Source organism: Pogoniulus pusillus, chromosome 1 (genome assembly GCF_015220805.1).
Source record: "Pogoniulus pusillus isolate bPogPus1 chromosome 1, bPogPus1.pri, whole genome shotgun sequence".
Classification (NCBI taxonomy): domain Eukaryota; kingdom Metazoa; phylum Chordata; class Aves; order Piciformes; family Lybiidae; genus Pogoniulus; species Pogoniulus pusillus.
The window spans coordinates 630549-770712 of record NC_087264.1 but is presented as its reverse complement, the minus strand read 5'-3'; the positions used below and the strand labels follow the sequence as shown (position 1 = coordinate 770712).

Below are 140164 nucleotides of genomic sequence, written 5' to 3'. Positions count from 1 at the left end.
CTCAGGATTTATTCTCCAGGCCCCTCCACAGCTTCGTTGCCCTCCTCTGGACTTGCTCCAGCACCTCCACATCCCTCCTGTATTGCAGTGCCTCAAACTGCACACAACACTCGAGCTGTGGTTCATGTGGAGGTGCCTGAAGTGTGTCAAGCTGCAGCTTGGTACCCAGCAGCAGAAGGAAAGTGAGCCACAGAGGCCACTTAGTGCAGTTCTGTGAGTTATGGGGTGGCCCATACTGCCCTTCCCCTATGGGTGAGAAGGATCCAGATCAAATGCTAGGAGACAAGTTCAGCACAGGAAAAACCCAGGAGGACCTCTCCTGCTAAGAATGGCTTCCATGCTCTTGCTCCTCCATGCATTGCCCTTTCCCCACAGCTGTTACCCTGCCAACATTCCACTTTCTCAGCAGAACCTGCCACACTTAACACCCAGGCCAGCTCCCTGGAACTCACACTCAAACCCCAACATTGTCTTTCAGACCTCATTTTCTCTTCATTCTACCTTCTGAGTCCTGAAGGTGATCTCAGGTTTCACACCTCCTCCAGAGGCATTTTTGAACACTGAAACTGCCACACAAAGAGGATCTGGGAGGTAGAAAATAGCAGAGAGCTTCCCATGAAGCCCATGGGGCTGGCAGCTCTGCCGTGGCAGGCTGTGCTCACAGCAAGCAAGCTCCCATCTGCAGAGCTGAAACAGGCTGAAAAAATCCAAACGCTCCTCAAGTGCCTGGGCCAGGGCAGGAATATGAACTCTATGATCCTGCCTGCATCATTATACATGGTGAGCCCTGGTGGCTGCAAGGATGGCCACGAGCCAGCACTGTGCTCTTGTGGCCGGGAAGGCCAATGCCATTCTGGGGTGTATCAGGAGGGCTGTGGAGAGAGCTTCTCCTGCTCCTCTACTCTGCCCTGCTGAGGCCACATCTGCAGTACTGTGTCCAGTTCTGGGCCCCCAGTTCAAAAAGGACAGCAGCTGCTTGAGAGAGTCCAGCACAGAGCCACAGAGATGATTATGGAAGGTGAACACCTTCCTTATGAGGAGAGTCTGAGGGGGCTGGGGCTGTGCTGCCTGGAGAGGAGGAGACCAAGGGCTGACCTCATTCATGTTCATAAGTATATGCAGGGTGAGTGCCAGCAGGCTGGAGCCAGGCTCTGCTGGGGGGTGCCAGCAGTGCCAAGGGGCACTGGCTGGAGGCTGAGCCATAGGAGGTTCCCTGTGAACCTGAGGAGGAATTTTTCCCCTGTGAGGGTGACAGAGCCTGGCACAGGCTGCCCAGGGGGGCTGTGGAGTCTCCCTCTCTGCAGATATTTAAGAGGTGTTTGGATGTGTTCCTGTGTGATCTGCTCTGGGTGACCCTGCTCTGGCAGGGGGCTGCACCAGATGAGCTCTGGAGGTCCCTTCCAGCCCCTGGCAGTCTGTGACTCTATATCTTATGGAGCAAATTAATTCAGATGAATGATGGAGAAGACTTTCAGTGGAGCCTGCTGCAGCAGGACAGGGGGTGACAGTGTTAAAGACAGTTTAAAAGAGAGAAGATTCAGACTAGATTTAAAGAAACACTTTTTCATGTTGAGTGTGGTGAAACACTGGCCCAGGTTGTCCAGAGAGGTGGTAGAAGCTCCATCCCTGGTAACATCCAATGTCAGGTCAGATGGGGCTCAGAATCATCTGAATAAGTTGCAAATGTCCCTGCTGGCTGCAGAGAGGTTGGACTGCAGGGTGTTTAAAGGTCCCTTCCAAGTCAAACTCTTGCATGATTCTATAAATGGATTTAGGTGCTGGCTCAATGCTCAAGCACATGGACGTGTCCATACTCAGCCTTACTGCAGGGATAGGATGGTGGGAAGTGGGGTTCACAGTCCCTAAAGGACAGCAGGCAGGGAAAGTTGCAGGCAGCATTAATTAACTGAGCTGATTTCCCCAGGAAGATCAGTGAGGGTGGTGAGACATTGCCCCAGGTTGCCCAGAGAGGTGATAGCTGCCCCATCCCTAGGACCATTCCAGGACAGGTTGTCTGGGGCTGTGAGCTACCTACTCGAGTTGCAGCAGTGTGGCCAGCAGGGCCAGAGAGCTGATTCTCCCCCTCTGCTGTGCTCTGCTCTGCTGAGACCCCACCTGGAGTCCTGCATCCAGCTCTGGAGCCCCTGGGACAAGAGGGATGTGGAGATGCTGGAGTGTGTCCAGAGCAGGGCCAGGAGGATGCTCAGAGGCTGCAGCAGCTCTGCTGTGAGCACAGACTGAAAGAGTTGGGGCTGTGCAGGCTGGAGCAGAGGAGGCTCCCAGGTGACCTTCTTGTGGCCTTCCAGGATCTGAAGGGGGCTCCAAAAAAGCTGGGGAGGGACTTTTGAGGGTGTCAGGGAGTGGCAGGACTGAGGGAATGGAGCAAAGCTGGAGGTGGGGAGAGTGAGGCTGGAGGTGAGGAGGAAGTTGTTGAGCAGGAGAGTGGTGAGAGGCTGGACTGGGTTGCCCAGGGAGGTGGTTGAGGCCCCATGGCTGGAGGTGTTTGAGGCCAGGCTGGCTGAGGCTGTGTGCAGCCTGCTCTAGGGTAGGGTGTCCCTGGGCATGGCAGGGAGGTTGGAACTGGCTGATCCCTGTGGTCCCTTCCAACCCTGACTGCTTCTGTGATTCTGTGTCCCTGTTGACTGCAGGGGGCTTGGACTGGACTTTTCAAAGCCCCTTTGAACCCAAACCCTTCTGCTGTGGTTCTGTGATGTCTCAGCCAGGACCAGCCACGGCAGGGGCCCAGGGGTGCAGGCGGCTGCAGGGGTAACACAAGCAAGAGGCGTCACACATTCTCCTGTGCATCCCTCACCTGCAGCTGGGCTCCAGGAGGCGGTGGCCAGCCTGCTGCTGAGGGAGGGTGTGTGCCCCAGGGGAGCGCCCCCGCAGCCCAGCTGCTGCTGGGTGAATCGGTCGCTGGCGCAGCTCGCTGCCGCCCTGCCGACGCGAGGAGCAGGAGCCCGGGAGCAGGCACCCCGGGCCCGCAGGGCTGGCTCCTCGGGCCCTGACAGCGCTGTTGATGCAGCTTCCCAGCGGAAACAGTGTGGGTTTTATTAAGCCACCCATCCATGTTTCCCCATGTCGTCATTTGGGACTTCAAACGATGGTTTGCGCTGGCTCGCAGGTCGCTGTCCTCGCAGCCGCAGCGCCCGCAGCGTCCAAGGACAGAGCGTTCCGGGACGGGAGTCCTGCGGCGCTGGCTGGGTGGCCCTGCTGCGGTCTGCTCCTCCCGTGTCCGCTCTGGGGGACACACAGGGCTGCCAGCTGGTCAGAGACAGTGACACGAGCTGCACGGCCACCGGGGGCCGTCCTTCGTGGAGCTGCTCTCCCACGCCGATGACTTACAGAGCCCACGCAGCCCGCACGAGCAAGGGCAAGTGCTTGGACCCGCTTCGAAGTGGCACAGCAACGCTGATGCCAGGAAGACACCTGCTCATCACACGCTGCTCCCTGGCCCCACAAGTCACATCTATACCACCAGGCTGCTTCCCAGCTCTTTTCCCCTCTTCTCCACCTCTCTCCTGGAGTGGGTGCAGAGGAGACCGCAGCGATGACCAGAGGGCTGGAGCAGCTTCCCTGTGGGGACAGGCTGCGGGACCTGGGGGCGCTGAGCCTGGGGAAGGGAGTGGCACACACAGAATCTCACAGCACGTCTGGGGCTGGCAGGGGCCTCCAAAGCTCATCCAGTCCAGCTCCTGCCAGAGCAGCATCTCCTGTACCAGGTCACACAGGAACACAGCCAGGAGGGTTTGGAATATCTGCAGAGAGGGAGACTCCACAGCCCCCCTGGGCAGCCTGTGCCAGGCTCTGTCACCCTCACAGGGAAAAATTCCTCCTCATGTTTACATGAAACTTCCTCTGCCTCAGCTCCCACCCAGTGCCCCTTGTGCTGGCATTGGTCGGGGAGCCCTTTAAGTGGCCTTCCAATACCTGAAGGGAACCTGCAAAAAAGCTGGGGAAGGACTTCTAACAAGGGTTTGCAGTGACAGGGTGAGAGGGAATGGGCTGAGGCTGGAAAAGGGGAGATTTACAGAATCACAGAATCAGCCAGGCTGGAAGAGAGCTCCAAGCTCAGCCAGTCCAACCTAGCACCCAGCCCTGCCCAACCAACCAGACCATGGCACTAAGTGCCCCAGCCAGGCTTGGATTCAACACCTCCAGCCACAGAGACTCCACCACCTCCCTGGGCAGCCCATTCCAATGCCAATCACTCTCTCTGACAACAACTTCCTAACAACATCCAGCCTAGACCTCCCCTGGCACAGCTTGAGGCTGTGTACCCTTCTTCTGTTGCTGCTTGCCTGGCAGCAGAGCCCAACCCCACCTGGCTACAGCCTCCCTTCAGGTAGCTGCAGACAGCAATGAGCTCTGCCCTGAGCCTCCTCTTCCCCATTCAGGCTGGGTATGAGGAAGCAGTTTTGCCTCCTTGCTGCCCATTTTGCATATGTGCCAGCTTTCACTTCAGGAGTGAACCAAAGAACCCACTCAGCAGAGGAAGCCTGCTTAGGGAGTCAAGGAGTGTCCTTTCTGAGACCAACAAGCTCCAGAGAGCCATTCCTGGTCAAGGCAAGATGTGGCCCTGCCTGGGGTGAGTGAGCAGCAGTGCCGGAGTCGGGAGGGGCACAGACTCCCTGCACTCCTCTCTGTGTGCTTTGGGACACCTGGAAAATGCTGCTAATTCCATTTGTCTTCACAACAGTCACCTGCTGTTGGCCACCTGGGCACACTCTGGGCACACTGGACACACTGGGCATACCCTGGGCACACAAGTCACACCAGGCACAAGTGGGCACACATGGGCACACTCTCAGAGCACTGGGCACACTCTGGGCATACTGGGTACATATGGGCACACTGGGCACACCCAGCACACTCTGAGAACAATGGGCACACTGGGCACACCTGGGCACACTAGGCACACTGAGCACAAGTGGGCACATGTGGGCACACAGGGCACACCTGAGCACACCTGGGAATACTGGGAACACCTGGGCACATGGGGCACACTGGGTACACTGTGCACATGGGGCACATCTAGTCACACTAGGCATACTGGGGACACCCAGGCACACCTGGACATACTGGGCACACTCTGGGTACACTGGGCACATGGGGCACACCTGGACACACTGGGCACACCTGGGAACACTGGGAACACCTGGGCACACTCTGGACACACTGGGCATACTGGGGACACCCAGGCACACCTGGGCACACTGGGCACACTATGGGTACACTGGGCACATGGGGCACACCTGGGCACACTGGGCATAATGGGGACACGCAGGCACACCTGGGCACACTGGGCATACTCTGGGTACACTGGGCACATGGGGCACACCTGGGAATACTGGGAACACCTGGACACACGTGGGCACACGTGGGCACACTGGCTCATAGTTGGCCATTGGCTAACACTTGCAGGAAGCCTGCAGGCTCTTGCTGCTGAAGGTGGTGTGCACGGAGGAGGGCTTTGGTTCCGCAGCTCTTTCTGCGCCTCCTCCAGGCTCTCCTGGTCACTCCTCCTGCCGGGGGTGATATTTCATCCCGAGTGGAGCTCTCAGGGAAGATTCTGCTCTCTAGGGGACCACAGACACACTGCAGTGAGCACTGTGGAGGGGTTCAAACCTCCTCTCTCAGACATGTAAGGTCACAATGACCACCATAAAATAGGCAGTTGAAGGTTCTGGAGTCCAGACCATGACTTTGCCCCTGTTTGTGTTGGCACCTGCACGCAACAGACATTTCTGTGCCCAAATCTGTGATGCTGATAACCTGGGGGTGATGATGTGTAGAGGAACTCCGGGGCAGCCTGTGCAGAACAGCTCAGCTCATTGTGGATTTTTGCTTCAAAACTCTTAACAAGCCGAAGGCAAAAGGCAGAACCAAACCACACCAAAGGGCCTTTTGTTATCCACAGGCAAGCTCAAGATCCTGCAGCATCCCCAGGCTCTCCTTGAACAGCGCTTGGAAGTGCCAATCCCTGGGCTATGGCCCTCTTCCTGCTCTTCTTTCTGCTTGCTGGCCTATTAGTCTCCCCAGACCCTCAGTTCATCAAGACATCCTCTGGTCAGCCAGGACCTGACATCCATAACTCTATCCCACCCCCTGGCCCAAACCCCAGGAGCCCACAGGAATGGCCAGACCAGCTCTGCAGACTCTGGCTTGCTACAGCTGGAACGTGGTTGCCATGGTGCACACCAGGCCACCTTGCAGAGAGCAGTCAACCATCACACAGCTGCTGTCACAGAGCCACAAAATCACAGGCTGGGAGGGGTTGGAAGGGACCTCAAAAGATCACAGAACCATGGAATGGTTTAGGTTGGAAGAGAGCTCAAAGCTCAGCCACTTCCAACCCCTGCCATAGGCAGGGACACCTCCCACTAGAACAGGTTGCTCAAGGACTCATCCAACCTGGCCTTGAACACCTCCAGGGAGGTTGTGGAGCACAGAAGCAGCCAATGTGATCAAACCTGTGCCAGTGTCTCACCACCCTCACTGCAAACAACTTCTTCCTAATACCCACTTTCAGTCTCCCCTCTGCCACTTCAAAGCCATTCCTCTTCCTCTTCCTCCTGGCATTACCAGACCTTGTCAGTAGTCCCTCCCCAGCCCTCCTGCAGCCTCCTTCAGATCCTGCAAGGCCACTCCAAGGTCTCCTGGAAGCCTTCTCTTCTCCAGGCTTCACAGCCCAAACTCTCTCAGCCTGTGCTCAGAGCAGAGCTGCTGCAGCCCTCTCAGCATCTTGGTGGCCTCCTCTGCACTGGCTCCAACACTTCCATGTGCTGCTTGTGCTGGGGGCTGCAGAACTGCCCCCAGGACTGCAGGTGGGGTGTGAGGAGAGCAGAGCCAAGGGGTAGAATCCCCTCCCTTGCCCTGCTGGCTAATCTTTGCAGGTTCATCCAGAGTGAGTTCCATGGGACACACCTGATGGAGTTTCAGTGTCTCTCTCTGCTCTCCATGCTGTCCCCTTGGTGAGGAACCTGTGCCTTCTTTTGGCTGGGAAGAAAGACAATGCAGATGTTGCAACAGTAACAACAAAACCAAACAGTCCTGGCTCCCCTTCCTCCTCAGGGTGAAGACTGCTGTGTCTAGCTTGAAGTACCATTTCAAAGGCCACCAGATCTCTTGTCACTGTATTGGGAAATGGAGAGCAGAAGGGGCACTGGGTGCAAGCTGAGGCAGAGGAAGTTTCATTTTAGGCAGCTGGGGCTGTGCTGCTGGGAGAGGAGGAGACTGAGAGGTGACCTCAGCAGTGGTTATCACTGTGTGCAGTGAGTGGCAGGAGGCTGGAGCCAGGCTCTGCTGGGTGGTGCCCAGGGACAGCACAAGGGGCACTGGGTGGGAGCTGAGGCAGGGGAAGTTTCATGTAAGCATGAGGAGGAATTTTTCCCTGTGAGGGTGACAGAGCCTGGCACAGGCTGCCCAGGGGGGCTGTGGAGTCTCCCTCTCTGCAGATATTTCAAACCCCCCTGGCTGTGTTCCTGTGTGACCTGGTACAGGAGATGCTGCTGGGGTGGAGGGGTGGGGGGGGTGGACTGGATGAGCTTTGGAGGTCCCTGCCAGCCCCTGGCATTCTGTGAGTCTAGGAAATGGTAGCACAAAAGCCCAAGTCTCAGATGCTCACCAGAACCTTCTGGAACAGGAAGAACCAAGGGTTGTACCTGAACAGATCACGGAGACACTGAAGGAGATGTGCAGGTCAGCTACCTGCACAGGCTGGTAGGACATGATGCCTCCTCTGCGGGGTCCTGCCAAAGCCCTAAAGACACAAAATACAGCTGGAGGGAGGAATATATTGGGAAGGGAATCATATGGCTGGCTGGGCTCTGGAAGGGGATGGGGCGGGACAGGAAGGACATTCCTTTCTCACTACAAACGCCTCAAGCCACTTGGGAAACATCCGAGCAGGCTGCCCGCCCTGCACCCTGCGGCCAGCAGCGCTGCTCCTGCTCACCAGCAGATGCTGCAGCTCATCCAGGACCACCATCATAGACGGAGAAGGATGAGGTGCCCGGAAAGAGGCAGCCTGAGCCCCAGATGCTCTGGCTGGAAAAGGCTGCGTGTGCTGGCTGCAGGTGGCTGCAGGAGCAGGCTCACCTTGACTGCAGCCACCAGCGATGGCTCAGAGCTTCCTGGCTGCATGGATGGAAAAGGAGGGAGAGGGAGGCAGATGGCTGCAGGAATGTGTTTTGCAGCTTCACAAACACTGTGAGGAGAGGCTGAGGGAGCTGGGGGTGTGCAGCCTGCAGAAGAGGAGGCTCAGGGCAGAGCTCATTGCTGTCTGCAGCTGCCTGCAGGGAGGCTGTAGCCAGGTGGGGTTGGGCTCTGCTGCCAGGTAAGCAGCAACAGAACAAGGGGACACAGCCTCAAGTTGTGCCAGGGCAGGTCCAGGCTGGATGTTGTTAGGAAGTTGTTGTCAGAGAGAGTGATTGGCATTGGAATGGGCTGCCCAGGGAGGTGGTGGAGTGGCTGTGGCTGGAGGTGTTGAAGCCAAGCCTGGCTGGGGCACTTAGTGCCATGGTCTGGTTGGTTGGCATGGGCTGGGTGCTAGGTTGGGCTGGATGAGCTTGGAGGTCTCTTCCACCCTGGTTGATTCTATGGTTCTATGTGGTGCTTGCACCCAGATGCCTTCCCTCTTTCCTGGGAATCATACAATCATTATGGTTGGAAATGACCTCTAAGATCAAGTCCAGCTGTCAAGCCCACACCATCATACCCAAAGTGTCCTATCTAAAGCATCTTTGCTGTGTGCTTTCACCCCAAACAGAGCTTTACAGACCATTCCCTATCTTGCTGTGGGGTAAAAGGCTTGAGGCCAGTCTCAGGACAGGTGTCCTTCCCACTACCTTGTTCCTCAACCCCTGCCTCTTCACTCCCCCCCTGTTTAACAGGGCTGTCTATTCTTGCCCACATTTCTGAGCTGCTGTCAGAAGCAGGGTTTGTAGACACATGCAGGTGAAGAATGAACCCTCTTCTCTGCACGTCTGTGCTGACAGAGTCCCCACCTGGGCTGCCAGAAGGACCCCCAGTGATCACACAACAATCAGGACTGCTGCACTGGCCCCAGGCTGCCTTGGCTCCCACACAAAGCAGCAGAGCCCCTTAAAGTGACCTCTACAGAGACCCAAAAGGGAGGACCCAGCCCTGCTCCCCAGCGTCTGCATGCGGTGCCACCGCAGCTGGTGCCTGGGTAGACCTCATCCTGCAGTGGGCTGGCTTTCGGTTTCCTATTCACAAAGGCCTGGCTGCTCCTGATAACCATCAGCTGCACTGATGTGCTTCTGCTCCTTTGAACTCCTTTGGCTCCACACACGCTTGCTGCCGCTCCGAGATGTGTGTTTGTCCCAGATTGCTGAGCACACCCAGGAGGAGTCTCCTCCCTGGCACAAAACCACATGGAGAGGGTGCCTGCTCGTTCCCAAATAGGCACTGGTTCCCCAGTAAGTGCCAAGAGTGCTTCTCTCCTGCAGCTCTGTTACTGGGGGAACTCTTCTTGCAGAGGAGCAGATAATGCTGCTCGTCCTCTCCTGCCAGCTGCCCCCTACCAGGGGCTGAGCAGGCTGCAGAAGAGGAGGCTCCCAGGTGACCTCCCTGTGACCTTCCAGGATCTGGAAGGGACTACAAAGAAAGCTGGGGAGGGACTTTCTAGGCTCTTAGGGAGTGACAGGACTGGGGGGAATGGAGCAAAGCTGGAGGAGGGGAGAGTGAGGCTGGCCGTGAGGAGGAAGTTGTTGAGCATGAGAGTGGTGAGAGGCTGGAATGGTTTGCCCAAGGGGAGCACAAGGAGACCCCCAGGATAGCAAAGAGCCTGACTGCAGCAAGGATCTGACCTGGGTTCCTCGGATCAACACAACCTGGAGTTGCACAGGTCCAGCTGATCCTTTCCCATGGCTGGGAAAACCCAGCACAGAAGCTGCAACACTAGCCAGCAGGGATGGAGGCAGAGCACATCTCACCCTTGGCAGGCAACAGGTAGGGAGCAAAAACTGCCCTCTTTGTTCTCTCCCCCTGAGCAGGAAGGAAGGCTCCTGGAGCTGGTAGAGAGGTGTGAATGCTCAGCTCGAGTTTGCTGCGGGTGCTGGAGGAGCTTGCTCCGCACGTTGGGCTGCTGAACAAGCTGTGCTCTGGGGGAGAAAAGGCTGTTTGTAAAAGCTCCTCCTGACATGCAGCTCCTCAAACGGAGCAAAGCATGCGCTGGAAACAGGCGCATGAATGATGGAGTCTGCTTTGAGTCTCCTCTCCTCAACGACCAAGGAAATCCCTACGCACAAACATTTAAACTGGACCATCTGGAGCACAGTAACTTTATCTTGAAGATCCACATCAAACAGGCCTGCAGCTCGGCCTGAGAAGATATACAAATATTCCCCCAAGGAGACTTAGAACTTGGGCACTGGGAGCGTTGTGATTTAAAGGGGAGATAATTCAGCATCTCTTTATCCACGCCTGACAAGGACGTTTGGGAGGGCGTTCGCGTGGGATGGTCGCCCTTCATCAAGCCCCAAACGGAACGGATTTGTCCCAATTACTTGGCACAGGCCCTGGAATGCCCACCTCAGAATTTATAACCCCAGAAACTCGAGGCAGCGTTGGCAGCTGAGAACTGTGCCCGGCAGCTGCAGGCTGGTTGCGCTCCTTCCTGTGCGGCAGAGCCATATATAGCCCAGCACACCGGCACCGGCGGCGCTGCGGAACCGCTGCGGTCGGTCTCCCGTGGAAGATGACAATTAGCACAGCTTTCTTTGGTGTATCCCCTCCTTTGTCCTGGGTTGGGCTGTGGGTTGGGTTTCTTCCCTTGCACTAGGAGTAAATTTAGGAAGCTGAGCTCCTTTCCCTCCCCTCCCCCCCCCCCCAAAATCTCACTTCCAGTTTCCATCCTATTAAAGACATGACTTAGCTTTAATGTGTGTAACATAAACGGCATCGTAAAGAGGAAGAATTAAAACAGCATGGGCAGGTTTGGTAGTTGGAAGCAGGGGAAATGGTGCAGCACAGTTCCTTCTTTGGTGGTGGCTGTTTATCCAGTGGGTGACCCTTGGCCTTCCCTCTCCTACCGAACGCCTCCCTTGGCCTTGCAGTGATTGGGAATTCCACCTTCTTTTGCTCGGGCTTTTTTTGCAGAGTTATTATGCTACATCCACAAATAATCCTTCTTGTCAAGTCCATCTCGGACGCTGGGAGATAAAGTTGGAGCTGAGTCACTGCAGACATCTGGAGAAGGTTCATTACTTGTAATTGCGAGCCCCTCTGTTAATGCACCCCATGAGAAAGGAGCTGACAGGCTGCATATTTCTGCAAACTGTTCCCAGAAAGAACCAATTTCCTGACTTCCATGTGGTGTCAATAATATAGGCATGAGATGGAGCAGTGCTTATGAAATATTAAAGCTGCTTACAGGGCCCAGCTATAAGCAAATTCAGACCACCTGGGAGATGGGAGGGTTGGGGAGGGTACGTGGAGTTTGGCACTCACCAGGTAGATGAGACCAATAGGCTCTACTCTCTCTGGTTGGGTTTATTACCACAACATTTCCTGATGGAAGCAGAGGTTGGGAGCGGGGAGAAAGGCAAGAGGGTGGAGGAGGTAAAGCACATTTCTTCAGATTTAGGGCTCAAACCTTTCCCATCACTGACATCATTAAATTTACTATCAGAAGCAGCCAGAGATGAAAGAAAGAAAGGAAAGAAGGAAAGGAGGAAGGGAGGGAGGGAGGGAGGGAGGGAGGGAGGGAGGGAGGGAGGGAGGGAGGGAGGGAGGGAGGGAGGGAGGGAGGGAGGGAGGGAGGAAGGAAGGAAGGAAGGAAGGAAGGAAGGAAGGAAGGAAGGAAGGAAGGAAGGAAGGAAGGAAGGAAGGAAGGAAGGAAGGAAGGAAGGAAGGAAGGAAGGAAGGAAGGAAGGAAGGAAGGAAGGAAGGAAGGAAGGAAGGAAGGAAGGAAGGGAGGAAGGGAGGGAGGGAGGGAGGGAGGGAAAGAGAGAGAAAAAGAACAAGACCAAGGAGAAGAGAAGAGGAAAGCCACACAGACTCGAGCAGGGTGATATTTCATGGCTTTTGAGTTAGATCATTTTGGCTCGTGCCAAAGCAAACAAAGCATTAAGTGTTTTGATGTTTTAATATAATGATTTAATTCTCTCATTGATATCAGAACCCAGAAACACAACAAACACCAAAACCCCTTTCAAAGCCCTTGCGCCGGAGCAAAGGCTCTTAAATCACTTCAGCGCTGCCACCTCCCTGCTGGCAGCGCGGACTGCGCCGGGCACTCTGCGGAGGGGCTCTTGCCGCCGGAGGAGCGCAGGTCGGCGCTGCGGATCTGCCTTTGGTGAGCTCACCCGCGGACGCTGCAAAACATCTGGGCTCTTTCTGCTGGCGAACTCGGAGCAGATCTGTTGGCTTGAGCTCCAGCAGCAACCTTTTCGCTTGTGCACTGCTCCCCGGGAGGCAGCTCAGCACCCCCAGGCAGGGAGCAAACCGAGACATGGAGCCATAGGCACGAGGAGAAAGGAATTTTAAGGGACTTTAAGCAAGAGTTTGTTGTGATAGGCTACGAGGGAATGGTTTGAAGCTTGAGGAACGCAGGTTTGAAATGGCTGTTAAGAAGAAGTTCTTTACAGTGAGGGCAGTGAGACACTGGAAGATGTTGCCCAGAGAGGCTATGGAGGTGTTCAGGCTAGACTGGATGAGGCCTTGAGCAGCCTGGTCTAGTGGAAGCTGCCTGCCCATGGCAGGGGAACTGGAACCAGCAGATCTTTAAAGCCCCTTCCAAGCCAAACCATTCTATGTTTGTCCATCTGTGCTGTGGTCACCAGACACAGGGCTGGAAAGAAAAGGCAGTTTTCCTCCAGGAAAGATGCAGAGAGGAAGCAGAGGGCAGACAGGCTCTCAGAAGAGCAACAGAAAGATGCCAACAAGCCCCACGGGGACACTTTCCTCTATGCTGCATAGAAAATAGAGGTAAAACATTGCATGGGACTTACTAGCAACACTTATCAGGAGGAGGAGCTGAGATGATGGGGACAGGCTCCAGAGGTGGTAGAAGATGGGTACTGGACATGGCAGTGTAACCAAGGTCTGGCTATAGCAAGCTGGGACATGCAGAATCAGAGAGCAGACTGTGCAGTCCCATGTGCACGCTGCCTCTGTCATAAAGGAGAAAGGGGTTAAGCAGGCAGCCCTGTTTCACAGAGGATGTGAAGCCTCCTGCCTGATCTGCTGCTGGCGTACCCAAAGAAGCTCAGGGCAGGGCAGGATCTCTTCCCTGAAGAGCACTGTGGTACCTCACTGACATCACACAGCCTCGGTGCAGCTCAGTGTCCCCTTCATGCGCTAACAGAGTTGTGTTTTGGCAGAGGGTCAGTGGCACCTCTGGCTGCTCCACTTGTCTGTCCATCTCATCTCCAGCTCTGGGGCCCTAAATCCCTCTGTTCTGGCCTCATCCTCCCTGGTTCTGAGCACAGCAGAAACGCAGATGCCAACAGGGCCATGCAGCACTGAATCTCACAAGTCACTTAGTTCAGCAAGAAGATCTCAGTAGCAAGCTGTTATCTCCAGCAGAAAGGAGACACCAGGACTAGCTCCCCAACCTCAGGCCACCTCTCTCGCCCCTGCTGTTATCAGTTATCAGTGTCTGCAGCTCTCCAGGTGCTCAGTGAGCAGAGATACTCCACACTGCCTGCAGATCATCTTACCACCACGGACAACCAGAGTCAGGTGGGTGCTGCTGCCCACGGAGGTTGGAGGTGGAGGGTGAGCCACCTCCCTCGACCACGTTTATTCATCCCAACAGAGGCCTGTCCACCATCTTCCCAGTGCAGGAAGCAGAATCCTAGACAGATGTCAACCCAACTCCACCATGACCACTAAACTGCATCCCACAGTGCTACACCTACATGATCTTTTGAACACCCCCAGGGATGGTGACTGCACTACCTACCAGGCAGCCTGCTGCAGTTCCTGACCAGACCTTCAGTAAAGGAATTTCTCCTAATACCCAAATTAAACCTCCCCTGAACTCGTTACATCACCCCCAGTCTTCCCCTCTACTCTTCTTGATAGCTTGTGGTGACCCTTTCAACCTCAGGACACTCAACAAGGCCAAGTGTAAGGCCCTGCACCTGGGTGGGTGCAATCCCAAGCACAGCTCCAGGATGGGTGGGGAATGGCTGAGAGCAGCCCTGAGGAACAGGCCCTGGGAGTCTGGGGTGATGCAAAGCTCCACAAAAGCCTGCACGATGCACAGGAGAATGTGTGACGCCTCTTGCTTGTGTTACCCCTGCAGCCACCTGCACCCCTGGGCCCCTGCTGTGGCTGGTCCTGGCTGAGACATCACAGAACCACAGCAGAAGGGTTTGGGTTCAAAGGGGCTTTGAAAAGTCAGTCCAAGCCCCCTGCAGTCAGCAGGGACACAGAATCACAGAATCAGTCAGGGTTGGAAGGGACCACAGGGATCAGCCAGTTCCAACCCCCCTGCCATGCCCAGGGACACCCTACCCTACAGCAGGCTGCACACAGCCTCAGCCAGCCTGGCCTCAAACACCTCCAGCCATGGGGCCTCAACCACCTCCCTGGGCAACCCAGTCCAGCCTCTCACCACTCTCCTGCTCAACAACTTCCTCCTCACCTCCAGCCTCACTCTCCCCACCTCCAGCTTTGCTCCATTCCCAACACTCTGTAACCCCACAGACAGCAAGCCTGAACGCTTCCCAGACCTTCACAGTAGACCTTGGAGCTGTCTGCCTTGATTAATCAGTTGTTGCACAAGACTTGCATTTCTCCCTTACAGTCCTGGTGTTTGGCTTATAAGCTGTGTTCTAACTGGGAATCCATCTTCTTCATTTGGCCACGCAGGACAGGTTCACACATCATTGCACCATTACTTAGGGTAGGTCCAGCCTGCAGCTTCTTTCAGGTTTCAAGCGCGGCTGTGGTGTTCTGCAGCTCTTTGCTGCTGCCGCTTGTGTCATGTGGGGTGGGGGTGGGAGGGGAAGAAGAAATCCAGTCACAGACTTCAGGGCTTTTTGTTGTGGCTTGAAGAAGAAGAACACAGGTTGTTTCATCACATGCTTGTGAGACATGTGTTATCCAGCTCATTAATTCACACCAGTTCTTGTTTTCTCTGCCTTTTCCATGCTGATCTGGTACATTTGTGAAGTCTGGGGTTGTACTGCAAGTGATTAATGCTGCAGCGAAGTCTAATAAACTGAGATTCCAACCCCCCCAAAAAAGTGTGAAAAATGTAATCTCTAATGTTCTGAAAGCTCACATATGACCAAACCCATAAATCACCCCAGAAGCAGTCATTATGGTGAGTTACTAACTAGATGATACAGCTGCATTTGTCATAATTTCCCATTACGCAGAGAATAAACCTATCAGCCTGATTTATGGCAGAGGGCTTCACAACATGGGAACTGGGACCTGTGCTGCTCTCTGGCAATCGAAGAGAAACGTGTCTGCTCAAGTGCAGCAGGGAAAAGGCAGGAGGGGAGAGCTTCCCTTTTGCTCACTGTCATTTGAAGGCACTGACTCGAGGGCCAAAAAGCAGGCGGAGAGGAGTCAGGTTGACATCTGTGGGATCATAGAGCCAAAGAATGGTTTGGACTGGAAAGGACCTTTTACAGGTAATCTGTGTGGGCTGAGGGATGAAAGGGTGGAGAGTGGTCCTGAGGAGGACTTGAGGGTGCTGATGGATGAAAAGCTCAACCTGAGCCAGCACTATGTGCTCACAGCCCAGAAGCCAATCATGTCCATCACCAGCAGCCTGGGCAGCAGATAGAGGGGGGGATTTTGCCCCTTTGCTCTGCCTTTCTGAGACCCCAGCTACAGCACTGGGTCCAGTTCTGGAGTCCTCAGCACAGCAGAGATATGGACCTGTTGGAGTGGGGCCAGAGGAGGCCACAGCAATGAAGGGAGGGCTGGAAGTCCTCTGCTGTGAGGCCAGGCTGAGAGAGTTGGGGTTCAGCCTGGAGAAGAGAAGGCTCCAGAGAGACCTTCTGGTGGCCTTTCAGTGCTTACAGAGGCCAACAAGAAAGATGAGGACAAGCATTTTAGCAAATCCTGTTGTAACAGCACAAGGGGCGATGCTCAGTGCAAAGGGTCTGGGCAAGACGACCTTTCACAGTCCCTTCCAAGTCCGTGCAATGCAGTCTGTGAGTCTTTAAAAGAGGGGAGAATTAGACTAGGTAGAAGGAAGACATTTTTGGCAGTGAGGGTGGTGAGACACTGGCCCGTGCTGCCCAGAGCAGTGGCAGGTGTCCCATCCCTGGAGATGTCCCAGGTCAGGTTGCTTGGGGCTCTAGTTGCAGGTGTCCCTGCAGACTGCAGGGAGGCTGGGCTGGATGACCTTTCAAGGTGCCTTCCATGCCATGGCACCGTGTGCCTCTGCTAGGAAGGGCAGGCTGCACTGCTCCGCAGGGCCAGCTCGCTTTGCAGAGCACCGCAGAGCGAGTTCCACCCTCCCGCAGCGCTCTCTGCACCGCCACACTGCTCCGGAGGTCTGCAGCAGTGCGGGAGAACCCCAAGCCCTGCCAGAGAGACAGGCAGTGAGCTGCAGGCACTGCTTTACTCACAAGCACAGCTGATGGAGGCAACGTCAGTGCGGACGCTTGGCAAGCCCGGCTCGGCGCAAGCAGAGCCTGCCTGTCTGCGGCGGTGCAGGCTGTAATTAGCCAGCACTCATCTGCTATATGCAGCGAGGGTAAATATTGACAAACCTCCCAGGACCTCCATCTCTGCGGCAGCTGCTGAAAGCACCAGGTGCTTTGGCAGCCTGGTGCATGTGTCTCTCACCACAAGCTGCCACCCACTCTTAGGACAGCTCACAGCAAGGAAGAGCCTGCCCATGTCCTCCTCTCCTAATTAAGGTATCAGAGGGGCTGGTGACACAGACAGGCTCAAGTGTGAGCTGCTCCTCACCTGGCTTTGTGGCCAGGCCTCCTGCAGGACTCCTCAGCCTTCTGTGTCTCTGCTCCTCACCTGCAAAGTAGAATCACAGAACCAAAGAATGCTAGGGGTAGGAAAAGCACTCTCTAGAGATCATCTAGTCCCATCCCCCTGCCAAAGCAGTGTCACCTAGGGCAGGCCACACAGGAACACATCCAGATGGGTTTTGAAAGTCTCCAGAGAAGGAGACTCCACAACCTCTCTGGGCAGCCTGTTCAGGGCTCCAGCACCCTTACAGCAGAGAAGTTCCTCCTCATGCTGAGATGGGTGCAGGAAAAGCTGCTCTCTCTGACCTACTCTAATGAGCCCTCAGTCACCAGGTTCAGCTGCTCAGATTCTCTCTCTGGAGCCCCTCAGACCAACAGGGAATTGTCTGGGGTTTTTTCCAGGCAGAGCAGCTACAGCATCTAACCCAAAGGCTCTCCAAAATCCTTCTCCCAAAGGCCAGGAAGCCAAAGAGGACAAGAAACTCGAACGAGCACTTTTGCCTTTCTGCTTGTGAAGAATGAAAAGCAGTTTGTGGGTTGTGAGGAGAAGGAGCTGGTGGGTGAGAGTAAGGCAGCAGCTCTGCAGCCACAGGCCACACGCCTGCGCTCCCCCGAGGGTCTCCTACCAGGGTCTCCACAGGTGACCTGAACATCCCAAAGGGGGCCCCAAAGATGGAAGAAAAGAGGCTGTGCTTGCTCCTCCAGGGATCTCTACTGGTTGCCACCGTGCAATGGGCAAACATGACAAGAAAGCTGTGCCCACGAAAGCAGGGTGCCGGGGGGGCTGCACCCAGCAAACCCCACGGGCCCCAGCTGCCAGGTGCTGCTGAAGCACAGCAGCCACTTGTGAGTTCCTCTGTGCACAGCTGGGGCCTCTGCGCTGCCTTCCAAGGGCAGGGGAGGCATGAAAGGGTTGGAAAAGCTGGGCAAAGGGTGCCAGAGGAGAGATCACGCTGCCACCCCTCTGAAAGCTAGGCGAAGGACTTTGAAGAAGCATCTCCAGAGCCAGTACAGGCAGTTTGTGCTTGCTCTAGTGACAGCGAGTGTAACCCGAGCAGAGCCCCTTATCTCCCTGCCACCTGGGAGCCTGCTCGCAAGACCTTATCCCTGATCTACCAGGTGGGAGCAAAAGCAAGGGATCCCACCTGTTTCTCAGGAGACTCCTCCACTCTGAGCTCCCCTGGCCCACCTAAGCCCGCCTGGAAAACCCAGCTCCGTCTCAGATTCCCACACCAGCAAAGCACCTGCGCAGCTGAAACGTACCTGAAAAGCAACCTAAACTGAGCCAAAGAGAGGCACCTTTCCTGCGGCAGGCCGGGGGAGCTGGCTTTGGCCAGCCAGCAGAGCCCTCTTCAGTCCAGGGTTGGGTAGTGAAGAGATGCTTCAACCAACCTGGCCTCGCAGCCACTCGAAAGTCACAGACTCACACATCCGCAGAGCGGGTTGGCTTGGAGGCACCTTCAAGATCATCTACCTACAACCCCCCCCACCAAAGGCAGGGACAGCTTCCACTAGAGCAGGTTGCTCAAGGCCTCATCCAACACCTCCAGGGAGCAGGCATCCACAACCTTCCTGGGCAATCTGAATCTGGGTCCAGCTGGATCCAGCTGGGGTCTGTCTGGTGTTTGGGGGTCGCAGGAAGCAATGCCTTCAGGACACGACCAGGTGTGTCCAGCCATGAAAGTGGTCACCACAGTCAGAACCACAGAATCATAGAACCAGTCAGGGCTGGATAGGGACCACAAAGATCATCAGGTTCCAACCCCCCTGCCATGCCCAGGGACACCCTACCCTAGAGCAGCCTGCACACAGCCTCAGCCTGGCCTCAAACACCTCCAGCCATGGGGCCTCAACCACCTCCCTGGGCAACCCAGACCAGCCTCTCACCACTCTCATGCTGAAGAACTTCTTCCTAACATCCAGTCTGAATCTACCCATGTCCAGCTTGGTTCCATTCCCCCCAGTCCTGTCACTCCCTGACAGCCTAAAAAGTCTCCCCAGCTTTTTTGTAGCCCCCTGCAGATCCTGGCAGGCCACAAGAAGGTCACCTGGGAGCCTCCTCTGCTCCAGCCTGCACAGCCCCAACTCTTTCAGGCTGTGCTCAGAGCAGAGCTGCTGCAGCCTCTGAGCATCCTCCTGGCCCTGCTCTGGACACACTCCAGCATCTCCACAGCCCTCTTGGATGTGCTGCAAGAAGACATGGACCTGTCAAAACCAGAGGGTGGGAAATGCATCACATAATCAGAGACTGAAATTCCAGGAGAAAGTTGTGGGGTTTTTTTCATGGAGAAATTTTGGAGTGGAGGAGGAAAAGAAAACAAAAAAAAATAAGCTAGAGGGAGAAAGGAAAGAAGGTCTCAGTCCAGAGCCAGCACATGAAAGGAAGAGAAGTGGCTGAAGAGAACATGCCATGGTGTGACACGGTGGATGCTTCTTGCAAGCAGGTGCACCACAGCTTTGGAAATGTGAAAGGTGAAGAGGTTTCACTGCACGAGAGGTGGCAGGCAGGAGCCATGCTGGTGGCTTTGGCAGCCTGTCAGATGTCAGTGTCACTTTATTTTGTTTTATATATATATATATATAAATTTTTAAGACTTCCATCAGCAGGAGGAAAAGCTGTGCCAAGGAAAAGGAATCAAATCTGGATGCAGCAAGGCTCACATTCAGACAGAGGCTCCCTGCCAGATGCTATGAGGGCCAGATCGGAAACAGCCACATTGAGCTCATTACCAAAAGTGCAGCATCAAAAGCCTGCAGGAAAGGGAAAAAGTAGTTAAAAAAATCAGGGGGGGATCTGTATAATACTTAGCTAAATTCTCAACTGTTGAAATAGATTGGAAGAAAAATTCATCATAATCCCCTCTTCCTGTGCAGAAATTCCTCCCTGTTCTCCAAGATGTCCATGAGGTGGCAGGAGTGCTTTAGCCTGCAGAGGAGGAGGCTCAGGGGAGAGCTCATTGCTGTCTGCAGCTACACAAAGGGAGGCTGTAGCCAGCTGGGGTTGGGCTCTGCTGCCAGGCAAGCAGCGACAGAAGAAGGGGACACAGCCTCAAGTTGTGCCAGGGCAGGTCTAGGCTGGATGTTAGGAGGAAGTTGCTGGCAGAGAGAGTGATTGGCATTGGAATGGGCTGCCCAGGGAGGTGGTGGAGTCTCTGTGGCTGGAGGTGTTGAAGCCAAGCCTGGCTGGGGCACTTAGTGCCATGGTCTGGTTGGTTGGCCAGGGCTGGGTGCTAGGTTGGGCTGGATCAACTTGGAGATCTCTTCCAACCTGGTTGAGTCTATGACTCTATGAGTGCACTGTCCTCAGATGATGAAAAGAGCCTGACACAGGCTCACTTTCATACAATCAGAGAATCATTTTGGTTGGAGAACACCTTTAAGATCTTTGATCCAACCATTTTCTAACTCAGACATGTCTGGCACTAAACCATGTCCCTCAGCACCACATCTCTGGGTGTTTTAGACACCTGCAGGGATGGAGAGTCAGCCACTTCCCTGGAGACTCTGTTCCAGTGAATAAGTTTCTTCTAATGTCCATCATAAACCTCCTCTGGTGTAACCTGAGGTCATTTGCTCTTGTTCTATCACTTCTTACTTGGGAGAAGAGACCATCCCCCACCTGGCTTCAACCTCCTTTCAGGGAGTTGTAGAGGCCCAGAATGTCTTCCCTCAGCCTCCTTTTCTCCAGGATGAACAATCTCAGTTCTCCATTTCCCCAGCAATCTCACTGCAGCTATGGGGTGGAGTGCTGGAAGGATTTCAAAGCTATGCAGTTGTGGTCCTGGGGGACACACTTTAGTGACCTGGCAGTGCAGGGTTAATATTTTGACCTGGTGATCTGAAAGACTCTTCCAACCAAACTGATTCCATGACTCCATGACCAAATTGTGTGCATGAGTCACCATGCACAGAACCATAGAATGGTTTAGGTTGGAAGGGAGCTCAAAGCTCAGCCAGTTCCAACCTCCTGCCATAGGCAGGGACACCTCCTGGATGAGGCCTTGAGCAACTAGAACAGGGTGCTCAAGGCCTCATCCAACCTGCCCTTGAACACCTCCCTGAGCAACCTGTGCCAGTGTCTCACCACCCTCACTGGAAAGAGCTTCTCCTTAACATCTAGTTGAAACCTCCCCTCTGCCAGTTTAAACCCATGTCTGCCTTGTACTGAGCAGCAGGGGATGGGGGCTTAGGAGACACTGAGAAGAACCCAAAAGCCTCAGAAGGTCTGCCCAGTGGATCAAAGCCCTTCTCCAGTGTCCCACCTCACGTCAGGCAGGGACATGATTGCAGCCTGCAAACACTGCTCCCTACAGCGACCAAGGGATGGTGCTCATTGCCTCTTCTTGCTGCCTCCTTTAGTCTTCACATAGCACAAACCTCCATTGTCTCCTGTTCACTGCATCCTTTGCTTCTGTCTTCCTTAACTACCCCCTGGCTTGCAGCTCACCATCCTTCAAGTGACCTACAAGATGATCTTTCAATTCCCTCTTTCTTTGCCTGGCACATCAACTGGTAACCTAGTCCCAGGTTGCAGAACCAGTTCCTTACCATAGAATCACAGGACCATAGAGTCATAGCACTGCTTAGGTTGGAAAAGAGATGATTGTGTCCACAGTCCGTTTAAGATCACCACACCATTGAACCCTAGCAAGACACAGAGAGCTAAGGCATCAGATGGCAGAGGTGAAGCATCTCATGTAGCTGGTGTTTGCCTGCAGTCCCAGGGAGCTGACTTGCTGCTTAAAGACAGTCTGCAGGAAGAAGTGGGGCAGGAACAGCACAAATCCACCAGCATGAGAGCTCTACAGCCTGGCTTCTGAGAGCCCAGAGAGCCCCAGGGACAGCAAAGGGATGTCATGGGGATAGAACAGCTTTGAAGAGGGGGAAATGGGGCAGGAATTGTCCCTTTCTCATCAGCACTGCCTCGTTCACAACGTTAGTGCCCCATTTACAAACCCATGAGCCCACAAGACTCTGTAAGCAAGAGACATCTAATCCTGGACCCTTAACTCGACTGAAATCAACTGCTGCTCTCACTGGTGTTTAAATAAAGTATTCAGCCCCCTCCTCCAAATCCATAAATCCCATACCAGTGCCCTCTGATGTCAGGGAGAAGGTGCCTGGCAACATTGCTGCTCTTTGGATCAGGCCTCACAAGAGCAGCTGCAAGATATTAAGCAGCAGGCTCAGAAATTCATCTTTGCATTAACTGGGTCTAAACCTTTGTAAACAACTCACGATAGGTCAGGAGGAAAAAATAAACTGTCAGCTAAAAAAAGAAGCTAAGAGCTCATATCTGGATGTGTTCTCTCCTGCTAAACAAGCTTAAGCTGTTAAGGAAGAGGGGATCCTGCAGACCAAATTCACCCAGAGCAGAGGTAATTTCCATGCCACCAGCCAAGTCACTCACAGGGTGCAGAGACCATCGAGCATTCCTCACCCATTTTTTCCTGGGTTCCTGGGTGCTGAATGCACCACACCTCTGCACAGCCTGTTCCAGTGCTCCAGTTAAAGAAGCTCCTCCTCATGTTTAGGTGGAACTCATTTATATTTATCACTATGTGCAGGGTGAGTGGCAGGAGGCTGGAGCCAGGCTCTGCTGGGGGATGCCCAGGGACAGCACAAGGGGCACTGGCTGGAGGCTGAGCCATAGGAGGTTCCCTGTGAACCTGAGGAGGAATTTTTCCCCTGTGAGGGTGACAGAGCCCTGGCACAGGCTGCCCAGGGGGGCTGTGGAGTCTCCCTCTCTGCAGATATTTAAGAGTTGTCTGGATGCTCCAGAGCTGTGCCCAGGCCAACCTCAGGATATTCAACAAGGCCAAGTGTAAGGTCCTGCACCTGGGTGAGCACAATCCCAAGCACAGCTCCAGGCTGGGGGGGAATGGCTGAGAGCAGCCCTGAGGAACAGGACCTGGGGGTCTGGGGTGATGAAAAGTTCCACAAGAGCCTGCAGTGTGAGTGCAGCCCAGACACAACCCTGTGTTGTGCTGTAGCAAGGGCAGTGTGGGCACAGGGCAAGGGAGGGGATTCTGCCCCTTGGCTCTGCTCTCCTCACACCCCACCTGCAGTCCTGGGTGCAGTGCTGCAGCCCCCAGCACAAGCAGCACAGGGAAGTGTTGGAGCCAGTGAAGAGGAGGCCACCAAGATGCTCAGAGGGCTGCAGCAGCTCTGCTTTGAGGACAGGCTGAGAGAGTTGGGGCTGTGCAGCCTGCAGAAGAGAAGGCTTCCAGGAGACCTTGGAGTGGCCTTGCAGGATCTGAAGGGGGCTGCAGGAGGGCTGGGGAGGGACTACTGACAAGGTCTGGTAATGCCAGGAGGAGGAGGAATGGGTTTGAAGTGGCAGAGGTGAAATTGAAACTGGCTGTTAGGAAGAAGTTGTTTGCAGTGAGGGTGGTGAGAGACTGGCACAGGTTGCCCAGGGAGGTTGTGGAGCACAGAAGCACCAAATGTAATCAAAGATTAGGTGATTTTGTGCTCCACAAAATCACCATGGAGGTGTTCAAGGCCAGGTTGGATGAGTCCTTGAGTGACCTGTTCTAGTGGGAGGTGTCCCTGACTATGGGGATTGTAAAGAGCTCTTTCTCTGGCTCTCCAAGGGCTGTGACCTTGCTCAGTGGCATGGTTATCACTGCCCCAACTGGGAAAACAGCACCTCAGCCGGGAAATGCTGAACTGGAATGGAGTAAAGATGGGCAGAAAGCTACAGCTCATGTGAGGATCTCCCCCAGGCAGAAAGAGGGAAACATGAGCATGTTTTCCATCATGCAAAGCACAGGATTCCTGCACGGCATTGGCATATGCCGAGCAGCTGCGAAAGGTGGGGAGGGAGCATTCTGTGCTGTCACTGCTGGGGAAAGCAGCCAAATGCATTGACACTTCTCATGGATGCTGGCTCTGAACCAAATGGCTTTGCAGCAGGGCTTCCAAGTGACTCTGCTGACCACTGCACGTGCTTCTTCTGCGGCCTTAGAAGCCACCTATGTAAATGCTGCTTCCTCTTCTTTTGCCAGGACCATGAACGTCTGCCCTAACCCTCCCCCTTCCAGCTCCCATTTCTCTGGTCTTCAAGAGGATCCCTCGTTGCTAGAAGGACATGAGGCACCTCACTGCAGGAAGGCCACTGAGGTGCTGGACTGGGCACAAGGAGCAGCAAAGCTGGTGAAGGATCTAGGGCACAAGTCTTGTGAGCTGAGGGAAAGGGGTCGTTTAGCCTGGAACAAAGGAGGCTGAGGAGAGATCTTCTTGCTTTCTCCAGCTCCCTGAAAGGAGGTTGGAGCCAGGTAGAGCAACAGGAGGAGAGGAAACAGCCTCAGGTTGTGCCAGGAAACATTTAGATTAGGCGTTAGGAAATATTTGTTCCCTGAAAGGGCTGTCAAGCCCCAGAACGACCTGCCCAGGGAAGTGATGGAGTCTCCATCCCTGGAGGGACTGAACAGCCAGGGAGATGCGGCGCTGAGGGACGTGGTTGAATGGTGACCTGCCAGTGCCAGGTTAATGGTTGGACTTGACCTTAAAGTCTCTTCCAGCAGAATGATTTCATGGTTCTGTAATCTTAACAAAACTAAGGACCCTCAGGCCTCGTGTTGCCTGTGTCCAGGGATATTCGGCTAGTGCCTCACGCCCCAGCCCCTGGTGGGGGCAGCACTCAGGAGACCTGCTCCTCTCGGCAGGCCCTCGCAGAGCCCCAGCCCCACGGAATCACACCGCCAGACAAAGGGCAGCCTGGGGCGCGCTTACAGGCACTGAAGCTCGGGGGGGGCGGTTAGGCTGGGTACTAGAAACTCTGTGCAGTGAGGATGGTGAGACACTGCAACAGGCTGCCCAGGGAAGCCATGGAGCTGTTCAAGGCCAGGCTGGATGAGGCCTTGAGCAACCTGATCAGTGCAAGGTGTCCCTGACCATGGTAGAGGGGTTGGAACCAGAGCATCTTTAAAGCTTCCTCCAACCTATTGTATGAATGAACTGCTGCTGAAATGTGGTCTGCACTGCAATGAAGCACAACCATCGAGTAGCAGTACACACAACCCACCGCCGAGAGCTCCAGGGGGCACCACAGGGGGGAGCAGCCGTGGCACAAGGCAGGCACAGCATCTGGCCCCAGGCCTCTCCCGAATCAGGTGTCGGAGCAGAGTAGATGCCAACAGCAGCATCAAGCCAGATGCAGTGCTGGTTTCCTATCAACAGGGATTACACTGCTTAAACCACGCACTTGATAGCGACTTAACGGAGGAGGACTCGGAGGGAGTGGGGAGCCGCAGGGGGAAGGAGGCAGCGCAGAGCCCGGCCGCTGCGGCGCAGGCACGCAGGTCCCCAGGCGCAGCGGCGCAGGTGCAGGAGCCCGGCGGCAGCTCCCCTCCGCTGAGAGCTGCGCTGCACTGCCCCGGGAGCTGCGAGCTGCACTGCCCCGGGAGCTGCGAGCTGCACTGCCCCGGGAGCTGCGAGCTGCACTGCCCCGGGAGCTGCGGCGCGGCGCTGCCACGGGAGCTGGGGAGCTGCGGCGCTGCGCTGCCACGGGAGCGGCTGCCCGGCACTGGCCCGGGCGCTGCGGCGCTGCACTGCCCCGGAGCTGAGGCGCTGCACAGCCCCGGGAGTTGCGGCGCTGCACAGCCCCGGGAGCTGCGGCGCGGCGCTGCCACGGGAGCTGGGGAGCTGCGGCGCTGCGCTGCCACGGGAGCGGCTGCCCTGCACTGGCCCGGGCGCTGCGGCGCTGCACTGCCCCGGAGCTGCGGCGCTGCGCTGTCCCGGGAGCTGCGAGCTGCACTGCCCCGGGAGCTGCGAGCTGCACTGCCCCGGGAGCTGCGAGCTGCACTGCCCCGGGAGCTGCGGCGCGGCGCTGCCACGGGAGCTGGGGAGCTGCGGCGCTGCGCTGCCACGGGAGCGGCTGCCCTGCACTGGCCCGGGCGCTGCGGCGCTGCACTGCCCCGGAGCTGAGGCGCTGCACAGCCCCGGGAGCTGCGGCGCTGCGCTGTCCCGGGAGCTGCGGCGCTGCGCTGCCCCGGGAGCTGCGAGCTGCACTGCCCCGGGAGCTGCGGCGCTGCAGAGCACTTCCCGGGCTCCGGCTGCCACCTCGTGGCCGTGCGAGGCTCCTGCCTCCGCCCGGTCCTGCTCCGCCAGCGCTCGTGGCTCGGTCAGCGCCTGTCCAGGACTGACAGCCGCTGAACCACAGAATTAACCGCGATGGAAAAGACCTTCGAGATCATCGAGCCCAACCTAATACCTTCTCATTAACGAAACCTCCCGGTCAAGTGGTGCGCAGAGCAGGTCTTGCAGCTCCCCTGCAAAAGATACGTGGAATGTCAGAAGTGTCTGGGAAAGGTTTTCCCCAGGAAAGCCCCGGTTGGAAGCATCCTATTCCCAACTCTCAGTGGGTTTGGCCTTTTCTGGACTGCGGAGATTAGAAACACGGCACTCAGAGGTGGACGAGGGAAAATCCATCTTGTTTTCCATTCTCTGTCTGGATTTGGTGTGAAAGTTTAAGCAAGTTCAGGCCTCTCGTGGTGCTCACAAAGCCAGTGCCAAGTGTAGGCACAGGCAGGCTGAGCGGTTGCTGGGTGCCTCTGCATGTTTACCGGCAGAGTTGTGCAACAGATCTGATGTTTTCCAGAGCAGTGGTGGAAAACTTCCTTTCTCGGGGCAAAACAGGCTTTAATAACAGAGTAGCCAACACTTTCTTGTCAAACCATGGAAGAACAAGCCACGTGCTCAGGGCTGTATGAATGAAATTCCAGTCTGTAAATCCCTGGGGTGCAGCCTCCTCACCCTGCTTCACAAACTGTCCTCCAACAAGATCTCGATATTGGCTCCTGCTGGCACACAGCAAGGCTGGAGCCACAGTCAGTTTGCTACATCAAGCTCTGGTATGCAACCCTGGCCTTGCCAAAGGGTTTGTAGAGCAAGCTTGGTCTTGCCAGGTGCCACACACTCCTGGTTCCCATGAATTTCTGAGGAAGCCCTTGGCAGTGTGCAGGATTGGCTCAGCACACGAGGGAATGTCTTAGCATCCGTGCAATTAGCAGGCTTGGAGCTGCCAAGCTGCGCTGAAGCCAACTCCTCGCAGCTTTGATTAGACCAGGCTTGAGCTGATTAACACTGCCCAAGAGGAAAATGCCTCTCTATGGCCACTGACCTCCAAGAGATGCCATTTTGGCACTGAGAGGAGCTCTATGTCCTCTGCAGAGCAAGGAGTTGGGCGCAGCTCCCGTTCCTCAGGGCTGCTCTGCATTTCTCCTTGTTGTGTGCTGTGGCTGCTGTCTTCAGGACATTTATCATCTGAAGAAGAAAGCATGTCACCAAAAGGAGGGCTCTAACTGCTTGTGCACCTCTGACAAGCACAGATGTTGTGTGTGAGCTGCAGACAAAGGCTGGTTTGCAGAAAGGAGTGATTGTCTCCACCAGTGGGCAAATCTGGAACTGAAAATGTGGGGATGGGATGGGACAAAAGGAGGGGAGGAACTGCAGCAGGCCAGGCTGGGAGGTGACTGCTGGAGAGCAGCCCTGTGGAGAGAGACCTGGGAGTGCTGGTGGAGAACATCCATGGCGCAGCAAGGTGCCCTGGTGGCCAAGAGGGCCCATGGGATCCTGGGGAGCATTAATCAGAGTGTGTATAACAGATTGAGGGAGGTTCTCCTCTGCCTCTACCCTGCCCTGCTGAGACCCCATCTTGAGTGCTGCCTTCAGTTTGGGGCTCCCCAGTTGAAGAGGGACAGGGATCTGCTGGAGAGGGTCCAGCAGAGGGCTGTGAGGATGATGAGGGGTCTGGAGCACTGCCTGATGAGGAGAGGCTGAGAGACCTGGGGCTGAGAGCCTGGAGGAGAGAAGACTGAGAAGGCATCTAATAAATGTCTATAAATACCTGAGGGCTGGGGTCATGAGGGGAGGACAGGCTCTGCTCACTGCTCCCTGGGATAGGACAAGCAGCAATGGATGGAAGCTGCAGCACAGGAGGTTCCAGCTCAACACAAGGGGGAACTTCTTTCCTGTAAGGGTCCCAGAGCCCTGGCACAGGCTGCCCAGAGAGGTTGTGGAGTCTCCTTCTCTTTCCAGGCCTGTCTGGATGTGTTCCTGTGCAACCTGAGCTGGATTGTCTGGTCCTGCTTTGGCAGTGGGGTTGGACTGGATGATGCCTTTGGGTCACTTCCAGTGCCTGACATCTGTGAGCCTGGGATCCTGTGAGGGTCTCATCATGGCAGAGTAAGTTTAAAGTGCCTACTTTGAATGATGCTAAAATGAGCAACAGGGGAGGGGAAGTTTAAGTCTCTGATCCCTCCATGCCATGCTTTTGGACAGCACTGGCTGCACAGTGCCTGCAGATGGTTTCCAAATGCTTGGGTGGTCTTGCTGCAGAAAAAAAATAGCAAACTCAAAAAGCCCCAACCAAAGTCTGGAGAGGAGAAGGCTCCCAGGTGACCTCATTGTGGCCTTTCAGTATATGAAGGGGACTTACAAGAAAGCTGGGGAGGGACTTTTTAGGCTGTCAGGGAGTGCCAGGACTGGGGGGAATGGAGCAAAGTTGGAGGTGGGGAGATTCAGACTGGATGTTAGGAAGTTGTTGAGCAGGAGAGTGGTGAGAGGCTGGAAGGGGTTGCCCAGGGAGGTGGTTGAGGCCCCATGGCTGGAGGTGTTTGAGGCCAGGCTGGCTGAGGCTGTGTGCAGCCTGCTCTAGGGTAGGGTGTCCCTGCCCATGGCAGGGGGTTGGAACTGGCTGCTCCTTGTGGTCCCTTCCACCCCTGACTGATTCTGTGATTCTAACAGACTGCTCAGTCAGTTCTTTACACACTTGGCAGCTGTTTCTCAATGAGCATGCATCTAGCACAGCAATGCAGGCAGCTTAGCTGCACTGGCATGTCTGAATTTGCCCTCTGCAGAGCATGGATGCAGCTGCACTTCCCTGAGCTGGTTGAAGGGTCTACACATTCATCTCCTCTTTCCCCAGCACTGATGTTCTCATCCTGCCAAGAGAGGAGAATGATGGCCCAGGAGCAGGACTGCAGCAGACAGGAGCACTTGTCCTCAGGCCTTGCTTCTTGTGCTGTTGTCACCAGAGAGATTGTTTCTCTGCTTTTTCTGTAAGAGGTGCCCCAGAAAACAGATGTGAGAGGGGGAGCAGCTGCTACTCGAGCAGAGCTCACACTGCCAGGAGTCTGGCAGAGTAGCTGGGTACCTTCTGCTCTGGATTCACACCCAGGCTCTGCCACAGCCCCATCTGCCCTCCCACAGACTGTTCAACAATTCAGTGCTCTGCCAACATGCTCAAGCACCTCTTTCTTCCTGATTCTTCAGTTTCACCTTGGAGCTTGCACATTTTGGGGAGCAAACATGGTTGCACCTCTCTGTTTGGCACCACATTCAGTGCAGTGGTGCTCTGTCTTGGTCAAAGCCTTTAAACCATTCACAGCCACAGAATCACAGAATGGGTTTGCTTGGAAGAGACCTTTAAAGGCCTCATTGCTGCCTACAGCTACCTCAAAGGACATTGTGGAGAGGCTGCTGATGGGCTCTGCTCACAGGTAACTGGAGACAGAAAAAGGGGGAATGTGTGCCCAGGTGGCCAAGAGAGCCAATGGCATCCTGGCCTGCATCAGGAACAGTGTGGCCAGTAGGACAAGGGAGGTTCTTGTGCCCCTGTACTCAGCACTGGTCAGGCCACACCTTGAGTGCTGTGTCCAGTTCTGGGCCCCTCAATTCAAGAGAGATGTTGAGGTGCTGGAAGGTGTCCAGAGAAGGGCAGCAAGGCTGGGGAGGGGCCTGGAACACAAACCCTATGAGGAGAGGCTGAGGGAGCTGGGGGTGTTTAGCCTGGAGAGGAGGAGGCTCAGGGGTGACCTCATTGCTGTCTACAACTACCTGAAGAGACATTGTAGCCAGGTGGGGTTGGTCTCTTCTCCCAGGCACCCAGCAATAGAACAAGGGGACACAGTCTCAAGTTGTGCCAGGGGAGGTCTAGGCTGGATGTTAGGAGGAAGTTGTTGGCAGAGAGAGTGATTGGTGTGGAGGCACCGTCCCTGGAGGTGTTCAAGCAAAGCCTGGATGAGGCACTTAGTGCCATGGTCTGGTTGACTGGATAGGGCTGGGTGCTAGGTTGGATTGGATGATCTTGGAGGTCTCTTCCAACCTGGTTGATTCTATGATTCTGTGATTCTATGGCCTCAAGCTGAGGCTGGGGAGGTTTAGAATGGACATTAGGAAAGAGTTTGTCATGGAGAGAGTGGTCAGGGACTGGAATGAGCTGCCCAGGGAGGTGTTGGAATCACCCACCCTAAGCTGTGGTGTTTAGGGAGATGGTTTAAGGTGACTCTTGTAGAGCAGAGTTCTAGGTTGGACCTGGTGATCTCGAGGGGCTTCTCCAACCTGGATGTTTCTGTGATTCTGTGATCTAGTCCAACTTCTCCGCAGCCATCTGGGACATTTGCAACTATAGCAGGTTGCTTAGAGCCACAAACACCTTGACCTGGAATGCTTCCAGATGTGGGCATCTACCACCTCCCCAGGCAACATGGGCTACTGCCTCACCACCTTCAGCATAAACTACTTGGAATCATAGAATCATAGAATCAGTCAGGGTTGGAAGGGACCACAAGGAGAAGCCAGTTCCAACCCCCCTGCCATGGGCAGGGACACCCTACCCTAGAGCAGGCTGGCCAGAGCTCCATCCAGTCTGGCTTTAAACACCTGCAGGGATGAGGCCTCAATCACATCCCTGAGCAACCCATTCCAGGCTCACATTTGTGCATGAAAACAGGGGGGAAATCCAGATTAAGTTTGGTTGGGTTTTTTTCCTTTCCTTTAAAAAAAACTTACTAACAGACCTGCCTAGCATAAAATGTTTTGCATTTACAGTACTCAAACTGCTCCTCAGTTCTGGGTCGATGAGGTCGAAGCGATTCACCACTGCAAGAGTTTATTAAGAGTCTGGAGCTCACAAACAGCACAACCCAACCAGGGCCAGCATTAATCTCTAGCCCCAATCTCCCCTCTTTTAGTTCAAACCTTCACCCCTGACCTGTCACAACAGGCCCTGTTAAAATGTCTGCCCCCAGCTTTCTTACCAGTCCCCTGTAAGAACCGAAAGGCCACAAGAAGATCTTTGGGCTGTATTTTTTGAGAGCTATGAAAGCCCCCTGGACATACCAGATATGTTCCAACCTGACCTGGGATTGGGGGATCATCAGTTATGGCACTGCTAAAAGGGAGAAAAGCAAGAGCTGAAATCAGTGAGCACCATCGGGTGCCAATCAGACTCCATACAAAAGCCATTTCAGCTCTTAACCAAGCAGCACTTCACCTGCCAGGCTTGAAACCAATCCAGACATCAATCTGGATCCTGCACCCAGGTCGAGGCAATGCCAGGCACCAATCCAGGATGGGCTGTGAATGGCTGAAGAGCAGCCCTGAGCAGAGGGACTTGGGGGTGCTGCTGGAGGAGAAGCTCAGCAGGAGCCAGCAGTGTGCACTTGCAGCCCAGAAAGCCAAGCAGAGCCTGGGCTGCAGCAGCAGAAGTGTGGCCAGCAGGGCCAGGGAGGTGATCCTCCACTCTGCTCTAGTGAGACCCCACCTGGAGTACTGCATCCAGCTCTGGAGCCCCTGGGACAAGAGGGCTGTGGAGATGCTGGAGTGTGTCCAGAGCAGGGCCAGGAGGATGCTCAGAGGCTGCAGCAGCTCTGCTGTGAGCACAGACTGAAAGAGTTGGGGCTGTGCAGGCTGGAGCAGAGGAGGCTCCCAGGTGACCTTCCTGTGGCCTTCCAGGATCTGAAGGGGGCTACAGAAAAGCTGGGGAGGGCTATAGGAGTAACAACAAGTTGCAAGATGTAGATTCTTGGCTGCCTTCACTAGGCTGGATGTTAGGAAGAAGTTCTTCACAGAGAGAGTGATTTCCCATTGGAATGGGCTGCCCAGGGAGGTGGTGGAGGCACCGTCCCTGGGGGTCTTCAAGAAAAGACTGGATGAGGCACTCAGTGCCATGGTCTAGTTGACTGGCTAGGGCTGGGTGATAGGTTGGACTCGATGATCTTGGAGGTCTCTTCCAACCTGGTTGATTCTATGATTCTATGATTCTAGGCATTAAGATAGGAAAGAAGGAAAGTTTCTGCAACAGATGGAGAAAGGGGGAAAAAGCAACTCTCAAGAAGGGTAGCAAGAGGAGAGGTTGTGCTGCGGTTTGAGCCGTGCTCAGGCAGCAGAAAGGTCACTTCTGCTGAGCTACTCTTCATTGGGTCTGCCTCAGACACAGAGTAAAGAGAGGGACAGTTCGCTGCCAGCAGCTCGCTGCTCGCCAGGGGCCCAGTTCTTTGGGCATGTGGGAGTCACAGTGGCAAAGGCTATGCAGACACCTCCCCACAGAAATGTGCTTCTCTCCCTCTTTGTTAAGAACCTCTGTAGCAAGTGACGGGCAGACAGAGCCTCTGCCTGCAGTTTCACCTGCCCAGAGAGCTCTAATTGCAGCCTATGCTCTCTGCTCGATTGCACTTCGTGTTCCCAAGTCACAATCTGCACTGCTGGCCACCCACTCAGGCCAGGAGAGATGAGAACACAGAACGTGGTTCTGATTTTACTCCCTCCTGTGATGAACTGCTGACTTTAAATGACTGTAAAAGGGGAGTGAGGCAGATTACAATCATATGCAGATTAGAATCACAGAATGGTTCAGGCTGGAAGGGAGCTCAAAGCTCAGCCACTTCCAACCCCCTGCCATAGGCAGGGACACCTTCCACTAGAACAGGTTGCTCAAGGACTCTTCCAACCTGGCCTTGAACACCTCCTGGGAGGTCGTGGGTGACAGAAGCACAGAATGTGACCAAAGATCACATTGGCTGTGTCTGTGCTCCACAACCTCCCTGGGCAACCTGTGCCAGTCTCTCACCACCCTCACTGCAAACAACTTCTTCCTCACATCCACTTTCAACCTCCCCTCTGCCACTTCAAACTCATTCCTCCTCCTCCTCCTGGCATTACCAGACCTTGTCAATAGTCCCTCCCTAGCCCTCCTGTAACCCCCTTCAGATCCTGCAAGGCCACTCCAAGGTCTCCTGGAAGCCTTCTCTTCTGCAGGCTGCACAGCCCCAACTCTCTCAGCCTGTGCTCACAGCAGAGCTGCTGCAGCCCTCTCAGCATCTTGGTGGCCTCCTCTGCACTGGCTCCAACACTTCCCTGTGCTGCTTGTGCTGGGGGCTGCAGAACTGCCCGCCGGACTGCAGGTGGGGTGTGAGGAGAGCAGAGCCAAGGGGCAGAATCCCCTCCCTTGCCTTGTGACCACACTGCTCTGGCTGCAGCCCAGCACAGGGTTGCTGTCAGTGTCAATACAGAAGCTCACATCATGAATGCTGTCACTACTCGTGCTGCCCAGCCAGCCAATGGCAGTGCTGATGCCAGGTTGGGATATCTGACTCTCTTACTGCAATCTCCCTTATCATTTTCAAATCCCACCTAGCAGCCAAGTGATAAAGTCCCACAGGAAAAACCAACCCTCAGATCAGGGCGTGAAATCAGACACAGTGAGAGTGACATAAAGCATTTGCCCATCCCTCACCCACCTAAAACATCCCAACTGAGCCAGTTTGGGAGGGCTGGCACCTGTTTCCCTGTGCAGCTCCTGTCTGGGGAGCAGGACAAGCATCACTCAAGACATTGCAGTTTTGCAGATCCACCCATTACACCTTGCTTGACAAACAGGGTATGCATGACTGTGAGCTGCTTGTTCAACTAGTTCACCTTGGGTGAGAACTCTACAGTGACCTGGGACTTTAATGGCCAAGAAGACTCAGGAAGGGGCTATGATTCCACCTACTGAAACATTCTGAAAGGTTTCAGTTACTGCATTTATGCAGCTCTGGGAGTAATCTGCAGGCAAGAAGCAGGATGAATCTCATGCCCTGGGTAGTCCTGCAGCCTCCCCATTCACATCACTCAGGCAGGAAGAGCTGGAAATACTCTTACATAGAACCATAGAATTGTTTTGCTTGGAATCACAGGATCATGGGATGTCGGGGGTTAGAAGGGACCCAAAGAGATCATCCAGTCCAACCCCCCTGCCAGAGCAAGGCCAAACAATTGAGAGAGTGATTGGCATTGGAATGGGCTGCCCAGGGAGGTGGTGGAGTCTCTGTGGCTGGAGGTGTTGAAGCCAAGCCTGGCTGGGGCACTTAGTGCCATGGTCTGGTTGTTTGGGCAGGGCTGGGTGCTAGGTTGGGCTGGATGAGCTTGGAGGTCACTTCCAGCCTGCTTGATTCTATGATTCTATGAATCCAGCTCAGGGCACACAGGAACACAGCCAGACAGGCCTGGAAAGGCTCCACAGAAGCAGACTCCACAACCTCTCTGGGCAGCCTGTGCCAGGGCTCTGGGATCCTTACAACCAAGAAGTTCCCCTTGTGTTGAGCTGGAGCCTTCTGTGCTGCAGCTTCCATCCATTGCTCCTTGTCCTATCCCAGGGAGCAGTGAGCAGAGCCTGTCCCCCCCTCCTGACCCCCAGCCCTCAGGTATTTATAGACATTTATTAGATGCCCTCTCAGTCTTCTCTTCTCCAGACTAAGAGAGCTGTAAGATCACTGAGTCCAACTCAGTACTGCCAGGTCCCCTCTAGTCCACATGTCTCAGCACCACATCTACACTTCTAAATCCCTCTGGGGATGGAGACTCCACCGCTACCCTGGGCAGCCTGTGCCAGGGCTTGACAAGCCTTTCAGGAAAGACATTTTTCCTAATACCCAACCTAATCTCTCCTGGTGCAGCTTGAGGCTGTCTTGCCTTGTCCTATCAGTTGATACCTGGGAGGAGACACCAGCCCTCACACCACTACAGCCCCATTTCAAGTAGCTGCAGAGAGCAAGAAGGTCTCTCCTGGGCCTCGTGTCCCCCAGACTGAAGGGTGCATCGCAGAGAAGGGAACTTCTGGGAGGGCATGTTGATGGAAGAGAAGGGAAGCCATAGGGAGGCAAAGCAGGTATTTCAGATTTAGGTGCTTGCCCACCTCTGCAAAGAAACAGAGAGCAAATGTCTGCACATGGCCCTTTCAGTCAGCTCAGTCCTTGGGAGGTTTCCACCACAGAGTCAGATTTGTACTGCAGGAAGATTCTGCACATCGGGTGCTTGTTCTTTCACCTTCTCTCCTTACTTTGCTTTTTTCCCTTTCCCCCCCTTTTCTTCCTTTTCTCTGGGGGGTGGGGGGTGGGTGCTTGTTTGTTTACTGGTAGGAAGAGTTGTTTTTCAATCTCTCTAAAGCTTGCAGAACCACAGTTCAAATCCACCTGCCTGGCATGATGTAAAGAAGGAAACCTTTTAGCTTTACACTAAGGAGAAGTGACTAAATCTGGGGCTTGGGGCAGAACGAAGCAGCTGGAACATTCAGCAAAGAGCAGAGCCAGAGTGCCCCGAGGCCCAGGGGAGCTGGAGGCTTTTGATGAGATGGCAAAAGGTGCTGTATTTACAGCTGGAACCTGCTCCTAGGTGTCACCTGAGCAACAGACAGCTCCAGCCAGCTGCCAGCACAGTGCCTTCCCCCCCAAGCTCCCACGGCAGCTTCGCACACGTGCTACGGCCAGCAGCAGCAAAGAGCCCATGCTACCTACTGCACCGCCAGGCAGGAGGCATTCCCCCGGGCAACAGGGTGGCATCTGCTGCTTCGAGGTCACTGCTATCAGCTGTCATTCACCATCTCACTCTGCAGGTTTAAAAGTTTTCTCAGCCAGAGCCTATTTCAGTGGGACAGTAAAGCCAGGACCTGCCTTCAGACAAGTAGTTTCACTCCTGCTCTCGTGGCTGAAGCTACGTCCTTTAGCGCTGCCACCCAGAAGACAATGGCAAGCACTGCTCCCCTGGAGCAGCCTGTACTGTGAGGAGCAGGTAATATACTCTGTGGCTCCTATGATTCTTGGTGCACAACAGATACCTCAAGTCTCAGCCAGAAATACATCCAGTGGACTGTGATCAATTGACAATAAAAAGCCAGCTAGGAGCAGAGAGGATGAACCAGAGAGAGCAGGTGGATTTTTAACCCTGCTGACACTGTGGCAACACACACACACCAGTCTCTACTAGTAAAGCCAGCATTTCACATGTGATCAACTGACAGTGACCTCAAAGTCACTTTTAGTGCCAAGTGTTCCCAAGGTCATGTAACTCCAGCCATGCTTTTGGACGTTATTAGGAGACCAAACACTTCTGTGTAACCCTCCAGACCTTGTGACTCTGGCTCAGTTGGCTTTGAAATGTTTTCATCCTCATCTGACCCTGCTGTCAAAATCCTCAGCTGTGAACTCTAGCACAGACACACACCCCTACAAAACCCTCTTTACCCTGGCCTTGTGCAGCCAACCCTTTCCAAGTGAATGAGAGACTGTTACAGGCTTGCTCCCTCGTAATCCCTATCTGCAGGAGTCTGGCAACTTGTAACCTCCCCTGTTCCTAGCTTTGCCTTCCCTTCCCCTCCCTTCCCTTCCCTTCCTCCTTGCTCCAGTTTGTGCTCTCTGTGTCCTATCCTTCCAGAGAGGCAGCTGCAAGGTGTGTGTGGGAGACAGCTCCTGACTCCAGTGTCTACACAAAGGGATCAGGTTTCCATTTTCCCAAAGGTCTGTGATGGTTCCCTCTGGAAGGCCTTTGTGTTTCATCTTTTGGCTGAGTGGTTGGCACAGTGCTAACCTATTGGAGCTGGTGAGACAAGGCCACAACAATGATCCAAAGGCTGGAAGCCCTCTGCTGTGAGGACAGGCTGAGAAAGTCTGGGTTCTTCAGCCTGGAGAAGAGAAGGCTCCAGGGAGAGCTTCTGGTGGCCTTTCAGTACTTAAAGGTGCCAAGAAGAAAGATGAGGACAGGCATTTTAGCAGGGTCTGCTGTGACAGGACAAAGAGTGATGGTTTAAACGAAGAGGAAGACTCAGACTATACCGAAGGAAGACATTTTTTACGCTGAGGGTGGTAAGAGAATGGCCCAGGCTGCCCAGGGATGTGGTGGATGCCCCATCCCTGGAAACATTCCAGGCCAGGTGGGATGACCTCTGTTCTAGTTGCAAGCATTTCTGCTGATTCCAAAGGTGTTGAACTAGATGACCTTTAAAGGCCCCTTCCAACCCAAGCCATTGAGTGATTCTGTGATTCTATGAATACAAAGTTTCAGCCTCGTTTTCAGCCTTGACCTGGTCAAGTCCACGCTCCAGATTTACCAGATTGTTACACAACACCCCTCCCCCTCCCTAAAAATTATCTGTGTCAACATTATTGTTCTTGGATTTACAACACTCACTTGCTTCTCATGTGCCTGCACTCACAGGGTCTCATCAGGAAGCAAAATAAACCACCAACAAACCACATGAAGAAAGATGTTTACTCTTGGATTACAAGTTTCAGGCTTTGGCTACATGAAAGACCTGGAGAAAGCAGAACTTCTGCACATCCTGCATCTTCTTACAACTAGGAGGGAAAAAACCACCACAAGAACCACCTTTTCTACATTGTGTTTATCCATGTGCTCACCATCTTTAGTGAGGAAAACAAAAGCATTGGGGACCTCTCTAATACCAGGAAGTGCCCCAAACCCAGAGCCAAGGGGTATGTGGGAAAAGGCCCTTGGAAGAGCACTCTGGGAAGAAGGGAAACATCCCAGAAATGAAGTGGCACCATTTATGGGGCACTGTGTATGGGACACAGAACAGCTCTTGGCGTCCTTGGAGATGGGCTGTGTCAGTGCTCTGTGCCGAGAACCACCTGGGCTTGAAAGACTCCCTACAGTGCAGGACACACACCTGGAGTGCAATCATGCTGCTGGCAGAGGCTTTTGTCCATCTGTGGGCTTACATGTGCACACAGCACAGAGAGAACAGCATTTTAGCAACTAACATTTCCCAACCAACCTCTTTCCTTGGCACATTGAGGAAAACACTGAAGGAGTCTGGGCTAGAACACTGAGAGCAGCCCCTTCACTTGATGGTTTTAACTCTGTCACAGCTTAGCTCCCTTTCTGTAGCAGGAGCACAAGTGCAAAGCCAGGACCTTTTTAAACAAAGAGTGAGCCATAATTGCTGGCCAACATCCCCATGATGATATCAGTCTGTGTGATGACAGGCTTGCCATCAGAAACTCTTCCCTAAGTCTCACCAACCCCTCTCTGCCTTGTGGCACAAGTTACCCCAATTCTCATTCATACGGTCATTGAACCAGTCAGGCTTGGAAGGGACCACAAGAACCATCCAGTTCCAACCCCCCTGCCATGCCCAGGGACACCCTACCCTACAGCAGGCTGCCCACAGCCTCAGCCAGCCTGGCCTCAACCACCTCCAGCCAAGGGGCCTCAACCACCTCCCTGGGCAACCGAGTCCAGGCTCTCACCACTCCCATTCACTCCAGTAAGTAGGGCAAAATTCCTCTCCCTGGTGGCAGAGATGAGGAGCCAGAAGCAGATGTGGATGAGCCCATACCAGCAGCACACCTTCTGTTCAGCCTGATCTAGGGTACGGTGTCCCTGCCCATGGCAGGGAGGTTGCAACTAGATGATCTTTGTGGTCCCTTCCAACCCTGACTGATTCTATGGTTCTTCCCAGGCTCTGCCAGCAATCTGCCTGTGCATGGCTTCCTAGGAGTCACACCGACCTGCAGGCAAACACTGACCACCAGGGCTTCACCACATCAAAGCCTGAAAGGGTAAATACTTCTGCCAGAGATCTTTACTTTGCTCTCTTGCTTTGTTTGCCCTGGAACAATAGGAAAAGGAAGAAAGAAGGGAGGAGGAAAGCCTGCACAATTTAACAATGCAGCATTGAGAGAGACAGCATCTGAGATCACAGAAATGGCCCTCTCCTTGCACCCTAATTCCTACCTTTTGGAGCTAGGGGGATGTTCATACATGCAGAGATATGGCTTTGGAAGACCATTTCAGATCTAGCAAAAGGCACTTCTGACCTTGGCATAAGAGCTGTACCAAGTGCTGATGTTCAAGGAAAAGAAAAACATAAACAAGCAGACAAGCACCCCAGCGCTGACAGGGGGATGTTTAACCAAACTGACCAAGGCCCCTTCTAAAAGAGCCAGAGAGACTCTGCTCCCTGTGCAGACAACAGCACACTGTAAGCAAACACTGGCGGCAGCCTTGCTGAAGTCGATGCAAGCATGTTTTAGTGGAGTCCAGTGACCAACACCCTCAGTGTGTGCAAACATATTTGGCTAACTGTGTAAATGAAAAAGCAGAAGTGTTTAATGACTGTTTCCTGCCTGCATGTGGGACAAAGTTGAATGCCATTTCCACATTGTATAATGATAACCAATCGTTCCCTGGTCAAGAAACTTCCAGCAGAACATCAAACAGCACAGCTAGTACTTTGAAAGCAGCACAGCTAGAAGACTTGCACACCAGGTTTTTAAAGATCTGGCCCTTCAGACGCCTGTTCTCACACAAAGTGGGGATGTGAGAGCTGAGAAGCAGCCCAGGAGCTCAGTTCTGAGCAGGAAAACAGTGCAGTGTCAATATTTGGAAAGCCCAACTGAGGTAAGCCCAGGTAACGGCAAGCTGGCTGGTCCCACACAGCTCCTGCACGAGGTTTAACAAAGTGGTTTCACTCAACCACACAGGGTCACAGAACTGGGGGAGGCTGGGAGTCATCTAGCCTGATCCCTCTGCTAAAGCAGGGTGACCCACAGCTGATTGCCCAGGATCACAACGTCCAGGTGGGTTTGGAATCTCTCTAGAGAAGGAGACTCCACAACCTCTCTAGGTAGCCTACTCCAGGGTTCCAGCACCCTCACAGCAGAAGTTTTATCTCATGTTCAGATGGAACCTGCCAGGTTCCAGTTTGTTCCCACTGCCCCTTGTCCTGTCACTGGGCTTCAGTGGAAAGGATCTGACCCCATCCCATTGCTCCCCACTCTGTAGATATTGATTGGCCTCTCCTCCTCACAGAGATGCTCCGGTCCCCTCAGCACCTTCATAGCCTTCTCTGAACTCTTTCCAGTAGCTCTGTCTCTCTTGAACCAGATTTGTACCAGTTAATAGTGAGGTGGAATCATAGAATCAGCTACGTTGGAAGAGACCTCCAAGCTCATCCAGCTCAACCTAGCACCCAGCCCTGTCCAATCAACCAGACCATGGCACTAAGTGCCCCAGCCAGGCTTAGCTCGAACACCTCCAGGCACAGAGACTCCACCACCTCCCTGGGCAGCCCATTCCAATGCCAATCACTCTCTCTGGCAAGAACCTCAAAAAACAGTAACCAGCACTTTTCATGGAGTTCCTATCAAAGAGCAAATTTCATCTTCTTCTTCGATAACATCACGAGTACAGCTGACAGCAGTAACTGTGTTGACTCAGTGCTGCACAGGATCCAGATTAGAGGGGCGGAAAATATACAAACCCAATATATGTGCCTAATAAATGGCTTAAAAATAGCCAGTGGGAAGATCTTTAAAAGGCTTGGTTATATAGGATGCATCAACAGATCAAGACTGTTCCTAATGGAGTCTCGCAGGTGCTTGCACTGGTGCTGTTCATTGGATGCTATTTCAGACCTGCAGAAGAGCCCAGGATGATTGCATCACTGGTGAAGGAAGAGTTTCAAAAGTGCCTATGCTGTTTACCATGGCACTGTTGGGATCCGCACACAAAGGCTGCTGGCGAGAGGATAATCAGGAGAACTTGGTAAAGTGAACTTAAAGGTGGCCTTAGGAGGGGCAAGTGGAAAATCCCACACTTGGGAACAATTATCCAGCACACTGTGGGGTCATATAGAAAGACCTACAGTATGAGAAAGGTTGAGAGAACTGCCTTTGTTCAGCCTTCAGAAGACAAGGCTTGGGGGAGGCCCTACTACCATTACATAAAGGATGGCTACCAGGAGCATGGAGACTTCCTTGTTACAAGGAGTCACATGGAAAAGACAAGGGGTAATGGGTACAATCCAGGGGAGATTCTGATTGGAGTCCAGAATAGTTTTTTTGACAATGAATCATAGAATCAAGCAGGTTGGAAGAGAGCTCCAAGCTCATCCAGTCCAACCTATCCCCCAGCCCTAGCCAGTCAACCAGACCATGGCACCAAGTGCCTCATCCAGGCTTTGCTTGAACACCTCCAGGGATGGCGACTCCACCACCTCCCTGGGCAGCCCATTCCAGTGAGAACAGTTAGACATTTGAATCGCCTCCCAGGGGAAGTAGTGGATTCCCTTATTTTGGTCGCTTTTAAGATGTAGCTTGGCAGCTTGCTGGGACATCTCATTCAAACTGCACCATCACCTAGAAAGGTTGGCCCCTATGATCCCCAGGGTCCCTCTCAAGCTGGTGTTCTGTGATCACATGACTCTGTGCTAACATCTAAACGCAGGAGTGCCTCTTGGTTTGTGCATATCCTGGAAAGCAGTGGAGTGTGCTGTGAAAAACTGTGCTTCAGGGACACTTGTGCTGAGCTAGCTCCGGTGCAGTGCTGCGGCAGCTGTAGCCAACAGGAACCTGAGGACAAGCAGGAGGCATTGCTGGGTTTCATTTCTGGTGACGCTGTTGGAGGTTGGTCTCTTCTCCCAGGCACCCAGTGACAGAACAAGAGGACACGGTCTCACTCTGCAGCAGGGCAGGTTTAGGCTGGATGTTAGGTAGTTCTTCATGGAAAGAGTGACTGGCATTGGAATGGGCTGCTTGGGGAGGTGGTGGAGTCACTATCCCTGGAGGTGTTTAAGAGGAGGCTGGATGAGGCACTTAGTGCCCTGGGTTAGTTAATGAGAAGGGTTAGGTGATAGGTGAGACTCGATGATCCTAGAGGTCTGTTCCAGCCTTGTTAACTGTGGGATTCTGTGAAATTCAGAGTCCATTTCTTGTGTGCTCATTTTTGTTCCATGTTAAAGCCTGGAGGATGTTCAGAGATGATTTGCAGTGCTTTAGACTTTCAGCTACACACACAGTCCATACCTTCATGGCACTTCTTTTTCTCTTGGACAAAGGGAGGTCCTTGGGAAGTCCTCATGCTACTTCCCTAATTCTTTCCCAAGGAATTCCCAGCTGCATTAACTCTGCAGAAAGGAAACCTCTACACACATATGCCTATGGAAGTCCTCTGTGAAGGTCTCATGGTTGAAGGATCACAGTGTCCACTGCTCTTAGTCTTACGGAAATCCACAGAGCTATATAAATGACACTCCAAGACAAAAGTAGCTTTGCTTTCAATCTTCCATATAGACATTTCCATTCTTCCATGTTTATTCCACTCTAAGGAAAATCTATGGTAAAGTAAGTTTGTGCATTTATACAAGAGACAAATCAAACTGTCTGAAAGAACATATCAAAAAGGATAAAGAACATCCAGAGTGTCCTGTGTTTGTTTGAGCAATCCTTTCTTGAACATAGCAAACTCCATCTAAACATAAGGCAGAGCTTTATTCTTTGAGGGTGGTGGAGCACCGGAACAGGCTACCCAGAGAGGTGGTGGAGTAACTCCATTTCTGGAGTCATTCAAAGCCCATCTGGATGCTGAACTGTGTAACCTGCTCTCAGTTAACCTGCTCTGGCAGATTGGGCTAGACTAGACTAGGCTCCAAAGGTCCCTTCCCTGTGATTCTGTGATCTCAAACAAGGACAAAAAGGAGGGAGAATTTGAGTAGGATCTGAAACACTCATTGAATGAGAAAAGATGGTGAAATCTCCCTAGTTTTGAAGGAAATGAGGATGAAAAGTGAGACTCCTACAATCTGTGTCTTCAAAGCAATCTACAAGCTAAGTGACATTGTTTTTCTTCTCCACTGTAAGGAAAAATCTGGGACAGGTTTCATGGAGAGATTACACTGTGGGGTTGATTGGAAATGCAAGAGATAAACAGCTCATGTCCCTGTTGCTACAGCACTATGGTCAAACACCCTGGCATAGCCTCCTCCCCGACTTCTTGCTTGCATCTTGTTTATCTCCTCTCTTCTCTCTCTTAGTCTACTTGAGAAGTTGAAACAAAGACACACAAAGCTCCTGCAGTGGTCACTCGTGAATGCCAACAGAGTACTTGGAGATTTGGGGACTGAGAAGTGCTGCTGATGCATGCAGGATCCATATGACTTCAGTGACTCAGGGAAACCACAGGCCAGCAGTGAACGTTTTTAAAAGCTTCACCTGCCCTTCCAGATGAACTTCAGCTGGCCTCTCTCTGCGTCTTAACACACTCCATTTACAGGATTCCCCAGCTGAAAGCAGACGTAGGAGGTAGGGCACAAACCTATTTTTGGACATACAACACTGAGCAGTACACAGAAGTCCTGTTGTTGCTGGAGACTGTAGGATGGAGCCAAGCAGAGTGTGTAGGAGACAGAAGAACCAGAGACCACATACACTGCACTCCATTTTTTTTTCCCCCAGTTGGCAGCAGGGCTGTGTGGAGGGGGCTGCTGTAAATCAGAAAGGAGAATGAGACAGCAGAAGGGCAAACTTACATGACACTCAACCAGCTGCTTTCCTTCCTGCTCTCTGACTCTGCACATGCACACACTGGTTGCCTCTTTTAGGTGGAGTAAAACGCAGACATCCACTACAGGCCACTGCAGGCAGTTGGGTGTTTTGGCTAGAGATGGCATCCAGTCCTTCCCCCACCTCCTCTTCTCACTGTAGGAAGAATTACGTGAGCGTGTGTGGAGGCTGGGTCGGGGGTACAGTGTGTGCACAGCCACAGCCCCTCGTAAGGCTGCAGGTTGTCCATGGCCAAAGACTGCAGACCACCAGCTGTGACACGTGAGTAAGGGAACAGGGACAGCGTACACAGACGCAGAGGTGTCAGCTCTCTCGGCCTCTGAGGTGGAACTGAGATAGGAGTATCACTGATACAGCCTCTCACCACCTCCTTCCTCCTGGGCATGTTGCGAAAAGGGGGAGGCATCTCACAAACAGGTGACCCCACCCCAGTAAGCTGGGGTGTGTTTCTGGGACTCTCTTTCCCACACATGCAACAAAGCTCACCGCATGAGAAAGAACGAGGGGGAAAGTGGCAGTGCAGAGGTGAGCCGGCACTGCCCCTCACTTGGCTTTAGGGTACGCGCTGGGACCAGGGTTGGTGTCACAGAGGAGTAAAACCCAGGCACCCTCCCTGATCTTTCCTGCTTGAAGCTGCCAGGTGTTTCATCACACAGATAGGCATTTCAACGCCCTCTCCTGTTGACTAGGAGGGGTGTACTGGGGATGGAGGCAGCTGTGTCCCACTCGCATACACAAACAAGCACAGGCGAACCCCAGCCCTTCGACAGCTAACTGGAAGGAGCTGGTAAGGAGGTGGGTGCCTCTTCTCCCCAGGATCAAGTGGTAGGACGAGAGGAAATGGCCTCGAGTTGCACCAAGGGAAGGTTAGGTTGGACATTAGGAAACCTGTCCTCAGTGAAAGTGGTCAGGCATTGGAACAAGCAGCCTAGGGATGAGGTGGAGTCATTCCAGGACATGGTTTAGTAGGCATGGTGGTGTTGGGTTGACAGTAGGACTGAATGATCTTAGAGGTCATTTCCAACTGGAACGATGCTATGATTTCAGGGGGTCAGAGCTAGCACTTGGAAGAATGAGGTCTCTCTCACACAAAGGTGATCCAAGGTTGTTGTCCCCCTGTCATCTTCTGGGGTGTGTTTGGGGTATGCCTGTCTGACACACACACCACACAACCAAGAAATGCCTGACTGAAGGGAAAAGGAAGGACTTACCAACAAGCACAGCTCCCTGCCAGGCTGTCAAGATGTTGAGCTGGGGAGGACACGCATCTTCTTGGAGTTGCTGGCCACACTCACAGAGGGTTGCCGCAGGTGTGCCTCCCAGAAGCACACCAAGCTGTGGTCTATGTTTTTTGAGGCTGCCCATCACACAGACTGGGCTTGAGGGTGTGTTTCACAGGGTGTTCACATAGAATCAGAGAATCAGCCAGGCTGGAAGAGACCTCCAAGCTCCTCCAGCCCAACCTAGCACCCAGCCCTGCCCAACCAACCAGACCATGGCACTAAGTGCCCCAGCCAGGCTTGGCTTCAACACCTCCAGCCACAGAGACTCCACCACCTCCCTGGGCAGCCCATTCCAATGCCAATCACTCTCTCTGACAACAACTTCCTAACAACATCCAGCCTAGACCTGCCCTGCCACAACTCCAGACTCTGTCCCCTTCTTCTGGTGCTGCTTCCCTGGCAGCAGAGCCCAACCCCACCTGGCTACAGCCTCCCTGCAGGCAGCTGCAGACAGCAATGAGCTCTGCCCTGAGCCTCCTCTGCTGCAGGCTGCACACCCCCAGCTCCCTCAGCCTCTCCTCACAGGGCTGTGCTCCAGGCCCCTCCCCAGCCTTGCTGCCCTTCTCCAAACACCTTCCAGCACCTCCACATTTCTCTTGAAGTGATGAGCCCAGCACTGGACACAGCACTCAAGGGGTGGCCTGAGCAGTGCTGAGCACAGGGGTGGGAAGAAGAATCTCCCTTGTCCTGCTGCCCACACTGCTCCTGAGCCAGCCCAGGATGCCATTGGCTCTGCTGCCCACCTGGGCACTGCTGCCTCAGCTTCAGCTCCTCTCTGCCAGCATCCCCAGCTCCCTCTCTGCCTGCCTGCTCTCAGCCACTCTGTCCCCAGCCTGTAGAGCTGCTTGGGGTTGTTGTGGCCAAGGTGCAGAACCCTGCACTTGGCCTTGTTCAGTCTCATTCCCTTGGCCTCTGCCCACCCATCCAGCCTGGCCAGGTCCCTCTGCAGGGCTCTCCTAATGTCCAACAAAACCTCACCTGCTCCTAGCAGGTGTGATCTTCAAATTTACTGACCGGTGAGGTTGCAGGTTATGTTTGAGTGCCTTACAGGGTGCCTGACTGCGTTCCGGTGTGCTGCTCTGCTTGTCAAGGTACTTCACCCACACGGAGAGTCACAGGCCATGCTGGTGGGCATGAGGAACCAGGCTGGGTTTTAAAGGTCTCAAGCACACAGATTGCAGTTCAAGTTGCCTGTCACACAGGGAGCCCTGCAGTGCTTGAGGGTTCCTCACACATGCTGATGGGGCTGCAAGCTGTGTTGGAGTGTCTCACACAAGCTAGTGCTAGTGGCACTCAGAGCTGGGGTTGTAGACTTCTTTGAGGCTGTTCCACGGAAGACATGGCTGCAGGCTGTGTCTGAGTGTCTCACCCACAGAAGGGCTGTCAGCTACCTGAGGGGGTCTCATACACAAGCTGCAGGCACTGTCTGAAGGTAGCTCACGAGCTGCAGCTTCAAGATGCGTCTGAAAGTGCCTCACACACAGACCTCAGGCTGCTGGTTGTGTCTGAAGGTGTCTTACACATGGAACTGCAGCTGGGCTGTGTCTGAAGGCATCTCACACAGACCCAGGGCTGCAGAGGCTGTGTCTGAAGGTGTCTCACACAGACCCGGGGCTGCAGAGGCTGTGTCTGAAGGTGTCACACACAGGACCCGGGGCTGCAGAGGCTGTGTCTGAAGGTGTCTCACACACAGACCCGGGGCTGCAGAGGCTGTGTCTGAAGGTGTCTCACACAGGACCCGGGGCTGCAGAGGCTGTGTCTGAAGGTGTCTCACACAGGACCCGGGGCTGCAGGCTGTGTCTGAAGGTGTCTCACACAGGACCCGGGGCTGCAGAGGCTGTGTCTGAAGGTGTCTCACACACAGACCCGGGGCTGCAGAGGCTGTGTCTGAAGGTGTCACACACAGACCCGGGGCTGCAGAGGCTTTGTCTGAAGGTGTCTCACACAGGACCCGGGGCTGCAGAGGCTGTGTCTGAAGGTGTCTCACACAGACCCGGGGCTGCAGAGGCTGTGTCTGAAGGTGTCTCACACAGACCCGGGGCTGCAGAGGCTGTGTCTGAAGGTGTCACACACAGACCCGGGGCTGCAGAGGCTGTGTCTGAAGGTGTCTCACACAGGACCCGTGCCCGGCGGCCGTGCCCGAACCTGCTCCCCCCCCCCGGCTCCGCAGCCTCTCCCTGCCCTGTCCCCCGCCCCCGCAGGCCGCGTGCCAGCGCCCTGCCCCCGCGCGCGTCGCGTCGCGCGTGACGATGCGGCGGCAGCGCCGCCCCCGCCCGGACGGAGCCGGCGGCGGCAGCGGCTGCGACAGCCGCGGGCCGGGCGTGAGCGGGGCGGTGCGGGGGCGGGCGAGGCGGTGCCGCCAGGTTGCGGCATGGATTACCCGGAGCCCGGCTCGCCGCAGGGCACCTGGGACCTGCCCGGTGACGGGACCGGCTACTACGAGCGACCTACCCGCGGCGAGGAGGAAGCGGCGGCGAATCGCGGCTTGCAGCATCCCCTAGCCCGCCCGCCTCGCCTCCCCCAGCAGCGCTCTGCGCCGCTGCTCCGCGCCGCGCTTTCCACGTCCTCCTCCGAGGGGGAATCGGAGGCCGTCGCTCTGCCGCGGGACCCCAGCTTGAGCGACGAGGCCGGCGGCGCCGGTAGCGGCGATTTCGACTCGGCCGAATCCGGCGCCTCGCTGCGCTACTCTACGGGCACGGGCGGCGAGGGCAGCGAGGGCGAGGGAGCGGGGCTGGCGAGCAGCGAGAGCGGCGGCAGCGGCTTCTCGCTGGCGGAGAGGAGGCGGCCGGGCGGCAGCCGGCCCCGCTATGAAGTGGTGCGGGAGCTGGGGGCCGAGGAGGTGCGCTGGTTTTACCGAGAGGACCGGAAAACCTGGAAGCCGTTTATTGGTTACGACTCCTTACGGATCGAGCTGGCCTACCGCGCCCTCGGAGAGCAACGGGAAGCCGAGGCGGCGGCGGTGGAGCCGGTGTGCGTGCGAAGCGGGCTCTACGAGGTGGACGTGGCCAACGCGGAAAGCTACCCCGTCTACTGGAACCGTGAGTGTCGCTGTCCCTCCCTTGGGGACTGGAGACTGCCTCTCAGACGAGCACCGGGGGAGTCCCGGTGTCCTTGCCGTCCCGCCCCTGGGGACCGTGGAGCGCCCCTCCCCTCCTCTCGAACCGGGGGGATTCCAGTGTCCTTGCCGACCCTGCCCTATGGACCAGGGACGCTCCTTCCCCTCCCACGGAGTCAGGGGTGTCTCGCTGTCCTCGCATCGCAGCCCCTGTCGTCACCAGGGCTGCCTGTCACCTCCCGCTGTCCCCACTGAGGGACTCTGGGCTTTCCCTCTGCACACAGAGACACCGCAGTGGGTTTCCCTATCACCCTGGGGACACCATGCAGCCCTTCCTGCCCCCTCTCCATGGAAAAGCGGGGATCGGAGCATTGCCAAGCTCGGGCAGGCAGGCTGGGCAATCCTTGCCTGCGTGCACTTGGGGATACACAACGAAATACTGTTCTCCAGGCAGAGGGTGAGTGGCACTGGGTGCCCAGAGAGTGCCCAGAGAGAGTGGCACTGAGTGCCCAGTTGTCACACACCTGAATGAGGAAGGACCGGGAATTTCCCTTCCAAGTCCCAGGAATGGGGTGTTAACGGTAGTACTGGGCTTCCTGCCCTCCCAGGCACCTCCGTACGGCAAGTGGCATGGGCATGCACCTGGAAGAGGGACACTGCACTCTCAGCACCTCCTTAACCCACTTGGAGGATGACAGGCACGGGATACGCCTCCCCCCTCCCAGTGCAGGGTGATGGGAGGAGGGTGTACGGGGCACATCTTCACCCACTTGCAGCCGCAGAGGGGACGTACTTCCCTCTCACCCACCCTGTCCACATGCACCTGCAGGAGACTGGGATCTGGACATTCACACCTGGCCCAGAGAGGTGGGAATGGGAGATGTGGGCATCTCATTTCCTGACAGACACAGAAGAAAGCAGGAGGAAATATGACTGAGAACCTTCTTGCTTGTGCTTCTTTTGCTAAACAAAGCGGGAGGCAGGGTGGGTGTTTGCTTTCAGCACTCTGCCCCCCTCCCGCAGTATGCACACCCTTCCTTCAGGAGGAGTAGGGTAGAAACAGCAGTTGTTTGTCCACTGCCTCCCCACCACACTAGCACTTTTGGCCCCTCTTTAGTGAGGAACAATGGAAGAGAAAGCTGGTACCTGAGTTCCCATCTGCTCTACTTGTCCTCTGTGCTGGGAAGGTGATGGTGATGTGGTTTCTCTTCCTTTCCCCAGCACCTGTCCACTGGGAGTGGGCAGGAAATGGGACTTCTCCTTTCTGTTGGGAGGAATGCAACCAGCGTCTCAGATAACACAGTCCTTCTTACCCTTCCAGTAGAGAGGAAGTTGCTTCGTGCCTTCAAAATGAGGCAGTGATGCACCCACTCTTCCACCCTTCCTCTTACTTCGTGTGTCCTTTGCTGGAGAAGGGACCTTGAGGAACAAAGATGAAAGGAAAGCAGACAGCACAGCTCTTCTGCCTCATCCTTTGGAGGGAACGCCACCCGGAGTCTCTCACTGCCCGAGTGTGCATCTGCTGTCCTGGAGCAGATGAGCTGTGACACTGCTTGCCTCCATCCCAGCTTTCCAGTGCTATTTCTCCAAGGAAAGGGAAAACTAGAGTCGAGTGAGGGATGCAGGTTAGCCCAGCAAGGGACACTGTTCTGGCATGGACTTGGGAGAGGGGCAGACGTGTTTCTCTTGTCTCTTCTCCGTGATTTTAAGACTCAGGTGGGAGTCACAGAGGAACAGCAGAACTGTGTCAGATGTAAAAACTAGGCTTTGCTTTTGTTTCCCTTCTTCTTTGTCAGCACCTTTATGGGAAGAAGATCCATAAATGACAATACCAGGTGATGCAGTTCACTTGGGTTGTGACAATTTGTCTTTCAAATCATTGTCCCAGCAGACAGACACTGAGCTTGAGGAGCAAGCATCCACTTGTCCGCACATCCATCTTGGTCCACACATATTTTGAGCTGGGGGAACCTGGGCACAGCTCCTTCAGCAGAAAGTGGGAATGATTCTCCCTGTCACCACCCTGAAGCCCCTGCTGTTGGTGCTTGATGCATCTCCCACATGGTTACTGGATAGCAGATTGTCCAGAGGAAGCTGCTACCATCCCTTTTGTAACTGTGCCATAGGAAGAGAGGAGAGTGAGTGAGCAGGGCTGTCAGGTGAGGCAGTGGGTAATAGGAGCATGAGGCTGTCCTCAGCAGCAGCTTAAAGGTTTAATTTCTTGACCCTATGCCTTGTCCATTTTGGAAGCTGATTCAGTCTCATTAAGCCTGAGGAGCAGATGTTTCAAATGACAACATAGGCTGTGCAGATCTCTGATGCTTGGAGGCAGAGATTCCGAGGTTAGCACCAGAAGCAGAGCTAGCAGGGGAGTAACAAACTCCTGGTCCTGAGAGGGCTGACAATGGAGATGTTTGTTAGTCCTCAGAAATCAGATTAAGGAGGGTGCTGGAGTCTGCTCTTAGCAAGCCCACTCCTTCGCAAGACTCAGACAAACCCTGAGGCCCTGTCAGTGTCTCCTGGTCTCACTCCTCCCGCACTTGCACACTTCCTTGCTTCTGTTGTCTTGCCTTCCTTTGCAGCTACTGCGCCCACAGCTAAGAAAACAGCAGGGTGGGAGCCCAAAGATTCAGCCTCCTGTGCTTTTGAAGGCCTTGGTGTAGCTGTGCCCAGATTGTTCCCACTTGATAGAGTGTGTGCAGCTGTGGGTGCAGAGCATAACTGCTGCGCTGCTCTGCTGCAGGGCTGGGGGAAGCTCATGGAAGGGAACCACATCCCACACGAGTGAAGGCCATGAGTAAGGAAGGAGAATTTCCCTCTCTGATTCCATGACCATGAAGGTTAATGAGTGTAACTGGCTTAAAGTATTCCAAGGTGCAGGTTAAGGAGTACAGAAACTGCTCTCTGGTTTTGCTGATTCACATTTTCAGTTCAGGGCAAAGGTCAGAAGCTTTTATCTTTGTTGCTTTGCTGGGTTTGTTGTTCCTTTTCACGCATGAGCCACGCTTGAGGGAAGGCTGCTATCTCACAGCCACAGTGCTGAGCGTGCTGACAGCTCTTCTTTGCAAGAAGCAGCTCTTTCTCCTGCCGTAATGACTGAAGAATGTTGATTGCAGCTTGCCACGTGCTGACACACATTTTTGTTTTCAATCCACATCTTCAGATACCTTAAACTCATCACAGAAATTGTTTGCAACGTGAGGAATATCAGCCCGAGCTAACAATTTGAGCAGATTAATTACTGAGGATTCCACCCTTACCTTGTGGCCTCTGGGATGTGTTTAATTAGTGTTGTAAAGTCTGCAAAGACGGCACAAGAGGATGGAAGTTATTAGTGCAGCCTTCCAGGTGAGGGAGTGACTTGGAGTTGGGCTGCTCCTTGTCTGCTACAGACATAACAATGAGTTGGGTTTTTACATGGGTCCTCTCTTTCAACCTCCTGAAAGTGTCCATCTCTTTTCTGCCCTCTCTCTTGGAAAGTGCTGTTCACAACCATTTCTCTATGGAGTTGCTAAGTTTAGTGTTCAAAGATGACTGTTAAATCTGCAGCCTGAGGACTTCAGGGTGACCTTTGGGAGTTTTTTGGCTTGGGAGTTTGTCCCACACCATTATTGCCCTATCTGGTGGTCACTTCTCTCATACTTCTCAGTGGTTGCTGGTCAGGCTGCCTGTATCTGGTTCTTCCAGGCAGTGTTTTCTTACACCACTTCACTCTCCAGGTCTTCATCCCAGCGTGCTCTCCAGTTTCAGTTCTGACTGTGTGTTGGGGATACTCATCACCTCACATCGTGTCTGTCTTGCAGTGACAGCATTTAAAACTGAAGTAAGACTTGCTGCAGCCGTTTGGGGAGCCCCTGGAGCATTGCCTTTTAGAGAGGGATAAACCACACCCAGACACAGGCTCGATAAGAAGGTTTTGGGGGTTGTTTTGATTTTTCATGCTTTTGTACCTTACAGTTGCAGGTGTCTATGAAGTACCATACCTGTTGTTGTATTTAGACAGAGTTAGTCCACTAAGACCGTCCTGGAGATCCATTCTCTTGGTGTACTGACCTTAGTCTGGAAACAACCTGGCAATACAGAGTGCTGACTTGTCTCTTAACATTTGTATCCTTAGGCTGGAATTGGGCAGCTTTTAGTCAGCTGTGACCAAGCCTTTAAGCTTGGACTGAAAGAATCGTCCAAGAGCCTGTCTCTTCTTTTGTGAGCTTCCTGTGAGCTGCTGTAAAATCTGGAAGAAAAGGCAGTCAGCAGCGCCCTGTGGAAAGCCTCTGCAGGTTTATCTTCTGCCAAAGGAGATGTGAATGCTTGGTCTAAGTTATCTGCCCTCTGAACTTAGAGCTGGTCAAGGTTGCTGAGAAGTACAGAAGTTGATGTTTGATACCAGATGATTACAAAAGACTGTTTTCTTAGTAGAGTTGTGTGGTGGTGTTTTCTTAATCCTAGGTTTGCTTTGGTGTAGGGGATAGATGTTAGCAGGAAGATTTGAAGCCTTTTGTCCCTCAGCTGCTGGTGGTTCTCTAGGCTGTGCTGTCAAGGGTAGGAATCAACACAGTGCTTCTGCCTTCCCTGGAGCTGCCATGTGTGCTGACACTTTTACAGGCTGGCAACCTTAAACCTGTCTTGAGCCTCCACTGGGCTTCCTGCCTGGCTGCTTCAATCAGTGCCCTCTGTTTATTCTGAGGCAGCATGTTTGGTTTGTGCTCCAAAGCAAATGGTATTAAAACAGATGCACAAGGCAAGATGAAAGCTTGTGTGAACTGATCAGTGTGTTTGTGGCTCGTGTTACTTTTATTCTCTTCACAGCAGAACACGTTTCTGGCTGCCTTACAGCATCCTTAGAACATTGCTTTTGGCTTGTTGGATGGTCTTGGACCTTGGTCAACACAGTTTCCCTATGAAAAGGGCTTTCTGATCAAAAACTGAATTCCTGAATGCTATTTTCTTGCTTTTTCTCTCCAGATGGATTGTTTGTTTGCAAATAGGATACTGATGGTTTACAGAGGAAGGTAAAGCATTACTTTAGGTACTGGAAATCTTTCCTGGACTTTACTTGTTTGCTTCTGTTCTTACCATAGCATCCTTCTAAAGAGGTCTTAGAGCTTGCTTTTGGCCAACTCCTTCCTGACCAGAAGGCCTAACACACACAGATGAAATAATTGTTAGATTTGCAGTGCTCTGTGGATTCAATAACAACTTAAACCTGTTTGTATGAATGCTCTGATTGTGATCTCTGGTACCTTCTTTCAGGAGAACTTAGGACATTTAGGATGCTTTTACTGGAGCAAATGAGAGATATTAGCACTTTGCTTGGATTGTGTCTTGGAGAGCAACTTTCTCCCATGATCTCAGCTTTTATTTTAGTGAGTTACAAGCATCAGTTAAGAAAATGCATCTGTTCTCTTACTCCTGCAAATGATAATCACATAATTGCCTTCTGGCAGATGGTGCCAGCTACAGCAGAGTACTGGAGGATTGACACAGTTCAGAAACAGAGTCGTGCTTGCCTTCTGTGCGCTCTTCCTCCTGCCTGTGGTCAACAAGGAAGAAGGCAGAGCTGCAGGGAATACTTGGGCCACAAGCTGTGACTGACAGGGTGTTACCTACTGTAACGGAGATAGCAGAAGATGTTTGTGGGGTGAGAAGGATTAGAATAGAATCACAGAATCACGTTGGAAGAGAGCTCCAAACTCATCCAGCCCAACCTAGCACCCAGCCCTGCCCAACCAGCCAGACCATGGCACTAAGTGCCCCAGCCAGGCTTGGCTTCAACACCTCCAGCCACAGCCACTCCACCACCTCCCTGGGCAGCCCATTCCAATGCCAATCACTCTCTCTGACAACAACTTCCTAACAACATCCAGTTTGAGACTGTGTCCCCTTGTTCTGTCGCTGCTTGCCTGGCAGCAGAGCCCAACCCCACCTGGCTACAGCAGGGAGCTGTAGACAGCAATGAGCTCTACCCTGAGCCTCCTCTGCTGCAGGCTGCACCCCCCCAGCTCCCTCAGCCTCTCCTCACAGGGCTGTGCTCCAGGCCCCTCCCCAGCCTTGCTGCCCTTCTCTGGACACCTTCCAGTTGTGTCCTGGCTTAATTCAGGCTTGAACACTGATTTGACTGTGGCATTACCAAATAAAAAAAGAGGAGGTTTGATGTGGAGGTGACAGGGCTAGGTCAAAGAGAGATGACAGGTCAGTGTCTGTCTGTGGGGGAGGTGTCCACTAGGAAAAAAAACAATACTGAAGGCAAAGAGACACCTTGGGCAGAGCTCCTCTTTGTCTTGAGAGGAAGATGGGAAGACTCTGGAAGAGCTGACACTGTAAATTAGTGAGCAGAAGGACTGGGTGGAAGGAAAAACTGCAAAAAGAGCAAGAGAAGAAAAGAAGTGTGAGCAGTTTTGTCAGAGGTGTCTAAGGCTGAAAGGCATGAAGGTAGAGTAGTGGTTTGAGTGCTGACCAGAGGAAAGATCTCTGCCGTGGTATAATGTATTTGAGAGGGTTGCAAGCAGCTGAAGCCCCACTAGAGAGTGCCTGGTGTGGAGCTGGAGAGGAGCATCTCTAGAGACTGAAGGAATTGTAATTAATATGGTTAGTAAGTGCTGTGATGAATGGAGGGTGTGATACAAGTGGGACCCTAGGCAGTGGTAGTTTAGTTCAGGAGAAAATGAAACCTGGGGATGAAAACGTTGGGGAAGTCTGGTGGTGGGTGGAGTAGGCAGGAAAGAGAGGTTAGAAGGAGTGTGCAGGAGAAGTCCCTGCAGAGGAGGAAGGGGGAATGAGTTAAGAGCAAAGGTTAGTGTGTCGTGTTTTGAGCTGGAAGAGGCCTTTGCAGTTCATCTAGCCCAACCCCCTGCAGTCAGCATGGACATCTTCAACTAGACCCCAGTGCTCAGAGCCCTGTCCAACCTGCTCTGGTATGGCCCAGGGATGGGGCATCTAACACTTTCCCGGGCAGCCTGGGCCAGTGTTTCACCACCCTCAGCATCAAAGATGCCTTCCTTATCTACTCTGGATCTCCTCTCTTTACTTTAAAGCCATCACTCCTCATCTCTCGCTGCCAGCTTGCTCGCCACGCTCACGAAGGAGCACTTTGGCCTTCTGTTTCTAGGTCCTCCCTGCAGAAGCCCATCTTGCTAATCTTGTTCATTAGCAGCAGAGCTGAGGTCTGTGCAGGAAACAATCTTGCTGCTCTCGTTTTAAAAGCTACTCCTTTGCAGGAGCCTGCCTGCTCAAACTGCCCCCGTGTGATCCTTGCTGCTGAGGGTCCCTCTCCAGGGGCGGCTGCTGAAGGGCTGCAGGTGCCCTGTGCGCTGCGGGGCTGCCTGCAGCACTCCCCTGGCTCGGTGGGCTTTGGGCACAGGCTTACACTTCGGAGGTGCTCACATGTTGGTCATGTGGCTCAGGCAGCCTTTGTGGAGCAGCTCAGCATTCACCTCATGTGGTTTTCAAAAAGCCCACAAGTTTCCCTGGGTGAGCAAAGAGCTGATAATGAACCAGCTCCTAGAGCTCACTGACCCCACTGGTGGTGGAGCTGCTTCAGCTTGGAGTGCCAGTGGGGAAATCTGCTAAGTATTGCAACAGGTAACAGTCTAAGAACAGTGCATCTCTAAACTCACAGTCACAGAATCAGTCAGGGCTGGAAGGGACCACAAGGAGCAGCCACTTCCAAGCCCCCTGCCCTGCCCAGAGACACCCTACCCTAGAGCAGGCTGCACACAGCCTCAGCCAGCCTGGCCTCAAACACCTCCAGCCATGGGGCCTCAACCACCTCCCTGGGCAACCAATTCCAGCCTCTCACCACTCTCCTGCTCAACAACTTCCTCCTCACCTCCAGCCTGAACCTACCCACCTCCAGCTTTGCTCCATTCCCCCCACTCCTGCCACTCCCTCACAGCCTCAAAAGTCCCTCCCCAGCTTTTTTGTAGCCCCCTTCAGATGCTGGAAGGCCACAAGAAGGTCCCCTGGGAGCCTCCTCTGCTCCAGCCTGCACAGCCCCAGCTCTTTCAGGCTGTGCTCAGAGCAGAGCTGCTGCAGCCTCTGAGCATCCTCCTGGCCCTGCTCTGGACACACTCCAGCATCTCCACAGCCCTCTTGTCCCAGGGGCTCCAGAGCTGGATGCAGCACTCCAGGTGGGGTCTCAGCAGAGCAGAGCAGAGGGGGAGAATCCCCTCCCTGGCCCTGCTGGCTACACTTCTGCTGCTGCAGCCCAAGCTCTGCTTGGCCCTGCAGGCTGCAGGTCCAGGTAAATGACATCAGTTGCTCACCATCATAGCCATGTTTTGTGTTTCAGCAGGCTCAGGTTTTCTGCTGGCATCACTTGGAGTATTGTGGTCAGTGCTGAGGCACCCAGCATAAGGCAGGCATGGACCTGTTGGAGCAGGTCCAGAGGAGGCCATAGAAATTATGTGAGGGCTAGAATCCCTCTGCTGTGAGGCCAGGTGAGAGGGTTGGGGTTGTTCAGCCTGGAGAAGAGGAGACTCCAGGGAGACCTTCTGGTAGCCTTTCAGTGCTTGAAGGGGCTGCAAAGGCAGATGGGGGCAGACTTTGAGCGGAGTCTGTGGCAACAAGGGGTGATGGCTTTAGTCTGAGAGAAGGTAGGTTTAGACTAGATGTAAGGAAGTTCTTCACTGTGAGGGAGGCAAGACACTGGGCCAGGTTGCCCAGAGAAACTGTGGATGCTTCACCCCTGGAAGTGTTCAGAGTCATGTTAGATGAGGTCTTGAGCAACCAGGCCCAGTAGAAGGTGTCCCTGCCCATGGCAGGGGGCTTGAAACTAGACAGTCTTCAAGGGTGCTTCCAACCCAAACCATTCTTTGATCCTGTGACCATTGTCATGGCTAGGAACATGAGCTTTAGGATTTTTTGCTTGGACTCATCTTGAGCACTGCCTTCAGTTTGGGGCTCCCCAGCTTAAGAGGGACAGGGATCTGCTGGAGAGAGTCCAGTAGAGGGCTGTGAGGATGATGAGGGGACTGGAGCACTGCCTGGTGAGGAGAGGCTGAGGAACCTGGGGCTGCTTAGTCTGGAGAAGAGAAGACTGAGAGAGATTCAATCAATGCCTATAACTACCTGAGGGCTGGGGGTCAGGAGTCGGGGGACAGGCTCTGCTCACTGCTCCCTGGGATAGGACAAGCAGCAATGGATGGAAGCTGCAGCACAGGAGGCTCCAGCTCAGCACAAGGGGGAACTTCTTTCCTGTAAGGGTCCCAGAGCCCTGGCACAGGCTGCCCAGAGAGGCTGTGGAGTCTCCTTCTGTGGAGCCTTTCCAGGCCTGTCTGGCTGTGTTCCTGTGTGCCCTGAGATGGATTGTCTGGTCCTGCTGTGGCAGGGGGGTTGGACTGGATGATCTCTTTGGGTCCCTTCCAGCCCCTGACACCTGTGACCATCAGGTGATTTTTTTTTATTGAAATACAGACCTGAAGTTGATGTTCCAAGGGAAGAGCAGTTGGAGAGATGGTAACTGAAGTACTGTCCCAAGCCAGCACACCCCTGCTTGGAAACAACAGTATGTGCTGGGTTGTGGTTTGGAGTGGCACAGAGCAACTGAGCTGAGGCCTGACTTTTTCATCTCTCTTAGAGGCACTCCTTCAGGGTTTGATATTTGAACCAGCCCTGAGGTTCAGCCTTTTGTTGTTGTTTTGGAATGCTCAGTTCATAGTGTAACTGGATTGGAAGTGGTGCAGGGAAAAGCAGTTCCCAGCTGGTGCTCGAATACTTCAGGCTGCCTTGGTCAGAAAGAGGCAGTTTCACAGCAGAGCAAAGTGTGTGTTCCTCCCTTGCTGCACCTGACATGGGAGCAGACCCTCACACCTGTGGCTGCTTCCCAGGCCAGAGCTGAAAAGAAAATCCTATCCATGCCAGTCAGGTTGTTCTTAACAATGTGCTTAGTCCCTGTGAAACTCAGACGTGACTTCTGCCTGGCACTTTGGATGGCTTCGCTAAAGCAGTTCACAGACCAGCAACGTCACAGCCTGTGCTCCTCGGGAACGAAGTCTCTCTGTTGTCTCTGGTACTGAATTAAAAAGCAGAAGTCTGGCTCTGCAACTTCACGTAGGTCTGTTAAGTTGTTTGAGGGCAGGATGCCACCTTTCAACTCCTTCAGGTTACATTTTTACTTTTGAGGGAGCAGAAGAGGCTTGCATGGGTTAGTGGTTAAACAAAGGGCAGGTCACCCAGGCTTGTGATGAAATCAGTGCTTCTGTTTAGGTGTGGGTACCCTGCTCTCTTCTGAAGGAAGATCTTAGGGAGCAGCTAGAAAGATGAAGAATTTAAAGCTGTTAAAAACCAGTCCAAAAGTCTCTAATATTACCTAGTAACCATGGAATAGTGTCATTTTAGTTTGGCTCTGCTTCACTTGAACGTTGTTTGTTCACCCAGCATGCAGGTCAGATCACTGACAGTAACACGTGGAAGGCAGAGGGGGTGAAGCTAGCTGATCTTTAAGGTCACAAACCATTCTGTCAGTCTGTGGAATGACAGAATCAGTCATGGGTGGAAGGGACCACAAGGAGCAGCCACTTCCAAACCCCCTGCCATGCCCAGGGACACTCTACCCTAGAGCAGGCTGCACACAGCCTCAGCCAGCCTGGCCTCAAACACCTCCAGCCATGGGGCCTCAACCACCTCCCTGGGCAACCCCTGCCAGCCTCTCACCACTCTCCTGCTCAGGAACTTCCTCCTCACCTCCAGCCTCACTCTCCCCACCTCCAGCCTTGCTCCATTCCCCCCACTCCTGTCACTCCCTCACAGCCTCAAAAGTCCCTCCCCAGCTTTTTTGAAGGCCCCCTTCAGATGCTGGAAGTCCACAAAAAGGTCCCCTGGGAGCCTCCTCTGCTCCAGTCTGCACAGCCCCAATTCTTTCAGTCTGTGCTCACAGCAGAGCTGCTGCAGCCTCTGAGCATCCTTGTGGAATCTTCCATCTCATCACCAGTTGCTGTAATATTCTGTTCTCATAATTAAAGCTTCCTGTCTTCAGGAGCTCTTCTTTTCTCTTTATTTGCTTCAGTGGACTCTACAAACCCAACCAGAAGGAAGCTTAAGGGCAGCTCTTGTGCCACAGACTGCAAGGTGTGCATTTGCCCTGGGCAGAATCTGCAAATGGATTTTGCTGGGGATGCAGTGGGGGCTGTGGCTTCAGGCAGGCTAGGAGACATGCTGGTGCAAGGGTCATGTTCCCCCACCCTTATGGGTCTTGTACCACCCACCCTTATGGGTCTTGTACCACCCACCCTTATGGGTCTTGTACCACCCACCCTTATGGGTCTTGTACCACCCACCCTTATGGGTCTTGTACCACCCACCCTTATGGGTCTTGTACCATCCATCCTTATGGGTCTTGTACCACCCACCCTTATGGGTCATGCACCACCCACCCTTATGGGTCTTGTACCACCCACCCTTATGGGTCTTGTACCACCCACCCTTATGGGTCTTGTACCACCCACCCTTATGGGTCTTGTACCACCCACCTTTATGCTTAACAAGGTTTGCACTCATGAAAGTCTTAAAGGCTGTGCAGTAGCAAATATACCCAAAGTGGAGTTGTACAGCTGATCTAATAGGAATCATAGAATCAAGCAGGTTGAAAGAGAGCTCCAAGCTCCTCCAGCCCAACCTAGCACCCAGCCCTGGCCAACCAACCAGACCATGGCACTAAGTGCCCCAGCCAGGCTTGGCTTCAACACCTCCAGCCACAGAGACTCCACCACCTCCCTGGGCAGCCCATTCCAATGCCAATCACTCTCTCTGACAACAACTTCCTAACAACATCCAGCCTAGACCTCCCCTGGTACAGCTTGAGGCTGTGTCCCCTTCTTCTGTTGCTGCTTGCCTGGCAGCAGAGCCCAACCCCACCTGGCTACAGCCTCCCTGCAGGCAGCTGCAGGCACCAATGAGCTCTGCCCTGAGCCTCCTCTGCTGCAGGCTGCACACCCCCAGCTCCCTCAGCCTCTCCTCACAGGGCTGTGCTCCAGGCCCCTCCCCAGCCTTGCTGCCCTGCTCCAAACACCTTCCAGCACCTCAACATCTCTCTTGAACTGAGGAGCCCAGAACTGGACACAGCACTCAAGGTGTGGCCTGAGCTGTGCTGAGCACAGGGGTGGGAAGAAGAACCTCCCTTGTCCTGCTGCCCACACTGCTCCTGAGCCAGCCCAGGATGCCATTGGCTCTGCTGCCCACCTGGGCACTGCTGCCTCAGCTTCAGCTCCTCTCTGCCAGCACCTCCAGCTCCCTTTCTTCCTGGCTGCTCTTAGCCACTCTGGCCCCAGCCTGTGTTGCTGCTTGGGGTTGTTGTGGCCAGAGTGTAGAACCTGACACTTGGCCTTGTTCAATCTCATCCATTCATTTCTGTGCCTGATACCAACATTCAGGTTAAAGTCAAAGAGTCAGAGAGGTTGGAAAAGACCTTTAAGGTTATCGAGTCCAAGCATTGCCAAGACCACCACTAAACCATGTTCCTCAGCAACACAGCCACACAGCTTTTCAATCCCTTCAGAGATGGGAATCCCACCACAACCCTTGGCAGCCTGTGCCAGGGACTGACAACCTTTTTAGGGAGGAAATGTTTCCCAATGTCCAATCTAAACCTCATTCTTGCCTTTTCCTGCATGTATTACAAATGCTGGGGTTGTGGTGCTCCAAAACATGTGATGCTCAACTCTTTCACAGGCCTTTGTGGAGAGAAAAGGCAGAAGGAAGGAAAACCAGAAAGCTGTTTTGCCCAGTTTGGGTTTTTTCCCTTGGTGAGTGTGTGGGTACTTCAATATTCAAATACCTTTCACCTTGAGCTGTCACTTATGGTAGCTGCACAGTTGCCTTCAGCTTGTGCAGATATTATCTTCATGCAAATCGTTTGCAACTAGTAATAAGGAAGTAAAATGTGAGGAACAGAAGCAGATTGAAAAGCAGGAATCTGAAGTTGCTACACAGAAAAGCATTTCAGGAGCTTGTGTTTCTTGTTCAGCCTCTTGTCTGTGGGCTTGCAAAGCTGGGAGCTGGGATTGCCAGTGTCAGCACAATAGCAGCTCTGACTGAAATCTCTGAGCCTTTGAATATTATATTAACCTTTTAGATCTCGTTTGTGGGTGAACTCCTACAGCTGCCTTGAGACCTAGGAGTGAAGGGTGCCAGAGCTGCTGCGACTTTGCCCTCATTTACAAGGCCTGTAGTGATAGGATGAGAGTGAATGGATTGAAGCTGGAAGAGAGTAGATTTAGCATCATAGAATCAGTCAGGGTTGGAAGGGACCACAAGGATCACCTAGTTCCACAGGCAGGGACACCCTAGGACAGCCTAGATCAGGCTGGCCAGAGCCTCATCCAGCCTGGTCTTAAACACCTCCAGGGATGGGGCCACAACCACCTCCCTGGGCAACCCATTCCAGGCTTTGCTCCATTTCCCCCAGTCCTATCACTCCCTAAGAGCCTCAAAAGTCCATCCCCAGCTTTTTTGAAGGCCCCTTCAGATGCTGGAAGGCCACAAGAAGGTCACCTGGGAGCCTCCTCTGCTCCAGCCTGCACAGCCCCAACTCTTTCAGTCTGTGCTCACAGCAGAGCTGCTGCAGCCTCTCAGCATCCTCCTGGCCCTGCTCTGGACACTCTCCAGCATCTCCACAGCCCTCTTCTCCCAGGGGCTCCAGAGCTGGATGCAGCACTCCAGGTGGGGTCTCAGCAGAGCACAGCAGAGGGGGAGAATCCCCTCCCTGGCCCTGCTGGCCACACTGCTGCTGCTGCAGCCCAGGCTCTGCTTGGCTTTCTGGGCTGCAAGTGCACACTGCTGGCTCCTGCTGAGCTTCTCCTCCAGCAGCACCCCCAAGTCCCTCTCCTCAGGGCTACTCTCCAGCCAGTAGAGACTGAGGATTAGAAAGAAGTTCTTTGCAGTGAGGGTGGTGAGACACTGGCACAGGTTGCCCAGGGAGGCTGTGGATGCCCCTTCTCTGGAGGTGTTCAAGGCCAGGTTGGATGAGGCCTTGAGCAGATTCTTCTAGTGGAAGGTATCCTCTACCCATGGCAGAGGATTGGAGATGGATGATCTTGAAGGTGCCTTCCAAGCCAAACCATTCTATGCACTTAGGAATCTGCACAGGACCTTAGCTTTGAAGAGGACTCAGAGTGAAGTTTGCTTGGTTGCTCTGGGTTATTCTGTTTTACTTTCCAAGCTGAGTGCTGGTTGGTGTTGGTATTAGTTAAGCAGACCTTTGGGCTGCTGCTTTGAGCTCTGTTTGTTATCCTTTTAATTATCTCTGTATTGTCTCAGTTTTGCTATGGTTTCCTGGTTCTGAGTCAAGTAAGGTGGAAGAGGGCTGTGGAAGCCCCAGGTGGAGCAGTACATGATGCACACTGTCTCAAGCAGTGCAGTGGCAGGGAACAAATGATGGCATTGATGTGGTGGTGCAGGATGAAAAATGAAGGCAAACTGTGCAAGTTATTACTTCTCATGCTGTGTTCTGCTGAATCCCATAGATTTTTCATGCAATTTATACTGGATGTGATAAGAGAGTTTAGCTTTGCAAAGAGGGGAGGTGTGGGGCAGACAGACAGATCACTGCATGCGTCTGCTGTGTTGTGCGGGGGTGTCTCAGGGGAGCAGCTGAGGCAGCTGGGCTTGGGGTAGCCTGGAGAAGAGGAAGTTCAGGGTAGACCTTCTGCCTCTCTACAGCTCCATGAAAGGAGGTCGTAGTGATGTGAGTGGTGCTTTCTCCCCCAGAGTAACAAAGAGTTGGGGCTGTGCAGGCTGGAGCAGAGGAGGCTCCCAGGGGACCTTCTTGTGGCCTTCCAGCATCTGAAGGGGGTCTCCAAGAAAGCAGGGGAGGGACTTTTTAGGCTACCAGGGAGTGGCAGGACTGAGGGGAATGGAGCAAAGGTGGAGGTGGGGAGAGCGAGGCTGGAGGTGAGGAGGAAGTTGTTGAGCAGGAGAGTGGTGAGAGGCTGGAGTGGGTTGCCCAGGGAGGTGGTTGAGGCCCCATGGCTGGAGGTGTTTGAGGCCAGGCTGGCTGAGGCTGTGTGCAGCCTGCTCTAGGGTAGAGTGTCCCTGGGCTTGTCAGGGGGTTTGGAAGTGGCTGCTCCTTGTGGTCCCTTCCAACTCAGGCATTCTGTGATTCTAGCCCAGCTGAATAAGGACAAGAGGGAATTGCCTCACGTTGCACCAAGGGAGATTTAGGTTGAACATTAGGACAGTTGGTTTTTCCCTGAGGGGGTTTGTCCAGCCCTGGAGCAGCTGCCCAGGGAAGTGGTGGAATCCTCATTTCTGGAGAGCTTTCAGAGCCCTGTGTTGCCCTTCTGCCCTTTTTGTGTGTTGCAGTGGGCTGGTTAAGGGGCTGGAGCACTGCCCTGTGAGGGGGGCTGAGGGACCTGGGGCTGTTTGGTCTGGTGAAGACTCCCAGGCAATCTAGTCGATGTTTATATATGTCTGAGGGCTGGGTGTCAAGGGGAAGGGGGCAAACTCTTCTCACTTGCACCCTGCAAAAGGACAAGGGGCAAAAGGTAGAAAGTACAGCACAGGAAGTTCCATCTCAACATGAGGAAGAACTTCTTTACTGTAAGGGTCATGGAGCACTGGCACAGGCTGCCCAGAGAGGCTGTGTTGCTGTGTGACCTGCATTGGACTCTATGGTCCTGCTCTGGCAGGGGGGTTGGACTCAGTGATCTCTGGAGGTCCCTTCCAGCCCCTAACATCCTGTGGTGATTTACTGGTGACCTGGTATTGCACTCAGGCTCTATGATCTTAGAGGTCTTTTCCAACCAAAACCATTCTGCGATTCATAGAATGGTTTGGATTGGAAAGGACCTTGAAGATGACCTACTTGCAAGCCACCTGCTGTGGGCAGGGACACTTTCCACTAGGCCAGGTGCTGCTCAAGACCTCATCCAAGCTGGCCTTGATCACCTCGGAGGAGAGGGCTTCATTCTGTACTACAGCTTTGATCATAGTTTATCTTGTTGAGAAGCTTGAGGCGGTTACCATGAGGCAAATGGTGCACGTTAAGGTCTCCACATCCTGAACGGCAGCACTTGCATTCTTCTGTAGAGACTGGGGGCAAGGAGTGCATTCTTCTGTAGAGACTGGGGGCAAGGAGTGCATTCTTCTGTAGAGACTGGGGGCAAGGAGTGCATTCTTCTGTAGAGACTGGGGGCAAGGAGTGCATTCTTCTGTAGAGACTGGGGGCAAGGAGTGCATTCTTCTGTAGAGACTGGGGGCAAGGAGTGCATTCTTCTGTAGAGACTGGGGGCAAGGAGTGCATTCTTCTGTAGAGACTGGGGGCAAGGAGTGCATTCTTCTGTAGAGACTGGGGGCAAGGAGTGCATTCTTCTGTTCTGTAGAGGCTGGGGGGCAAGGAGTGCATTCTCCTGTTCTCTAGAGGCTGGGGGGCAAGGAGTGCATTCTCCTGTTCTGTAGAGACTGGGGGGCAAGGAGTGCATTCTTCTGTTCTGTAGGGACTGAGGGGCAAGGAGTGCATTCTTCTGTAGAGACTGGGGGCAAGGAGTGCATTCTTCTGTTCTCTAGAGACTGGGGGGCAAGGAGTGCATTCTTCTGTAGAGACTGGGGGGCAAGGAGTGCATTCTCCTGTTCTCTAGAGGCTGGGGGGCAAGGAGTGCATTCTTCTGTTCTGTAGGGACTGAGGGGCAAGGAGTGCATTCTCCTGTTCTCTAGAGGCTGGGGGGCAAGGAGCCCTCCTTCTGCAAAACAATGAAGCCTTTGTCGCAGTCTACATCTCCTAAGCTGCGTCTGCTCCGAAAGTGGTAAAATATGTATGACTAATTAAAAGAAGGAGCTTTGCCTCAGCTCTTAATCCCTGCCATTGCAATGTGTTTGGAAATCCTTGTGTAAATAAAGCATGGAAGTGTTTAAGTGCCCACATCCATTGGAGTCTGCCAGCCTGAAGCACTGCCAGCTGCGGACTGTGTGGCGTAGGACTTAGGGCAGTGAAGAAATTGAGGCGAATCCTTTCCTGGGGTCAGGATTGTAGGGATGAGGATAAATAACATTTTGTAGTACAGGTTTGGAATTTGGTACTGTCAAGAAAAATAAGGGAAATTACAGCAAGATGTTAGAGTCTGAGCTTTTATTTCTCCCACAAAACAAAAGCAGCTGAAAGAGTTTGCAGTACCTGAAAGGTGCCTATGAGAAAGCTGGGAAGGGACTCTTGACAAGGGCTTGTAGTGATGGGATGAGAGGGAATGGGTTGAATCTGGAAGAGGGGAGATTGAGACTGGAGATTAGGACGAAATTCTTTACAGTGAGGGTGACACTGGCATAGGTTGCCCAGGGAGGCTGTGGCTGCTCCCTCCCTGGGGGTATTCAAGGCCAGGCTGGATGAGCCCTTCAGCAGCCTCTTCTAGTGGGAGGTGTCCCTGCCCATGGTGGGGGCTTTGGAACTGGATGAGCTTTGAGGTCCCTTCCAACCCAAACCATTCTATGATTGTATGGCCCCGTTGAATGCAAGGGATTGGTTTGAACTAGATGATCTTTAAGGTCTCTTCCAACCCAATAATCTGTCTTTGGAGGCCACATCTGCAATACTGTGTCCAGTTCTGGGCTCCCCAGTTCAAGAGGGACACAGAACTGCTGGAGAGAGTCCAGCACAGAGACACAGAGATGCTGAAGGGAATGGAACAGCTCTGCTAGGAGCAGAGCCTGAGGCAGCTGGGGCTGTGCTGCTGGGAGAGGAGGAGACTGAGAGGTGACCTCAGCAGTGACTATCACTGTGTGCAGTGAGTGGCAGGAGGCTGGAGCCAGGCTCTGCTGGGTGGTGCCCAGGGACAGCACAAGGGGCACTGGGTGGGAGCTGAGGCAGAGGAAGTTTCATGTAAGCATGAGGAGGAATTTTTCCCTGTGAGGGTGACAGAGCCTGGCACAGGCTGCCCAGGGGGGCTGTGGAGTCTCCCTCTCTGGAGATATTCCAAACCCTCCTGTGTGTGTTCCTGTGTGATCTGGTACAGGAGATGCTGCTCTGGCAGGGGCTGAACTGGATGAGCTGTGGAGGTCCCTCCCAGCTCCTGGCATTCTGTGGTTCTATGGGTCTGAAATGATTTCTCTTTCCATGTTAGCACCCTTTCCAGACACACACTCAGATATAGTAGTTTATTTTGCTCTCAGAGTAAACCACCCTGTAAAGGTGGGGTTGGTGTCTTCTGCCAGGCATCCAGTGACAGAACAAGAAGACTCAGCCTCAAGATGTGCCAGGGCAGGTTCAGGCTGGATGTCAGGAGGAAGTTCTTCACAGCAAGAATGATTGGCACTGGAATGGGCTGCCCAGGGTGGTATTGGAGTCCCCATCCCTGGTGGTGTTTAGAAGGAGGCTGGGTGAGGCACTTACAGCCATGGGTGAGTTAATTAGAAGGTTGATAGGTTGGCCTCAGTGATGTCAGAGGTCTTTTCCAGCCTGCTTAACTCTGTGATTCTGTGATTCTGTACATGCTTTTCCTTGTTTCAGGCATGGCAGCTTTTCCTGGCTGAGCCCCTCTGGAGAAGGCATGGCCCAGCTTACATCTGAGTGCTGCAGACAGCTCTTGTAAAGAGCCACTATGGGAAAATCTCTCTTGGGCAAAAAAAGAGCCTGAAAATGTTTATTTTAATGTTTCATGTTTAGAATTTTAGTAACCTGTAGGTGGAAATTCCCACGTGAAAAGCTTCAAGCCCTTCAAAACTGAAAGGGATGTGTCTTGTGCTAATCCAGGCTGGAGTACAACGTAGCATTCATGTTACTATTGCCTTTCAACAAGAGAAATCTTTTTATGTTTGGGGAAAAAAGTCTCTGTCTTTTTGTGGGTTTGCTGAATGGAGCCTGGTCAGGATGCTTAGTCAAGAATAGAGGGATCACTTCCAGATTTTTGCCAGTCAGGATCGTTGCTTCACCAACAATGGAGTCCTTTCTCTACCCTCACACACAATGTCCATGTCATGTTCTCCTGCAGACAGTGCTCCCTTTGTAAGGCCAGCCTGGCTGGGGCTGTGGGCAGTAGCTGTGCTGAAAGATAGAATCATAGAATCATAGAATCAGCCAGGTTGGAAGAGACCTCCAAGCTCATCCAGTCCAACCTATCCCCCAGCCCTACCCAATCAACCAGACCATGGCACTAAGTGCCTCATCCAGTCTTTTCTTGAAGACCCCCAGGGACGGTGCCTCCACCACCTCCCTGGGCAGCCCATTCCAATGCCAATCACTCTCTCTGTGAAGAACTTCTTCCTAACATCCAGCCTAGACCTACCCTGGCACAACTTGAGACTGTGTCCCCTTGTTTTATTGCTGGTTGTCTGGGAGAAGAGGCCACCCCCCACCTGGCTACAATGTCCCTTCAGGTAGTTGTAGACAGCAATAAGATCACCCCTGAGCCTCTTCTTCTCCAGGCTAAACACCCCCAGCTCCCTCAGCCTCTCCTCATAGGATTTGTGCTCCAGGCCCCTCACCAGCTTTGTTGCCCTTCTCTGGACACCTTCCAGCACCTCAACATCTCTCTTGAATTGAGGGGCCCAGAACTGGACACAGCACTCAAGGTGTGGCCTGACCAGTGCTGAGTACAGGGGCAGAATAACCTCCCTTGTCCTGCTGGCCACACTGTTCCTGATGCAGGCCAGGATGCCATTGGCTCTCTTGGCCACCTGGGCACACTGCTGGCTCATCTTCAGCTTACTATCTATCAGTACCCCCAGGGCCCTTTCCTCCTGGCTGCTCTCCAGCCACTCAGTCCCCAGCCTGTAGCACTGCTTGGGGTTATTGTGGCCAAAGTGCAGAGCCCTGCACTTGGCCTTGTTAAATCTCATCCCCTTGGCCTCTGCCCACCCATCCAGCCTGACCAGGTCCCTCTGCAGGGCTCTGCTACCTTCCAACAGATCAACACCTGCTCCTAGCTTGGTGTCATCTGCAAACTTACTGATGCTGGACTCAATGCCCTCGTCCAGATCATCAATAAAGATATTGAACAGGACTGGGCCCAGCACTGATCCCTGGGGAACAACACTGATCCTTGGGGATCAGATGTGGCCCTCTGGCAGGTGTAAGCTACAGCAAAGGGTCCAAGGAGATTGTGATGAGCTCTTCCCTCTATGAATTGTAGAATCAGTCAGCCTTGGAAGGGACCACAGGGACCATCCAGTTCCAGCCCCCTTGCCACGGGCAGGGACACCTGACACTAGGTCAGGCTGCCCAGAGCCTCATCCAGCCTGGCCTTGAGCACCTCCAGGGATGAGAGAGTGATTGGCATTGGAATGGGCTGCCCAGGGAGGTGGTGGAGTGCCCATCCCTGGAGGTGTTGAAGCCAAGCCTGGCTGGGGCACTTAGTGCCATGGTCTGGTTGCTTGGCCAGGGCTGGGTGCTAGGTTGGGCTGGCTGAGCTTGGAGCTCTCTTCCAGCCTGCTTGATTCTATGATTCTGTGGGGCTTGACCACCTCCTTGGGCAACCTGTTGCAGGGTCTCACTGCCCTCATGAAGAACTTCTTCCTAGCATGCAGCCTGAGTCTGGTGACAGCATAGCTGTGACTGATATTCTTGCTGCACACTTCCTTGCTGGGATGCAGTTAGTTTCAATTCTCCTAGGCAGTTGAATTGCCTTTGTCACTTGTGGTGGCTGCCAACTTACACTGTGAGGGTGGTGAGACACTGGAAGGGGCTGCCCAGGGAGGTTGTGGATGCTGCCTTTCTGGAAGTGTTTCAAGACAGGGCTGGATGAGGCCTTGAGCAACCTGGTCTGGTGTAAGGCAGCCCTGCTCGTGGCAGGGAGCTGGAAGTAAATGATCTCTGAGGTCCCTTCTGACCTAAGCCATCCTCTGATTCTATGATGTATTTGAGATTGATTTTTGTTAGTTGATACAGACAAATGCTGTGTGAACAGTGCAGCCTCACTCTTCCTCTGGTGGGCAGCAGCATGAGAATGTCAGTGCAGAGCAAGCGCTTCCCTGCGGCAGAGCTGCTGCAGCGTGCGGAGCACAGTGGCAGAGCCGCGCCTCAGAATCACAGAATCATCGAATCAAGCAGGTTGGAAGAGACCTCCAAGATCACCCAGCCCAACCTAGCACCCAGCCCTGGCCACTCAACCAGACCTTGCGCTGCTTTGGCCTGCGCCTTGGTCAGGCCAACGAGACCTGGGTCGTCTGTGTTGTGGGTAGCTGAGGGTGCAGCTTGAACAGAGCTCTGGGGACACGGGAGGGTGAGTGGCAGCTTGGGTGCCTGCAGAAGGGAGCTGAGGTGGGGCTGGCTGCGCTGGAGCCGCTGCTTGGGGGAAGTCACTGTGCCTTGTGCCGCGTTCCACAGAGGAGCTGCTTTGTAGGGCTGCCTGCAGGACTGCCAGCCACAGAAACGCCTGGGTAGCTGGAAGAACACATGTGCCAGCACCAGGGGAGGGAGGTTCAGTCATAGCCTCGGTTCCTTGCCCCAGATCATCCTCTTCCAGCTTCCTCTTCCCTCGCCAGAGGCTTTCCTGCTGTTCACCAGCCCATGCTGCAGGCCTAACGTAACGGTGCCATCACCCACGAGTGTGCCCTCCTTGTGTTTGCCAGGGTGTTTAGAGCTTATTATCCTTCTAGTCCTGTGGAAAGTGCTTCCCTCTAAATCTCTTATTTGAGAGCTTTCACAATTGCTTTGTAACCTTCTGAGCATTGCTTGCCCTGTGGGGAGATTACTGCAGAGAGGTTTTCCTTTTGCCTTCACAGCCTGAAGCTGTCTGAGGGATGAAGCATTCGCTTTAGAGGTCCCAAGTACCTTTCAGAGGTGCCTGTAACTCTCACCTGCAAGCAGTTAGCATAGACGCACTCCTGGTGTGTGCTGGTGTCCAGGGGCACAGTGAGCACCAGTGGAGTGATGTTCAGAGACTTCTGAACCTTTGTCTCTGAGGAGGAAGGGCTGAGGAATCTGGGGCTGTTTAGCCTGGAGAAGAGCAGACTGAGAGGGGATCTTCTCACTGTTCATCAATAGCTAAAGGACAAAGAGCAATGGATGGAAGCTGCAGCACAGGAGGCTTCAACTCAACACAAGGAGAACTTCTTTCCTGGAAGGGTCCCAGAGCCCTGGCACAGGCTGCCCAGAGAGGTTGTGGAGTCTCCTTCTGTGGAGCCCTTCCAGGCCTGCCTGGATGTGTTCTGTGTGTCCTGAGCTGGACTGGATGGTCCTGCTCTGGCAGGGGGGTTGGACTTTATGATCTCTTTGGGTCCCTTCCAACCCCTGACATGCACTGATCCTAAAAGGCTACAGACAAGAAAATGGGAGCAGACTCTTTTCAGAGGTGCACAGCAGCAGGACAATACACAACAAATGAGCACCCAGGAGCTTCTGTCTGAACATGAGGAGAAACTCTTCACTGTGCAGGTGCTGGAAGCCTGGAGCAGGCTGCCTGGAGAGGTGGTTCAGTCTCCTTCTCTGGGAAGATTCCAAAGGTTGTGATTTGGGCATCCCTGCTTTAGCATTGGGGCTGGACTGGTTGACCTCCAGAGCTGCCTTCCAACACTTACCAGTCTGCGATTCCATGAAGCACCACCGGGGATAGGTCCGGTGCTGGTGTGCCGCTCTGTGGAGGAGGTGCTTGTCTGGCTTGTGCTAACAGAGCACTGTGACCAGGTCACAAGCTGTCCTTGGCTGGGTCATCTTGTCCAGCTGCCTCTGTATTGGACATAGACCAGACAGAGTTTGCCTTTTGCTCAGTAACTCTGCAATCTCCCTGCTCTCTGTTGTTTCTAGTTTGTTATCTACCTCTTTTTTTATTAGATGTTCCTTTGCCTCTATTGTTTCTCTTCCAAGATGTCCTTATCAGCTCTTTGCCCCACCTTCTAGGAAGAAACAGATCTTTGAGTAGTAAAGCCTCTTTTTTTTTGAGCTGCTTCTTTGGGGTTGAGCTCTTAAGTGCTGTGGAGAGATAATCTTGTGTAATTAGTGTGCCCACACCTGGGATGTTTGCATTTGGTCAAGTCTCAATGTAGGCAGCATAGAGCAGCACACATCAGCATGCACTGGAGGCAGTGGTCCAACTGCTCAAGGGTCTCAGAAGCTTTGATGCTGGTCCCATGAAGCTGAAGGCTGGGGTCTTACAGGCAGAGGGAGCACAGGCACACACCATTTTTCTTCTCGATTTTGCAGATGCTGGTGGAGAAATGTTGAGCTGAGCTATTGAATGTTACTGTTTCAGCTTGCTAGCAGTGATGAACTTAGGAGAAGTTTTGCTCTATCATAGAATCAGCCAGGTTGGAAGAGAGCTCCAAGCTCCTCCAGCCCAACCTAGCACCCAGCCCTGGCCAACCAACCAGACCATGGCACTAAGTGCCCCAGCCAGGCTTGGCTTCAACACCTCCAGCCACAGAGACTCCACCACCTCCCTGGGCAGCCCATTCCAATGCCAATCACTCTCTGCCCACAATTTCCTCCTCACATCCAGCCTAGACCTGCCCTGGCACAGCTTGAGACTGTGTCCCCTTGTTCTGTCGCTGCTTGCCTGGCAGCAGAGCCCAACCCCACCTGGCTACAGCCTTCCTGCAGGCAGCTGTATATGACACAGCCCCAGTAGCTGGTGCAGGCTCTCAAGCGCAGCTTGGTGAGGAGTTAGCCCCAGAGTATGGAGACTTCTCCAGAGACTTTCCCTTTGGTAACGTGGACAGGACATTCCAAACGCTCAGCATCCTCATTCAGAGTGCCAGAAGAAGAAGGAGCATGGCCAAAACCAGCCCTTGGTGAAAGGCTGGATTTCAGCAGTAACCCCTTTTAGCATGAAGGCTGATTTTAAAGCTGGATGATGTGTGATTTAGGTCAGTGTAAGTGCAGTTCTAAAGGAAGCAAGGCTCCCTGCAGTCAGGGTAAGCAGCAGCAGGTTTATGTCCCCTTCACGTTCTGCATCCCCTTGTGACAGCTTTTAAACCAAGGGTTATCATCAGATTTCGTAGTGGAGGATGAGTGTGGGCAAGTTGACAATTAGCTGACAATTCAAGGCAACTGGCCTGGTGTCCCCTTCAAGCTGGGCTACTGCTTGAGCTTAACCCTTAAAACATTTTGCAGAAGCTGCATCTTTGTCCAACTCTCTCATCAGCTCCAAGAACTTAGCCTCATTAGCTCATGTGTTGGCAGATGAACTTTGCTTTCACTACTAATTTCAGCCCCAGGGGAGAAGATCCTGTCCTAACTCCCTGTAGCAGGATAAGGAGCAACAGGCACAAACTGGGACCCAGAAAGTTTCCTCTGAACAGGAAGAGAAACTGGGCTGGAGCTCCTCTCCTATGAGGAGAGACTGAAGGAGTTGGGGCTGTTCAGTCTGGAGAGAAGGCTCCCAGGTGACCTTCTTGTGACGTTTCAGTAACTTAAATGGGCTACAAGAAAGCTGGGGAGGGACTTTTTAGGCTGTCAGGGAGTGATAGGACTGGGGGGAATGGAACCAAGCTGGAAATGGGGAGATTCAGAGTGGATGCTAGAAAAAAGTTCTTCACCACGAGGGTAGTGAGAGCCTGGCAGGGGTTGCCCAGGGAGATGGTGGAAGCCTCATCCCTGGAGGTGTTTAAAGCCAGGCTGGATGAGGCTCTGGCCAGCCTGCTCTAGGGTAGGGTGTCCCTGCCCATAGCAGGGGGATTTGAGCTGGCTGATCCTTGTGGTGCCTTCCAAGCCTGACAGGTTGTATGATTCTTTGCTGTCAGAGTGTTGGAGTCCTGGAGCAGGCTGCCCAGAGAGGTTGTGGAGTCTCCTTCTCTGGAGAGACTCCAAAGCCACCTGGACAATGCAATCCTGAGAACCTGCTCTGGGTGACCCTGCTTTAGCACAAGAGTTAGACTAGATGGCATCCATAGGTTCCTTCCAACCCCAACGCCATTCTGTGATTCTGTGTGGTTGCCTGGTTAGGAGTCTCAGCACAGCAGAGTCCCTTTCTCAACAACACACGAGGCACAGTTCCCTTTCCCTCTTGTCTGTCACTTTGTGGCTTGTGGCATTAAAAAACCAATTTGCTCTCTGGTTTGGATTTCAGAAACAGAGAAGATCCCTGTGATGCGTGGGCAGTGGTTTATTGACGGCACGTGGCAACCTCTGGAGGAGGAGGAGAGCAACCTAATAGAACAGGAGCATCTCAACCGCTTCAAAGGCCAGCAGCTGCAGGAGAGCTTCGATATGGAAGTGTCAAAGCCTGTCGATGGGAAGGAGGGTAAGATTGTTTCATTCACTGCTTTCATAGGATGGTCTCTGAAAAGTTGGGAGTCTCTTTTTGGACTTGTAGAACGCTCTAGTCCAACCACCCAAAGTCCTGCTAAGAAAGAAAGCAATCTGTAGTGTTTTCCATCCAGCATCGTGGGTGAACACTGTTACAGGCATCTCCTGCCTTCCAGTGCCTCCAGGTGTTGCAGGATTTCCTGCTGCAGCGTGTCTGAGCACTGTAAAATTGCATTTATGGGGGAACTTCTTGTTCCTATTTCACTCTGTGTCTCCTCTCTTAATTGTGTTTGAAATCTCGCTTCAAAGTGAGATCTCTTGATGGAACAAGAGGAGTTGGTGTCCAAATGCAAAGTGACTGTTAGCTCTCTGGGTAGCAGTCCTAATTCTGCCCTGAAAGGAGCAGCAGTCTTACAGATCACATTTTCTCTCCCTGGTCAGCCTGTGATGAGTGGTTCTCAGCTCTGGTAAACCTTGGACATTCCTTCCTTCCTGCAAGTCCCTATACTTTACTGACCAGGCTGAGGACACTCAGCGTTCTGGGAATCTCAGTCAGATGCATTTAATGCTTTTGAGAACAGCCATCTGGAAGGACTGATCTGCTCTTTAAAGCACACAGTCAAGTGAGTTGCTCAGGGTAAGTGTAGCACAGCAAAGGTTCAGTATTTTTGGCCTTCACACCTGTGTCTATTGCTTGTCACATGGTGAGCCATCCACGGACTGCAGGCTGCAAGTGCAAAGGCCTCACCACATATTCTGTTGGGGCTTTTGGTGTCTTATTCTTCACAGAACAACTTTAAACTTTCAGTTAAACAGTGTAGAAAGCAGTTACAGAGTGCAGAAGCTCTTATATGTGGGCTGCACAGAGCACACAAAAGTGAAAGCTTGTCACTACATCGGGAGCAAGGCAGCATTTAAAGTGCTTCCGTGATCAGAGTAAGAAAAACCAGAACATCATCTGTTGAATCAGGGAGATGTTTCAACAGTAGAGTGATTCAAATTTCCAACTCCCCTTAAAGATAGGCAAATACTGGGGGTGGTTTTTTTGGGTCCCACTTTAAAAGATCTTCTCCTCTGAGCATGCCTACAGCAAAGCCTTCTGCTTCAACAGCTCTGTCCAGCAGGTGCATAAACCGGTGTGAGGCCTGAGCTACAGCACCATGCCACTACATCCACCCTTTTAAAAGGCATTTAGACCTGTGTTTCTCTCTGCTTGTACTGCTCTAGTGTGCCAGTGTACTAGTACAAAGCTCAGCATTAGTAGTACAGCTGCACCCTGCCAGTGGTGGGGGCAGTGTGCTTCTGTGTGGAAAACACATCTGCCTCGCTGCTGAGGGCTTCCAGCTTTTGGTGGTTGAATTCTGAAGGGGAGGAGGGAGGTAAAGAGAGAAAGGAGGGAGGGAAGGATTCAGTTGTACTTGGATTCTTCATTTGAATAAGGAGAGAGGTCAGGTTTTTATGAGGAAGTCTGGTCTGTGGAGCAGAACTTTCCAGATTTGAGGTTGAAAGAGTGATGGAAAAGACACAATCCCTAATATAGGAAGAAGTTCTTCCCAAAAAGATTGGTCTTTGGAACAGGCTGCCCTCAAAGGTGGAGTCACCAACCCTGGAGGTGTTTAAGAGGAGGCTCAGTGACATAGTTTAGCCTGGAGAAGAGGAGGCTCAGGGGTGATCTTATTACTGTCTACAACTACCTGAAGGGGCATTGTAGCCAGGTGGGGGGTGGCCTCTTCTCCCAGGCAACCAGCAATAGAACAAGGGGACACAGTCTCAAGTTGTGCCAGGGTAGGTCTAGGCTGGATATTGGGAAGAAGTTCTTCACAGAGAGAGTGATTGGCATTGGAATGGGCTGCCCAGGGAGGTGGTGGAGTTGCCGTCCCTGGGGGTCTTCAAGAAAAGCCTGGATGAGGCACTTAGTGCCATGGGCTGGTTGACTGGATAGGGCTGGGTGCTAGGTTGGACTGGATGATCTTGGAGGTCTCTTCCAACCTGGTTGGTTCTATGATTCTATGAATTGGAAGGTGTTAGCTGATGGGTTGGACTCCATCCTGAAGGTCTTTTCCAAGCTGCTTATTTCTGTGATACATGATCACACAAAAGATAGGGTAAAAGCCTCCAAAGTCAGACACTAGTGTGACTTTTAAACTGAAGTAAAAAAACCCAAAACACAAACCAAAAGCAAGCAACCCCCTAAAAAAAAAAAAACAAAACCAACAACCCAACAGCCCCAGATTAAGAAATCCCAACCTGTGTGTGCAGTGGCTGCAAAAGGGGCTAAGTGCCAAGCTGCCAATAGCTCTCAATAGGTCTAGTTGAGGTTCTCTGTAGTAATAGGAGAGTTGCAGGGAAATTACAGTGAGTGCGAGTGGTGGCTTTGTCATGGTGATGTGCCTCTGAATACATCTCTCATCAGCTGGCATCCATGGTTGCCATCTGCACGTGGCACCGGGAGCAGCTTTTACAGCTTGCATTATTGCTGGTGAAGTAAACATAATTAGTTGGAGAAGTGCTGAATTCAGGTTATAAATTCCTTAAATGCTACAATTTGTGGCTACACTTTGCTGTAATCGCCTCCTGTGTGAGAGGTATTATGGTCCCATGGAAGGCTGCAGGCAGCTGTTGTTTAGGTCTGCTGAGAGTTAGATCTGTGAATGACACTGAGAGGCAAAGTGACTATTCACAAGGCCAAGGTAGTATGCTTTAAAGTATCCAAATCTATTCAGCTCAGCCAAATGAGGACAGTCTGCTGCAGCAGCCTCTTGGAACTTAGGCATAATGAACGTTATCTGAACGTGCCAGTTAGCATCTCCAATAAGGAACGGCTAACTTGTCAGCAAGCATCTTGCTGATACAGAGAGTAGACAAACCTGTCAGCTCTTCATTTGATCCTCCAAATGGTGCCACTAGGCTGAAAAAAATAGGAGCAGGTTCCACTTTGCTTCTCTTGGACAGCTTTCTGTTATTCAGTCTGCTAATTCGTGGCAACATGCAAGATCCTGGAGCTTGGATTCAGTTTACAGCACATTTGCAGTTCTCTTTATTTAACTTGTTGCCCTCTGAAGTCTGTGTGTGAAGAAGAGAGAATTGCAAGCAAGTTTTCCAGGTGTTTGGCACCCTCAGCTTGCCTGTGAGGAGAGGCTGCTCAGCCTGCAGTCCCCCTCATCTCTTTAGTTTTGGGATGCCCATTAGAAGAGAGCACTTGAATCAAGAAAAACAATTCCCCACAACAGTGATTTGATTTGGTAGTTCTGCTCTTGGATTGCAGCAAGTAAATAACTAAGCTTCATGCATGGCTTTTGTTGATACTGATGAATAAATGCTCTTAACACAAGCAAACCTCTCTCTGAAAGTGCAGAATGGTTCAGAGCAGGGTCTCCATACTGTGAGAACACAGTGCCCATGCTGCCTGCCAGCACACCTGAAGCTGTAAATGCTGATGGTAACAGAAAGCATCTGGTGGTGTTGAGGTGAATGATTTCTCATGTTGTGTTTCCCCTGAGGCAGCCTGGAGAGCCCTGCTTCAGCAGGAAAGCCTTTCCTAGATTCTGTCTTGGTGTGGCCAAAGGCAGAACTGAGGCACTTGCTTCCTAGGACTGCCCAAGCAGGTGTAGGTGCCCTTCAGCTTCACCATGTCCTGTTGACTTGACTTGGTCACCAGGAAGTTGCATCCCATAGGAGGTCCCCAGGACCACAGTGCCATGCTGCTTGTGAAAATAGGCCACCTTTGGGAGTTTTCTGGAGGGATACTTGGTTCTGAATGTGGTGGCCTCTCTAACACTTGTGTAAGGCCACAGCTACCCTGATTGGTGATCTCTAAAGCACAGTATCCGTGCTAGGAGACAGCTGGCATCACTACACACCAGACATGAGAGATGCAGAGAGCATGGAACTCTCTCTTCATCCACCCTATAGAAGCTCTGTCTCCTAAAACCAGGCCAGAAGGATGCTGCTGAAGTCCTGGTGCAAGCAGATGCTGCAAGGGCATCACCCTTTTTCTCCAGAGCTTGACCACACTGTTTCACACCTTACCATCCCAGAGCTGCTTTGATGCTGGCCAAATTCCAGCTATGGTTTTCAGTTTAAATGGTTCGCTGTTGATAGAGGAAAGGAGGTTGCTATAAATGCTTGGACTTGATGATTTGAAAGGTCTTTTCCAGCCAAAATGGTTCTGTGATCTCTAAGACAGAGTACCCAAGAGAAATCCAGGCTTAGGAGGAGGAACTGGTGGGGGTTGGCTGCATCTCATTTGCTTTGTTGTGAAGCAGAGTGTCTGCAGCCTGCGTTTAGTGCAGATCACACATTTGCACAGATTTGCATATTGACAGACTCAGGAAGGCACTGCTAATGTTGTGTCATTTTCTGAGCAGAACAGGAGTCATCCTGTTGTCATCTTGTAGTTGTGCTGAGCAGCAGAGCTTGGCGTTTGCCACTCCAGTCTGTGCTAAAAGCAGTCAATTGGGATGACACCTTGAACCCCCCAGGGAGCTGCTGCACTGCAGTGACTCTATGTGCCCTTCCAGGTCTGATGTGTTGTCCTGCTGCTCTGTTGAGATAGGCAATGATGGGGAAGCGTTGAAGACCTCAGAATAATTTGTCTGGTACTTGATTTTTCTTCATGCAGGTAATAGTAGACTCTCTTCATATCAGCTTTGCTTGTCCTTAAGAATTTGTTCTTCAAATTTAACATAGGTCATTTAACATCAACATCTGAAATCCTAGAATCAGCCAGCTTGAAAGAGACCCCCAAGCTCACCCAGCCCAACCCAGCACCCAGCCCTGCCCAACCAACCAGACCATGGCACTAAGTGCCCCAGCCAGGCTTGGCTTCAACACCCCCAGGCACGGCCACTCCACCACCTCCCTGGGCAGCCCATTCCAATGCCAATCACTCTCTCTCTGACAACAATTTCCTCCTAACATCCAGCCTAGACCTGCCCTGGCACAGCTTGAGGCTGTGTCCCCTGGAGTAGTGCTCACTTAAGAAAGACAGGGAACTGCTCGAGAGGATACAGAAAAGAGCTACAAAGCTAATCAGAGGATGGAACCTTCCTTATGCAGGAGAGTTGTGTGACTTGGGGCTTTTTAGCCTGGAGAAGGTGGAGGAAGGATCTATCAATGCTCACAACTGTTTAAAGGGTAGGTGCCTGGAGACCAGTCTTTTTTCAGTGGTGTCCAGTAACAGGACAAGAGGTGACAGACACAAACTTGCACATAGAAAGCTGCATCTAAACATGGGGAAGAGCTGCTCTGTTTTGAAGGTGGTAGAGCACTGAACAGGTGTCTCAGAGAGGCAGCGGAGTCTGGCTCAAAACCTGCCTGCATGCCATGCTGTGCAGCCTGCTCTGCTGGGAGAGTGTACCAGATCTCCAGCAGACCCTTTCAAGCCCTGTCATTCAGTGCTGCTGTAACAGAAGGTGTGACATTTGGGTCCACATTTTTAGGTGCTAAATGTTAAACATTGACTATGGACTTCCATACCTTAAGGACTGAAGTATGTGAGGTGCTTAGGCCACTGGGAAAGGGTTCTGTTGCCGTGCAGGAGCACTGACCTTTTCCATACTGCAGCTAGCCAGGGATTACATTTGCCCTGTGAACAATCCCATAAGTACTTCTGGGAAAACAACTAGGTTATAATTCTTATGCTCTGAAGCAATATTGCAGCTCAAAGCTCTGAGAAGGGAATAGGCAAAGGGCAGTGTAGTACTCTTCTAGCAACCAGTAGGCTTGGAAATGGCTTTTGATGAAGACAGTGAAGTTCAGGACTTCTCTAAAGCAGTCCATCAAAGGAGCAGTGTTCCTAAGAGAGGTCAGCAATATCCAGGCTGTTGTGAGCTGAAACAAGGCCATCAACTCTGATCAGAGCAGGCTCTTAGGGGCTCTCAGAATAGATATTTGGCTAATGGCACTAACTGCAATAGAGGTAGCAATGTTTAGACCAAGAGCTTCTGGATGAAGGGTCAAAGTCACTATTGCACTGTGGATTTTTCTCTCTTGCTCTGTGGCCAGAGCCCACATAGCCCTTGCTGTGAGCTCCTTGGGCACAGAGGAGCTGTTGGAAGGCCAGTGCCCACCTTTTCAAGTGCAGGAAGGCAGTCAGAGGTAGAATAGTAGCTTCTGTCATACAGTTTGACTTTCATCCAGAGGTTCAAGCTGGGGGTATCTGTTTTGCAGTTTGCCCCAGTCACATTGTCACCTCTTGCCTTCTGTGTCTCAGTGGTGGTGTCAAACAGCAGAGCAAGAACAGCAAGAGCTCAGCCTGCTCCTGGGGAGCAGTGGTGCATGGTTCCTGTTCTTCATTCAAGGCTATTGAGCAGTGGCCCAAAGGGTCAGCCCTTGGTGTCAGTAACATCCTCTGGCAGCTTTAGTGTTGCCTAGAGCATAAGTCTTGCAAGGAGAAGCTGAGGGAGCTGGGGCTGTCTATCCTAGTGAGAAGAAGGCCGAGAGGCAACCTTCTGGCTCTACAGAACTTCCCAGAAGGAGGTTGGAGCTGGCTGGGGCCTGTCTCTTCACTCAAGTAACAAGTGGTAAGACAAGAGGAAGTGGCTTCAAGTTGTGCTAGAGGAGGTTTAGATTGGAAACTTGGAAGTATTTCTGGAGTGTGACCTGTGTAATAGCTTCATACCTTTATCCAGCTGGGAACAAAGCAGTACCTTTTCCAACCAACCCAGAGCATCTGAAGAATTGCAGCTAGAATGGTGTGAAATGAGATTGTTTAGAACACATGTGTGATGGTGTGGGTGTTCCCTGCCCACCCCCACTTCAGAAGTTCACCTAGACTGAGCCTAGTTGATCTGGAAATGGAATGAAGCTTTATATTTGCAGCTCAGCACAAGATACAAGCAAATAGTTACAGTATAGACAGAAATAGGCAAGTTGAAAGCAATACAGGCACACAGCAGCCCTCCCAGAAACCAGAGTGCCCAGGAGGGGCTCCCAAGCGCCCTTCCACCTTCTCCCACCTCTCTACCTTACCTCGGACTTTGCCTTACGCTCAAGGGGAGTTTGGAGGGTCAGAGAGGTTAGGAAGCAGATGTATTAATCAGACAGCAGGTTAGGATAGAGAGAGGTTCATGCAGCCTCAGAGACAGACAGACAACACAGCTGTTTGCTCTGTTTGTGTCCTTGTTCTTACCCATCTCAGCAAGCCTGTGAGTGCAGTAGACATCACCATTGGTTCCTTCTCACAGCCTATAATCTAATTCTTCTCACTAGAATATCCCAGCCAGGCTCAGACTAGCACAAGGTGGAAGTGACTGCAGTTTGAAGCAGAAGCACAGATGCTTTGGGATCATTTGTAAAAGCCCCTGAGTGTCAAGCAGCTTAATAGGGTAAAATCCTGAACCTCCTCAGAGTTATCTGCTGCCCTGGCTTAGCACAGCCAGGCTCTCACCTCATACTGAATAAAGCTTAGTCACAAAGCAAGACAGAGCTTTAGCCCCTCTAAGGAAGAAGAGCATCAGTGAGGTTTGAGTTTCAACCTCTTGTCCTTGGTAGGGAGTCTCAGACATCTCCTCCATGCTCATTCAGTGCCTCTCAAAACACTTCACAGATTCCATCACATACACTTCACAGCTTTACAAGTGAGCAGAAAGCAGCAGTGAAGCACAGCCCACGAGGAGGCCCAGCCAGCACCCGTGGGTGATGTTACAGTGAGCATCGAGTCCCTGGCCTGTCTAACCGGGGGGCCACCAGGCCCCCCGGCCTTTTGTCACCTCCACCATTCACCCAGTGTGTGCCAGGGCACTCACCTGTGGTGGTGGGAAGAGGATCCCTTCGCCCAGCTGGGCAGAGCTTGGGCTTCCTGCCTTCCCTGGGGCAGCTTATAAAGGGGAGTGAGCAGGGAGGGCAAAGTGGTCACACCTGGGCTGGGAGGAGACTCAAATAGATCCCAGGTGCTCTGAGTTTGGGGGGGTGGGAAAGGGGCAGATGTGGTGGAAAAGGGGAGGTGGTGCTGAAATGAGGGAGGTTGAGAGGAGCAGGATGGAGATGAAGATGAAAAAAGAAAGGTGGGCATGATCTCTGGAGGTCCCTTCCGATCTCTAATGTTCTGTGATTCTTCGTGGAAAGTGTTGTCAAGCCCTGGAAGAGGCTGTGCAGGGCAGCCCTGGAGTCCCTGTCCGTGCAGGGATTTAAGAGCTGTGGTGCTGAGGGACATGGTTTAGTGGTGGGCTTGGCAGTGCTGGGTTAACAGTTGGACTTGATGGTCTCAAATATCTTTTTTTCAACCAAAATGCTTCTGTAATTCCATCTCTGACTTAAGTTAGCTTCAGCTTAGTTGCTATCATGACTATCATCTGTTGCTCCATCATCTTTTTCAGCTGTGACCTGACAACCCTAATTAAGGATGAAGTGAAGCTGCAAGTTTAACATATGTGATAGGAGTAGATGTAGTTGAGAGCATTTGCAAAGGGGGAGATGCTCAGAACTCGTTTGTAAATAGCCTAAGCGACCTGAGTCCAGTTAAATTTTATCCAGCTCAGAAGTCAATCCTGCTGTGTGCAGAGGATTGGAGCAGACAGGCCCCAGAACTCCCTTTGGCAGAAGTTACTCTGTGATCAAGTTGATGATTGTGTGATAGATGCTAGGAATGGTGGAAGGAATCCTGTGGGCCAGAATCAGAATTAATTTGATTTTGAAGGGGTATAAATCTGTTGGTGCTTTCCTGCAATTTCAGGGTGTGGTTGGATGCCACAGAAACCATGGAGGTGCATTTGGAATAGTTGGTGGGGTCTTTTTCTCTTACTACATTTCAAATCATTTCTCTTTCATGAAATGCAGATAGATTTGTGTCACCTTTAGGTGGCAATGTCCTAAACGCAGTCATGAACAAGGGGACACAGCCTCAAGCTGTGCCAGGGGAGGTCTAGGCTGGATGTTGTTAGGAAGTTGTTGTCAGAGAGAGTGATTGGCATTGGAATGGGCTGCCCAGGGAGGTGGTGGAGTCTCTGTGGCTGGAGGTGTTGAAGCCAAGCCTGGCTGGAGCACTTAGTGCCATGGTCTGGTTGATTGGCCAGGGCTGGGTGCTAGGTTGGGCTGGATGAGCCTGGAGGTCCCTTCCAACCTGGCTGATTGTATGATTCTGTGAAGATCAAGAGGGATTTCTGGAGATGGTCTAGTCCAGCTTCCTTGCTCAGGATGTTTCCAGTGGGGTTTTGACTATCTCCAGCAGCAGAGACTCCACAGCCTCCCTGGCCAGTCTGTTCTAGTGTTTTACCATCCTCACTGTGGCAAACATCTTTGTTTTCCTCTACCCTTCTTGGATTTCCTCTGTACATGCTTCTGGGGCGCTGAACTGCTGCTAGAATGTTCTACAGGCTAAATTATTCCATCAAATCTCAAGTGCAGCAGCTGTGAGCCTGATTTTCCTCTCTGATGTGCACAGTAACGTACCTGACTTGCACCTGCTGACAGAGCTGTTAGCTGAGGTTGTGAAGCTGTGAGATCCTGGCCCATCATCAAAGCCCTTGGCACAGCCATGGGATGTCACTCACACTGGATCATGGAGCATTAGCTACTCCTGGTAGGTTTGTAAGGGAAGATGTCAGCCACTGACACTTCTCCCCACTTTCTTAGTTGGTTCTGGATAATCACAGCTTAATGACTGTGGATGCAGAAGCCAGGCTGGGTAGTCTTGGTTTCTCACTGGATTTTAAACACGTTCTCTTGACTGAATCAGGTGTTGGAGGCCAAAACGTTTTGAAATAAAGATGTATTTCTGTGAGTGAGGGCCCACAGAGAAGGGAAGATGTGTAGGACTTGCAGCCCTCACAGACAAGGGAAGATGTGTAGGACTTGCAGCCCTCACAGACAAGGGAAGATGTGTAGGACTTGCAGCCCTCGCAGAGAAGGGAAGATGTGTGGGACTTGCAGCCCTCGCAGAGAAGGGAAGATGTGTAGGACTTGCAGCCCTCACAGACAAGGGAAGATGTGTAGGACTTGCAGCCCTCACAGACAAGGGAAGATGTGTAGGACTTGCAGCCCTCACAGACAAGGGAAGATGTGTAGGACTTGCAGCCCTCGCAGAGAAGGGAAGATGTGTGGGACTTGCAGCCCTCGCAGAGAAGGGAAGATGTGTGGGACTTGCAGCCCTGCCCAGGACCCCCTGAAGACGTGTGAAAGGTGTCTGTCTGTCATGCCTGAGTTCTCCTGTTGTGGAAATGCCAAGAGCAGCTTCTTCCTGCTAAGATGGCTTAACCTGCTTCCTAGCAGCAGCTTCCACTCCCCTTCAGTATTTCCCTGCACAGCCACACAGGACGTAAGTGCAACATCTCACTATCTTCAGGAGTAAAACTGTGATGGTTGAAAGTCTAACAGAAGTTATGGACTTGTCTTACCATTGAGGAGAAGCTCAACAGCAAAGCATCGAGTCCCCATTGCAGAATTTCACCAGGGAAGGCAGGAGCTGCAGAGCAGGGTAGAGAAGGGTTAGTTTCTCCACTCTAGCTTTTCATGGTCCACTTGCACTCCTTGGGGAAAGCCACAGAGGTGTGCTCAAAACTAAACTGTTTTTTGCATCCTCCAGCATTTGTACCTAAGAGGGGTTGCTGTGTTCTACCCTGTGCAAACAGAGCATTTGTGCTTCTGTAAGTGTGAATGCCAAGGCCCTTGGTGGACCTGGTGATCCTGTGTCCCAGCTGCCCTTTACTGATGCCATTTGCTTTGCTGTGCTGTCGTAACTCTTTGTGGAGAGGAAGAAATTGAATGTGACTAATGTGACCTGACACTTCTGCTACAAATCCAGGTGGTTGTTTTTGAATGTGTATACAGAAAATGTGCCAACCCCTTTTTCCCCCCTCCCTTCTAGGAATGTTAAATAACAATGAAAAAAAATGATCCCCCCTTTTAAAAATTTTACTTTGAAGCTCAGTGTTTTTACTTTTAGTTCTCTACTACCTCCCTCCCTTCTCCCTCCCTTCTTTGTTCAAATGGAGAGGATATAAGGAGAATTCAGAGGCTGCATGTCTTAAGCGAAAGCATTCCCAAGGTACAGTAACTGGAGATTTCTCTTTTTTGGGGGGTAGTACTCCTGTCTTAGCAGGCCTGAAAATCTAGTTTGCTTCTCCCAGTTAAATGTGCTACGTTTACCTGTTGCCATTCCTTGAGCTGTGCTTGTGCCATTCCCTTCAGAAGGGAGGCAAAAAGCCTGGTAAGTCTTGCAAGAGAAGGTAGAAGCCTCCTAGAGCAGAGTAGATGCTGGCGCTGTCCTGCTGTAGTCCTCGCTGCGATCGCTTGTGAACGCCATGAAAGCTGTGAAAGTTTGGTTCTTCTGCTCTTTGTATGTGCTCTGGCACTTCCAAACAACAGAAAGCAGCTCCTATTTCGGGAGGGGCTTTGTGTCAGTTTGTAAAGGGCTTTGGGATGAGGAGCGGGATGGAATGAGGCTTTGGACATACAACATAAAAAGGGAAAAGGAGCATGGCAGAGGTGATAAAGGCTGATAAAATAGGTGATAGCACCTTTGAACTTTGCAGCAGCTGATGTGCGGATTGGTTGCAGCAGCTGGGAGCAGATCTCAGAGGAGCTGTTCCTGATTGCAGAGGCTGAAGGTACTTGGTGCTGGGCTTTCGCTGCCACTGTTAAAGCCACCAGTGGTTGAACTTCACTGACTTCAGTGACCCTGCAGCTCCACCTCTGAAAACTGGCCCCTTGGCTTCAGATGTAAATGCAGATGGGAGGAGTAGAATCCTAGAACGGTTTAGGTCAGAAGGGATCTCAAAAGATCATCTAGTTCCAACCCCCCCGCAGAGTTACCTTTGCCACATCACATAGTCTTCCAGCTCCTGAGGGTGTTGTGAAGTGTGAGCATTTCTTCTGAGAAGCAGAAGTGTTTGCCTTTGACTGCCTCCTGTTGTGTTTGCCTAGAATTTGGTCCGGACAAAAATGGCTGAGATCAAAATTTTGATCAGTAGACCTTTTCCTGTCTCTTCTCACACATGGAGCTTGAACCTCTTGATGGTGATTCAAGCATTACTGTCTTGAGCAGTAGCAAAGGGCTTCTGCCTTTTGCTTTGTGACTGGAATGACAAATGTTCACCTTTTCCTTGTTTCTCCAAGCCATGGTCAGCTGTGGGGCTTGAGTTCACAAGTGGCTGCTGCTGTAGCACAAAGCTTCACTGGTTAATTGAGAGCTGGTAAAGGGCAACGTGGAGGTGACAGCACTGTGGAGCAGGCCTTTGTCGTTAAGGGCAACAGCACTTTTCATGGCTTGGCTTGGTTGTCTTACATGAATAAGAGAAATCTGTCCTTTAGCTTTACATACCAGAGAGTCAGAGTTCATAGAATCAGAGAATCAAGCAGGCTGGAAGAGAGCTCCAAGCTCAGCCAGCCCAACCTAGCACCCAGCCCTGGCCAAGCAACCAGACCATGGCACTAAGTGCCCCAGCCAGGCTTGGCTTCAACACCTCCAGGGATGGGCACTCCACCACCTCCTTGGGCAGCCCATTCCAATGCCAATCACTCTCTCTGACAACAGCTTCCTAACAACATCCAGCCTAGACCTGCCCTGGTACAGCTTGAGCCTGGGTCCCCTTGTTCTGTCCCTGGCTGCCTGGCAGCAGAGCCCAACCCCACCTGGCTACAGCCTCCCTGCAGGCAGCTGCAGACAGCAATGAGCTCTGCCCTGAGCCTCCTCTGCTGCAGGCTGCACACCCCCAGCTCCCTCAGCCTCTCCTCACAGGGCTGTGCTCCAGGCCCCTCCCCAGCCTTGCTGCCCTTCTCTCAACACCTTCCAGCACCTCAACATCTCTCTGGAATGGAGGAGCCCAGAACTGGACACAGTACTCAAGGTGTGGCCTGAGCAGTGCTGAGCACAGGGGCAGAAGAACCTCTCAGCCAAGTGATGCTGTCAGCTACCTGTGGCAGGCTCTCAGACAGAAACCACTGCTTGCTGATGGCAAGGCACAGCAATTAAATAAAAAGAAAAAAGAAAGAAAGAAGGCAGAAAAGGTTTTCAGACAGTACATGTCCCTCTCCTGGTCTTTAGCCCTGGCTGGAATGGCAGAGCCTTTGTGGTGGAGGTGGCAGTAAGATCAGCTCTCAGCACTTCAGGAATGCTTTCCTCTAGATTAACTTTGTCTTGAGCACAGTCAGATTCTGCTAGAAGAGAGTCACCTCATGATTTGGTCCTGACAGGTGGATGAAAGCATCATGTCAAAAACAATAGCACAAGTGCATACCTCAGAAGGTATCTAATCTTAAATGCCATGCTGAAATGCCATGTTCAAGTGCCTGCCTGTCTCCACTTGATGCTGGGAGCGTTCAGCTCCTCCAGTGCTTGAGCTGGGGGAATTCTCCATGAGCAGCACTGTGAGCACCACAAACAGGGCAGCATTTCTGCTCCTCAGGTGGTCTCCAGTTATTTTGATTCCAGATGAGCTTCTGCAGTCTTACTGAGATGAGATTTTTGCAGGCTTTAGCAATAAGTGCTCTGTGTTTTATCTTTCACTCTTCCTTCTTCATGTTTAAGCAGTTTCACTCTGGGTGAAACAGAAGGTTTGTGTGGAAGCAGCTGTCAGTTCTTTCAGCTGAAAGAAGCACTTTCTTGGTTCCTCTCCCTTTGTGCTTCTCTCCTTGGTTTTGCATGGCTTGCTTACTCCTGCCCAGCATCAGGCTGTCTTCCATCTGCAGTGCAGTTATGCCTTCCCTGTACTCATACTCCTGGTGTCTGTCTTGGTTGATTTTCCTGAAAAAAATATTCTTTCTTGCTTTTTTCTGGCCACAAAGGAACTCAAAACTTGATCTCCTTTCCATGAGCTTGGCTTTCAGTCCCAAACTAGAAGACTGAGCAGTGTGCAGAATACCAAAGGTTTTCTGCAGCTGGGGAAGATGACCTAAGGAGATGTCTGCTAAGAAGTCTGTGCATATTGTCCATGTCAGAGAAGTATTCATGTCAAAACAAAGCTGTGAGAAGTCTGCTCCAGACCAGAGGGAGATCCCTGCCCTGTGATTTTACAGGAGACCTTTCATGTTCTGTGCCTGACAGTCAAAGATTTTGTAGCTGCAATCAGATCTCAGTGAAGCTCAGCAACACCCTAGCCCCATGCCCTGGAGAGAATCCACAGCCATAGAAAATATGTTCCTGAAGGATCCAGAAGGCAGAAGGATGAGCACAGAGAGCATTCCCTTGTGCTGTACTCACTGCCTAATCTGATTTCTGCAAGTTGACTTCCTCAGCCTGCTGCTGCATGATTCAGAGACTTCTGACACTCTGTGACATCTCTTGGTATGAAAAGCTCCTCAGCTGTCTACTTGGCCACCTCTGCAGCATGCAAGAGGTTTCTGGGACAGCCACTGCTTGTTCCACAAAGAGGATGTTGCTCGTGTTGCCTCACCAGGAAAACCCAACCTGCTTTTCTCTGTGATCAGTTTGGAAACAGCAAGAGCCTCTCTTGTTACTCCACAGCTGGAGCAGCCTGCAGGCTTTGATCTCGTTTTAGGATGGTGATTCTCAGACTGCAGTCAGATCTTCTCCAAAGGCAGGGTTGTTCTCAGTTTCCTGCCCCACTATTATCCCCTGGGACTGTAGGCAGCAGAAGCACCTTTTGGTTGGACCCCTGAGAGTCCTAAGAATCTCCTCACCATCCTTGATGCAGTGGTGGCCTGCATGAGGAGGACCCTTGTAGGGGTGGGAGTTTGTATGCCTGAGGAGTATCTCCTGATTTGGTGATCCTGTGTGGGCAGGGAGATTAGACTCAATCTCCAGAGGAGCACTCCAGCCTCTACCCTTCCATGGTTCCTGTGCATAGTGGCATAGAGCCAATCTCTCTGGCTAGATGTGCCTGCACACATGGCTTATGGATCATTTACCCCTGGGACCGACCTCAGCTCTTCTCTCAGGTGGATTTCTGCCGTGCAGATCCCTAAGGCTGTACAGTTTTGCCTCTCTAGACACTGTCGTTGCCTCTGCAAGGCAGTCTCATGCCTGTGCCTGCTACATACCTGTCTCAGGACATCAGTCTCTGTTGCACTGTCTTCAAGTCTGGAAGAAGAAGCTTGCTGGGAATTTCCTTTCCTTCTCCATCTCTCCATAGAAATCCTGGACTTGGACCCATCTCTGCCTGCAGAGATGTTTATGAAAGCATGTTCGTGGAGGTCTCACTAGATTGCTTCTTGCTCTGGTCAGTCACTGCCATCTGCTAATGTCTGCTCTTCAAAGCCAGGCCTCTTCCTTCCCTGTTCTTGCTCTGTTGATGTAAAACAGTAGTACAGTTCTTGTTGGTTTGGTTTTGGAAGGGATAATCCTTTTCTAGTGCCCTTGTTTCTTAGAGGCTTTGTTTAGGTTTGCATCAGACTAGATCAGGTCTGTCTGCCTTGGCAAAGAAACCAAACATGCTACAGGAGAGAGGTCACAGCATCCAGCTTCATGTGGTTGGTCTGTGCTGCAGCAGTGTTAAAAGTGAAGCTGTGCTGGCTCCAGCTTTCTCAGAATGCTCCTACGAGAGTATAAAGCATCCATTTGCGTGGCTTCAGGTGGGAGACAGGTCAGGGCTCTCTTGTTATGGGAAAAACCCACACCAGCAAACCCAAGCCAGCCCCTCTGGGTGTTTTCCATGACTTTGAACCTTTTAGCCAGGCCAGTGACAGTTAAATAATACTCTCTTTTGTCACGGGGCTGTTGCTGTTGCCAGCTCTCTGAACGCTGTCCCCATGCTGCGTGCCCCCCGGAGTGGCAGATTTGCAGACTCAAGGTGCAGTCCAAGTGACCAGTGACACAGCTGTGCTGCTGCTGCTTTGCTCAGGCAGGCTCCAAGCCTTAGGGGAGACTCCTGGTCTGCAGTATAACGTGCCTGCTGGGCTTAATTCTGACAATCAGGCGGTGTGTGTCATGAGGTTGGTCCCAGAGCTCAGTGGGTTCCAGATCCGGCAAGCACAATAACTGCGCTCTGAGTGGCTTTCGAAAGAGCTGCACTCTGCTTGTGCCAGAAATGACTCAGCCAGAGGCAGCTCCTAGGTACTGCTGGAAGGAAAGAAGTGCAATGGAGCCTTCGAGTAATGGAGCCTTGAAAGCCTCTGGGTCACTGCAAGTGCAGTCAAAACCAAGGACCTCACTGTCCAAGGCAGGAGAGAGAAGGCAGGAACGGAATGCCTTTATCTAGCGCTGGGTGCTGATGGGGCAGCCCCTCACTCCTCATGCCACCCTGCACTAGTTCAGAGTGCTTTGCTCTGCCTCCATGCAGGCTTTGGTTTCAGCTAAGGGAACATTTTGGAAACCTGCCATCCCAAAATAAGGGTGGGAGGAGAACGACCTGAAATGTCCTCAGAGGTAGTCTCCAAACCACTGCTCGTCCTGGGCAGATTTTCCCTACCTGTAAAAGCTTCCCAAGGTAAGAAATCACATGGATTTAGGTACCATGGAGCTTCAGCTTTTAGCCTGTGTAGAAATTGTCCTTTCCTCTCTGTTGGAAGATATTTGTTTGCTGTTTTTGCTTGACCTTACCCTTCTGAACTGGCTGTTGTTCCTTTGCGCTGCAGCTATTCATAGTCTAAAGCTGAGTCGCAACCACGTGGACTGGCACAGTGTGGATGAAGTGTACCTTTACAGCGATGCCACCACATCTAAAATAGCAAGAACTGTGACACAGAAGCTGGGGTTTTCCAAAGGTAATGCTTCTCAGTGTTTGTAAAGAGCATTGGCAATCAGCAGTGTCTTAAGTTTGCTGCTTCGAAACTAGAGGGGAGAATCCAAGCTTGGCATTGTGGTGTGAGAAGAGTGGCTTAGGGCCTGTGGGTGGTCATCCAGAACCATCCTGGATGTGGCTGGGCCATGAGTTAGCTTTGTTGCATGCTGTTATTTTGGAGGAAGCAGTCAGCAGTACAGTTGTGTCAAGCCATTACAGTGGCAGTGTCACTGACACAGCATGAGAATTACAGCTCCCTTTTAACTTTGCTGGGGTGTGCTTGTGTGCTGTGGTGGGTTCCTCACACACACCAGCACGCTGCCCCTTTCACCACCTCTGGCCTTTTTGCTTCTCTTCATTTAATGTATCAACTGAGAGGAGCAGTGAAGGACTTAGGAATTGTTTCCAGTAGGAATCCAGGCTTAATTTAGGTCAAAACTGCCAGTTGTAAAGCCAGCAAGGCTGGGATGGTTGGAAGAGAGTTTGGTCTCTATCAACCAAAAGGCAAAGCATTGCCAGCCTAGAAACTGGAGCTTGTCCTCTCTGGCCTCCTGCTCCTGAACACGCCCAAGAACATACACATGTGCTCTGTTCCTTGGTTTCTGAAGAGTGAGCTCAGGTGATAAGTTTGGCTTTGGACTCCATCCTTGGCTCCTGTAATTAACATCCTTGTGCCACACACAGCTCTTGGGTAGGTACTTTATGTGCCTCAGGTTGACACAGTTCAGTGCTTCAGTTCCAGAAGAAATGAACTGCTCTGTGTCCAGAATATTTTTGGCTAGTATCTGTCCTAATCAGTTTTGGTGGGAGGGGGAAATACCAACTAGAACCCCACTTGGCTGACAAGCTCTCCTGTGTGCAAAACTGCCCTTGAGGGGTGTGCAGCATTTTCCTTCTGGTTACAAGCAAACCAGGTTGGTGGTGTTGTGGTGGGACACCCTCCACACGGCCCCTCGCAAGGGTTTCTGCTCTCAGTGTGGCTCTGCTCTCCTCGTGGGTCTGTCACTAGAGGGGGATGGAGACACGCTGTGTGGGTTTCTCCAGCAGCTCAGACAGCACCCAGCTTTGCCCTGGGGAATTAAGCCTATTGCTTTGGCCACTGAATGGAGAAATGTGAGGCTGGGTCAGCTGGAAGTCAGACACAGGTTTTCCCCATCAGAGCTGTACAGCTGTCCTTACTGGCCCAGAGAAAGAGCGACAGTGGGCGGCCAGATCTCTGTGGTGTTCCTGTGCTGTGGGAGCAGGGTGGGGGTACAAGGAAGTTTAACGACTGAGGCATGCAGAAGAGGAGTATTTTGTTCTAAAACTGAACAGTTGTGCAAAATTTGGTTTTCCAAACTTGCCTGAAGTTTTCCTTACGGGGGAAAAGGCCTGGGAATAAATGGATACAATTAGTCCTGCCTGGTTACCTCCAGTCGCTCGGGAGGCTGATGCTGCAGCCATTCAGAAACACATGGTACTCCTGCAGGGATGATCTTATTTGTAGAGCAATGTGTTAGTGTGAGGAACAAGTTAAGCTTCTGTCAGCATAGTGAGGCCCTTGCACTTCACAGAATGTAACTGATGTTTTCTCTGCAGCTTCCAGTAGTGGGACAAGGCTACATAGAGGCTATGTAGAAGAAGCTACGCTGGAAGACAAGCCGCCGCAGACTAGCCACATCGTGTTTGTTGTGCATGGTATTGGGCAGAAAATGGACCAAGGAAGGATCATCAAAAACACAGCTATGTGAGTGCTCTCTAGTATTTACAGTCACCAACTCCAGCCTGGGTCTAAGGTAGATGTTCTAAGTGGTAATCAGACTCCTTGGTTTCAGCCGTGTCTCCTCCTGCTCTTGCCCTGAGTCGTCAGTCTTAATGTGGTGGATATGCTTCTGTCTGTGTCGGTTTGAGGTACAGACGTAGTGGGAGCAGCTGCAGGCCAGAAAAGCAAGAAGAGCAAAGGTACAGTGTTCTCCTGAGGAATGCTTGAGCCCTCTAGGAGACTGGCCTGTGAACTTGCAGCAGCTCTGGTCAATGACCTGGAGCAAGGAAGACGTTTTTCACCTGGTCAAAATGAAGGGCAGCCTTGTTCCTGCTGTTGCCAGAACAGTGGATAAGTGCACACTGGTGAGAGAGGGGCAGCAGGGAGTTAGCAGAACTTGTAGGCTGATTTGAGTGGGAAGGGACCTTTACTGGTCATCTAGTCCAACCTCCCTGCAGCCAGCTAACTGGGGCAGATTTCTGCTAGAGCTCCAAAACAGTCTGCCCTGGAGTGGTTCCAGGGATCTACCACCTCTCTGGGCAACCTGCACCGGTGTTTTGCCACCCTCAGCATCAAAAATGTCTTCATTCTCTCTGGCCTGAATCTCCCTCTCTGCATGTAAAGCCATCATCCCTTGTCCTGTTGCAACAAGGCCTGCTCCAAAGAGTGGACCTGTTTGTCTTACGAGCCCCCTGTAAGTTAGGGATGTTGACACTGCTGACAGCAGAGTTACTTCGTGCAGTTGGGAGCTGCTGGCGTGAGATTGCTCGTGGAGTTGTGTGCACAGGTAGCAGTTGAAGAGTAGAACATGATTGAAAGCTGAGCAGATGTTTTGAGTGTCTGCTGTAAGGAATGGTTTGCAAATGGCCTTTGATTGGACATCTGAGCTAACTCAGGAGGCCACTCTGGGTGCTGGTGAAGGGGAAGAGAAAAGGTTGAGCTCCTGAGAATGCTCAGTATGAAAAGATGTTTGAATAGTAGGAGAAACTGTCAAATCCTGCCAGCAGTGCTGTGGGAGGAAAGCTGGGTAAGGAGCCCTTCACTAGCTGAAAGAAGAGCTGAACAGCTGCTACCTGCAGATCTGCCTTGTGCAGATGCTTTAGAGCCTGTGTCCCAGGTGATTCCATGTTCGATCAAAGCTGACAGTGGAGCTACAAGTGGCTCCTGTCACAGTGTGTGTAGAGCAGGGGTGGCTGATTTCATGGCAAGAGCTTTGTGAACCTCCCTTTAAACCCAGAGTAACAACACAGGTCAGTGCTGCTGTGCGGTTCCTGTGGTGTGTGCCATCATGCCAGCAGCCTCTTGTGCTTCTTCAGATCCTTGTTCCACTCCAGTGTCCTCCAGAGTGGTAAAGTAGACCTCTAGATTTCACCACTGTGTCTCTGCTCATCTCAAAGCAAGAGCCTGCTGCTCCCTCGCCCCCGTATTCTGTCACTTCATTGCGCTTTTATTCGTGGTGTTCAAAACCAAAGAGAGAAAAGCTCAAAGCTGAATTATTCACCAAGTGTGCAAGGTTGGATGTTTATAGGATGCAGTTACTGGGAATGCAAGAACCTTGGGTAACAGTGGTGAGGAACAGAACTTCCACCTTGGAATTATTCAGGTTTTCTGAGGGGGCTGGGCCATCAGCACTGCAGATTTGGAATCGATGGACTTGACTGTGGTGGTGTTTGGGGGGATTAAGCCAGACACAGGCATGTATGGGCACCTTGGAAGAGACCCACCAAAGCTGTGCATGCAGCTTGCAGGACTGTGATGAAAATCTGTTCTAAATCTCATTGGCTTTTGTTGCTCACTGCTCCTGGTGGTAAGATCAAATGTGCAGTGTTTGCCTGGCCTGCTCATTACATCTTAAATTGTGGTGCCCTGTGACAGGACAAGGGGCAGTGGCTGCAAAGTGGGACACAGAAGTTCTGCCTCGACGAGAGGAAAAGCTTCTTTACATGAGAGTGCTGGAGCCCTGAAGCAGCCTGCACACAGTTTGTGGAGTTCCTTTCTCTGGAGGCTTCCAAGACACCTCTGGGTGCATGCCTGTGGGACCTGCCCAAGGTGACCCTGGTTGGGCAGGGAGGTTGGGCAGGATGATCTCCAGAGGTCCCGTCTGACCCCTAGCATGCTGTGATTCTGTTTCTTGTTTCTCCTTACCCCATCCTCAACTGAGCATTCATACAGGGCTCCTGTGGGTGGGTTAACAGCTCAGGACAGAAGGTATAAGCATTTCTACTCCAGAAGGAGTCCTGCTTTAGTTGGCAGCCCATTGTGTGAGACCTTTTCTCTAAGAGGGAAGCAGCACAGGAGTGCTTTGGTGACTCTCACCCATATCCTCATGAGCTATCAGTGTTGTGTGGCCTTCTCAAAGGCTGCTTGCTGGCATCAGTTGTGTGCTCTCTACGAAACCTGCAAATGGAAGCATCGCTTTAGATGGAAGGCTCCTCTTTCCCTCTCTCTCTTCCCCCCTCTCTCTCTTCTCCCTTGTCTTTCTCTCCTTTCCTCCTCTTTGTCTTCCCTTCTCTCTCTCTCCCTTCCCCTCTCTCCCTTCCCCTCTCTCCCTTCCCCTCTCTCCCTTCCCCTCTCTCCCTTCCCCTCTCTCCCTTCCCCTCTCTCCCTTCCCCTCTCTCCCTTCCCCTCTCTCCCTTCCCCTCTCTCCCTTCCCCTCTCTCCCTTCCCCTCTCTCCCTTCCCCTCTCTCCCTTCCCCTCTCTCCCTTCCCCTCTCTCCCTTCCCCTCTCTCCCTTCCCCTCTCTCCCTTCCCCTCTCTCCCTTCCCCTCTCTCCCTTCCCCTCATTGCTTAAAACGTACCAGTGATGACCATGCCATATGTCCTAGGAAGCGACTTCAGGAGCAGCGGCTGCCAGGCCAGCGCAGAGGCAGCTCACACAATCAGGCTGCTGCTTTCTCTCAGCACCTTCAGCCATGCTAGATGTGTGCATTTTAACTTTTTTAACTCCTGTTTTGCAGTAGGGCCCCAGGGAATCCAACGATGCCTTTTGAAAGATCAGATGGATAAGGAGAACTGTTTTTTGACCCTTCACACTTAGAAGACAAGGAGAAAAGATTTCAGGTTTTTGCTTTTGGGTTTGGGTTTTTCTTCCCATTTAAATGCCTGTTTTTTAGTAGGAAACCTGTGGCTTCAACTATGCTAAATCTGTAACACAGAATCATTGCACTGTTTTGACCTTTGGAGTCACTGAGTCCAGCCAACCTTTATCTCAGCGCTGCCAGGTCACCATTAAATGATGTCTTTCAGCACCACTTCTGCACAGCTTTCACATCCCTTCCTGGATGGTGGCTCCACCTCTGCCCTGGGCAGCTTCTTCCAAGGCCTGGCAACCCCTTCTGTGAGGATCTTTTTCTGAATGCTCCCCTGGTGCAACTGGAAGCCATTGCCTCATGTCCTGTTGCTAGAGCACTTGGTGTGCTCTTGTCCTCAGGTTACCGCCCTGAGAAGCAAGGGATGCACTTCTGCATCATTAGGCAGGTTGTCTTGGTTACAAAGGTGAGAACAGAACTCTTCTCCCAGGGTAATTTAACATTGCATGCACTAATTTCATTAAGGGCTGGAGTTCACTCTAATCATTAATGTGGTTAGATGCTGTAGTTGCACAGTGTCCTGTGAATAGGTAAATGGAAAATCGCCTTTTATCGATGCCTGACTGAGCAGGTCTTTGGTAGATGTGCCATGATTTTGTTTCTCACAGTGTAGTTAAACACATTTATTATCTCCATGGAGCAGGACAGCTGGTACAGCAAGCTGTGCTTGGCAGGGTTGATATTAAGTGCAGAACTCATCTGGGAAGAGACTCTATGTGCTCCAGGCTGGAGTCGTGATTCAGCTGACCTAATGTGAGCAGAGTAACGTAGTGTGAGCACTTTGGTAGCACAGGGATGGTGATTTAATTCCTTAAAGATGGTGGATTGTCTTCTTAAACCCAGAGAGATTACATCAGGCTTGAGAATTTGGCCTGTGTAAACCTCCCGAGGTTCAACAAGGCCAAGTGTGAAGTCCTGCACCTGGGTTGGGGCAGCCCCTGGTACAACACAGGCTGGGCGATGAAGGGCTGGAGAGCAGTGCTGAGGAGAAGGACATGGGGGTGCTGGTGGATCAAAAGCTGTCCTTGAGTCAACATCACCTACTCACAGCCCAGACCCAGCCATGTCCTAGGGCTGATCCCCAGCAGTGTGGGCAGCAGGTGGAGGGAGCAGATTCTGCCCCTCTGCTCTGCTCTGCTGAGACCCCAGCTGCAGTGCTGGGTCAGCTCAGGAGTCCTCAGCACAGCAGAGACATGGAGCTGTTGGAGCACAGATAGAGGAGGTCACAGCAATGAGGGCAGGGCTGGAAGCCCTCTGCTGTGAGGCCAGGCTGAGAGAGTTGGGGCTGTTCAGGCTGGAGAAGAGAGGGCTCCAGGGAGACCTCCTGGTGGCCTTTCAGTGCTTATAAGGGTCGGTAAGGAAGCTGGGGACAGACAGGCTCTGTTTTGGCAGGACAATGGCTGATGCTTTAAACTGCAAAAGGGAGATTCAGACTAGAGAGGAGAGAGAAATGTTTGATATTGCGAGTGGTGAGGCACTGGTCCAGGTTGCCCAGAGAGGTGGTAGATGTCCCCATCAGTGGAACCTTCCAGGTCAGGGTGCATGGGGCTGTGAGCAGCCTGTTCTAGTTGCACATGTCCCTGCTAACTGCAGGGGGGTTGAACCAAAGGACTTTGACAGGCCCTTCTGACTCCAGGCCTGCTCTGGTGCCATGCTGTGGTGTGTTTCTGTGTGGCATAGACTGCGATGTCATCCACGGGGGGGCTCACTGCAGGGGTTTCGTTGCCATCAGGTGCAGCCTGCTGGCACTGCCAGGCTTTCAGGGAGGTACAGTGCTGGACTTAAAATCAGTTTGCAGTGTTCTTTTGTTTGACTGTACACACTTTCATCCTGCTTGGAATGTTTCTTCCCTGAAGCCTGATCTCTGAGGTAGTTGAATTTTTGCTTCTGGATTTGGAGAGGCTGTGGAGTCTCCTTCTCAAGGCCTGTCTGGATGTGTTGCTCTGTGGTCTGTGTTAGATACTGTTGTGCTGCTCTGGCAGGGGGTTGGAGTCGATGATCTTCCAACCCCTAACATCCTGTGAGGAGGGGAGGGCTGTCCTGCCACATAATGGCTAGGATTCAGGGATGCTAATACCCACATTTCCAACCTACTTCAGAAATAGCCCTCTGGTTCTGCTTGACTTAGGTAAAGGTCAGACCTGTAGACTCACCCTCTAAACTTCCTTAGTTCCAGTGCTTGAAAATCAAAAGCAACTGCTCAGTGTATTTCCACAGCAGCTCTAATCTTGTGGCACTTTTTGGCTGCACTCACCCTAAACTGTTCCCTGTCTGCCTCTGGACTCCTGGTCTGACTCAGACATTGCATTTGCCTGTGCTGCTGCTAGCACAGTAATTGATGTCTGGGCAGCTGACATCATGATCACCAATTACGGTTTTATTGCACATCCCATTAGGAAGCATTTTAATTGTGGAATATCATTATAATCATTACTTTGGAATAGCTGTTCTGGTAGATTTCCAGTGGCACACAGGCTCTCCTGGCACTCAGAGGCTCTCAGAGGCAATAAATGTCTGCTTCTGGCACCTGCAAGCAGGATTTCCTGACAACTGATCTCCTTTCCTGATCTCCTTTTATGACCAAGTTCCTGCCTGGTCAGTGTGGGGCAGGCTGTGGATGGAGTCTACCTGGACTTCAGCAAAGCCTTTGACACTGTCTGCCACAACAAGCTCCTGGCCAAGCTGGCAGCTCATGGCTTGGACAGAGTCACTCTGTGCTGGGTCAAGAACTGGCTGGATGGCAGAGCCCAGAGAGTGGTGGTGAATGGTGCCACATCCAGCTGGCAGCTGTCACTGGTGGTGTTCCCCAAGGATCAGTGCTGGGCCCAGTCCTGTTCAATGTCTTTATTGATGATCTGGACCAGGGGATTGAGTCCAGCATCAGTAAGTTTGCAGATGACACCAAGCTAGGAGCAGCTGTGGAGCTGTTGGAGGATAGCAGAGCTCTGCAGAGGGACCTGGCCAGGCTGGATGGGTGGGCAGAGGCCAATGGGATGAGACTGAAGAAGGCCAAGTGCAGGGTTCTGCACTTTGGCCACAACAACCCCAAGCAGCACTACAGGCTGGGGACAGAGTGGCTGAGAGCAGCCAGGTAGAGAGGGAGCTGGGGGTGCTGGGAGAGAGGAACTGAAGCTGAGGCAGCAGTGTGCCCAGGTGGGCAGCAGAGCCAATGGCATCCTGGGCTGGATCAGGAGCAGTGTGGGCAGCAGGACAAGGGAGGTTCTTCTACCCACCCCTGTGCTCAGCACTGCTCAGGCCACCCCTGCAGTGCTGTGTCCAGTTCTGGGCTCCTCCATTGCAGAGAGATGCTGAGGTGCTGGAAGGTGTTTGGAGAAGGGCAGCAAGGCTGGGGAGGGGCCTGGAGCAGAGCCCTGTGAGGAGAGGCTGAGGGAGCTGGGGGTGTGCAGCCTGCAGCAGAGGAGGCTCAGGGCAGAGCTCATTGCTGTCTGCAGCTGCCTGCAGGGAGGCTGTAGCCAGGTGGAGTTGGGCTCTGCTGCCAGGCAAGCAGCAACAGAACAAGGGGACACAGCCTCAAGCTGTGCCAGGGGAGGTTTAGGCTGGATGTTGTTAGGAAGTTGTTGTCAGAGAGAGTGATTGGCATTGGAATGGGCTGCCCAGGGAGGTGGTGGAGTCTCTGTGGCTGGAGGTGTTGAGGCAAAGCCTGGCTGGGGCACTTAGTGCCATGGTCTGGTTGCTTGGCCAGGGCTGGGTGCTAGGTTGGGCTGGAGGAGCTTGGAGCTCTCTTCCATCCTGCTTGATTCTCTGATTCTGTGAACTTTTGGTTCAGGAATTGCCAGTTCTTCAGGTGTTTAGCAGTTCTGCTCTGGTTTTGCTTGTTTCCATCTACATGCTTACGCTGCATGTGTGTTATGTGCCTGGTTGCCATTCCTTGGTGCTGGCAACAACAGCATGTTCTTCTGAACTGAAGTACCCAAGTGGTGAAAACTCACAGCTGTCAGCCTGAGCTTGTCTTGCAAGCTAAGTGAGGAGTTCCCCCCAAGAGGTAAAAAGTGGTAGTTAGGGCACTCAATACTTTGGTAAGAGCTCCATTTCTGTCTGTTTATTGATTACCTAACACAGGAGTGCAGATTGGACAGAAGCTGTAACAGCCTCTTTAGAATTTAGATGTCCTAAACATCTAAGAGAAGGCTCAGGAGGGATCTTCAGTACTTAAAGTAGGCCTTCTAACAAGAGCTGTTCTCTGCTGTGAGGACAGGTACAGAGATTTGGTTGCTAAGCCTGGAGAAGAGAAGGCTCTGGGGAGACCTTGCAGCTTTCCAGCATTTAAAGGGGACCTGTAAGAAAGCTGGGGACAGAAATTTTAGCAGAGCCTCCTGTGACAGAAGTGATGGTTTTGAACTAAAAAAGGGGACATTTAGACAAGGTGTAAGGAAGACAACTCCCTGGATCACAGAATGGTTTAGAGGTCATCTAGTTTTAGTCCCCTACCATGGACAGGGACACCTTCCACTAGAGCAGATTGCTCCAAGCCCCATCCAACAAGCTTGTCTGCTGTTCAGAGGCAGTACTAAGGAGGGAGTCACACTTGAAGCACCTGGATCTCCTCAGGCTTGTCTCAGGGATTCTGTAATCCACTTACCCAAGCAGCTTGAGTTCCTTTGATCATGCACAGTCCTGTTATCCTTGAGAAGGATGTAGTGTAAATTACAGTCAGCCTTACTTTGTCTGCATGCTAAACTTTCCATCTTTCATCTGAAGTAAAACAAGTCTGCATATGGCCTAGAGCAGAGGTCTTAACGGCCTGGCTCTGGTGGAAGGTGTCCTTGCCCATGGCAATGGAGGAGCCCAGAACTGGGCACAGCACTCAAGGTGTGGCCTGAGCAGTGCTGAGCACAGGGGCAGAAGAACCTCCCTGGTCCTGCTGCCCACACTGCTCCTGAGCCAGCCCAGGATGCCATTGGCTCTCTTGGGCACCTGGCAGTAGCCAGAGTTTAGGGTTTATTTTATGGGGACATCTCATTTGCCTACCTCTGAACTCAAGAGTTCAGAGCAAGAAGTTGGCTGGTGTAATGTTCTTTGAATTCTAAACCATTCCCCTTTTCTTGGCTGTTAATCATCTGAGTGAAGAGAGACTGCAAAGCTGACTTGGGAGCAAAATGAGTAACACCCTCAAGCCTCCAGGCATTTTGCTCTGTTCAAAGCTGTCAAGGTCATGCTATAGAGCTGGTGAAGTAGCTGAAGTGAACTTGTTTGTAGCTCTCCACATTTTAATGTAGTGTTTGGGAGTGTTCCACGCGAGTGAGTTTTGTAGCACAGCCCAGCAAGGATCATAAATAAGTTAATATATCTGCAGAATATCCTTGTGAAAGTAGGAGCTCATTGCTTTAGTCAGCCAGGCACATTTTATTCATGGGGAGTCTCCACCTGTCTGTGTCCAGGCCTTCTCTTCTTGCATGGAGAAGCAGCAGTATGTCAGAATGCTGCCACAGCTTCGCAGTGCATCTGCACCTGAGCTCTTGTTTCTTTCTCACTGGCTAACTCTGTTTTTCCAGCGTACAGGTGTAAGGAGCTGTTTCTCTGGGGTCAGTGTTTCAACATCTCTTGTGTTAGGAGGGAGGATGATTCTCTACCTGTTTAGGTGAATATTTATTACTGCACTTGGTGTCAGCAAGTAAGTGGAGGGCTTTGTAGCTAATGAAATCATAGAATCAGAGAATCAAGCAGGCTGGAAGAGAGCTCCAAGCTCAGCCAGCCCAACCTAGCACCCAGCCCTGCCCAACCAACCAGACCATGGCACTAAGTGCCCCAGCCAGGCTTGGCTTCAACACCTCCAGGCACGGCCACTCCACCACCTCCCTGGGCAGCCCATTCCAATGCCAATCACTCTCTCTGCCAACAACTTCCTCCTCACATCCAGCCTAGACCTGCTCTGGCACAGCTTGCGGCTGTGTCCCCTTCTTCTGTCACTGGCTGCCTGGCAGCAGAGGTCCTGGGATGAAGATGAGGAATCCATTATCTTTGTAGGAAACATTTATGCAGGGCATTGCTTTCACTGTGTTCTTTCACTGTGCACTGAAGTGAAAGCACAGAAGGCATTTTGCCCATAGCCACCATGAATCCTTTCTGCAGCCCTGAGGAGCTGCCATGGATGCTTGATATTCGTCTCCATGTCCCACCAGCACCTCTGCCTTCAGCTCCTCTGTGCCGCCTAAATCCCACCAGCGAGCTGCACCCAGACAGGATGACAGCTGCAGGGGGAGGTGGTGAGCGAATTCTGTCAGTGCCTCTTCCTTTTTATCCGTAATGTCAGGGCCAGGGGAGATTTGGGCAGCTCCAGACTTCGTCTTGCAGCTGCCTGCTGCGTCCTGCTGCCTTTGTTCTGCAGGGGGCTGTGAAACACAGGCTTGGCAGAATCGGCACCATGGGATCTGGTGGAGGTTGCGCTGGTGCAGAGAGTGCTCATCAAGCAGAGCAGCTTAAGCGATTACTGTCTCAGGTGCTGGCAGTGACTGAAGCTAAACTCGCTCATTTCTACTGAAGGAAACCAGAGGAGCATTAATATATTTAAGGAAAGTGCCTCAGCCAGGGGGCTAAGCTCACTAAAGCTCATTTGGATTGGTGGAAGTACAGATGGGAGCTTAACGTCATCGCGCCCATGGTCATAGCAGTCGGTAAAAGGAGTCTGCCTGGAGAAGAGGAAGCAATCAAAAGTGCCCATGCTGAGACTCTGGGCTTGGCCTCAGAAGTCGTAGTTGGAGCTGGGAGCCAGCTGCTGGGAAGGCAGTGCAGCTGCCCTTGGGTCAGATTTAGTTTGTCATGCTCATCTTCCAGCACAGCAATGTCACTGGCAGCCAGGAGTCACAGAATCACAGAATCAGCCAGGCTGAGAAGGGACCACAAGGAGCAGCCACTTCCAAACCCCTGCCATGGCCAGGAACACCCTACCCTAGAGCAGGCTACACACAGCCTCAGCCAGCCTGGCCTCAAACACCTCCAGCCATGGGGCCTCAACCACCTCCCTGGGCAACCCAGTCCAGCCTCTCACCACTCTCCTGCTCAGGACCTTCCTCCTCACCTCCAGCCTCACTCTCCCCACCTCCAGCTTTGCTCCATTCCCCCCAGTCCTGGCACTGCCTGAGACCCTAAGAAGTCCCTCCCCAGCTGTTTTGGAGGCCACTTCATTCAGATCCTGGCAGGCCACAAGAAGGTCCCCTGGGAGCCTCCTCTTCTGCAGCCTGCACAGCCCCAGCTCTTTCAGTCTGTCTCCATAGGGCAGTCACAGGAGGGAAGGAAACTGGAATGCTTTCCCAGGAGGGCTGCTGACTGATGTGGGTAGAGTGCATGGATGCTTTGCTCAGTAGTGCACTCCGTGGTGGGTTTGACTTCTTGCTGATCACTTTCACACGACACCAGCAAAGCAGCACTGTTATGAGAGTATAACACATTGTCATTTCCTTTCCCCTCCAAAACAACAAAGAGGGTCATGGAATCATACAATTATGACCTTATTGTGGCCTTTCAGTGTCTTAAGGGGGCCTACAAGAAAGCTGGCGAGGGACTTTTTAGGCTCTCAGGGAGTGCCAGGACTGGGGGGAATGGAACGAAGCTGGAAGTAGGGAGATGCAGACTGGATGTTAGGAAAAAGTTCTTCAGCATGAGGGTGGTGAGAGCCTGGAAGGGGTTGCCTAGGGATTGCATTGACAAGGATGAGGAGGAATGGGTTTGAACTGGCAGAGGTGAAATTGAAACTGGCTGTTAGGAAGAAGTTGTTTGCAGTGAGGGTGGTGAGACACTGGCACAGGTTGCCCAGGGGAGGCTGTGGAGCACAGAAGCACCCAATGTGATCAAAGATCACATTGGCTGCTTCTGTGGTCCACAACCTGCCTGGAGATGTTCAAGGCCAGGCTGGATGAGGTCCTGAGCGACCTGTTTTAGTGGGAGGTGTCGCTGCCTATAGCAGGGGGTTGGAACTGGCTGAGCTTTGAGTTCCCTTCCAGCCTAATCCACTCTGTGATTCTGAGTTTACCCTGGGTTGGAACTGGCTGAGCTTTGAGTTCCCTTCCAGCCTAAACCACTCTGTGATTCTGAGTTTACCCTGGTAAGTGGCTCCCACCAGGCAGCATGCAGGAGGGAGAGGAAAGGAGCAGGGAGTTGGCCTTGCTGCTTTATCTTGTAAAGAGATAGCTGTATGATGGGACTGAATAACAAAGTTACCCTTGTCCTGTGTCCACCCCTAGACTCCTCTAGTCCCTAGAGCATTTTTAACCCTGTAGTTCCTGCCCTACGGTGTGTGTGCAGTGGCTTTGCGTGATAAGGACACCAGCAGCAGGAACACAGAGTCACAGAGTGGTAGAGATTGAAAGAGACCCTCAGAGATCATCCAGTCATAGAATCGTAGAGTCAAACAGGTTGGAAGAGGCCTCCAAGCTCAGCCAGTCCAACCTGTCACGGGAGGTTGTGGGGGAAATACGCGGGGCTCACTTGTGTAGTTCAAGTGATGTATTGCTCAAACCCACAGATCCCCTCCCGCACTAAACTCCCCACGGGAGTTCTTTTGATCTGAGGTTGTGGAATAACAGTTCAGAAAACAGCAGATAAAGGAGAGTCTGTGACTTCCTGAGAGTTCTTTTGAGTCTTTAAAGTTACTCACTCTTTAGGTGAGGAGTCCTTTCTTTGGTTTACTGACGGTTCAGTGGTACAGGTTAGCAGGATCCCAAGTTTGGGCGGTGTCCCTTGTTCGTCAGGATCGGGCCCAAGCGGGCTCAGGCCTTTGTGGGCCCCTCGTCGGGCAGGGCTGGTCAGGAGCGAGAGGTCACGGGGCAGGAGCGAGGCAGGCAGGCAGGCAGGAGTGAGGCAGGCAGGCGGGCAGGAGCAAGACAGGCAGGCAGGTAGGCAGGAGCGAGACAGGCAGGCAGGCGGGCAGGAGCGAGGCAGGCAGGCAGGCGGGCAGGAGCGAGGCAGGCAGGCGGGCAGGCAGGCGGGCAGGAGCGAGGCAGGCAGGCGGGCAGGAGCGAGGCAGGCAGGCAGGCAGGAGCAAGACAGGCAGGCGGGCAGGCAGGAGCGAGGCAGGCAGGCGGGCAGGAGCGAGGCAGGCAGGCGGGCAGGAGCGAGGCAGGCAGGCAGGCAGGAGCGAGGCAGGCGGGCGGGCAGGCGGGCAGGCGGGCAGGCAGGCGGGCAGGAGCGAGGCGGGCAGGCGGGCAGGCAGGCGGGCAGGAGCGAGGCGGGCAGGCGGGCAGGCGGGCAGGCAGGCGGGCAGGAGCGAGGCGGGCGGGCGGGCAGGAGCGAGGCGGGCAGGCGGGCAGGAGCGAGGCGGGCAGGCGGGCAGGAGCGAGGCGGGCAGGCGGGCAGGCAGGAGCAGGGCGGGCAGGCAGGCGGGCAGGCGGGCGGGCGGGCGGGTGGGCGGGCAGGCGGGCAGGCAGGCAGGAGCGAGGCGGGCGGGCAGGCAGGCAGGAGCGAGGCGGGCGGGCGGGCAGGCCGGCGGGCAGGCAGGCAGGCAGGAGCGAGGCAGGCAGGCGGGCAGGCAGGCGGGCGGGAGGGCGGGCAAGCGGGCAGGCAGGAGCGAGGCGGGCAGGCAGGCAGGAGTGAGGCGGGCGGGCGGGCAGGCCGGCGGGCGGGCAGGCAGGCAGGAGCGAGGCAGGCAGGCGGGCAGGCAGACTAGCGAGCGAGCGAGCGCTCCTGATCCAGGCCGGCACACCATTTTATAACGCTCAGAGGTGTGACCCTCCAGTCCAGGCTCATTCACGTTATCCTTACAGACTGGCACAAAGCTATAACCAATCCATACAACTGGAGAACTCTTACCAAAACAACTTCCAAGACCACCCCAAGCTCGGCCCACAGCAGGCGTGGAGCGGGCATGAGAACTGCCGTTCCCCCGAGCCCCAACAGGGGCCAGCGTGCCTGGGAAGCAAGGCCGAATAGTTCCACACCAATAGCCATTATTTACCTGTTACCTGTACTAGGGAGAGACTTTCCCATGGCACTGAAGGACTGTTTTGGTTTTGTGATGCCCCTGGCATTAATGTGAGACACTACAACTTTCACAACAGGGAGGCCTGCTAAGGGCTTCTGCTACTCCCCATGACATACTCCAGCCCCTGGCTCACATTAAGCCAAAAATCAGAAAACAAACCAAAATACAATTATTCTTAACCATTATACATATATGAACAGTATACTTAATACATAAACATGATACAACCTAAGACAGGTTAATCTCATGTGCCCACCCCCTGAGTAACACACAGCTTTATTGAACATTCACAAAGCAAGAAAACCCAGCACCCAGCCCTGCCCAGTCAACCAGACCTAAGTGCCTCATCCAGCCTTGGCTTCAACACCTTCAGTCATGGGCACTCACTCCACCACCTCCCCTGGGCAGCCCATTCCAATGCCAATCACTCTCTCTGGGAAGAACTTCCTAACAACATCCAGCCTAGACCTGCCCTGGCACAGCTTGAGGCTGTGTCCCCTTGTTCTGGTGCTGCTTCCCTGGCAGCAAAGCCCAACCCCACCTGGCTACAGCCTCCCTGCAGGCAGCTGCAGACAGCAATGAGCTCTGCCCTGAGCCTCCTCTGCTGCAGGCTGCACACCCCCAGCTCCCTCAGCCTCTCCTCACAGGGCTGTGCTCCAGGCCCCTCCCCAGCCTTGCTGCCCTTCTCCAAACACCTTCCAGCACCTCAACATCTCTCTTGAACTGAGGGGCCTAGAACTGCTAAAGCAGGGCCACCCACAGCTGCTTGCCCAGGATCACAATGTCCAGCTGGGTTTAGAATCTCTCTGGAGGAGTCTCCACAGCATCTCTGGGCAGCCTGCTGCAGGGCTCCAGCACCCTCACAGCAAAGAAGTTTCTCCTCCTGTTCTGGTAGAGCTTCCTGGGTTCTAGTTTGTGGCCACTGCCCAGAATGAGAGTTCTCTGAGGCAGGGGCTACCTCCTGCACTCGGGAGCATGCCCATCACAGGGGGCTTGTGCCTGGCTGGCCACTGCCATGAGGCACTTTCCTAGGTGGGGAATGCAGCTTACAGCCTGTTCCCTTCTCCTTCTCACAGGATGAGAGACACTGCAAGGAAAATAGAAGAAAAGTATTTTTCCAATCTTGCCACACATGTTGAGTTTCTCCCAGTGGAATGGAGGTCAAAGCTCACCCTGGATGGAGGTATGTTACTCACCTGACCCTTCCCTTGGCCCAAGGTGCAAATAGAACCGTTTCATTTAGAAGAGATGTTGAAGATCAAATCCAAGCATCAACCCAATACCACCATGGCCACTACAACATAGAGCCATGGAATCAGCCAGGCTGGAAGAGGCCTCCAAGCTCAGCCAGCCCAGCCTCTCACCCAGCCCTGGCCAATCAACCAGACCATGGCACTAAGACAGCAACTCCACCACCTCCCTGGGCAGCCTGTTCCAGTGCCTGACCACCCTTTTAGGAAAGGAATTTTCTCTGATATCCAACTAAACCTCCCCTGGCACTGTCACCTGATACTAGGGAGAAGATGAAAAGAAGCATGACCAGCAGGTCAAGAGAGGTAATTTTGCCGCTCTGCTCTGGTGAGACTTCACCTGGAGTGCTATGTCTGGCTCTGGGGCCCCCTACACAAGAGGGACATGGAGCTGCTGGAGCAGAGGAGGGCCACAGAGATGATCAGAGGGCTGGAGCACCTCTCCTAGAGAGACAGGATGAAAGAATTGGGGCTGGAGAAGAGAAGGCTCTGGGAAGACCTTATCAGCTGTATTTCAGGGTCTGAAGGGGACCTGGGGAAGGGCTGTTTAGAAGGGCTTGTAGTGATAGGGCAAGGGGCAATGGTTTGAAACTGGAGCAGGGGAGATTTAGGTTGGACATTAGGAGGAAGTTCTTCACAATGAGAGTGGTGAAATACTGGACCAGGCTGCCCAGGGATGTGGTTGAGGCCAGGTCTCTGGGGACATTCAAGATCAGACTTGGTCAGCCTGATCTGCTTGTCGGGGTCCGGAGGCTGGTGAGAGGCGAGATCGGGGTACTGACGACTCCACTCAGCAGCTTCTAGGCATCAGCACAAACCTGAATGCAGCATCTGAGATGCAGCCTTGCTGCTGCCGCGTGCAGGGGGACAGTCACCTCCCACTGCCTCTGAAGCTGTCCCCAGAAGTCTCGTGCCATGTTCTCTCCTTCTGCCTTTGGATTGGGTTGTTCTGCTGTGTGTAACTCAGGCTTCTTTTCCTTTTCCAGACACTGTGGACTCCATTACCCCAGACAAGGTCCGAGGCCTAAGGGATATGCTGAACAGCAGTGCCATGGATATCATGTACTACACAAGTCCTCTGTACAGAGATGAAGTAAGTCTGGCTTCACAGAAGGCTGACTAGGGCAGGGCACAGAGGGTGAGACAAACTGGAGTAAGGGATGAGAGCCAAGTGTCCTTCTGAGACAGCCTGCATAAAGAATACCAGCCCTTCCCAGGCATGTGCTGGTCAGCCCTAGTGACCAAAACATGGGGCTGCGAGAGTGGGAGGATCAGAGGAGCAGCTGGAGCAGAAGCAAACAGGGAGGGTTTGTTGAAAGCAGAAATATCTGCCTAAACTGAGTCCAGGAATGGGACTGTTTTTGTGGCATTCTCCTGCCTCTGCATATGGAGAGCAATGGCAGTCAGCAGAGCTGAGCTGCTCCTTGCCTCTTGTGGATCTGTGGCCGTTCTGTCCGATGGGATGGCAGCGTCTGCAGACTTGCCCAAGGGACCCACAGCATTGTTTTGACTAGGAGAGCTCCTTGTGTCCAACCATTGATCCAGCACTGCCAGGTCACCCCAAAGCATGTGTCTCAGCACCACATTTCTGAGGCTTTTGAATCCCTCCAGAAAAGGGGACTCCACCACTGCCCTGGGCAGCCTGGTCCAGGCCTTGGCAGTGCTTTCAGGGAAGACATTTTTCCTACTGTCCAACCTAAGTCTTCCCTGGTGCAAATGGAGGCTGTTTCTTCTTATCCTGTTGCTTGTTTGTTGGCAGAAAAGACCAACCACCACCTGGCTCCAGCCTCCTTTCAGGGAGCTGTAGAGAGCCAGAAGGTCTCCCCTCAGCCTTCTGTTCTCCAGGCTAAACAACTCCAGTTCCCCCAGCTGCTTCTCACAACCTTGTGCTCAGACCCCTCACCAGCTTTGTTGCCTTTCTCTGGACCCACTCTAGCACTTCAGTGTCCTCCTTGCTGTGAGGAGCCCACAGCTGAACCCAGTGTTTGAAGTGTGACCTCATCAGTGCTGAGTACAGGTGGACAACCACTTCCCTGGTGCTGTTGGCCACACATTTTAAAGTGGGTTTGTACAGCTGCTTTGCAGAGAAAGCAAGAAAGCAAAGCCACCTTCTTGTGGCCTTCCAGCATCTGAAGGGGGCCTACAAAAAAGCTGGGGAGGGACTTTTCAGGCTGTCAGGGAGTGGCAGGCCTGGGGGAATGGAGCAAAGCTGGAGGTGGCAACAGTCAGCCTGGATGTGAGGAGGAAGTTCCTGAGCATGAGAGTGGTGAGAGGCTGGACTGGGTTGCCCAGGGAGGTGGTTGAGGCCCCATGGCTGGAGGTGTTTGAGGCCAGGCTGGCTGAGGCTGTGTGCAGCCTGCTCTAGGGTAGGGTGTCCCTGGTCATGGCAGGGGGTTGGAAGTGGCTGCTCCTTGTGGTCCCTTCCACCTCTGACTGATTCTGTGACTCTAAGATGACCCTCAGTGACCTGTTTGCTAGGAGACTGCCCATGTGCTGGACGCTCCCATCTTGCCTTGCTATGGCTGGGTAGCCATCTGTGTTCTTTACTCTGCTTAGCTGTAGAGTGTGACCCCTTGAATTAGAGGGGAAAACACCTTGAATAAGTGATAAAGTCAGCTGGAAAACATGCCCAGTGCATCACACAAGTTGCATCCTTTTTGTGTCCACTGACTGGACATCTCTGTGGGGATATCTTAGGAGTGATTCCTGCAGGGATTGCAGGCCTTCTCTGCAGTAACTGTGCTGCTTATGGAGTAGCTGGAGAATGGTAAGGTTTGGAAAGGACCTCTGGAGAGTCGTGGATTGGTTTGGGTTGGAAAGGACCTTAAAGATCATCGAGTCATAGAACCATAGAATCAGTCAGGGTGGGAAGGGACCACAAGGATCAGGCAGTTCCAACCCCCCTGCCATGGGCAGGGACACCCTACCCTAAAGCAGCCTGCCCACAATCTCTACTAAAGCAGGATCACCTAAAGATGATCTTTTTGCTTCCTTGGTGCTCTGTCCTTGGTTAAACTGGGACAGGGAGAGACTTCCATGGTTTGTCCCTGGATTTGATGCTACCTGTCATTGAAATGAAATCTCTACAAGTCTCTTAGACTGGCAACATAACTGCACAGCTGAAACCACCTAAGCATACTTGCCCTGACAGCAGCAGTGGTGGTGACATGGCCATGAGCCTTTGAAGCTTCCAGCAGAGCAGCAGGCGCCCTGCGAGCTGAGCCTCCCTCACTGCTCAGTGGTGCACAGCTGATTGCTCAGGGGCCCTGGGTGTCTGCCCTGGGTGTCAGATGTCCCTGTCTGCTGAGCAGCCGAGGCCAGCAGGAACCTCTGTGGCACGAGATGAAAACTTCTCTGACAGCTCTAAAATAGGCTTTTATTCAGACTGCATTAGGGGCTTGGCAGGTCTGGGCACATCTTGTGGGAAATGGATTGGCAGGTGAAGGTGAGCTGCGCTGGCCAGCAGGGCAGGAGGAATGTCCTTCACTGCTAGGTAGAAGTGCAGGTTTTCAGGTGTGTCACCATCCCTTGGGTAGAGGAAGGGACTAGTCAAGTGGGTGTGCTCTGCACCTTGAGTCTGGGCTTTCTTTTCCTCAGTCAAGTGAATTTACTTAAAGCATTTGCCACCATACACATGAGTGGGATGGAACTTCTCTCTTGTGAGAGCTCCTGAGGGAGCTGGGGGGCTTTGGAGAAGAGGGTGACTGAGAGGTGACCTCAGCAGTGGTTATCACTGTGTGCAGTGAGAGCCAGGAGGCTGGAGCCAGGCTCTGCTGGGTGGTGCCCAGGGACAGCACAAGAGGCACTGGGTGGGAGCTGAGGCAGAGGAAGTTTCATGTAAACATGAGGAGAAATTTTTCCCTGTGAGGGTGACAGAGCCTGGCACAGGCTGCCCAGGAGGGCTGTGGAGTCTCCCTCTCTGGAGATACTCCAAACCCACCTGTGTGATCTGGTCTAGGACATGCTGCTCTGGCAGGGGGGCTGGACTGAATGAGCTTTGGAGGACCGTGCCAGCCCCTGACATGCTGTGATACTGTGAAGTTGATCATATTGTCTCATATGGGTCCTGGGGGTCTTGGGTACAAGGTTGGACTTGATGATCTTGGAGGTCTTTTCCAAACTTAGTGACTCTGTGTGGGGATGGAGAAGGATGGGAACAATCTTTCTAGCAGGGCCTTTTGCAACAGGACAAGTGCTGATGCTGCTAAACAAAACAAAACACACACAAAAGAGATCCAGCCTAGGTGAAAGGAAGACCTTTCTGATGCTGAGGGAGATGAGACCCTCTACCAGTTTGCTCAGTGAGGTGGTAGATGCCCTGTCCTTGGAACCATTCTAGGCCATGTTGTTTTGAGCTCTGAGGCAGAGGAAGTTTCATGTAAGCATGAGGAGGAATTTTTCCCTGTGAGGGTGACAGAGCCTGGCACAGGCTGCCCAGGGGGCTGTGGAGTCTCCCTCTTTGCAGATATTCCAAACCCCACCTGGATGTTTCTGTGTGGTGCTGCTCTGGCAGGGGGTTGGACTGGATGAGCTTTGGAGGTCCCTTCCAGCCCCTGGCAGCTGTGCTTGCGGGCAGCCTGCTTTAGCAGACGTCCCTGCTGACTGCAGGGCTTGAACCAGGTGGCCTCTAAAGGTCTCTTGCAGCCCAAACCATTCTGTGGTTCCAAGCTGCTCTTTTGCTAACTCCTCGAACTTTCTCAAGGCAGATGTGTGCCATGTGGGTGTAGGCATCTGCCCAGAGGGCAAAGTGTCACTGCACATGGAAGGTGAGACCTTGAAGGACTGGTTCTGAGGAGCACCTGGGGTGCTGCAGTCAGGACATTTGGGAGGCAGGTTTTCTGGTGCTCAGCCAGCCAGAGCTCATGTTCTGCCAGGGAGCTGCCAGGGCTGGGGCTCCTGGATTGGTTCTGCTCACTTGGTTAGGAGCTGTGCAGAGCTGAAATGCTTTATTGCATTTTCTATCCAGCCTACAGAAAGGAGACTTGCTGTGGTTTATGGGTGATTGACTGTGGGGTTTGGGTTTCTCTTCTTTCTCCTGTTTCGTTTTCTGCCACCTGAAGTTTGCAGAGTTTAAAAACAGCATTATCAGGTTGAGCATTCTTCTGAAACAAAAAGGTTTAGGTATTGGGGTTTTCCCCCATGTCCAGTGTGGAGCCCTTTTGTGGCACTCAGCTCCAAGTGCACATTCCAGCTCACAATGAGCCTTGTCTTGGAGTATTCACATGGTCACACACTGCTCAGAGCTATTCTTCCTGCTCAGCACCCATCAGAGTCACTGCTTTGGTGTGCAGTGTGGGAACTCAGCATGCAATGTCAAGCTCCAATCCAGGCTGGGCAGGGACTGGCTGGAGAGCAGCCCTGAGCAGAGGGACTTGGGGGTGCTGCTGGAGGAGAAGCTCAACAGGAGCCAGCAGTGTGCACTTGCAGCCCAGAAAGCCAAGCAGAGCCTGGGCTGCAGCAGCAGCAGTGTGGCCAGCAGGGCCAGGGAGGGGATTCTCCCCCTCTGCTGTGCTCTGCTGAGACCCCACCTGGAGTCCTGCATCCAGTTCTGGAGCCCCTGGGACAAGAGGGCTGTGGAGATGCTGGAGAGTGTCCAGAGCAGGGCCAGGAGGATGCTCAGAGGCTGCAGCAGCTCTGCTGTGAGCACAGACTGAAAGAGTTGGGGCTGTCCAGGCTGGAGCAGAGGAGGCTCCCAGGTGACCTTCTTGTGACCTTCCAGCATCTGAAGGGGGCTACAAAAAAGCTGGGGAGGGACTTTTGAGGGTGTCAGGGAGTGACAGGACTGGAGGGAATGGAGCAAAGCTGGAGGTGGGGAGAGTGAGGCTGGAGGTGAGGAGGAAGTTCCTGAGCAGGAGAGTGGTGAGAGGCTGGAGTGGGTTGCCCAGGGAGGTGGTTGAGGCCCCATGGCTGGAGGTGTTTGAGGCCAGGCTGGCTGAGGCTGTGTGCAGGCTGCTCTAGGGTAGGGTGTCCCTGGGCATGGCAGGGGGTTTGGAAGTGGCTGCTCCTTTTGGTCCCTTCCCAGCCTGACTGATTCCATGATTCTGTGAAACAGGCCCATGTGCACCACAGCACCCATTTACTGGTTCTCCTCATTGTCTGTGTCATGTTTAAAGAGGGATTCTGTTTTACTCACCATGGATCACAGGAGAGTCAAACCACACAGGTGAGAGCCTGCACAGCACTTTGCAGCCACGCACAAAGGCTCTGTTGGCTGCAGACACTCTGCAGACTGAGCCCTGAGACCAGGCTGCCTGAGGCATTCACAGGGCTGCACTGAATTATTAACACTTGCCTGGTATCAAATGACATGGTAGAAGTCAGGGGCACCTCTGAGATATTCTCCTACCATGCTGCTGAAGAAACAATATTTGAAAGGAGAGAGGAGGTCATGCACCACCCTGCTGCAACACTCAGCAGGGCACACATCTGCTCCTCAGACAGCTCCCTGCTGGCCCATGGGAAGTCTGTGTGGAATCTCAGAACTGTTTGGGTTGGAAGAGACCTTTAAGATCATCAAGTCCAACCATTAAGCCGTCATTACCAAGACCACCACTGCACCATATCCCTCAGCACTGCATCCACAGGGCTTTTAAATGCCCCCAGGGACAGTCCTGCCACACTTCCCTGGGCAGCCTGTTCCAGGCCTTGACAAGGCTTTCAGTGAGGAAATTTCTCCTCATGGCTAACCTAAACCTCCCCTGACAATGCTTCTTCCTCCTGGAAGAAGATCGTGGCTATCCACTGGCAACCCCCCTCAAGAGCTGCTTAAAGAGTGGCCAAAAGGCTTTAAATGAGCAGTTGTGTTCCTTGTAGATAGGCAGAAAATCCTTGGAAGCAGAGAAGAGAATTGCCACGGAAGCACTGTGAGTGTTGCCAGGTGAACTGTGGCTGCACTGGAGGCTGCACTGCTCAGTGTACTTCACGCAGCTCAGTGGCTCCTTCAGAGGGGTGGTTGGATGTGTGGATGGAAAGCACCGGGAGTTAGAATCACAGGATCACAGAATCAGTCAGGGTGGGAAGGGACCACAAGGAGCAGCCAGTTCCAAACCCCTGCCAGTGCAGCATCACACAGGTGGGGTTTGGAATATCTGCAGAGAGGGAGAGTCCACAACTCCCCTGGGCAGCCTGTGCCAGGCTCTGTCACCCTCACAGGGAAAAACTCCTCCTCATGCTTACATGAAACTTCCTCTGCCTCAACCACCTCCCTGGGCAACCCATGGGGCAACCTCTCACCACTCTCATGCTCAACAACTTCCTCCTCACCTCCAGCCTCACTCTCCCCACCTCAGCTTTGCTCCATTCCCTCCACTCCTGGCACTCCCTCACAGCCTCAAAAGTCCCTCCCCAGCTTTTTTGTAGCCCACTTCAGATGCTGGAAGGCCACAAGAAGGTCCCCTGGGAGCCTCCTCTGCTCCAGCCTGCACAGCCCCAACTCTTTCAGGCTGTGCTCACAGCAGAGCTGCTGCAGCCTCTCAGCATCCTCCTGGCCCTGCTCTGGACACGCTCCAGCAGTCTGGCAGCTGCTTAGCAGCACTTCTGTGGCTTGCTCAGTTCATTTGCTTGTCCTCGAATCTACTCTCTGCTTTATCAGGTGGCAGGTTCCTGTATCTGCCTGAGCCTAAACTTAGCCTTGAACACAGCGACCTAGACTCAGCTTTTCAGCAGCAGCAGCAGAAGCACTAATGGAGAGAGACTGGTGTGTGGGCCGGTGCCTGTGGGGCCGGCCGGGGCGCGCAGCCGGTGGGGATGCTCGCCCGGCTCCGCGGCCTTCTGCCCTCTGCTCGCCGCTGCGCACTGCGCTGCTGTCGGGGGGCTGGCAGCTGGCGTCCCGGGGCGCCCGCACCTCCCTTCTCCCTGCTGCGCTGGCCTGTGCCCCTGCTTCACCGGAGCCAGCGCTTCTTGCCTCTGCTCTCACGCTCCTTAACGACCCTTCCTGCCGCTGCAGCTCTTCGGTCGGGCTGTCAGGGCCCGCCCCTGCCCGCGGCTGCCGCTCGCCAGTCCGCACGGCCTGCTGCGGCCCGCGCCGGAGCTGCTTGCAGCGCCGCTCCTCGGCGCCACTTCACATGCCTTTCCCACGGGGCCCACAAACAGCCCTGCCGATCAGGCTGCAGGGGTGCCGAGCTCAAGCTCCTGCACTCCCTTTTCACATGGAGCTGCCTTCAGTTGTCTCTCTTGTGCTCCGAGCGGCTGATGTGAGGGGATTGCCCACCGCGGAGGGGCGCGGTGCGGGCGGCAGGGACAAAGCGGCTCGGAGAGCTGCGACCCGGAGGGGGCAGAGCCGAGAGCAGCCTCGGAAGAGAAGGAGCAGCACAGTGCAAGAGGAGAGCAAGTGGTTCTGTTGGCTTTGACAGATCAAAGACTCGGCACTGCAGTGCTGCATCCAAGCTCTGGCAGCGCGCAGGTCGCTGAGGATCTGAGTGAGCGCAGTGCCAGCCCAGGGTCACTTCTGGGGCCAGGGTCCCAGCAGGACGTCTGTGCTCTCTGCTGTCTCAGAAAAAAAACATTTCCCGCCTAGGGAAGGGGAAATGTTTTCTGTCCTGGTGCTCTTGGCATGCAGCGAGAAAGCCCTGCAGCATCAGTGGTTTGCACACTGGAAGGGGCAAGGTGCTCATCCCTTGAACCACTTCACGTCAGGTGGTTTGGGCCTCTCTCTGAGCAGCCTGCTCTAGTCGCAGGTGCCCCTGCTGACTGCAGGGGGTTGGACTAGGTCCCCTCCAACCTGCAGCATTCTGTGCTTCTGTGGTTCAAAGTTCCTCCTCCTGCCTGCAGGAGACAGGAGTGATTATTTATGATGGTGTCTCCCGAGGCTTCTTCTGCGTCAGAGAAGGAGCAGCTGTGCTGGCTGCCGCTGCAGCGACTCGGAGCTTTGCTTTCTTTGCAGCTCTGCACAGCAGGCTTTCAGCTGAGGCTGGCAGCAGCTCTCAGCGTCACTGCTGTACACAGTTGCTTGCTTTCCCATCGTGATGGAGAAGTTGAGGCTTACCCAGGAGCTGATGAGAGGCAGGATTCTTCAGTGCTTGTCAGCCTGGCCAGAGCTGCTGCCTCTGCTGGAAGTGACTCTGGTGTGTCTCCTCTGGCTCCTGTAAAACACAGGGCCCTTGCCACCAGGACTCCTCAGCAGGTGCAATGAGCTGTCACTACTGGCTTCTCAGAAATGATCTGCCAGGCAGACATTCACTGGAGAGGGGAGAGGATCTGGGGCCTGATCAGTGCCACAGCCCATTCCCTGGTTGGCAGCCTGGGTTTTGGCTGCCCCTCGGATTCCACGGCTGCCGGCGCTGGCTCTCCACGAATGGTTTGTGCCTTTAGCTTGGTTTGTGAAGAGCACTGAGCCTTTAACCTCAGTTTGCCAGAATGTAAGCTGGTGACTTCTCAGCAACTTGATCTGGTGGGCTTGGGTTTCCTGCGTGGAAGATTTGCTGGCAAAACCTCAGCTGGCAGAGGGAGCTCCATGCAGCTGGTGACCAGCCGGTGACCAGAGGAGCTGTGCAGGGGAGCAGCACTGTGCCACACCTGCTGAGCTGCCCAGTGCCGTCTCTTTCTCCATGCCTCCTGTTTTGGCGAGGCCTTTGACTGCTGCTAGTCCAGACTCTCCCTTACCCTCTGGGAACATGTAGGAAGTGCATCTTGGATGCTGCTTTGCCAATCTGTGCCAAGCTGGCTCTCAAGCATCTCTGCTTCTGGCAGCCTTAGAGCCACAGAAGCACAGAGCTGTGTAAGTCAGGAGATCACTGAGGCCAGCCAACCATTCATCAGCACTGCCAGGCCACCACCAATCCGTTCTCTCAGCTTTTCAACCCCTTCTCTGGCAGCCTGTTCCAGGGCCTGGCAAGCCTTTAGGGGAAGATGTTTCCCAGTGTCCAACCTAAACCTCCCCTGGCACAAGTCGAGGCCATGTCTTGTCTTACTGTTTGTTCCTTGGGAGAAGAGAGCTACTCACACTTGGCTCCAGCCTCCTTTGAGGCGAGTGGTAGAAAGCAAGAAGGTCTCCCCTCAGCCTTCTTTGCTCCAGGCTGAGCAACTCCAGTTCCCTCTGCTGCTTCTCACAAGACTTGTTCTCCAAAGCCTTCACCAGCTTTGCTGTTCTCTGGACAGACTCCAGACCTCAGTGTCCTTGGAGGGAGGGTGGCCCAAAACCGAGCACTCTATTGGAGGTGTGACCTCACCAGTGCTAAGTGCAGGGGCACACTCCCTCCCCTGCTCCTGCTGGCCACTCAATTCCTGATCCAGGCCAGAATGCTTTAGGCCTTCTTGACCAGCTGGGCACACACTGGCTCATATTTAGCCAGCTACTGGCCAACACTCAGAACCACAGAACAGTAGGGGTTGGGAGGTCCTTTTCCACCAGGCAGTCTCCAGCTACTCTGCCCCAAGCCTGAAGTGTTCCTGGGGTTGCTGTGACCCAAGTGCAGAACTCAGCACTTGGCCTTGCTGCGCCTCATCCCACTGACCTCAACCCATCAATCCAGCAGGTCCAGACCCTTCTGTAGAGCCTCTCTAACCTCAAGTAGATCAACCCACAATCTCAGGGGTGATCTCATTGCTGTCTGCAGCTCCCTGCAGGAAGGCTGTAGCCAGGTGGGGTTGGGCTCTGCTGCCAGGCAGCCAGCAACAGAACAGGGGGACACAGCCTCAAGTTGTGCCAGGGCAGGTCTGGGCTGGATGTTAGGAGGAAGTTGTTGGCAGAGAGAGTGATTGGCATTGGAATGGGCTGCCCAGGGAGGTGGTGGAGTCTCTGTGCCTGGAGGTGTTGAAGCCAAGCCTGGCTGGGGCACTTAGTGCCATGGTCTGGTTGATTGGCCAGGGCTGGGTGCTAGGTTGGGCTGGCTGAGCCTGGAGGTCTCTTCCAACCTGCTTGATTCTCTGATTCTGTGAAGCCTCCCTCCCAGCTTACTGTTGTCTGCAAAGTTAGTGCAAGTGCCCTCAATTCCTCAGGTCACTGATAAAGATATTAAACAGAATTAAGCAGGTCTGACAACGTAATAGTGCCTGAGGGATCTCTCTCTGCAGCCTGACATCTGTGGGGTGCTTCATCTGCCTGATTAGGTCTTGCTATAAAATCAGTCTTGGGAATTTGATGATATTAAAGGCTTCAGGCATTGAAGCAAACAACCCTGCTCTGTTTGTACTTCATTTTCTCTGGGTAGCTATGAATATTTGCAGCACTACTACAAGGCTCATAGTGGTTGGAGTCTGCACCAGACTGCTCTGAAACAAGGCAGAAGAGGAGGAAGTTTTCCCCAGAAAAGAGCAGAGCAGGGAGGAAGGAGTTTTCTTGGGGGAAAATCCAGGAACACTGACAGATTTTTCTGCACTTTTATTTCCACTATGCAGCATGCTCAGCCTGGTGCTGAACGAATGCTGTGGCAGAAGAGGTGGTCAGGGAGTAAGGGGTTTGGTTAGAATTCCTTTGAATGAATAGGAAGTGCTCCCTTTGTCAGGGTGGTCTGAGCTGTCCCCCTGCAAGAGCTGAGGGCGCTGGAGCAGAGTGAGCAGCCAGCTCTTGAGCAGGCAGAGCAGCAGGCAGCACTTGTGGCAGCAGCTGCAATGACAGGGGAAAAGGTCTCCTCCATCTATTATTCTTCTGTGAGATAGTTGAGCTTGCTTTGCCTGTGGGAGAAGCCTGGAGATGGCAGTGTGGGTGCAGCAGCAACCTAAGTGAGCTGTAGTCTTTCCTTGGGGCAAGCCCTACTGAAAGCCTGGCGGGGAGGGCTGTCAGACAGTGTCACTGCCGAGGGGGATGGAGAAACAGCTGTTGGAGGGGTGCCCAACATGAGGTGGGAACTGGGAGAGAGGGGTCAAGAGGGGAGATAGGAAGAGAGAGATGGATCTGGTGATGCATTCTGTCCCTCCCCTTTTTTGTTCTCCTGGGTGATTCCTGCTTTCCAGTTTTCAGCAGGTGCCTCCTGAGCACATGATAGATTCCATGGCATGGCAGGCGATGAGGCTGGGGCTGGTCAGAAGCGCCAGGGAAAGCGGAGGGCAAAGGCTCCCAGTGTGGGCAGGGCACTGGGCAGAGATGCAGCAAGAGCAGGAGGAGCTGTCAGCAAGCTCTGGCTGAGCAAAGAGACAAGCTGGGGATAAAAAAAGAAGAAGACTCCCAGAAGGGATTTAAACCCAGGCAAAAGTGGTGCTTGGTGACACGGTTCAGCTGCAGACCAGGCAGTGATGGCTTCCCAGTTGGACTTGGTGATCTTAAAGGTCTTTTCCAACCAAAACAATTCCATGATTCTCAGATGACATCACTCATCTCCCTGCTGTACTGACAGGGATGCTGGAAGCCAGCTCTACTTTGCTTGGCATTTTTGACACCACCAGCTATGAAACCTGAAGGCAGTGCCCACCCAGAGTGGCATCTGCGTGGCTGGAGGCCGTAGGCTCCCTGTTGTGGGCCCTGATGGCAGGGTGATGCTGGTTGGCTCCCTTGGAGGGTTCCAGCAGCCAGCCACACAAGCTGCTGGCTGTCACTGTTCCCTTGCTTCACTGAGCTCCTGGCAGGAATCCCCAAACACTTTGATTTCAGCAGATCTCTGCCACTGTGATCTGGGCTTTGATCAAAACTTTTCTAAGTGAAGCAAATTCCAGCCCGGCAAAGCTAGTCCTGGTATCTGTTCTCAGCTCCAGCTCTTGCTAGAGCCTCTGCCTGCTTGCTAGTGTGTGAAAGCAGTCCCCAAAGCCTGTTTAGAGCCAAAACTAAGAAGGAGGCAGTGTTACAGTCAAAAATACTTGACAATAGGTATAAAATCCTGATTTCCCCAAGCTGTTGGAGGGCTTTGGTAATCGTTTCGCAGTGCTTTAGACAGGGGGTGGGGTGTGTGGATCCTGTCTCAGTCAGATGTGTCTCAAACACTGCCATCCTCATGCCATCCATATTTATAGCCAGTAATGATTCAGGCTCTTGAAGAATCATGCTCCAGTTACATCTTCTATAGCTTTAATTTCCTGCTGCTGGCAAGGGGGTGATTTGCAATTTCTTGTTGGTCCTCCTCTCTGCCACAGCCCAGAAGCACTGCTTAGTTGCCATGCTGAGTTAGAGCCACAGAATCAGTCAGGGTTGGAAGGGACCACAAGGAGCAGCCAGTGCCAACCCCCCTGCCATGCCCAGGGACACCCTACCCTAGAGCAGGCTGCACACAGCCTCAGCCAGCCTGGCCTCAAACACCTCCAGCCATGGGGCCTCAACCACCTCCCTGGGCAACCCATTCCAGCCTCTCACCACTCTCATGCTCAGGAACTTCCTCCTCACATCCAGGCTGACTGTTGCCACCTCCAGCTTTGCTCCATTCCCCCAGGCCTGTCACTTCCTGACAACCTAAAAAGTCCCTCCCCAGCTGTTTTGGAGCCCACTTCATTCAGATGCTGGCAGGCCACAGGAAGGTCCCCTGAGAGCCTCCTCTGCTCCAGCCTGCACAGCCCCAACTCTTTCAGTGTGTGCTCACAGCAGAGCTGCTGCAGCCTCTCAGCATCCTCCTGGCCCTGCTCTGGACACACTCCAGCATCTCCACAGCCCTCTTGTCCCAGGGGCTCCAGAACTGGATGCAGTACTGCAGGTGGGGTCTCAGCAGAGCAGAGTAAGTTCCACAGGCAGAGCTGCATTTTTGGCTTTTTTACATTGTCTGGTTCCTAAATCTCACAGATTCCAACTTCCCTCTCTATAAATGATTCCTGTGGTTATTAGTGTGTTTCTCTGTCTATTGCCTACAAATATATCAGCATTCTGTGGCCAAGAAGGTCTCTGGTATCCTGGGGTCGAGGGAAGTTCTCTTCCCCTCTGCCTTGCTGTAGTGAGTCCACATATGGAATACTAGATCCAGTTTTGGGCTGCTCTCTGGTTCAAAAGAGCCAGGGAGCTGCAGAGTGGCATCCTGGCCTGCATCAGGAATGGTGTGGTCAGCAGGAGCAGGGAGGTCATTCTGCCCCTGTACTCTGCACTGGTTGGACCACACCTTGAGTGCTGTGTTCAGTTCTGGGCCCCCCAGTTTAGGAGGGACATTGAGATGCTTGAGCGTGTCCAGAGAAGGGCGACGAGGCTGGGGAGAGGCCTCGAGCACAGCCCTACGAGGAGAGGCTGAGGGAGCTGGGATTGGTTAGCCTGGAGAAGAGGAGGCTCAGGGGTGACCTTATTGCTGTCTACAACTACCTGAGGGGTGGTTGTGGCCAGGAGGAGGTTGCTGTCTTCTCTCAGGTGGCCAGCACCAGAACAAGAGGACACAGCCTCAGGCTGCACCAGGGGAAATTTAGGCTGGAGGTGAGGAGAAAGTTCTTCACTGAGAGAGTCATTGGGCACTGGAATGGGCTGCCCGGGGAGGTGGTGGAGTCGCCGTCCCTGGAGCTGTTCAAGGCAGGACTGGACGTGGCACTTGGTGCCATGGTCTGGCCTTGAGCTCTGTGGTAAAGGGTTGGACTTGATGATCTGTGAGGTCTCTTCCAACCCTGGTGATACTGTGATACTGTGATAGAGGCTACAAAGATGCTGAGGAGCATGGAGCATCTATGTGAGGAGGAAAGGCTGCGAGACGTAGGAATGTTTAGCCTGGAGAACAACAGACTGAGAGGGCATCTGACCTATGCAGGGATGTAGGGCAAGAGAATCTAGTTGCAGATGTCCCTGCTTGCTGAAGGGGAGGTTGGATTAGATGACCTCAAAAGGTCAGTTCTGACCCAAGCTATTCTATGAATGCTGATGCTTACTTGAAAAAGAAGAGAGTATGTCTTGGCTTGAGTCCATTCTAGACTCTGTGTGGCTCAGCCTCCTTAGCTTAAAAGAGCTAATCCTCTGACACAGGAGACACATTGAGTGCTGTGGGAAAGCAGAGAAACAACCAGGCAGGGAGGTGCAGTGGTGTCCATCAGCCATCGTTGTGCCAGTGGGCCGCCAGTGACACCCCAGAAGATGCTGTGATGTAATTTAGGCAGAGCTGTCATTTGGTGCAGGATTTCTTTCAATGTAATGCTGTGGAATGTGTAGTGCAGGAGTTCTAGGGTCATCAGATGTCCTCTGTGGTCACTGCTGCTGGGTCTGGAGGGGAGAAGTGAACTGCTGGAGTCAGAGACAATCAGCCAAGATGCTGCTGCTAACCATTAGATTTTAGTCCTCTTCCATCTGTAGGAGACTCATCTCGCCTCTGTTCAGCCTAAAGGCATGCTTGAGGAGCTGGTCAGTGTAGTACAAGAGCATGCATGAGCAGGAGTGATAAGATGCTGATCTTAACCTTTCTTTCCCTACCCTGTTGCCACAGCTGGTGAAGGGGCTGCAGCAGGAGCTGAACCGGCTCTACACCCTCTTCTGCTCCCGCAACCCAGAGTTCGAGCAGAAGGGAGGCAAAGTTTCCATCGTGTCCCACTCCCTGGGCTGTGTCATCACCTACGACATCATGACTGGCTGGAACCCAGTCAGGCTTTATCAACAGCTGCTGCAGAAGGAAGAAGAGGAGCTTGAAGAGCGTTGGATGAGCTATGAGGAGCAACATTTGCTTGAGGAGCTTTACCTGACCAAACAACGGTAATGCACCCACTGCTGGCTGTGCATCCCCTGAGGTGCTGCTCTCTGAGTGTTTCCAGAACTTAACCGTGGTTGTTACCTTCTGTGGCTCATGTCCTTCTCCTGAATGGCCCTGGTGAAAGCCAGCCACGAGGAGCTGGCACTAGGATGGGAATCTAAATCTGCACCCTATGGACTGTACCAGAACCAAGCAGGTGGCTACTGCTCGCTGCCTAGAGGCACTGGAAGCAGATCATAGGCAAGAGGAAAGGAGGTCAGGCCATTAGCCCTCCAGATACTTGAGAAGCACAACAAAGTAGCTCACAGGTGGCAGTGTGCTGTGATACTGAGCAGAACCTGAGCAGCAAAATTCCCAAGTTGGTAGAGGAAAATGAGTTTCCCAAGCTGAGCCTAAGAGAAGTTGAGCTCCACCAACTGGATACAGATGTAATTGCTGAGGTTTGGCCTGTGGGGTTGCTTCTGGCCTGCAGCTCATCTAGCAGCTTCTTCCTGCTGCCACCGAGAAATGTTGGTGCTGCTGAGTGTGGAGCAGCTCTGTCCACTGTGACAAGCAGGGCTGCAGTTTCAGCACCTTGCAAGAGTCAGTAGGGATTCTTGGTGTTAGAGGACACTGCAGATGTCATCACTGTGATGTCTCCACCGTGTTAAGGAGACTTAGCAGTCCTAACCAGGGTCCGAGGTGCTATTAAGACAGCCAGAGGTGAAGCTTGAGCTTCAGTATTCCCAGTGGGAACTGAGGATCAGTCATCATCACAGTTCATTTTGGTTCCTTCTCAGAACCCATCGCAGTGGTGGTGGTACTTGAGAAGCACTAATACAGCTTCAGATCTCCTGCACTGCTTGAAATCAGCATGTTAAAGGTTGGAGCAGATGCTCCTTGAGGTTCCTTCCAGTCTGATAGTCTGTGGTTCTGTGTGGTTCTGGATTGGTACAGGGCATCTCTTACCAGCTGCAAGGCTGGATGAAGTGAAGTGTCTCTGAGAGAAGGGAAGTAAGAAACGTGAGTTTTGGCGGTTGTTCAGGCTGGAGAGGGATAGGGCTGTGGGGAGACTTCCTAGCTGCAGGAAAAGTGGGGAGGGACTCTTCTTCAGGGAGTACAGTAATAGGAGGAATGATGATTTCAAATTGAAAGAGAGGTAATTTAGATTAGATGTAAGGAAGCTGTTCACTGCAAGGGTGGTGAGGTGCTGAAACAGGTTACCCAGAGAAGTTGTGGCTGTTCCATCCCTAGAAGTGTTCAGAGCCAAACTGGATGGGTCTTGGAGCAGTCTGCCCTAGTGGAAGGTGTCCCTGCCCATAGCAGGGGGCTTGGAACTAGGTGATCTTTAGTGTCTCTTCCAACCCAAACCATTCTGTGATTCCGCTGGAATTGCCCAGGCACATCCTCCAGGCTTATCCCTGCTGTATCACCAGAGAGGAATCACCACTTTCACACCCATGCTCTGGCTCCTTAGGCACCCTCTGCTTCAGCACTTCCACTTGCATTCACCCTGATCCAAGTACCCTTTTACACTGGCACTCCATCTGCAGAGAGTGACTCTCCAGTCTGCCATCCACCCCTAGCACAGCTCAGCCTGAGACCACAGAGAGGTTGCTGCTAACATCCTGTGACTCCTGGATTTCTGGAGCTGTCAGCTTGGCAAACACAGAGTGGATTTCTGGGAGTGCTTGTGCAGGATGTGTTGTAGCACCTAGAAATGTTCTACACTGTAGAATCACACAGAGGGTGTGAGGGCAGGCAGGCTCTAGAAACCTTTGACATCAGGAAGAGTCACAAGAGTTAAGTATTCTTAGAACCAATGAATCATAGAATCAGCCAGGTTGGAAGAGGCCTAGAAGCTCATCCAGTCCAACCTAGCACCCAGCCCTGTCCAATCAACCAGACCATGGCACTAAAGGACAGAGTGGCTGAGAGCAGGCAGGCAGAGAGGGAGCTGGGGGTGCTGGTTAATAGTAGCTGAATATGAGGCAGCAGTGCCCAGGTGGGCAGCAGAGCCAATGGCATCCTGGGCTGGCTCAGGAGCAGTGTGGGCAGCAGGACAAGGGAGGTTCTTCTGCCCACCCCTGTGCTCAGCACTGCTCAGGCCACACCTTAAGTGCTGTGTCCAGTTCTGGGCTCCTGAATTGAAGAGAGATGTTTTGGTGCTGGAAGGTGTCCAGAGCAGGGCAGCAAGGCTGGGGAGGGGCCTGGAGCACAGCCCTGTGAGGAGAGGCTGAGGGAGCTGGGGGTGTGCAGTCTGCAGCAGAGGAGGCTCAGGGCAGAGCTCATTGCTGTCTGCAGCTGCCTGAAGGGAGTAGCTGGGCCTGGGCCATTCTCCCAGTCAAGCCTTCTCTTTTAAGACTGAATCACACTAACACTCTTTGGACAGTCCTAGAAAGTCTTTGGGAAGTTTCATCTCCAGGCTTGCTTCTTTCTAACCAGGGAGGCAGGGGTTAATGATAAGGTATTTGTTTCCCTGACACTTTCGTGGAGCTGGAGCAAGCTGGTCTGGTGAAAGGTGTCCCTGCCTGTAGCAGGAGGGTTGGAACTAGATGATTTTTAAAGTCCCTTCCAGCCAAAACCATTGTGTGAGTCTCTGGACATCATGAGATGAAGTTTTCCTGCTCTGAAGGACATAAGTTCTAGAGCTGGCACTGGTGATGGTGTAGCCACTCCAGATGAGTGCCTTCTGCTGTGGCTAACTGAAGCTGCACAGCCTTGCTCAGTGCTAGCTGAAACTCAGAGCAGGGCACTCTTCTCCAGCTGTTCCCCCCAGTACAGAGCTCCACAGCACTTGGGCCATGGAGTTTCCTCTGGGTTTGTTTGTTTCTTTTAGTAAGCAAACCAAGCCAGGTGATTTAGCTGCAAATCCACCAAGGAAACAGGAGGTGAGTCCCCTGCCTCCCGAGGAAGGAGGCTCGGCAGGTCCTTGGGGTGCTGAGCAGGGGAACTAACAAGTGTTGATTGATTTCTTCTGTGGTCAGAGAAAGAGGATTTCACTTAAATTGATTCTTAATCAACCAAACTGCCTCCAGGAAATACTGACACCATCACTCTCTCTTCCCAGCAGACAAAACTGTTGGACCCCACAGGAATGCCTGTTTGGATCAGAGGTTAAGGCTGCATTTTTAATTGGATCTCAGAAAGATCTCTATTTTCTAGGTTGAGAGAGATAGAAGAGAGGTTATATGGGTTAAAGGCCTCCACCATATCAAAACCACCTGTCTTAAAATTTAAGGTATGTATGCTTGAGAGATTTCTCCTGGATGTTCTGCTTGCTGTGAAAATACAACCTGCAATGGGAGTGATTCTGCTGACTGGCCTGGGTGGGATCTTTAACATGTCCCTAGGGGTGGTGTTGGCAGAACCATTTATTTGCTTGTGTTGCTTGAGGTAGGTGTGGAAATGTGTTTCTGGATTCACGTGTTACAAATACTTGCAGGTAAACACATAAACCTGTATGCAAATTGTTGCTGCTACACACACAGACAACTTGAGTGTGGGAGTAAAATCCTTTTGGCATTGGTCATACACCTTAAACAAGTTCACTTCTGATCTGCTGACTGATCCGTTTTCCTGGGGCACTACTCTTCACATGGCACATCTCTGAGCAAATCCAACTGAACTTTCTCCAGGACTTTTTAGGCTGTCAGGCAGTGACAGGACTGGGGGGAATGGAACCAAGCTGGAAATGGGGAGATTCAGACTGGATGTTAGGAAGAAGTTCTGCAGCATGAGGGTGGTGAGAGCCTAGAAAGGGTTGCCCAGGGAGATGTTGGAAGCCTCATCCTTGGAGGTGTTTAAGGCCAGGCTGGCTGAGGCTGTGGGCAGCCTGCTCTAGTGTGAGGTGTCCCTAGGCATGGCAGGGGGGTTGGAACTGGCTGCTCCTTGTGGTGCCTTCCAACCCTGGCTGAGTCTGTGCTTCCTCCCAAATCTTTATTCTCCAGCAGTTAGCACAAGTGACTTCTAGTCTCATGGCATAGCTGGTGTGATAATCAGCCTCAGCAAATTGGCCACAACTTGTTAGTGCTGGGGAAAAGACATTTGCTAGCTTCCTGGCAGGGGGTGCAGCACTCTGCTAGCTGCTCATTTATCTTGAAATTGTACATTGTAAAAGAGGTGACCTGATAGATGAGAACAGAATAGAGCATTGTGTCTTAGCCTGCCATTTTTCTTTCCCTCTGGGCTCAGATGGACTCCCAGAAGCTAAGGTCAATCTTGAGCTCTAAAAAAAGAGAAAGCTAACCATAATTCAGTTTGCCTTCTCCTTTTCATCACTGCTGTTATCTCTACCACTGAGGAAGTTGGTGTCAAGCTGATACTCCTCCAGCTCTGTGAAAGATTATTCTCCACTCAGTTGTGTTTAAACCAAAGAGCTTTTGAACAGTTGTCTCTTAGAGGGAGCAGGGAGCACTGTATCAATCCCACTTACTGCTAGGTAGTTTACCACTGCAGTACATCCCTTACTGAGGGGTTTGTTTCTGGTAACTTTCCACTGGTGACTTCCACTGAAACATGAGGGTAATTGAGCCCTGGTGCAGGCTGCCCAGAGAGATTGTGGAGTCTCCTCTGGAGAGATTCCAAACCCACCTGGACTTTGTGATCCTGGGCAGCCTGCCGTGGGCAACCCTGCTTTAGTGGAGGGGGTGGACTGGATGGTCTGCAGAGGTCCCTTCACCCCCTGCCATTCTGTGATTCTGAAATTGCTCAATTACCATCTCTGAGGCAGAGCTCCAGGGAAAGAGAAAGGCTCTCCATGAACCTGCTGGCAAAGTGCTTCTGCCAAGAGAGGATTTCAGCAGGGTGACTGAGGGACAGTTGTTCATCAACAAGCCAGTCCAGCTTACTGAGTCTGACTGGCTTGCTGAAAGAGAGCTAACTGCTTTGTAGGTACCAACTACCTGCACCTTGACTCTTCGTGGCAGGCCAGAGGTCTGCTTTGATCCTGAGTTACTCTTCTCTACAAATGCCTGATCCACAGATTGCTGTAGTCTGTGTGATGCAGGAGGCTGGACTCCCTGCTCACTGACCTCGTTAGGCTGCAATGGACACGTCCAGCTGTCATGAAAAAGGCTTCCCAGCATGAGAGAGAGTCACTAGTGCTACATTAAGCAAAGTTAAGCTTGCATGATGCTGAGCAAGCAGAGAGATGGCTACTGGCAAGGCAAGAGCAAGAGTAACTTCAGCAGCTAACTTGGGCAGTGTTGAAATGATCTGTGTGAGCCTTTTGGGAAGAAACAAACCCAGAGCCCCTGAAGACAGGCAGTGCCTTTACTGCAGTGATGCATGGGGCAAGCCACCAGCGCGGGAGCTCGAGGGTCAGGTACCTGTCTCTCGCCTGCCTCTCAGATGCTCTAAGTGAGCAAACTCCCATCAGTAGGAGCTGTGTGTGTTAGAAGCAAAGCAAACACTCTTTGTAAGCGTAAGGCTCAGAAGCACAGCCTTCTCCCCACCAGCTGTGAGAGTAGTTGGAGTAAAAGGCTAAAGGGGCTGAGAGCATGAAAACATGAGGGATGATGCAGTACCTACCTCTTTATGGCTGTGGTGCATGGAAATAGCTGTTGAAGTTGATTTTCAGTCACAGCTGGGAAGGGCAGGACAAGACATGCTGTTCCCTAGGACTAATGTGGAAATCCATTGCCATCTGGGCTTGTCAGTGTGCTGGCCCAAGCTGCTTGAGGCTTTCGTAGCACTTCTCTTTCACCCAGGCTTACAGAAACTCTTCTGAAGGAGGCTCAGGTGCTTAACCTTGTGGCTTCTGACAGAGATGCCAGTGTTGAGAACTACCACAAGTTACTTGTATTGCTGATGTTTTAGCATGTGTACAAGAATCACAAGAGCTTGGTGGGATGCTGCTGTGCAGCTGTTTCTGTGAAGAGGAAGCCTTTAAGTCTGATACAGAAATGTGCCATGTAGTTCAACACACAGTGCCCAGGCCACTGCTCTCTGTGTTATACTCACAGAGGTTTGTGTTCCCTTTGCCTGTCAAAGCTGCAGGATATTCCTGGCTGCAGGAACAGGTAGAGGCTGGTGCAAAGACCTTTTCCTTCCTTATTCTAGGAGGACATTTGGGATCCTTCAGGCTGGAAGGCAACACAGAGCCATAAATTGTAATCGCCTTCTGTGTCTCATGTTTGAACATCACCACTAAACATTCATTTCTCCCCCACCTTCAGCTCCCCACAGAAGAGCTGTGCTGCCTCACTCCTGTGAACTCATTCAGCTGGGTTTGGTTATTTACTGCAGTCTGGAGGTGAATGGCTGGCTGTTGGGCTCAGCTTTTGCTTAAAATGAGAGTAAATTCATTAAGTCTTCTGTTTATGAATCATACCCAGAAGAAAAGTGCCTGCCTGAATATTAAAGCTTTTCTTGCCTGTGATTAAACATTTACAGGAGTGTATGTGAAGAGCTTCTAGGAGAAACACAAAAATGAATGTCTTCTAGAAGGATCTTAGTCCTTGGTTCCCAATGGGTTTCATCTCGGGGCAATCTTCTCACCAGCCACTTTGCAGGAGTGCTGAGAGTCTGATGGCTGCAGTTTCAAGGGCTTTATTTTCGGAAGATTTGATTTTTCAGATTCACTGCTCTGGGGTTGGCCTGGTGCCATCCATTAAGGTCGCCATCTCTTGGCACTTTGTCAGCATCTCCAAAGCTGGAAAACCACACTGCACCACAGCCTGGGGCGTGTAAGAAAATACACAGCAAAGAAGAGTGCGCTCCGAGAAGAAAGCTTCTGCCTGGGCACTTGGCTGTGTCTAGGAACAGAAGCAGTGGAGCAAACGCCATGCACCCTCTAAGCACCAAAACTGTTTGCCTTGTGATGGTTTTGCCTGCAGTTGGCTAAGGGAAAACAATGAAAGCATCTTTCAGGAATCAGCTGTAAGCTGGCAGTGGCTTTCTGCTTTCTTTCTGAAGCAGAAGGATAATAAGTGTGTGCTCCAGGTGGTGGATAGAGGAGTATCAGATGGACAGGGCCAAAGGTTGCTTATTCACTTGAAAGGATTGCACAGTGAATATCTGTTTCTGATGGATCCAAAGACGAGGAGGCTATTTTTGTCCAAAAGGCAGGGGTGGAAAGGTCTGTATAAAGTCTGGTTCTAAGAAAGGAGAGCAGCTTTGACTAAAGCGACAGTGGAGATGACAGAGCAGAGCTTTGCGGCATATGACACTGCATAGCTTTGCTGAAGACTGAGATGGTTGTTTCCACTCTTTAGGAAGGAAGAGGTGGAGTACAGAGCCAAGTCAGAGGAGGAGGAAGAGGAATGTTTTGTGCAGTGCTGGAATCTGATAGATGAAATGGACCATTATTGCTGCACCCTCGCCCCAGGTGCTGATGTATAGAGAAGGCACACAGGAATCCAAGCGTCCCTCACATGCACTTAGCAAGAACCCAGCTCTTTCTCTTGCTGCTTTAGGAGCTGCTCACTTGTACTGCCCTGCAAATTGGGCAAGCTGCACTGAAAGTCTTATTGTGGGCAAGTTCATAGAAGAAAATACTCTAAAGGTTAAAAACTGATTTTGACTTGTGAAAGTGTGAAATGCTGGCCCAGGTTGCACAGACAGGTGGAATGATTCCATGCCAGGCTGTCTGGGGCTCTCAGCAACCTGATCTTGTTGCAGATGTCCCTGCTGACTGCAGGCAGGTTGGACTGGATGACCTTTAAAGGTCCCTTCAATTCTGTGATTCTGTGTTAGAACATCTGGTGTTTCTGGGAAATGGTGGCAGAGGGTTAAGTAAGCCACTCACCTCCAGCTTATGAAGCCATGAAACCATGAAGCCACTCACCTCTAGGTTATGAAGCCATGAAGCCATTCACCTCTAGGTCACTGTTGAGTTCCAGCCCAGGTTAGGGTTATCACCTTCCAGTGTTAGGTTTCTCAAACACTGGAACAGGCTCCCCAGGAAGGTGGTTAAATCCCCATCCCTGGTGTTTCAGAGGTGCAGGGATGGAGTGCTGAGGGACATGGTTTAGCAGCAGACTGGGTAGAGTTAGAGAATAGTTGAACTCGAAGATCTTTTCTAACCTGTGAGTCTGCATTCAGTGACCTCTGTTGGGTGGGTTGGAAGTTGCAGGTCAGGTTTACCCAGTTGTGTCTCAGAGCTAGAGGCAGTCCTTTTAGAGCAAAGCTGTGGTAGCTTAGATGACCTGGGAGTAGCACACAGAGTCTCTGTGTGCTGTGCCTACTCCTTGGCAGTGGTTCCTGATGTGGCACTTTGACAAGCACCGTTCTGTTGACATAGCAATGGGTGCTTTATGAGGTTGTATCTAACACACATAGCATGTGACTGCTACAAGTATTCTCCATCTCTAGGTCACTTTTAATGCTCAGTGTGGCTTGCAGTTCTGCACCCTCAGTGGCTGTGTGCAGCAGAACAAGCTGTGGAATACTTGGTTAGGGTAGGATGAAGGAGATGTGGCAAGCTTTGGGATGCTTCATGAGAAGTCAGTCTTCAATCTTGTAAAACTCATCACATATCCTCGGTGTCTTCCAAATTCTTCTTGCTCCAGCCTTTCCAGTGTTGGCTGAGCTCTTTCACTTCCAACATCTGACTTGCTTTCCAGTGTTCCACCTCTGTAGCACCACAATATGCATCCCTTCTCACAGCAAGGGAAAAGGGGAAACGTGACCCTGATGTTCTGTCTGTGTTATAGTGCTCTTCCCTGCTCTGACTTACCAACACCGTGCCGGTCCCTCGGTGGAAACTGAGAAAGCAGCTGAAAGAGAGAACTCAAGACCAGCCCTGTTCAAAGCATTATTTCCATCCTTGTTAACGTGGACCAAATCTCTCTTCAGGTGGAGAATTTCTTCTGCATGGGATCTCCACTAGCAGTGTTCCTGGCACTGCGCGGCATCCGCCCGGGAAGCAGCGGCAGCCAGGACCATATTCTGCCCAGGACAATTTGTAACCGCTTGCTAAATATTTTTCATCCAACAGATCCAGTGGTGAGTTTTGAATTGCAGCTGCAAGCTCTTTGCCTTGGCTGCTTGCAAGCATCAGATGTGTGCTATTGTGTGCTCTCCAAAGGCGTGAATCAACACAAGTTCCAGCACAGGACTGCTTGTCAGTGGTTATCGTGCAGTGTCTTGGGGGCAGTAATTGCAGAGTGGCAGCTCCTGCCGAGGGTTGCCTTAAATACCAGATTCTTTGCTTCTCTTTGCATAGTAATGAGCATAAGATTACAGATTGCTGTGTCTTTTTGGGTTTCTAAAGACATAAGAAATAGTCCTTCTGGGTCAAGTTCCAGCTTGTATTTAACTTAGTGACTGCCATTAAAGATCAGCTGCTCAAAGATACTACTGCTGTTAAAAGGTTTCACAAGCAGTTTACAAGATACTGTAGGGAAAAAAGAGCAACACTGATTTTGTTGTGGCTTTTTTTTTCCCCCAAAGGGTCCAGAGCAACAGGTTGGTAGGGGATGGGACCACATTTGGAAGGGCAGGATTGGACCTTCACCCTGTCTTTACACTCTTCCATAGATAGCCAGCGTTTGCTGTTATCAGAGAGCCTTTTGATCTGCATCACCTTGGCAGCTGCTTTGATGCAGGCTTGATTTGGGACTTCATGCTTATCAGAGAATAGTAATCTGGGGATAATCTTGTGTTTAAACTCTGCCTGAGCATCTTCAAATTCAAACGTGCTTGAGCTGCTCATCTCAAGATCCTGTTCGGCTCCAGCTACTCCAAACCTGAGCTCCTCTGGGCCGTTCAGGATAATCGGACAGGCTGCAGCCTGTGATCCCACTCTGCAAATACAGACTTCACTTTAGTAGAAGTAGTAACTTTAACTTTAGTAGAAGTAGTAACTTTTCTTTGGTAGCATGAAGAGAAGGAAGTGCAGAATGCTTTTCTACATGGAAAGAAAACTGAAGAATCGATAGAAAATGGTTGGAGTAAGCACAGCATGGCATGGGGTCAGTGAAGAATCATCAGACAACATGTTCACAGAGCCAGCTCCTGCCTCTCTGTTGCACTGTGCAGAAGCAGCTTAGCTCTTTAGAAGTTTGCTCTGCCCTTCCACCATGACCAGCATCTGTTAGTGGTAACTTGTGCGTTCCAGGCTCGGTGCAGCACCTAGGCACCCCTCAGTCGGTGTTTTGGATCTGAGGTTGGAGGAGGCTCTGCATGGGGCAGGAATGTCATTGTTTTTCTGACCTGACGCTCGTGATGTTCTCTCCTGTATTTCTCTTGCAGGCCTATAGGTTAGAACCTTTAATTCTGAAGCACTACAGCAACATTTCTCCGGTCCAGATCCACTGGTACAACACTGCAAACCCTCTACCTTACGAGCACATGAAGCCAAGTTTCCTCAACCCAACAAAAGAACCTACCTCAGTGACAGAAAGCGACAGCGTTTCGGCTGCCCCGAGCCCAACGACTTCTCCGGTCATGGTGCGGCGGCACTACGGCGAGTCCATCACCAACATCGGCAAAGCAAGTATATTAGGTGACCACTCTTTGTCTGCTTTGCCTTGGGGAGTCGCAGTGATTAGGCCTCCAAGGTCATCTCCTTCCATCCCCTCTGTGTCCTCACACTAGACCAGGATGCTCAAGGCCTCGTCCAGCCTGGCCTCGAACACCTGCAGGGAGGGGGCACCCACAACCTCCTTGGGCAGCCTGTGCCAGTGTCTCACTGCCCCTTACTGTACAGAATGTGTAGGACTTTCTTGTAGAGCTTCACTGCTTTGTGGTGTGGTGGTTGAGGGGCAACCACAAGCACCTCAAACCTTCTTGGCTGGCCCTCAAAGGGCTTTGTGTGGTTTTTATGGCTTGTATATTGATATTTCCTTTGAAGAAAAGACAGTTTATGAATGCTGCAGTCAGGGCTTGTGAGGAGAGGATGTAGGTCAGGGAGTTTGTGTCCTTGCTGCTTTACTCTCTGCTGCAATGTGTGCTTGGAGCCCAGAAGGCCAAGCGTGTTCTGGGCTGCATCAAAAGAAGTGTGACCAGCAGGATAGGTGAGGTGATTCTCCCCCTCTGCTCTGCTCTGGTGAGACCCCACCTGGAGTACTGCATCCAGCACAAGAATGACACTGACCTGCTGGAGTGTGTCCAGAGGAGGCCATGAAGATGACCAGAGCACTGGAGCACATCCCCTGTGGGGACATGCTGAACAGAAGGCTCCAAGGAGACCTTAGAGTGGGCTGCCACTACCTGAAGGGGCCTACAAGAAAGTGGTAGGATGAGGGGGAATGGACTGAAGCTGGAGGAGGATGGAATTAGACTGGGTATTAGACAGACATTCTTTACAGGGAGGTGCTGTGAGATACAGGGACAGGTTGTGGATGCCCCTCCCTGGGAGTCTCCAAGGTCAGGCTGGCTGAGGCCTCAAGCAGCCTGGTCTAGTGAGAGGTGTCCCTGCCCATGGCAAGGAGGGTTGGAACTAGATGACTCTGAAGGTCCCTTCCTACTCAAACTGTTCTATGAGTCTGTGGTTGTTGTCTGCATTGAGGAAGCAACATCCTGGTGATGTTTCCACTCTGCTTTATGGGGTGGGGAGAAAAAGGGAAGTTTGTTTTGTGACTGCTTTTTGGGGGTTTGCAAATAGAAGAAGAGTCCCTTTGGTAAGCTACTGCATTTAGCTCAGACTTCAGCATAGGACATTCAGGCTGGTTTCATGTCAAGTCTGCCCCTCCTGGCTTTCTGTTTCCAAAGGAGCCCTGGTTTAAGTGAGTTTAGATGCACTTTTCCTGGGGCTTACATCTGAGCACTTGCAGTTGGCGTTGGCTCAAGGCTTTTCTGTAGCTCTCTGTGTGGGATTCGGAAGAAAGCCGGCGCCAGGATTCTTCCCCAGCAGACAAGTCGAGTCCTCATGCAGCAGTAGGTCGTGTTTCGAAGCGGGGCTGCTTTTCGCTGTGTTACTATAGCAACTTTAGAGGCTTGTCCATGAGGTGGCAGCAAAGTCGGGAGAAACCATCACGGATCTGAACTTTTACACCCCTCTTCCTGAGCAACCAAAAAGAGTCCCTGTGCCGGGTAGTAGAGCGTTTCCCAGTGTCTATGGGGCGACGCCAGCAGGAGAGGAGTATCTTAAATGGGATGGAAGCCTTAAGTGCAGAAGGTGCTCACACTGTTACAGAGTGTTTTGACCTTAGTCTTAGACCAGAGGAATTACCCCTTGGCTGCAGGAGTGCCACATTCCTTGCTGCAGAAGCCTTCTTGTGTGTTTTTGTTCCCCTAACTGCAATTTCCAGACTACAGCTTTTGCTCCTATGCTAGATTAGCCTCACGATAAACAGGGGACACTGAAGGCAGATAAGCTGTTCCCAGCCTGGAAAAGCACGAGTGGTGTTTCCCCACATCTGTCACTCAGCTCTAATTCATGGGTTCCAGAGTGGCTTTGATTTGGGCTCTTCTCCTGAATTACTAATGACAGGACAAGAGGAAATGGCCTCAGGTTGCGTCAGGGGAGGCTTAGGTTGGACACTGGGAGGAAGCTCTTTCCTGAGCAGGTGGTCAGGCACTGGAACAGGCTGCCCAGGGAGGTGGTGGAGTCACCACCCCTGGAGGTGTTTAAAAGGAGAGTGGATGTGGTGCTTGAGGCTGTGGTCTGGTGATGAATGCTGGGATGAAGGTTGGGCTGGGTGGTCGTGGTGGTCCTTTCCAACCAGAGCGATTCCTAGTGATGAGATGTTGTGCTGAGGGGTTTGGTTTGGTCAAGGACTTGTCAGTGTGAGACTAATGACTGGACTCGAGGAGCTTGAAGGTCTTTTCCAATCTGAGAAGCTCTGTGAGTCTGTGCTCTGCCGTTTGGTTTAGCTGCCCTTCTGGTTTGTCTTTGGTTTGGGATTTTTCTTCCATGCCGACTGCAGGAGCTGCGAGTATTGGGAAGGGCCTTGGCGGGATGCTCTTCTCCAGGTTTGGAAGATCCAGCACAACCACCCCACAGGCACTGGAGACAGGCAAAGAGGGAGCTGAGGGAGATGACAAAAAGGGCACCACTGCTGGCTCGCCGCCTTTACCGCACAGCAGCTCAGGGTTTCTGGAGCCCACAGGTCAGTGCAAAGTGGCTGGGAGCGAGAGCTTGGGCGGGCTCCATCGTGTGTCTGAGGGGCTGGGAACGCTGTGGGCAAATAGGTCACGATTTGGCTGGGTTGGTGCACTTGCTCCAGCGTGATAAATGCTGAACCTGAGCTTCCTTCTTCAATATCTTAAGACTGTCCAAGGCCTGACCCCTTGTTCTCACTTTGATTTTGTTTCGCTCTTGAGAAGGACGTTGAGGTGCTGCAGCATGTCCAAAGAAGAGCAGCTGAAGCTGGTGAAGGGTCTAGAGCACAAGTCTTATGAAGAGCTGCTGAGGGAACTGGGCTTGTTTAGCCTGCAGAAAAAGAGGCTGAGGGGAGACCTCCTCACGCTCTGTAACTCCCTGAAAGGAGGCTGGAGTGGGGTGGGGGTCAGTCTCTTCTCCCAGGTAACAAGAAACAGAATGAGAGGAAACAGCCTCAAGTTGTGCCAGGGAGGTTGAAGATGGATATTAAGAAGAATTTCTTCCCCAGAAGGATCATAAAGTCCTGGAACAGTCTGCCCAGGGAGGTGATGGAGTCCCCCTTCCCTGGGGGTGTTTAAGAGCCATGTAGGTGTGGTGCTGGGGGACAGGATGCAGCAGTTGGACATGATGATAAAGAATATATAATCAACCAGGCTGGAAGAGACCTCCAAGATCAGTGATCTTAAAGGTCTCTTCCAATCAAAACGATTCTATGATTCGAGTTGGAAGGGCCCTTTAAAGGTCATCCAGTCCAACCCTTCTGCAGTCAGAAGGAACATCTGCATCTGTGAGCAGGTTGCTCACAACCCCAGACAACCTGACCCGGAGTGGTTACAGGGATGGGGCTTCTACCACCTCTCTGGGCAGTGTTTCACCACCTTCAGTGTAGAAAATTTCTTCCTTCTCTCCAGCCTGCCTTATCTTACATGGTTTTGTCCATACCTGTGCCCAGGTGTGTGTATGAACTGTGGTTACCAGCAGTCCCTGGGCTCTGCACAGCAATAGCTGTGCTGCTAGAAGGAGCAAAGTGATTCCCGCAGAGAACTCCTCTCACTATTCATCACTGGTGGATCTATTTACACTTCCCCACGCGTGTTCTGAAGCAGTCTGGATCTCCAGGCACCTATGACTGGGAACAGAAGCTGCCCTTGTCCTCGTCTGAACCTCCCAGAGCAGAATCTGCATGTTTTGCAGCTGGCTTTTGGTGGAAAAATAGAGGTACTTAGGTACTTCCTTTGCAGGAGTTCATACTGGGGCTCACTGCCACGCTTCTCCTTGGCGCTGTTGCAAGGCAAGGGGTGATTGTTGCAATCTAAGGAGTGGTATCCTGTGATAGTGTCCACACGATGCATTGCTGCCAGTTCCTCACTGCCCATTTCAACAGACAACCCGTCTGAGTCAGTAGCTGAGGACAGAGATTTGGGCTGGAACTTGAGGAAAACAGAGCAGCGGGAGAGCAAATCTGGTGGAGCTGCCATGAGGTCCTTCCAGGGGCGGAGGGGGCTGGGGCTTGGCATGCCTACGTGGTTCCTGCGTCCCTCTTTCCTGGAAGCACGTCCCTGCTGCATGGAGGGAGAACGTGGAGCAGAGGCCAGGCAGGCTGCGAGCTGAATGATGCAATCCACAACCCAAGTAGTTGCTTCCGAGGGGGCGGCCGCTGGGCTTGTGGTGGGGCTTGGCTGCCTCCCGAGCTCCCGGAACGGCCTCTCAGGCGGAGTCGTTTGGGCGTCCTCCCTGCAAGCCGGCTGGGGTTCACGGGCGGATGGCTCTCGGTGGCAGCGATCTGTCTGGTCAGCTGCCGGTGCTGGAAGGCTGCGGCCCTCTCCTCGCCGCGCGTGTGGTGCTGCCGTGCGAGGGCGGCAGGAGGCTGCTCCCCCGCGCCCTGCGCTCCCCGCCGCGCCCTGCGCTCCCCCCCGCGCCCTGCGCTCCCCCCCCGCGCCCTGCGCTCCCCCCCGCGCCCTGCGCTCCCCCCCGCGCCCTGCGCTCCCCCCCGCGCCCTGCGCTCCCCCCCGCGCCCTGCGCTCCCCCCGGCGGACTCCTGCGCGCTACCCTTGAGAGGTGGCTGCGCTGTTCGCTCAGCGTGGGGGCTTGGCCTCTGGAGCCGAGCAGCGTTTCATCTGGCCCTCTCCTTCTCCTGCTCCTGCTCAAGGTTTTCTTTTTTCCTCCTTCTCTCTTCTTCCCCGAAGCGCTGAAGTGCCTTTAGCAGCAGCTTAGACCATTGGCCCCGTTAAAGACGCGGTGCAGATTGCCTCGAATGTGGAATTAATGAAGGCAGCCACTGAGCTGAAAGGAGAGCTGCTGAAAGGGCTCTGCAGTCATCCGGCAGTGAGGAGGGCTGGCGCTGCGCAGGGACGGCTGGTTTCCAGAAAGGGCTCCTAGTACTGGGTGCAGTCTCCTCCTAGAGCCACTGAAGAAGCAAGGAGTTCATTTAGCTTAGTAAGAGCTGAGCATCCAACTCACAATCACAGAACCATGGAATGGTTCAGGCTGGAAGGGAGCTCAAAGCTCAGCCAGTTCCAACCCCTGCCATAGGCAGGGACACCTCCCACTAGAACAGGTCACTCAAAGCCTCATCCAGCCTGGCCTTGAACACCTCCAGGGAGGGAGCAGCCACAGCCTCCCTGGGCAACCTCTGAAAGTCACTGAAGTCACTGTTGCCTAACGGGGCCTCAGTAGTTGCTGGGTGCACCTCTGTAGTTCTCATCAGGAGCATGAATAAATGTGTTTGTATAGTTCCTAAAGGGAAAAGGATGCCTCAAAAAATGCCAGCTTCCTGCAAGCCTTAGGTTTGGAATCATAAGATCAATTGAATTGGAAAAGACCTTTGAGATCAAGGGGCACTGGGTGGGAGCTGAGGCAGAGGAAGTTTCATGTAAGCATGAGGAGGAATTTTTCCCTGTGAGGGTGACAGAGCCTGGCACAGGCTGCCCAGGGGGGCTGTGGAGTCTCCCTCTCTGCAGATATTCCAGACCCTCCTGTGTGTGTTTCTGTGTGATCTGGTACAGGAGATGCTGCTCTGGCAGGGGCTGGACTGGATCAGCTTTGGAGGTCGCTTCCAGCCCCTGACATGCTGTGTTTCTGTGACCAAGTCCAGCCATGAACCCAACACTGCTAAACCAGATCCCTCAGCACCACATCTACGTGGTCACTGCCACGGAGTCACCACTACACTGCCACTGAAGTGTGCCCTTTGGCACCACATCTACATGATCACTGCCAAGTCACCACTGAAGCATGTCCCTCTGCACCACATCTACATGGCTTTTAAATCCTTCCAGGGATGGGGAATCTTCCACTGCCCTGGGCAGCCTTTTCCAGGGTTTGTCAACATTCTCTGGTACAATTTGAGGCCGTTGCTTCTATCACTTGTTACATGGGAGAAGAAATTGACCCCCCCCCCATCTGGCACCAACCTCAGAATCACAGAATTAAGCAGGTTGGAAAACGCCTGTAAGATCATCAAGTCCAACCTATCACCTAACCCTTCCAGTTAACTAATCCACAGCACTAAGGGCCTCCTGCAGCCTCCTCTTAAACACCTCCAGGGACAGTGGCTCCACCACCTCCCTGCCCAGCCCATTCCAATGCCAGTCTCTCTTGCTGTCAAGAACTTCTTCCTAGCATCCAGCCTGACCCTGCTCTGGTGCAGCTTGAGGCTGTGTCATAGAATCATAGAATCAACCATCTTGAAGATCTTGGAAGAGACCCCCAGGATCATCCAGTCCTTTTGTTTTGTCTCTGGGTGCCTGGAAACTCCTTTCAGGGTGTTGCTGAGAGCAGTGGAGCCTCCCCTCAGCCTCCTTGTCTCCAGGCTAGCCAACGCCAGGTCCCTCAGCCGCCCCTCGCAAGAGCTGTGCTTTAGAGCCTTTGCCAGCGTTGTTGCTTGTCCAACAAGTAGAGTCAGAAGCCAAAGCCCTGCTGGTGCCGATGTGCAGCTCTGATGATGCTTTTGCTTCTTGTTCCCACTGCAGTGGAGCTGGAGCACAGGATCGATTTTGAGCTCAGGGAGGGGCTGGTGGAGAGCAGATACTGGTCTGCCGTCACGTCGCACACTGCCTACTGGTCGTCCCTGGACATCGCGCTCTTCCTCCTCACCTTCATGTACAAACAGGACCAAGACGATCCTGACAAATCCAACTTAGACTCTCTTTGAATTTCTGACTGGGGCTGGGGAGGGAGAACTTAAAGCCACTGGCACGGCCCCAGGTGTTTTGCTGTTGAACTCCAGTAATGTGTGGCATGGAGGTTTCAGGTTTAAGTGCATGTCTGGATTGATTTCATTCCCCCTCCCCATTTCTGAAAAGCAAAACTGAATTTGCATTCTGAAGCACTTTATATAGTTTTAAACATTTACTTTTTTTTTGCAGTGCTTAGCCCTGAAATGACCCCAAATTCTTCTTTTGACTGTATAACAGCTGATACAACGTGTAGCATCCTGTGAGCACAGTTGTACAGTGTGCTTGGGTGACATACTCATCCGTGAGCATAATGGCTGTTTAGTTCATTGGAGTAGAAAAGACTACTTGATTTGAAAGAGAGGGGGAAAAAATCAGATCTCAGTTTAATTTCCATTCACACAAATATATGTCAGAGAGCAAACCTAAAGCTGCCATGTTCTGATGCTTTCTGTGTCAGTCAGTAACAACTTGCTGGTGTCATTCCTCCAGGACTTTATTCCGCTCCACGTCCTCCTCTGACTGCCGCCTTTGGAGGGTGTTACTGTTCCACGCTGACCCATTTAGAAATGAATGCTGAAGGCAAACCAAACCAAACCAAAAGAAAGAAAAAGCATGGGCTACTGTAATTCTGATTTATGGTGACCTCTAGTAACTGTTTCATCCTACTCCCCGTGTACAAACCATGGCCTTTTGTACTGGTTTCCGTTGGCCCAATGTGAGACCCACATTTGTTTTCTACAGCACCAAGACTTTTTCTCAGAAATGCATATCTTTGTACTACTCTGCAGATGAACCTATGGACACTGTGGCACACTTTGAGTATTTTTGCATTAAAAATAAATCTTTGTGGTTTCACACAACTGGCAGCACTCACGTTCTTCCCAGAGGTAAGTCACTGCCCTGCCGGTTTAGGTCCCTGGGGGTTTGGTGGGCACGAGAAGCTCTCGGCTTCACTCTGGACTGTGTTTGCAGAGGATGCAGCTGCCATGTGCTTAGCATCACTAACTCTGTGTGCCCACTGTAAATGTGTGTGGGCAGCAGGGAGGGGATTCTGTGCTTTTGCCTCGCTCTACTGAGACCCTCCACCTGCAGTGCTGGGGCCAGCTCAGGAGTCCTCAGCACAGGAGGGACAGGGACCTGTTGGAGTGGAGCTAGAGGAGGCCCCAGCAATGATGGGAGGGGTGGAAGGCCTCTGCTGTGAGGCCAGGCTGAGGGAATTGGGGTTGTTCAGTGTGGAGAAGAGAGGACTACAAGGAGACCTTCTGGTGGCCTTGGAGTACTTAGAGGTGTAAATAACAAATACAGAGACAGACTTTATTGTCCCCTCTTGCCACAGGACAAGGCTGATGCTTTTAAACCAAAAGAGCGGAGATGCAGACTAGATAGAAGGAAGAAGTTCTTCACTGTGAGTATGGTGAATCACTGGCCCAGGGAGGTGGTAGAGGCCCCACAGAATGGTTTAGGTTGGAAGAGACCTGAAAGGTCATCCAGTTCCAACCCCCAGCCATAGGCAGGGACACCTCCCACTAGGGAAAAAGAGGAGGATTCCGAGTAGGGAGAAGGGAGGAATGAATGTTTGATGCTGAGGGTGGTGAGACCCTGCCCCAGGTTGTCCAGAGAGCTGGTAGATGCTCCATCCCTGGAACTATTCCAGGTCGGGTTGTCTGGGGCTGTGAGAAACCTGCTCTAGTTGCAGATGTCCCTGCAGACTGCAGGGGGGTTGGACTGGGTGACCCTGAAAGGTCCCTGCCAACCTAAAGCACGCTGTGTTTATGCTATAGATGCAGTGAGACAGTAGCTCTGCAGAGATGTTCAGGCACACTTCACGCTGGCCCTCTGCAAAGAAGTCCTTTTGGCCTCGGTGAATTGTAATCCTCCTGCCTGCTGTATTCAGCTTGGTTGATACACAACCATCAAAAAGGGAAAGCAGCCCCTGAGAGGTGGAAACTTGACACCTCTGCTCCAGAGAGCAGGCTTCTGCTCACACTGCTGCCTTCCCAGAGAAGTTGTTAAATCCTAATTAGGAGAGCTGCAAGGTAAGAAGGGAGAATCCCCTCTTGTGTGAGACATGCCAACCCTCTTGAGGGGTGCAGTTTGTGTTTGCAGTGCTTGGAGC

General features: G+C 52.6%; 1 protein-coding gene and 1 long non-coding RNA gene across 3 annotated transcripts; one reads left to right on the top strand and one right to left on the bottom strand.

The window, feature by feature from the left end:
• The first annotated feature begins 46897 nt into the window (after positions 1 to 46897).
• On the top strand, positions 46898 to 138908 carry DDHD1 (DDHD domain containing 1). Of its 2 annotated transcripts, XM_064144289.1 has the most exons (12): positions 46898 to 47654; positions 72592 to 72765; positions 89241 to 89369; positions 90965 to 91112; positions 105227 to 105333; positions 106387 to 106493; positions 120640 to 120902; positions 124045 to 124120; positions 129679 to 129828; positions 131077 to 131329; positions 133695 to 133877; positions 137842 to 138908. In XM_064144289.1, exons 1-12 carry the CDS (start codon positions 46988 to 46990, stop codon positions 138021 to 138023), a joined length of 2439 nt encoding a protein of 812 aa, XP_064000359.1. In that variant the 5' UTR covers positions 46898 to 46987; the 3' UTR covers positions 138024 to 138908. The 2 variants fall into 2 exon arrangements, with proteins under 2 accessions (XP_064000359.1, XP_064000450.1); XM_064144380.1 differs by lacking the exon at positions 129679 to 129828.
• LOC135175968 (uncharacterized) lies at positions 78173 to 80554 on the bottom strand. Its single transcript, XR_010302530.1, has 2 exons — positions 80519 to 80554; positions 78173 to 79457 (listed from the first exon to the last, which is right to left on the bottom strand). It is a non-coding gene; the product is annotated as an uncharacterized LOC135175968 (long non-coding RNA).
• Positions 138909 to 140164: the final 1256 nt, after the last annotated feature.

What these genes read in the sequence shown, in the direction of transcription:
- DDHD1 (XM_064144289.1), top strand. Translation starts at nt 46,988, where the DNA reads ATGGATTACCCGGAGCCCGGCTCGCCGCAGGGCACCTGGGACCTGCCC. An exon ending in GCCTGTCGATGGGAAGGAGG is followed by an intron (nt 72,766 to 89,240) that starts GTAAGATTGTTT and finishes TTTGCGCTGCAG; the next exon opens with CTATTCATAGTCTAAAGCTG. An exon ending in CACCTGTCTTAAAATTTAAG is followed by an intron (nt 124,121 to 129,678) that starts GTATGTATGCTT and finishes ATCTCTCTTCAG; the next exon opens with GTGGAGAATTTCTTCTGCAT.